The 121,896-nt window shown below is 45.5% G+C and overlaps 1 protein-coding gene, 5 long non-coding RNA genes and 15 other non-coding genes across 21 annotated transcripts; all 21 read left to right on the forward strand.

Annotated features, from left to right (window-relative positions):
* Positions 1 to 3,797: 3,797 nt before the first annotated feature.
* LOC136763607 (uncharacterized) lies at positions 3,798 to 5,487 on the forward strand. The gene is made up of 3 exons (XR_010820996.1): positions 3,798 to 4,614; positions 5,098 to 5,149; positions 5,390 to 5,487. It is a non-coding gene; the product is annotated as an uncharacterized LOC136763607 (long non-coding RNA).
* Positions 4,255 to 4,338, forward strand: LOC136763786 (small nucleolar RNA SNORD103/SNORD85). Its single transcript, XR_010821098.1, has one exon. It is a non-coding gene; the product is annotated as a small nucleolar RNA SNORD103/SNORD85 (small nucleolar RNA).
* Positions 4,879 to 5,007, forward strand: LOC136763796 (small nucleolar RNA SNORA44). Its single transcript, XR_010821106.1, has one exon. It is a non-coding gene; the product is annotated as a small nucleolar RNA SNORA44 (small nucleolar RNA).
* Positions 5,236 to 5,309, forward strand: LOC136763808 (small nucleolar RNA SNORD99). The gene has a single exon (XR_010821116.1). It is a non-coding gene; the product is annotated as a small nucleolar RNA SNORD99 (small nucleolar RNA).
* A 29,072-nt stretch (positions 5,488 to 34,559) lies between the features above and the next one.
* Positions 34,560 to 36,243, forward strand: LOC136763609 (uncharacterized). The gene is made up of 3 exons (XR_010820997.1): positions 34,560 to 35,370; positions 35,854 to 35,905; positions 36,146 to 36,243. It is a non-coding gene; the product is annotated as an uncharacterized LOC136763609 (long non-coding RNA).
* On the forward strand, positions 35,011 to 35,094 carry LOC136763787 (small nucleolar RNA SNORD103/SNORD85). Its single transcript, XR_010821099.1, has one exon. It is a non-coding gene; the product is annotated as a small nucleolar RNA SNORD103/SNORD85 (small nucleolar RNA).
* On the forward strand, positions 35,635 to 35,763 carry LOC136763797 (small nucleolar RNA SNORA44). Its single transcript, XR_010821107.1, has one exon. It is a non-coding gene; the product is annotated as a small nucleolar RNA SNORA44 (small nucleolar RNA).
* On the forward strand, positions 35,992 to 36,065 carry LOC136763809 (small nucleolar RNA SNORD99). Its single transcript, XR_010821117.1, has one exon. It is a non-coding gene; the product is annotated as a small nucleolar RNA SNORD99 (small nucleolar RNA).
* Positions 36,244 to 60,695: 24,452 nt separating the features above from the next.
* Positions 60,696 to 62,370, forward strand: LOC136763610 (uncharacterized). Its single transcript, XR_010820998.1, has 3 exons — positions 60,696 to 61,497; positions 61,981 to 62,032; positions 62,273 to 62,370. It is a non-coding gene; the product is annotated as an uncharacterized LOC136763610 (long non-coding RNA).
* On the forward strand, positions 61,138 to 61,221 carry LOC136763788 (small nucleolar RNA SNORD103/SNORD85). The gene has a single exon (XR_010821100.1). It is a non-coding gene; the product is annotated as a small nucleolar RNA SNORD103/SNORD85 (small nucleolar RNA).
* On the forward strand, positions 61,762 to 61,890 carry LOC136763798 (small nucleolar RNA SNORA44). The gene has a single exon (XR_010821108.1). It is a non-coding gene; the product is annotated as a small nucleolar RNA SNORA44 (small nucleolar RNA).
* Positions 62,119 to 62,192, forward strand: LOC136763810 (small nucleolar RNA SNORD99). The gene has a single exon (XR_010821118.1). It is a non-coding gene; the product is annotated as a small nucleolar RNA SNORD99 (small nucleolar RNA).
* A 6,049-nt stretch (positions 62,371 to 68,419) lies between the features above and the next one.
* Positions 68,420 to 85,517, forward strand: LOC136762758 (trichohyalin-like). The gene is made up of 25 exons (XM_066716317.1): positions 68,420 to 68,580; positions 69,248 to 69,354; positions 69,713 to 69,853; positions 70,173 to 70,253; positions 71,992 to 72,132; positions 72,452 to 72,532; positions 72,900 to 73,040; positions 73,360 to 73,440; positions 75,179 to 75,319; positions 75,639 to 75,719; positions 76,087 to 76,227; positions 76,547 to 76,627; positions 78,360 to 78,500; positions 78,820 to 78,900; positions 79,268 to 79,408; positions 79,728 to 79,808; positions 81,529 to 81,699; positions 82,019 to 82,099; positions 82,467 to 82,637; positions 82,953 to 83,033; positions 83,401 to 83,571; positions 83,887 to 83,967; positions 84,335 to 84,475; positions 84,795 to 84,875; positions 85,395 to 85,517. The coding sequence occupies exons 1-25, from the start codon at positions 68,448 to 68,450 to the stop codon at positions 85,515 to 85,517; spliced, it is 2,895 nt and encodes a 964-aa protein (XP_066572414.1). The 5' UTR covers positions 68,420 to 68,447.
* Positions 85,518 to 91,554: 6,037 nt separating this feature from the next.
* LOC136763611 (uncharacterized) lies at positions 91,555 to 93,079 on the forward strand. Its single transcript, XR_010820999.1, has 3 exons — positions 91,555 to 92,206; positions 92,690 to 92,741; positions 92,982 to 93,079. It is a non-coding gene; the product is annotated as an uncharacterized LOC136763611 (long non-coding RNA).
* On the forward strand, positions 91,847 to 91,930 carry LOC136763789 (small nucleolar RNA SNORD103/SNORD85). Its single transcript, XR_010821101.1, has one exon. It is a non-coding gene; the product is annotated as a small nucleolar RNA SNORD103/SNORD85 (small nucleolar RNA).
* LOC136763799 (small nucleolar RNA SNORA44) lies at positions 92,471 to 92,599 on the forward strand. Its single transcript, XR_010821109.1, has one exon. It is a non-coding gene; the product is annotated as a small nucleolar RNA SNORA44 (small nucleolar RNA).
* Positions 92,828 to 92,901, forward strand: LOC136763811 (small nucleolar RNA SNORD99). The gene has a single exon (XR_010821119.1). It is a non-coding gene; the product is annotated as a small nucleolar RNA SNORD99 (small nucleolar RNA).
* Positions 93,080 to 119,630: 26,551 nt separating the features above from the next.
* LOC136763612 (uncharacterized) lies at positions 119,631 to 121,139 on the forward strand. Its single transcript, XR_010821000.1, has 3 exons — positions 119,631 to 120,266; positions 120,750 to 120,801; positions 121,042 to 121,139. It is a non-coding gene; the product is annotated as an uncharacterized LOC136763612 (long non-coding RNA).
* On the forward strand, positions 119,907 to 119,990 carry LOC136763790 (small nucleolar RNA SNORD103/SNORD85). Its single transcript, XR_010821102.1, has one exon. It is a non-coding gene; the product is annotated as a small nucleolar RNA SNORD103/SNORD85 (small nucleolar RNA).
* LOC136763800 (small nucleolar RNA SNORA44) lies at positions 120,531 to 120,659 on the forward strand. Its single transcript, XR_010821110.1, has one exon. It is a non-coding gene; the product is annotated as a small nucleolar RNA SNORA44 (small nucleolar RNA).
* On the forward strand, positions 120,888 to 120,961 carry LOC136763812 (small nucleolar RNA SNORD99). The gene has a single exon (XR_010821120.1). It is a non-coding gene; the product is annotated as a small nucleolar RNA SNORD99 (small nucleolar RNA).
* Positions 121,140 to 121,896: the final 757 nt, after the last annotated feature.

Below are 121,896 nucleotides of genomic sequence, written 5' to 3' on the forward strand. Positions count from 1 at the left end.
GGCCCGGCACGGATGATCAAAGCAAAGCCATTGAAGACCGTTTTCCATTTCGATATCTGGTTAATTTTTATCCCTCCCTATAGAAGCAAACTCGGGTCCTGTTCCTTGTTGACCGTAATGTTAGCACTGTGTAACTATTTACAGTAACTATAGGATGGGGATTTTCCTCACAGGTTTTGGGAGAATAATATCAAGAAAACATCTTGTAGTATTGTTTTTCCAGGAGCAGTGAATTAGTTGGAGAGACAGTATCAGCTGCAACTTCATCCTACATTGAGCTGGAAACCTCTCACTAGACTGTAAGAAAACTAACAACTATTAGGAAAAGGAATTTCAAAGATAATTGCTTGGATATTCCTGAGAAAGAATGTGTTTTGTTGAATTATTGGTTTGCTGTGCAACACTAATGGAAGCGTTCCAACTGAAGGTGGAAAAAAGCATTGATCTGTTTTTCAATGTCAGGAAAGTACGATATCTTGGAAAAGATCATTTAGAGAAGAGATGGAAATAGGATACATGACAAGATGTAGGCATTTATTTTTCACAAGACATACAAGAGAAGAGATCCCTCCCTTGCCACCAGTGCGTGCCGAGGTCTGGGCGGGGGTCCTCAATGATGGCAAGAAAACCGAAGGACAGGCCAAGAGTCTGAGGAAACCATAGCTGTCCACCTTCGACATCGAGTCCGCAAGCTGGCAAGACGCCGGTCACCATGCAGTAGAGTTTATAGGATATCGTGCATCTCCTTCGACCGACGGATGTTGAGCGGCTGACGTCCCCCACGACTCTGGTCAAAGCCATCCTTCTTCAGTGTGGGGCCGTTATGCGTTGAGCAAAATCAATGGCTTCATCTCGTCCAGAACATCCATACGTCCGCCGCAGCGGCATAGGCCACCAGACTGGGACCCGGCGGCCTGATCAGTGGACTCGGAACTGGCGCTGCTTAAATATCCCCATCTGTGAAGCAGTCCAGTACGCAGTGGAAGAAACAAACCATATAAAACATGACAACGTGTACAAATAAAACGACCGCTACTTTCTACATGGTTGTGACAGCAAGAAATGAATTAAAAACGAGATCTGGAGTCCTGTGAAGCACAGCGGGGGGGGCAGGTCCTTGTGTTTCTCAACGTCTGTCCTGAGAGAGAGGGGGGGGGGTTAATTAATGATGAGGCTGCATTAATGAGACTGACCAAACACTTGTCTTGATATGGAAGAACAAATTAATACTTAAATATATACTAAGATATATTTCTAAGATTAATATTGGTTGTGTGTTACTATGTGTAGATGCCCATGATTGACATATTCTTGGAAATTAAAATAAATCAGTCAGTCTCGGATAATAAGCACTGATCGAGTCCGGCGGTGTGGGCCGACTGGTACCAACCCGCGCCCGGCACCTCAGTCCTGCGCGATGGACGGGAACTTGAGCTCCGAGATCTCCGAGTCGGGGGAGCTGCTGCCACTGCGGTCGCTGTAAGTGTCCCTGCGGGAGACAAGTACAGCCCACTCAAGCTTCCGGAAGGAGGTGGAGACGACAGCGACAAAGACAGAGGAATAAAAGGAAGTGGTCTCGGTCTTCTGAACGCCCAGAGCAGCTGTGGAACAGATGTTCTACACCAGGGGTTCCCAGCCCTGGTCCCGGAGGAGCCCCTGCCCAACCGAGCTCTCAATTGCTTAATGTCCTAAATCAGAGACATTTTAAACAGCAGGGGTTTTAAGCATATGATATGATATACTTAGATTTTCAAAAAGCTTTTGATAAGGTTCCACACCAAAGACTGATCCTCAAATTGGAAGCTGTAGGCATTCAGGGTAAGGTAAGTAGATGGATTATGAACTGGTTGATGTATAGGAAACAGAGGGTGTCGATTAGAGGAGTCGCTTCTGACTGGAGTGAGGTTGTTAGTGGAGATCCACAGGGATCAGTATTAGGGCCTGTGCTTTTTCTAATCTATATTAATGATCTGGACTCTGGGATAGTTAGCAAACTTGTCAAATTTGCAGATGATACTAAAATAGGCGGCTCAGCAGATACAATCTCGGCAGCACAGGCTATTCAGAGGGACTTAGATAATATTCAGTTGTGGGCCGACACCTGGCAGATGAAATTCAATGTGGACAAGTGCAAGATAATACACGCAGGTAACAAAAATGTCCCTATAATTACACTATGAGAGGAATAGAACTAGTCTATGTGGACTCCTCACTTTCTCCATCCAAACAATGTGGGGAAGCAATAAAAAAGGCAAACAGGATGTTAGGGTATATTGTCAAAAGTGTAGAATTGAGAACAAGGGCAGTGATGTTCAGACTGTACAATGCACTAGTTAGAGCTCATCTGGATACTATGGACAGTTCTGGGCTCCACACCACTATTAACCAACAACTCTTAATAAATTACAATAATACTCTTCTCCTTTTAACTCTAATCTTGCCATTTTTAACTAACATTTTGATTTCTAGATCAAATTTTTCCTTTACAAGAAAGTCCCTTCAGTATAAAGGTCCTCTCTTTGAACCTGGTTTTTCTTTTAGTCTGAATGGTGCTGAACATCTTCAGAATCTGGATTTAAATAAGTAAATGTCCTGTTGGTGTCGGTAAGATGGCTGTAAAATAAGCAAAACATATTGGTGACTGACTATACAAATAGGCATGTTAAAATTAGTAGTTGTATTAAACACCACTCCAAAACAATATGCATTTATATTTTAAATCTAATAAGTGTTTCACTATCAGATTGCACAGTGAGGTTTGCAGAAGCTGTCCGGTAACTAGAGGGTTAGAAATGTGATGAGCAACGGCAGGACGTGTCCCCCCTCGGTGTCGGCGAGTTGTAGGTCTAAAAACCACTCGTTGAACTCCTAAAAATATACACTCAACTAAAGGATTATTAGGAACACCATACTAATACTGTGTTTGACCCCCTTTCGCCTTCAGAACTGCCTTAATTCTACGTGGCATTGATTCAACAAGGTGCTGAAAGCATTCTTTAGAAATGTTGGCCCATATTGATAGGATAGCATCTTGCAGTTGATGGAGATTTGTGGGATGCACATCCAGGGCACGAAGCTCCCGTTCCACCACATCCCAAAGATGCTCTATTGGGTTGAGATCTGGTGACTGTGGGGGCCAGTTTAGTACAGTGAACTCATTGTCATGTTCAAGAAACCAATTTGAAATGATTCGACCTTTGTGACATGGTGCATTATCCTGCTGGAAGTAGCCATCAGAGGATGGGTACATGGTGGTCATAAAGGGATGGACATGGTCAGAAACAATGCTCAGGTAGGCCGTGGCATTTAAACGATGCCCAATTGGCACTAAGGGGCCTAAAGTGTGCCAAGAAAACATCCCCCACACCAGTACACCACCACCACCAGCCTGCACAGTGGTAACAAGGCATGATGGATCCATGTTCTCATTCTGTTTACGCCAAATTCTGACTCTACCATCTGAATGTCTCAACAGAAATCGAGACTCATCAGACCAGGCAACATTTTTCCAGTCTTCAACTGTCCAATTTTGGTGAGCTTGTGCAAATTGTAGCCTCTTTTTCCTGTAACGAGTGGTTATTTCAGTCAAAGTTGCTCTTCTATCATTCTCTTCATTGAAGCAACTGCCATGTGATTGGTTGGTTAGATAATTGCATTAATGAGAAATTGAACAGGTGTTGCTAATAATCCTTTAGGTGAGTGTAGTATACACTTTATTATTGAATGTACTGTATTTAAACAAAATAAACTGAAGTTAAAGTTTTAAAAACTGAATTTTAACACGTTTACAGTCCGCACTGGCGGGGTTGATGGCATTTGTGTTATTTCATTCCAGGCTTTATTTTTATTTGCATTTCCCCCCAAATTTACCTGTTATTAGTTGCCCAACTATCGCAAGTTTTTAATCTTCAGTGAGATTTGTATTTTTTACTTGACAAGCAGCCTTTTTTTTTCTCAAAAATCAGACTAGACTTTGCCGTTTAGCAACAGCAGGTAAGCCAGGCTGACGTAGGACCTGTGAGGTTTTGTTTTGTGCAGTGGTCTTGCGTAAGTCCAGAATCGCAGGCATTGGACTAAGACTTAATGCAAGATCTTCTTAGTGCAACCGGCCCCAGATTCCTGATGCAGTTTCTCTGAGGTTCAGACTAGATCAGCTGAATGCGAGGGTCTCGTGTTCGCCCCGGAGGACCTCGCGTGTCTCGCTGATGGGTTTGATCTTTGGTTCTGATTATCCACTGCAGTCAGGGGGGGTGGCCTGGCGGTGATGACACACTTGCCCTCACTGAGAGCTCGGCTCGATAATGAGAACTCTACTGTACTCAATTGTGCTGAGCCAGGCCGGCCCCCAGACTAACGAGTTGATTAGGTCTGTAGCTTTTGGCCACACGGTGATCACTACTGATGCAAAAACTCGCTCTGGGTTTTCCCAGGCTTGTGGTTTCAGAAACCGCGGTTTAATTTCTGCTCTGTACCAGCAGACTGCAAATGGAAAGCAAGGGGTACCTGCAGTAGTCTTTAATGTGAACCCTTCTCTTGCAGAACCGGCTTGGGCCGGCCTTGCTGCTTGTGGTCCATTATAACAGCGGGAAGTCGTTCTCGGAGATGCTCAGACTGGTAAGTCACAGGTCCACTATAACTAGTGATAGTTTTTGAATAAGATGTTTGTCCGAGCACCAGGTTCAGAAGCCCCGTCTATCGTGGGTGCGATCTGGGAGTATCTCCACTACCGGGCCCATCCCAGGCACCCTGGGATGGGCCTGGTAGTGAGGAGACTCTTGTGCTGATGGAGAACCCAGCCTTGTAATCTTGGGCAGTTCAAATGCACTGCGTTCTGGAGAAACTGCTGAGAATCGTCTTGAACTACAGGCTTCAGTGCCGCCGCACGCTTTCCAAGGATCGGGGCTGACCGTAGCCTCTGATTCTCCAAGAGCGTGCCAGAGCAACGGGGGGTCTTTGACAGTCCAGTCCGGTCCTTGTCTGGTGCCGTCACTCTACTCTCCCACACTTAACCCCCTCTGTGCTGGAGCCCGGTCCCATGTGACCAGTAATCTGCTTCTCCAGGAGACTCTGGCTAACTAACTCTCCCTCTCTGTGCAGGTGTTGGACTGGCGCACCCTGTCTGTTGCTGAACTGGACCCCTCACTCTGAGGTAAGCTCGACCTGCTTAGACCATTTTCTTGTAATGCCAGGCTGTTCTGTGAGTTCTGGCCCAGTCGAAGCCCTGCCCAGGGCTCTGCTGACCGGTGATGACACCCTACACAGTTGTGGACTGCTGGATGATGCTTGCGGATATGGGACTGAGGGCAGCAGAGTCCTGGTACTGGGTCAGAGTGAGAATGGGCTCGAGTGTTGTCTCATCCCTGACACTGCTTGTATCTGTGCTACACAGGGTGTGGACACGGCGCCTCGGTGACTGAGCTGCCTGGTCTGAACGAAGCGTCTGATCTGTGCGGTTGTGTGCTTTAATAAAACTACATTATTCTGAAACCATGGTCTTGTCTTGTTAATGAAATGTTAAGCAACAGGTTTTCTGCAAACTGTGACAGAAACTGGGAGGCCTGCTGGTAATCCATGGGACCTGCTGGAAATTAGATTTTAAAAGCTGCCAATGCATTCTCAAATTTACATTGTATGCCTAGAGACCAGTGTTAAGACGTAAAATCCATTGCACATTCTTGGGCTCTTCAAACCTACCAGCAACTGCTTCCAAAACCTCCTGCACCAAATTCTCCATGGTTGGCAGCTGGCTAGAACCCCTGGAAACAAAAACTAAATGAACCAGTTTAAGTGCCCTTGGCAGAGTAGCCACTATGACAAAGGTTAAAATATATATATATATTTCTATGCTGTCACTAAAGCTGTTCAGGATCAACTGCTACACAATACTATGGTTGGAAATGGAGTGAATTACTTCAATTGAATTGTGATCTAAAAGCTCAGAAAACATTGACTGACTAAGCAACACTTCACCTGCTGTTACACAACCTCCAGTCTTCACACAATCGCAAGCCTAATCATTTGTTACTGATTTGATGGTATAGGGATGTGCATTTGTGCTCCGAGATACCAGTGGGAATATTCATGTGCAGTTTTTTTCAGATGAATCGTGTCACTTTATTTCACAGATGTTTAGGAATTACAGCTACAGTGAACAAATCTACCACAAAAGGTCAAATACGCAGACTTTGTCCTCCCTGCCAAGGAACTATTTAGAAATGAGAGATTGGTGATCATGTTTAACTTGTCTTCAAACATTTGTTCACTATGCTTTAGTGTGCAGTGTAAATTGCTCTCCTAATGAAGCAGGTTTGTGATGATCTAGAAACAATAAAATCAACACATTGTGAGGCAATTAAGGGTTCTACATGAAATCAAAAATGTTTTTCTGCAAATAATTGAACCGTGAAAAGAGGAATCCCAGCTTAATGAACATGCGAAAGGTGACGTTTGAGAAAATGTAATGTTTTCGTTCTCTCTAGTGGATGACGAGACTAAACTGGAGACTGGTTTTTGTGTTGGGTGCTGACCTTGAGACATTGCACACCAATATAACTTAAAACTTGAAGTACAATATTTGTATTTGCAAAGCAAACTTGTCAAGAGCCATTAAATTGACTTAAATAAGCTCCTACATAACTCAAGAAATTGTATCCACAAAGGGGTGTTTTTGGTTTTATTAGAGATTCCCTGCATAGATTAATATGGGGTGCCAAATGTATAACAGCACACCCTTTTTTCAAGTGTCATTTCACAAATTTAAGTTAAACCTTGTTTTTTTTTCCACATTTAGTAAATACTTAAGCCATATATAAATATAAATGTAAAATATAAATTTAAAACTTAAATGTAAATGTTAAATATAAATGTTAAATGTGCAGTTTGCAAAATAAATATAAAGCTAACATGCAAATAATGTCTCGTGCCTCTGGTCAGTCGGCCTCTCAGCAGTGGACGGGGTGTAATGCCTTAATGGTGGCAGTGTAGTGACAGTGTAGTGTATTGTAGTGTTTTGTACTGTAGTGCAGTGACAGTGTAGTGTATTGTACTGTAGTGCAGTGACAGTGTAGTGACAGTGTAGTGTATTGTACTGTAGTGCAGTGACAGTGTAGTGTATTGTAGTGTATTGTACTGTAGTGCAGTGACAGTGTAGTGTATTGTAGTGTAGTGACAGTGTATTGTAGTGCAGTGACAGTGTAGTGTATTGTAGTGTATTGTACTGCAGTGTATTGACAGTGTAGTGTAGTGTATTGTAGTGCAGTGACAGTGTAGTGACAGTGTAGTGTACTGTAGTGTAGTGACAGTGTAGTGTAGTGTATTGCAGTGTAGTGACAGTGTAGTGTATTGCAGTGCAGTGACAGTGTAGTGTAGTATATTGTAGTGCAGTGACAGTGTAGTGTAGTGTATTGTAGTGCAGTGACAGTGTAGTGTATTGTAGTGTATTGTACTGTAGTGTAGTGACAGTGTAGTGTATTGTAGTGCAGTGACAGTGTAGTGTATTGTACTGTAGTGTAGTGACAGTGCAGTGTATTGTACTGTAGTGCAGTGACAGTGTAGTGTAGTGTATTGCAGTGTAGTGACAGTGTAGTGTATTGTAGTGCAGTGACAGTGTAGTGTAGTGTATTGCAGTGTAGTGACAGTGTAGTGTATTGTAGTGCAGTGACAGTGTAGTGTAGTGTATTGCAGTGTAGTGACAGTGTAGTGTATTGCAGTGCAGTGACAGTGTAGTGTAGTATATTGTAGTGCAGTGACAGTGTAGTGTAGTGTATTGTAGTGCAGTGACAGTGTAGTGTATTGTAGTGTATTGTACTGTAGTGTAGTGACAGTGTAGTGTATTGTAGTGCAGTGACAGTGTAGTGTATTGTACTGTAGTGCAGTGACAGTGTAGTGTATTGTACTGTAGTGCAGTGACAGTGTAGTGTATTGTACTGTAGTGCAGTGACAGTGTAGTGTATTGTAGTGTATTGTACTGTAGTGCAGTGACAGTGTAGTGTATTGTAGTGTAGTGACAGTGTATTGTAGTGCAGTGACAGTGTAGTGTATTGTAGTGTATTGTACTGCAGTGTATTGACAGTGTAGTGTAGTGTATTGTAGTGCAGTGACAGTGTAGTGTCGTGTACTGTAGTGTAGTGACAGTGTAGTGTACTGTAGTGTAGTGACAGTGTAGTGTAGTGTATTGCAGTGTAGTGACAGTGTAGTGTATTGCAGTGCAGTGACAGTGTAGTGTAGTATATTGTAGTGCAGTGACAGTGTAGTGTAGTGTATTGTAGTGCAGTGACAGTGTAGTGTATTGTAGTGTATTGTACTGTAGTGTAGTGACAGTGTAGTGTATTGTAGTGCAGTGACAGTGTAGTGTATTGTACTGTAGTGTAGTGACAGTGCAGTGTATTGTACTGTAGTGCAGTGACAGTGTAGTGTAGTGTATTGCAGTGTAGTGACAGTGTAGTGTATTGTAGTGCAGTGACAGTGTAGTGTAGTGTATTGCAGTGTAGTGTATTGTAGTGCAGTGACAGTGTAGTGTATTGTAGTGTATTGTACTGTAGTGTAGTGACAGTGTAGTGTAGTGTATCGTAGTGCAGTGACAGTGTAGTGTATTGTAGTGTATTGTACTGTAGTGCAGTGACAGTGTAGTGTAGTGTATTGCAGTGTAGTGACAGTGTAGTGTATTGTAGTGCAGTGACAGTGTAGTGTATTGCAGTGCAGTGACAGTGTAGTGTAGTGACAGTGTAGTGTAGTGTAGTGTATTGTAGTGCAGTGACAGTGTAGTGTATTGCAGTGCAGTGACAGTGTAGTGTAGTGACAGTGTAGTGTAGTGTAGTGTATTGTAGTGCAGTGACAGTGTAGTGACAGTGTAGTGACAGCGGGTCCAGTGTATAATGTGTCTGTTATTAAGAGAGAGATCCTGTCCGCACACAGCACTGAAAGGAAACAAAGTTAGACATTTATTTATTTGTGGAATCAGGTCTTAAAGGCTGAAGAGAAAAAACAGCTATTCAGTTCATCAGCGCTTAGGAAGCGCAGCTCACAAGCCCAGTGTTTCTGTTATGAGATTAACTTCGGGGAAATTAAAAACATGTTGAAAATTCATCAATGCACATCTTACGAGGCATTCTCAATTAAACTATCTGAATCTCACGATCCCTCCTATATTGAGTGTTTTATACACGAGTATCCCACAATGCATCTGGTTACAGGCATGACCGGCCATTATCACAGTGCGCTGGTTCAGTGAGTGACCACTGGTGACCAGGACTGAGTGATATTTATTATAAATACAATATGAGTGACCACTGACGACCAGCACTGGGTGATATTTATTATAAATACAATATGACCACTGATGACTAGCACTGGGTGATATTTATTATAAATACAATATGCTGGTGTGATGGTGGCCAGTGTCTCAAAGGGGAAACGACTCTCTGCCAGTTTATACTCAAACCCTGGCTGCTGCTCCGCTGGCCGCTCACTGTATATAAAGTCCTGCACTGACCCTCCCGCCGCTTTCTTAGTCCGGTGATTGTTTTTAATTCAGTTTTTACTGGGAGCCAGTGTATGAGCCCATACCAGTGTCCACTCAGTGGTCAGTGACCTGCAGCTCCACTGACCGCATCACGGAAACGCAGCTGCCATTACAGGTCACTGAAGCCCCGCCCACTGCTAGAGGCGGGGCGGTCCGGGGGGCGGGGCGTTATTTGCATGTGAGCTTTATATTTATTTTGCAAACTGCGCATTTATCATTTAGATTTAACATTTATATTAATATTTAACATTTAGATTTATATACGGCTTAATTATTTACTAAATGTGGAAAAAAAACACCAGGTTTAACTTAAATGTGTGAAAAAAGTGCACTGTTTTACATTTGGCGCCGACAGATTGAACTAATATTTCCCAAAGGAGAATTGCTGGCAAAAAAGGTCCATGTGAGGTAAGTCTTTTCCAGAGGTTAGTGTCAATTGCTGGTTTGTTGGTCAAGCCCTGCCTTTGCCAAATGTTCAACACATGTACATATTTGTCTGTTTAAGAAAAAAGGGCCAATCATGTGTAAGAATAGAGCAGACACTAATTCAATCATATATCAATTAACTAATTCAACAACTTCACAAATGGCATTTTCTGCACAAGAGAACGATCTGCCCGCTGAAATCTGAAATTGGGGTTTTCTTAACATTTTGAGCCACACTGACGCCTGGAGGCTGCAATACAGGTGAACATTTGAATTATTGGACACGTGTATACAACAGGGTTAAATGCTACTACCGATCAAAACCAGCGACCACTGTAGAGCCAATTATGCATTTTATAAAAAATTGAGCTTCAGAGTGTTTTGCATTATATTTCTGGTAATTTCACGACCCTTTAGTGTCACTTCTCTTTCGTAGAAAAGGAGTTTGCCACTATAAGGGTGGGTTACATGTATAGGTTAGCCTATGTTCTTGTGTTGATCTGATCACATTTCAGCATTTTAAATACATAAAGGTGTGATTGGGATTAGTATGAAATGTAGAAAAACAACAGACTCGTTATATTGCATGTGTGTTCCTTAATTATAATGAATGCTAGGCAACATCTGATAATAATATTAATACATTATACACAAATCAGCGAAGTGAATTAAACCATTAGATTTCATCCATCATTGCGTGTTTTCGAATGATTTCTATACTGGTGTCATTGTATAATTTGCTAACAATAACAACTAGACGTCTCTCGAAGATCACAATAGTCTTTTTTGTTTTGTGTTATCTGCGCAGAATATACACAGTTATATATTTTAAGTTTAATATAACATTATATATATTATTATATATTATTATTATTATTATTATTAATAATAATAATAATAATAATAATAATAATAATAATAATAATAATAATAATATTTCTTGGCAGACGCCCTTATCCAGGGCGACTTAAACATAAGTGCAAAACAAAGTACAAAAATACAGTTCAATAAAGGCATCAATCATTACAAATTCAATTTAACTAAAACACAGCATTTTACAACTTCCAATTTACACAGGTAAGTACAGTAAGTGAGGTCCTACATCCTGGACGGTAAAGCTAAGTCCTGTCAAGATGTAGAGTCACAGTCAAGGGCTACGGGAAAGGGAGCAAGGAGGAAAACAAATCGAAAACAAGAAGCATAATAAAGTAGTAGTAGACCTAGTAGTAGTAGTAGTAGTAGTATAAAAACGTTGTTAAAATGACCCATGTTCTAACTTTAACATTCAACTTTGACATTTAGTGCATTCACGCACAAGGCTATTCAGCATGTCTTATAGAAAGGCGTCCAATGACGCTGTACAGTATATAAACATAGAAGCAAACGGATATTTTTATTTTATGATGGCCGTGCTCTTTATGATTCGTAATAGATGTAAATTACGACCTTTGAGTGATACATAATTTCCGTGTGGGTTTAAATTGTAATTTATTCTATTATATGTTTAAAACGCTATTATCAGTGTGCTGTAAGGCATCGAGGTCTTTGTTACGTCATGTATTCGAAACAGGGCATTGCGTCTTTTCGCCATTATGACGTCATGGTGGTTCTCGAACACCTTAGACTATAAGTTTGTGAGCACAGCTAATACTCATACTAAATGTGCTACTGTCCAGTGAAGATGGATTTGAAGTCGATGTTGCCATACACTGTCCCTGGAGCTGTGCTGGCGGCTGTCGCGTGGCAGTGCTACAAGACACCCCAAAACAAAAACAAAGTGGAAGATTCTGCAGGTGGGTCATAAACCTTAGAATTGTTTCATCATCTCTTTGTCTAATGCTATTGCTTGTGTTGTAAAGAAGACTCTGAACCTTCCTGTACCATTGCCAACAAGTCTAGCTAATTACACCTTGCAAAACAAAATTAAACATACAAAGGTCCATTACTTGTCCACCATCTTTAGTCTCCACCTTACAAGAGTTTCCTGTCAATTGCTCTTGCTCCTCCAAGTCTTAAAATTTGAAACATCCTTCTGCAGCACCTTGCACACAATCAGTGAACAGTCTTCATGTGTAACTGCAAATTAGTGCTGTCAAAAAGCTTTTGTTTTTAAGATGAAAACAGGGTTTTTACTTTTGTACAACCCAAATGTTAGCACAATGCATATCAAATGTTCAACAGTCTCATTATGGTGTCTTGGTGGTGTGTGTGTAGAATTTATTAATCTGAACTCTCCAGCACAGGTGGCAGAGGGGACCACGGAGGTCTGATGCCAGAGCTCAGCAGCTCAGTAAGGGCCAGGTCAGCTCAGGCTGCATGTGGTGAATGTAGCTGGGACAGTGCACACTCCCCTGCTTCACTAGCCTATGTGGAAATGTGCCCCCCCCACGCCTGTGTCATGCTTCAGGGCAGAGCGGGGCCCTGAAGCTTTGTGTTGACTGTACACTGTGTTGTTTGCAGGCTCCGATGTGCAGACCATGCCAGCAGAGGAGATCGCCGGCTGCGCCAGCCAAGCCACACGGGCGCAGACACCAGATCCCAACATCCAGGAGGCCATGGTTCCCAAGGTGAGAACGTCTGAAGGGAGGCCAGAGAATCTGAGGACGGCTAGAAGGGAAACTGACGCTTAGGAGATTGAGGGGGAATCAGGCTGCTTCACTGGGGAGCTCACTGCCTAACCTTCCCATGTTGAAACCCAGGCTATTGTCAGTACCCCAGGCTACTAGAGGCTGGTGAAGAGGTAGTGGTGCCACCTGATCCACAGGCTGGGGATGAGGTGTGTAGCCAAGATACACAATAATAGCTTGACTGGAGAGAGAAGCAGAAGACTCAGTGCATTCAGGACTGTGACACCCTTTTGTGTGCGTCTGTCTGGTGTATGTCAGCTGTAATTGTGTGTCTCCGTGTGTGTCTGTCCATCCACAGGAGGAGCTCTGCACACTGCAAAAGAGCCATGATGAAGCCCTGGAGACAGTGCGCGCCATGGAGGGCCAGCTGGAGACCCTCCAACGTGACATGAATGAATTGCGGCTCACCCTACAAAACGCAGAAGAGGACAGGAGCATGGTAAGGAGGGCAGGGCTGTATCCTTGCAATCATCATTTCACTGTATTTTAGGCCGTACAGAAGATGTTGGTATATGCCACAATGTGTTTGAAGACTAGTATAGTCCTATACTATAGTTTTATGGATATTGTCCAACCCTAATGGTGAGAGAATCTCTCCTCACAGGCCCTCACACTCTCTATCTAACTCTGATTAAGCTCTTCTCGGTTGGAGCAAAAATCAAGTTGAGAGTTTTATCCCTGATATGTAATATAAAGGTCAAATCAGCTGTTTTGGAATCCAGCAGTGTGTGGAACGGGTCTGTTCCCTTGTGTTGCAGGAGCTGCAGAGACACAGGCAGGAGAAGATGGAGCTGGAGGCTCAAGTCTGCGCTCATCAGGACAAAGAGACGCTCAGGAGGGTGAGTACCGAAGGTTTCTGGTGATTTTGGTGTGTCCAGCGCAGCCCCGGATTCCCACAGTTAAAGTTATCGTGTAAGAAAACAAACCAGGAAAAACATCACAAATGTTACAAGTTACCTCAAGGGCCTGGATGATTCTCAGTATAAATATAATAGTGTGACGGGGTGGGGTTGGGCAGAGGTCCCCGGCAGACAAGCGGGACCCCCCGTTTCATCCCACACAAAGCAACCTTCCATATAACTCCTGGGACTACGCCACCTTTAGGTTTATTATGGTGAGGGGAAACCCCTTACTATCCCAAGTAACATGCAGTCGCCCACAGAGCCACCATGGACAGAATCAAATACACAATGTTTATTCATGATACACATTGAGACCAGATCCACATTTGCCTCATTCAAAAGGGAAAACAAATACTTGATACTCAACGAAAACACACAAACAATACAATCATACATCCATCTTAATAACCACTTATCCATGTGGGTCGAGGGGGACGCCAGAGCTGAACCCAGCAAACATAGTTCGCAAGGTGGGAATACACCCAGGATGGGACACCAGTCCATTGCTGGGCACACACACACACAGGACAAATTAGTGTGGCCAATCAACCTAACCAGCACATCTTTGGATGGGGGGAGAACATACAAACTCCACACAGACAGACACCCTGAGCCGATACTTGAACCCAGGACCCCTGGAGCTGTGAGGCAGGAGCACTAACCACCACACCACCATGCCACCCTACAACCATACATAGAAAACGAAATCCTTAGATTATTAAAAACACTCCTTCCCTTTCTTACGATAATGAGACTCAAGACAGACATACAAACTAAAGAGATCCCGTTTCCCTTCAGCTCCCTCCCTTTTCTCTTCATTCAGAGACCTTTAAGCCGTCCTTCCTTCGCCCCCTCCATGGCTTCCTTTAGAATCCAGTGTCCACATAATAAGCAGTCCGTCTCATTCCGCCAGTGCAGCAAAGTCCAGGCACGGCACCCACAGAGCCACCAGTAAATACAGCGCTTATTTCCCACCCGCATCTTCTAACAGCCCGATAACTACGACATGCTCCAATACAACTCTCCACATTGCCAAGGCCGTGCCATTTGACTACAGCACGCAGGGGAGGCCCGAGCTGTACCATGGCACTGTACTCTGCTTCCAGTCGCTCTCCTCGGAGCCCCCCGCCGACTATCCTGAATACATATAGCAATGTCCACTCAACTCTGGACAGTGCATCAAACTCCGTCTCGGGTCTCGGGTCTCGGGTCCCCATGATACACGGAAGGGGGGCGGCAACCACCGATTTCAACCTTTCCATACGGCAGGCTGCCGCACACACCTGTCACTTCCACATCTCCCGATCTCTGAACTCTCTCTCAGCCCCTGCTTTTGAATCCGGGTCTCTCACGCAGAGGGGACGCCTCCCAATTCAAAATCCAGTGTGTGTGCAGTTAGATGATTTCTTTAAATCAATAATTAGTTAAATACACACGTGTTAACGCAATCATGGAGGAAAACAATAAAATAACTAAGGCACTTTTGCGCAATCAAAATAATCAACACAACAACCAAAAAAAACAAAGCCCTGTTACCTCCTGTGACACTAGCTTGGCTGGAGAGGAAAGCAGAAGACTCAGTGCGTTCAGGACTGTGACACCCTTTTGTGTGCGTCTGTCTGGTGTATGTCAGCTGTAATTGTGTGTCTCTGTGTGTGTCTGTCCATCCACAGGAGGAGCTCTGCACACTGCATGAGAGACTTAGTGAAGCCCTGGCGAAAGCGTATGTCATGGAGAGTCGGTGGGAAACCCTTCAATTTGACATGACTGAATTGCGGCTCACCCTGGAGAACGCAGAAGAGGACAGGAGCATAGTAAGGAGGGCAGGGCTGTATCCTTGCCATCATCATTTCACTGTATTTTAGGCCGTACAGAAGATGTTGGTATATGCCACAATGTGTTTGAAGACTAGTATAGTCCTATACTACAGTTTTATGGACATTGTCCAACCCTAATGGTGAGAGAATCTCTCCTCACAGGCCCTCACACTCTCTATCTAACTCTGATTAAGCTCTTCTCGGTTGGAGCAAAAATCAAGTTGAGAGTTTTAACCCTGATATGTAATATAAAGGTCAAATCAGCTGTTTTGGAATCCAGCAGTGTGTGGAACGGGCCTGTTCCCTTGTGTTGCAGGAGCAGCAGAGACACAGGCAGGAGAAGATGGAGCTGGAGACTCGAGTCTGCGCTCTTCAGGACAAAGAGACGCTCAGGAAGGTGAGTATCAAAGGTGTCTGATGATTTTGGTGACACTGGACGGCCTGCCCGTCACTGACATCCCTTCTGTGTTCATAACTGGAGGGAGGTCTGTGTGTAATCCACACAGCCACCCATGTGTCCAGCGCAGCCCCGGGTTCCCACAGTTAAAGTTATTGTGTAAGAAAATAATAAACCAGGAAAAACATCACAAATGTTACAAGTTACCCCAAGGGCCTGGATCATTCTCAGTATAAATATAATAGCTTGGCTGCAGAGGAAAGCAGAAGACTCAGTGCATTCAGGACTGTGACACCCTTTTGTGTGCGTCTGTCTGGTGTATGTCAGCTGTAATTGTGTGTCTCCGTGTGTGTCTGTCCATCCACAGGAGGAGCTCTGCACACTGCAAAAGAGCTGTGATGAAGCCCTGGAGACAGTGCGCGCCATGGAGGGTCAGCGGGAGACCCTGCTACGTCACATGGACGAATTGCGGCTCACCCTGCAAAACGCAGAAGAGGACAGGAGCATAGTAAGGAGGGCAGGGCTGTATCCTTGCCATCATCATTTCACTGTGTTTTATGCCGTACAGAAGATGTTGGTATATGCCACAATGTGTTTGAAGACTAGTATAGTCCTATACTATAGTTTTATGGACATTGTCCAACCCTAATGGCGAGAGAATCTCTCCTCACAGGCCCTCACACTCTCTATCTAACTCTGATTAAGCTCTTCTCGGTTGGAGCAAAAATCAAGTTGAGAGTTTTAACCCTGATATGTAATATAAAGGTCAAATCAGCTGTTTTGGAATCCAGCAGTGTGTGGAACAGGCCTGTTCTCTTGTGTTGCAGGAGCTGCAGAGACACAGGCAGGAGAAGATGGAGCTGGAGGCTCAAGTCTGCGGTCTTCAGGACAAAGAGACGCTCAGGAAGGTGAGTATCGAAGGTTTCTGGTGATTTTGGTGTGTCCAGCGCAGCCCCGGATTCCCACAGTTAAAGTTATCGTGTAAGAAAACAAACCAGGAAAAACATCACAAATGTTACAAGTTACCTCAAGGGCCTGGATGATTCTCAATATAAATATAATAGTGTGACGGGGTGGGGTTGGGCAGAGGTCCCCGGCAGACAAGCGGGACCCTCCGTTTAATCCCACACGAAGCAACCTTCCATATAACTCCTGGGACTACGCCACCTTTAGGTATATTATGTTGAGGGGAAACCCCTTACTATCCCAAGTAACATGCAGTTGCCCACAGAGCCACCATGGACATAATCAAATACACAATGTTTATTCATGATACACATTGAGACCAGATCCACATTTGCCTCATTCAAAAGGGAAAACAAATACTTGATACTCAACGAAAACACACAAACAATACAACCACTTATCCATGTGGGTCGAGGGGGACGCCAGAGCTGATCCCAGCAAACATAGTGCACAAGGTGGGAATACACCCAGGATGGGACACCAGTCCATCACTGGGCACACACACTCACAGGACAAATTAGTGTGGCCAATCAACCTAACCAGCACATCTTTGGATGGGGGGAGGAAACCCACACGGGCACGGGGAGAACATACAAACTCCACACAGACAGTCACCCTGAGCCGATACTCGAACCCAGGAACCTTGGAGCTATGAGGCAGGAGCACTAACCACCGCACCACCATGCCACCCTACAACCATACGTAGAAAACGAAATCCTTAGATTATTAAAAACACTCCTTCCCTTTCTTACGATAATGAGACTCAAGACAGACATACAAACTAAAGAGATCCCGTTTCCCTTCAGCTCCCTCCCTTTTCTCTTCATTCAGAGTCCTTTAAGCCGTCCTTCCTTCGCCCCCTCCATGGCTTCCTTTAGAATCCAGTGTCCACATAATAAGCAGTCCGTCTCATTCCGCCAGTGCAGCAAAGTCCAGGCACGGCACCCACAGAGCCACCAGTAAATACAGCGCTTATTTCCCACCCGCATCTTCTAACAGCCCGATAACTACGACATGCTCCAATACAACTCTCCACATTGCCAAGGCCGCGCCATTCGACTACAGCACGAAGGGGAGGCCCGAGCTGTACCACGGCACTGTACTCTGCTTCCAGTCGCTCTCCTCGGAGCCCCCCGCCGACTGTCCTGAATACATATAGCAATGTCCACTCAACTCTGGACAGTGCATCAAACTCCGTCTCGGGTCTCGGGTCTCGGGTCACCATGATACACGGAAGGGGGGCGGCAACCACCGATTTCAACCTTTCCATACGGCAGGCTGCCGCACACACCTGTCACTTCCACATCTCCCGATCTCTGAACTCTCTCTCAGCCCCTCCTTTTGAATCCGGGGCTCTCACGCAGAGGGGACGCCTCCCAATTCAAAAACCAGTGTGTGTGCAGTTAGATGATTTCTTTAAATCAATAATTAGTTAAATACACACGTGTTAACGCAATCATGGAGGAAAACAACAAAATAACTAAGGCACTTTTGCGCAATCAAAATAATCAACACAACAACCAAAAAAAACAAAGCCCTGTTACCTCCTGTGACACTAGCTTGGCTGGAGAGGAAAGCAGAAGACTCAGTGCGTTCAGGACTGTGACACCCTTTTGTGTGCGTCTGTCTGGTGTATGTCAGCTATAATTGTGTGTCTCTGTGTGTGTCTGTCCATCCACAGGAGGAGCTCTGCACACTGCATGAGAGCCTTAGTGAAGCCCAGGCGAAAACGTATGTCATGGAGAGTCGGTGGGAAACCCTGCAATTTGACATGACTGAATTGCGGCTCACCCTGGAAAACTCAGAAGAGGACAGGAGCATAGTAAGGAGGGCAGGGCTGTATCCTTGCCATCATCATTTCACTGTATTTTAGGCCGTACAGAAGATGTTGGTATATGCCACAATGTGTTTGAAGACTAGTATAGTCCTATACTACAGTTTTATGGACATTGTCCAACCCTAATGGTGAGAGAATCTCTCCTCACAGGCCCTCACACTCTCTATCTAACTCTGATTAAGCTCTTCTCGGTTGGAGCAAAAATCAAGTTGAGAGTTTTAACCCTGATATGTAATATAAAGGTCAAATCAGCTGTTTTGGAATCCAGCAGTGTGTGGAACGGGCCTGTTCCCTTGTGTTGCAGGAGCAGCAGAGACACAGGCAGGAGAAGATGGAGCTGGAGGCTCGAGTCTGCGCTCTTCAGGACAAAGAGACGCTCAGGAAGGTGAGTATCGAAGGTGTCTGATGATTTTGGTGACACTGGACGGCCTGCCCGTCACTGACATCCCTTCTGTGTACATAACTGGAGGGAGGTCTGTGTGTAATCCACACAGCCACCCATGTGTCCAGCGTAGCCCCGGATTCCCACAGTTTAAGTTATTGTGTAAGAAAATACTAAACCAGGAAAAACATCACAAATGTTACAAGTTACCCCAAGGGCCTGGATCATTCTCAGTATAAATATAATAGCTTGGCTGGAGAGGAAAGCAGAAGACTCAGTGCATTCAGGACTGTGACACCCTTTTGTGTGCGTCTGTCTGGTGTATGTCAGCTGTAATTGTGTGTCTCCGTGTGTGTCTGTCCATCCACAGGAGGAGCTCTGCACACTGCAAAAGAGCTGTGATGAAGCCCTGGAGACAGTGCGCGCCATGGAGGGTCAGCGGGAGACCCTGCTACGTGAAATGGACGAATTGCGGCTCACCCTGCAAAACGCAGAAGAGGACAGGAGCATAGTAAGGAGGGCAGGGCTGTATCCTTGCCATCATCATTTCACTGTATTTTAGGCCGTACAGAAGATGTTGGTATATGCCACAATGTGTTTGAAGACTAGTATAGTCCTATACTATAGTTTTATGGACATTGTCCAACCCTAATGGTGAGAGAATCTCTCCTCACAGGCCCTCACACTCTCTATCTAACTCTGATTAAGCTCTTCTCGGTTGTAGCAAAAATCAAATTGATAGTTTTAACCCTGATATGTAATATAAAGGTCAAATCAGCCGTTTTGGAATCCAGCAGTGTGTGGAACGGGCCTGTTCTCTTGTGTTGCAGGATCTGCAGAGACACAGGCAGGAGAAGATGGAGCTGGAGGCTCAAGTCTGCGCTCATCAGGACAAAGAGACGCTCAGGAGGGTGAGTACCGAAGGTTTCTGGTGATTTTGGTGTGTCCAGCGCAGCCCCGGATTCCCACAGTTAAAGTTATCGTGTAAGAAAACAAACCAGGAAAAACATCACAAATGTTACAAGTTACCTCAAGGGCCTGGATGATTCTCAGTATAAATATAATAGTGTGACGGGGTGGGGTTGGGCAGAGGTCCCCGGCAGACAAGCGGGACCCCCCGTTTAATCCCACACGAAGCAACCTTCCATATAACTCCTGGGACTACGCCACCTTTAGGTATATTATGTTGAGGGGAAACCCCTTACTATCCCAAGTAACATGCAGTTGCCCACAGAGCCACCATGGACAGAATCACATACACAATGTTTATTCATGATACACATTGAGACCAGATCCACATTTGCCTCATTCAAAAGGGAAAACAAATACTTGATACTCAACGAAAACACACAAACAATACAACCACTTATCCATGTGGGTCGAGGGGGACGCCAGAGCTGATCCCAGCAAACATAGTGCACAAGGTGGGAATACACCCAGGATGGGACACCAGTCCATCACTGGGCACACACACTCACAGGACAAATTAGTGTGGCCAATCAACCTAACCAGCACATCTTTGGATGGGGGGAGGAAACCCACACGGGTACGGGGAGAACATACAAACTCCACACAGACAGACACCCTGAGCCGATACTTGAACCCAGGAACCTTGGAGCTATGAGGCAGGAGAACTAACCACCGCACCACCATGCCACCCTACAACCATACATAGAAAACGAAATCCTTAGATTATTAAAAACACTCCTTCCCTTTCTTACGATAATGAGACTCAAGACAGACATACAAACTAAAGAGATCCCGTTTCCCTTCAGCTCCCTCCCTTTTCTCTTCATTCAGAGTCCTTTAAGCCGTCCTTCCTTCGCCCCCTCCATGGCTTCCTTTAGAATCCAGTGTCCACATAATAAGCAGTCCGTCTCATTCCGCCAGTGCAGCAAAGTCCAGGCACGGCACCCACAGAGCCACCAGTAAATACAGCGCTTATTTCCCACCCGCATCTTCTAACAGCCTGATAACTACGACATGCTCCAATACAACTCTCCACATTGCCAAGGCCGCGCCATTCGACTACAGCACGAAGGGGAGGCCCGAGCTGTACCATGGCACTGTACTCTGCTTCCAGTCGCTCTCCTCGGAGCCCCCCGCCGACTGTCCTGAATACATATAGCAATGTCCACTCAACTCTGGACAGTGCATCAAACTCCGTCTCGGGTCTCGGGTCCCCATGATACACGGAAGGGGGGCGGCAACCACCGATTTCAACCTTTCCATACGGCAGGCTGCCACACACACCTGTCACTTCCACATCTCCCGATCTCTGAACTCTCTCTCAGCCCCTCCTTTTGAATCCGGGGCTCTCACGCAGAGGGGACGCCTCCCAATTCAAAAACCAGTGTGTGTGCAGTTAGATGATTTCTTTAAATCAATAATTAGTTAAATACACACGTGTTAACGCAATCATGGAGGAAAACAACAAAATAACTAAGGCACTTTTGCGCAATCAAAATAATCAACACAACAACCAAAAAAAACAAAGCCCTGTTACCTCCTGTGACATTAGCTTGGCTGGAGAGGAAAGCAGAAGACTCAGTGCGTTCAGGACTGTGACATCCTTTTGTGTGCGTCTGTCTGGTGTATGTCAGCTGTAATTGTGTGTCTCTGTGTGTGTCTGTCCATCCACAGGAGGAGCTCTGCACACTGCATGAGAGCCTTAGTGAAGCCCAGGCGAAAGCGTATGTCATGGAGAGTCGGTGGGAAACCCTGCAATTTGACATGACTGAATTGCGGCTCACCCTGGAAAACTCAGAAGAGGACAGGAGCATAGTAAGGAGGGCAGGGCTGTATCCTTGCCATCATCATTTCACTGTATTTTAGGCCGTACAGAAGATGTTGGTATATGCCACAATGTGTTTGAAGACTAGTATAGTCCTATACTACAGTTTTATGGACATTGTCCAACCCTAATGGTGAGAGAATCTCTCCTCACAGGCCCTCACACTCTCTATCTAACTCTGATTAAGCTCTTCTCGGTTGGAGCAAAAATCAAGTTGAGAGTTTTAACCCTGATATGTAATATAAAGGTCAAATCAGCTGTTTTGGAATCCAGCAGTGTGTGGAACGGGCCTGTTCCCTTGTGTTGCAGGAGCAGCAGAGACACAGGCAGGAGAAGATGGAGCTGGAGACTCGAGTCTGCGCTCTTCAGGACAAAGAGACGCTCAGGAAGGTGAGTATCGAAGGTGTCTGATGATTTTGGTGACACTGGACGGCCTGCCCGTCACTGACATCCCTTCTGTGTTCATAACTGGAGGGAGGTCTGTGTGTAATCCACACAGCCACCCATGTGTCCAGCGCAGCCCCGGATTCCCACAGTTAAAGTTATTGTGTAAGAAAATACTAAACCAGGAAAAACATCACAAATGTTACAAGTTACCCCAAGGGCCTGGATCATTCTCAGTATAAATATAATAGCTTGGCTGGAGAGGAAAGCAGAAGACTCAGTGCATTCAGGACTGTGACACCCTTTTGTGTGCGTCTGTCTGGTGTATGTCAGCTGTAATTGTGTGTCTCCGTGTGTGTCTGTCCATCCACAGGAGGAGCTCTGCACACTGCAAAAGAGCTGTGATGAAGCCCTGGAGACAGTGCGCGCCATGGAGGGTCAGCAGGAGACCCTGCTACGTGAAATGGACGAATTGCGGCTCACCCTGCAAAACGCAGAAGAGGACAGGAGCATAGTAAGGAGGGCAGGGCTGTATCCTTGCCATCATCATTTCACTGTATTTTAGGCCGTACAGAAGATGTTGGTATATGCCACAATGTGTTTGAAGACTAGTATAGTCCTATACTATAGTTTTATGGACATTGTCCAACCCTAATGGTGAGAGAATCTCTCCTCACAGGCCCTCACACTCTCTATCTAACTCTGATTAAGCTCTTCTCGGTTGTAGCAAAAATCAAATTGATAGTTTTAACCCTGATATGTAATATAAAGGTCAAATCAGCCGTTTTGGAATCCAGCAGTGTGTGGAACGGGCCTGTTCTCTTGTGTTGCAGGATCTGCAGAGACACAGGCAGGAGAAGATGGAGCTGGAGGCTCAAGTCTGCGCTCATCAGGACAAAGAGACGCTCAGGAGGGTGAGTACCGAAGGTTTCTGGTGATTTTGGTGTGTCCAGCGCAGCCCCGGATTCCCACAGTTAAAGTTATCGTGTAAGAAAACAAACTAGGAAAAACATCACAAATGTTACAAGTTACCTCAAGGGCCTGGATGATTCTCAGTATAAATATAATAGTGTGACGGGGTGGGGTTGGGCAGAGGTCCCCGGCAGACAAGCGGGACCCCCCGTTTAATCCCACACGAAGCAACCTTCCATATAACTCCTGGGACTACGCCACCTTTAGGTATATTATGTTGAGGGGAAACCCCTTACTATCCCAAGTAACATGCAGTTGCCCACAGAGCCACCATGGACAGAATCACATACACAATGTTTATTCATGATACACATTGAGACCAGATCCACATTTGCCTCATTCAAAAGGGAAAACAAATACTTGATACTCAACGAAAACACACAAACAATACAACCACTTATCCATGTGGGTCGAGGGGGACGCCAGAGCTGATCCCAGCAAACATAGTGCTCAAGGTGGGAATACACCCAGGATGGGACACCAGTCCATCACTGGGCACACACACTCACAGGACAAATTAGTGTGGCCAATCAACCTAACCAGCACATCTTTGGATGGGGGGAGGAAACCCACACGGGTACGGGGAGAACATACAAACTCCACACAGACAGACACCCTGAGCCAATACTTGAACCCAGGAACCTTGGAGCTATGAGGCAAGGAGCACTAACCACCGCACCACCATGCCACCCTACAGCCATACATAGAAAACGAAATCCTTAGATTATTAAAAACACTCCTTCCCTTTCTTACGATAATGAGACTCAAGACAGACATACAAACTAAAGAGATCCCGTTTCCCTTCAGCTCCCTCCCTTTTCTCTTCATTCAGAGTCCTTTAAGCCGTCCTTCCTTCGCCCCCTCCATGGCTTCCTTTAGAATCCAGTGTCCACATAATAAGCAGTCCGTCTCATTCCGCCAGTGCAGCAAAGTCCAGGCACGGCACCCACAGAGCCACCAGTAAATACAGCGCTTATTTCCCACCCGCATCTTCTAACAGCCCGATAACTACGACATGCTCCAATACAACTCTCCACATTGCCAAGGCCGCGCCATTCGACTACAGCACGAAGGGGAGGCCCGAGCTGTACCATGGCACTGTACTCTGCTTCCAGTCGCTCTCCTCGGAGCCCCCCGCCGACTGTCCTGAATACATATAGCAATGTCCACTCAACTCTGGACAGTGCATCAAACTCCGTCTCGGGTCTCGGGTCCCCATGATACACGGAAGGGGGGCGGCAACCACCGATTTCAACCTTTCCATACGGCAGGCTGCCGCACACACCTGTCACTTCCACATCTCCCGATCTCTGAACTCTCTCTCAGCCCCTCCTTTTGAATCCGGGGCTCTCACGCAGAGGGGACGCCTCCCAATTCAAAAACCAGTGTGTGTGCAGTTAGATGATTTATTTAAATCATTAATTAGTTAAATACACACGTGTTAACGCAATCATGGAGGAAAACAATAAAATAACTAAGGCACTTTTGCGCAATCAAAATAATCAACACAACAACCAAAAAAAACAAAGCCCTGTTACCTCCTGTGACACTAGCTTGGCTGGAGAGGAAAGCAGAAGACTCAGTGCATTCAGGACTGTGACACCCTTTTGTGTGCGTCTGTCTGGTGTATGTCAGCTGTATGTGTGTGTCTGTCCATCCACAGGAGGAGCTCTGCACACTGCATGAGAGCCTTAGTGAAGCCCTGGCGAAAGAGTATGTCATGGAGGGTCGGTGGGAAACCCTGCAATTTGACATGGACGAATTGCGGCTCACCCTGAAAGAAGAGGAAGAGGAGAAGTGTCAGGCCCTCAGGGATACTGCTTTGATGAGCATGGTAAGGAGGGCAGGGCTGTATCCTTGCCATCATCATTTCACTGTATTTTAGGCCGTACAGAAGATGTTGGTATATGCCACAATGTGTTTGAAGACTAGTATAGTCCTATACTATAGTTTTATGGACATTGTCCAACCCTAATGGCGAGAGAATCTCTCCTCACAGGCCCTCACACTCTCTATCTAACTCTGATTAAGCTCTTCTCGGTTGGAGCAAAAATCAAGTTGAGAGCTTTAACCCTGATATGTAATATAAAGGTCAAATCAGCTGTTTTGGAATCCAGCAGTGTGTGGAACGGGCCTGTTCTCTTGTGTTGCAGGAGCTGCAGAGACACAGGCAGGGGAAGATGGAGCTGGAGGCTCAAGTCTGCGCTCTTCAGGACAAAGAGACGCTCAGGAAGGTCAGTACCGAAGGTGTCTGGTGATTTTGGTGACACTGGACGGCCTGCCCGTCACTGACATCCCTTCTGTGTTTTTAACTGGAGGGAGGTCTGTGTGTAATCCACACAGCCACCCATGTGTCCAGCGCAGCCCCGGATTCCCACAGTTAAAGTTATTGTGTAAGAGAATAATAAACCAGGAATAACATCACAAATATTACAAGTTACCCCTAGGGCCTGGATGATTCTCCGTATAAATATAATAGCTTGGCTGGAGAGGAAAGCAGAAGACTCAGTGCATTCAGGACTGTGACACCCTTTTGTGTGCGTCTGTCTGGTGTATGTCAGCTTTAATTGTGTGTCTCCGTGTGTGTCTGTCCATCCACAGGAGGAGCTCTGCACACTGCAAAAGAGCTGTGATGAAGCCCTGGAGACAGTGCGCGCCATGGAGGGTCAGCGGGAGACCCTGCTACGTGACATGGACGAATTGCGGCTCACCCTGGAAGAAGAGGAAGAGGAGAAGTGTCAGGCTCTCAGGGATACTGCTTTGATGAGCATGGTAAGGAGGGCAGGGCTGTATCCTTGCCATCATCATTTCACTGTATTTTAGGCCGTACAGAAGATGTTGGTATATGCCACAATGTGTTTGAAGACTAGTATAGTCCTATACTATAGTTTTATGGACATTGTCCAACCCTAATGGCGAGAGAATCTCTCCTCACAGGCCCTCACACTCTCTAACTCTGATTAAGCTCTTCTCGGTTGGAGCAAAAATCAAGTTGAGAGCTTTAACCCTGATATGTAATATAAAGGTCAAATCAGCTGTTTTGGAATCCAGCAGTGTGTGGAACGGGCCTGTTCTCTTGTGTTGCAGGAGCTGAACAGACACAGGCAGGGGAAGATGGAGCTGGAGGCTCAAGTCTGCGCTCTTCAGGACAAAGAGACGCTCAGGAAGGTGAGTACCGAAGGTGTCTGGTGATTTTGGTGACACTGGACGGCCTGCCCGTCACTGACATCCCTTCTGTGTTCATAACTGGAGGGAGGTCTGTGTGTAATCCACACAGCCACCCATGTGTCCAGCGCAGCCCCGGATTCCCACAGTTAAAGTTATTGTGTAAGAGAATAATAAACCAGGAAAAACATCACAAATGTTACAAGTTACCCCAAGGGCCTGGATGATTCTCCGTATAAATATAATAGCTTGGCTGGAGAGGAAAGCAGAAGACTCAGTGCATTCAGGACTGTGACACCCTTTTGTGTGCGTCTGTCTGGTGTATGTCAGCTTTAATTGTGTGTCTCCGTGTGTGTCTGTCCATCCACAGGAGGAGCTCTGCACACTGCAAAAGAGCTGTGATGAAGCCCTGGAGACAGTGCGCGCCATGGAGGGTCAGCGGGAGACCCTGCTACGTGACATGGACGAATTGCGGCTCACCCTGGAAGAAGAGGAAGAGGAGAAGTGTCAGGCTCTCAGGGATACTGCTTTGATGAGCATGGTAAGGAGGGCAGGGCTGTATCCTTGCCATCATCATTTCACTGTATTTTAGGCCGTACAGAAGATGTTGGTATATGCCACAATGTGTTTGAAGACTAGTATTGTCCTATACTATAGTTTTATGGACATTGTCCAACCCTAATGGCGAGAGAATCTCTCCTCACAGGCCCTCACACTCTCTATCTAACTCTGATTAAGCTCTTCTCGGTTGGAGCAAAAATCAAGTTGAGAGTTTTAACCCTGATATGTAATATAAAGGTCAAATCAGCTGTTTTGGAATCCAGCAGTGTGTGGAACGGGCCTGTTCTCTTGTGTTGCAGGAGCTGAAGAGACACAGGCAGGGGAAGATGGAGCTGGAGGCTCAAGTCTGCGCTCTTCAGGAAAAAGAGACGCTCAGGAAGGTGAGTACCGAAGGTGTCTGGTGATTTTGGTGACACTGGACGGCCTGCCCGTCACTGACATCCCTTCTGTGTTTATAACTGGAGGGAGGTCTGTGTGTTATCCACACAGCCACCCATGTGTCCAGCGCAGCCCCGGATTCCCACAGTTAAAGTTATTGTGTAAGAGAATAATAAACCAGGAAAAACATCACAAATGTTACAAGCTACCCCAAGGGCCTGGATGATTCTCCGTATAAATATAATAGCTTGGCTGGAGAGGAAAGCAGAAGACTCAGTGCATTCAGGACTGTGACACCCTTTTGTGTGCGTCTGTCTGGTGTATGTCAGCTTTAATTGTGTGTCTCCGTGTGTGTCTGTCCATCCACAGGAGGAGCTCTGCACACTGCAAAAGAGCTGTGATGAAGCCCTGGAGACAGTGCGCGCCATGGAGGGTCAACGGGAGACCCTGCTACGTGACATGGACGAATTGCGGCTCACCCTGCAAAACGCAGAAGAGGACAGGAGCATAGTAAGGAGGGCAGGGCTGTGTCCTTGCCAACATCTTTTCACTGTATTTTAGGTCGTTCAGAAGATGTTGGTATATGCCACAATGTGTTTGATGACTAGTATAGTCCTATACTATAGTTTTATGGACATTGTCCAACCCTAATGGTGAGAGAATCTCTCCTCACAGGCCTTCACACTCTCTATCTAACTCTGATTAAGCTCTTCTCGGTTGGAGCAAAAATCAAGTTGAGAGTTTTAACCCTGATATGTAATATAAAGGTCAAATCAGCTGTTTTGGAATCCAGCAGTGTGTGGAACGGGTCTGTTCTCTTGTGTTGCAGGAGCTGCAGAGACACAGGCAGGAGAAGATGGAGCTGGAGGCTCAAGTCTGCGCTCTTCAGGACAAAGAGACGCTCAGGAAGGTGAGTATCGAAGGTGTCTGGTGATTTTGGTGACACTGGACAGCCTGCCCGTCACTGACATCCCTTCTGTGTTCATAACTTGAGGGAGGTCTGTGTGTAATCCACACAGCCACCCATGTGTCCAGCGCAGCCCCGGATTCCCACAGTTAAAGTTATTGTGTAAGAAAATAATAAACCAGGAAATACATCACAAATGTTATAAGTTACCCCAAGGGCCTGGATGATTCTCAGTATAAATATAATAGCTTGGCTGGAGAGGAAAGCAGAAGACTCAGTGTGTTCATGGAGGGTCAGTTGGAGACCATGCAATATGAGATGGACGAATTGCGGGTCATGCTGCAGGAGCAGCAGGCTGATGCCTACTGGGAAGCTGCTGACATGAGCAGGGTTAGGAGAGAAACCCTGATTTTCCTGACAGTCCTACCCCACTGTAATGGACCAGCCCGTTTCTGAGCCTTTTTTAATCGAGTTGACTGAGCGTTCACACTTCAACAACTGTCCTATTTTTCTATTCTGTAGGAGCAGAGCAGCGATGAGGAGAGTGCGACGGGAGAGTGGTGGGAGAGAAGGAAGGCAAGCTTTTGCCAACAGAAACATGGCGAGGCCTTCCAAGTGCTCAATATGCAGGGGTCAAATGCCTGATCGCTTACATTAATTTTTTGGGGAGACATTAACACTTTACAATAGATCACCCAAATTAATTTTATAATGAGGGACATGATGATGCTCTATTGTTGTGGATGGCGCAGGACGTTCCTTTTGCTGTTTGCACCAGGACTGTTAGGCGTCAGACGGGTCACGGTACAGACGATGCACTTCCAGTTCGGTCGGAATCAGTTTTTTTCCCTGATTGGCATTATAGGAAAGACATGGCTGGTGGCTTCTGTGATGTGCCAAACGTATAGCACTTACACAGACCCCAGGGAAGACAGACATATTGAGCATGACGCGTCTGCCTGGTATCGTACAGCTACATACACTGATTCTCCGTATATACACCGATAAGCCATAACATTATGAGCACTGACAGGTGAATGAATAACACTGATAATCTCATTATCATGGCACCTGTCAGTGGGTGGGATATATTGGGCAGCAAGTGAACATTTTGTCCTCATAGTTGATGTGTTAGAAGCAGGAAAAATGGGCAAGCGTAAGGATCTGAGAGACTTTGACAAGGGCCAAATTGATGACTGGGTCAGAGCATCTCCAAAACTGCAGCTCTTGTGGGGTGTTCCCGGTCTGCAGTGGTCAGTACCTATCAAAAGTGCTCCAAGGAAGGAAAAGCGGGCCAGCCTTCGCTCCATTGATGCACGTTTGGAGCGAAGGCTGGCCCGTGTGGTCCGATCCAACAGACGTCTGTTGGATCGGACCACACGGGCCAGCCTTCGCTCCACACGTGCATCAATGAGCCTTGGCCGCCCATGACCCTGTCGCCGGTTCAACGCTTTTCCTTCCTTGGAGCACTTTTGATAGGTACTGACCACTGCAGACCGGGAACACCCCACAAGAGCTGCAGGTTTGGAGATGCTCTGACCCAGTCGTCTAGCCATCACAATTTGACTCTTGTCAAAGTCGCTCAGATCCTTACGCTGGCCCATTTTTCCTGCTTCTAACACATCAACTATGAGGACAAAATGTTCACTTGCTGCCCAATATATCCAACCCACTGACAGGTGCCATGATAACGAGATTACCAGTGTTATTCACTTCACCTGTCAGTGCTCATAATGTTATGGCTTATCAGTGTATATACAGAGAATCAGTGTATATAGCTGTACGATACCAGGCAGACGCGTCATGCTCAATATGTCTGTCTTCCCTGGGGTCTGTGTAGGTGCTATAGGTTTGGCACATCACAGAAGCCACCAGCCATGTCTTTCGTATAATGCCAATCAGGGAAAAAAACTGATTCCGAATGTCCTGCGCCATCCACAATAGAGCATCGTCATGTCTCTCATCTGAAAATGAAAGGAAATAAAGTGTACTCTAACTTGCAGCTCTTGGTTTCTTGTTCATTATTTCTCGCTCACATCAGCTGAGCCTCCCTGCCTCATAATTGTGTTCATGTATATTTACACATTCATATTGTAAAAGGTCACCAACACAATGTGGACCGAAGAACAAATCCCTGCTGGTTCGGACTCCAAAGCCACTACACAGTCAGATCTAATCAAGCCATCTTTTACAGCTAACCTTACAGCCAGCATTGCAACAAGACATTGGTCATCTATTCCTTTGGCGAGGCCTGGATTGGATTCACCCAGTGTTCGGTCAAGTTGCCTCCTTTTCCCGGACCTGATGCTAGACAACGTGCAAGAGCTCACTTCAAGGGGGGGAAAATTACAATAATATCAATAGGAAGGGAAACCAGACACTCAAACGTCTGCTCTTGGACTCATAATTCCAACTGACCTAAATCAGTAAAACACCTGCAAAAGTCTCATCCTACTCACTGCCTGGGACTTGGACTAGAAAACACAGTGCAGGGCCGATCAGCTCGCTTTCACACGATGAAGCACAACACCTGTTGTTGTTGTTGTTGTTAGTTTCTCTAAATATAATCCCCAATATGTTGGGGAAATCGCTGCAGATTTCTTCTAGGCTGTACCCCTCCCTGCCGCCCCTGAACCATCAGTTTCAGCACTTCCTGAAAAGTCATCATCGCAGACGGCCCAAACCCTCGCCTACAAAACACCAGACCATGCTGGTTCCCACGGCCCGGCACGGATGATCAAAGCAAAGCCATTGAAGACCGTTTTCCATTTCGATATCTGGTTAATTTTTATCCCTCCCTATAGAAGCAAACTCGGGTCCTGTTCCTTGTTGACCGTAATGTTAGCACTGTGTAACTATTTACAGTAACTATAGGATGGGGATTTTCCTCACAGGTTTTGGGAGAATAATATCAAGAAAACATCTTGTAGTATTGTTTTTCCAGGAGCAGTGAATTAGTTGGAGAGACAGTATCAGCTGCAACTTCATCCTACATTGAGCTGGAAACCTCTCACTAGACTGTAAGAAAACTAACAACTATTAGGAAAAGGAATTTCAAAGATAATTGCTTGGATATTCCTGAGAAAGAATGTGTTTTGTTGAATTATTGGTTTGCTGTGCAACACTAATGGAAGCGTTCCAACTGAAGGTGGAAAAAAGCATTGATCTGTTTTTCAATGTCAGGAAAGTACGATATCTTGGAAAAGATCATTCAGAGAAGAGATGGAAATAGGATACATGACAAGATGTAGGCATTTATTTTTCACAAGACATACAAGAGAAGAGATCCCTCCCTTGCCACCAGTGCGTGCCGAGGTCTGGGCGGGGGTCCTCAATGATGGCAAGAAAACCGAAGGACAGGCCAAGAGTCTGAGGAAACCATAGCTGTCCACCTTCGACATCGAGTCCGCAAGCTGGCAAGACGCCGGTCACCATGCAGTAGAGTTTATAGGATATCGTGCATCTCCTTCGACCGACGGATGTTGAGCGGCTGACGTCCCCCACGACTCTGGTCAAAGCCATCCTTCTTCAGTGTGGGGCCGTTATGCGTTGAGCAAAATCAATGGCTTCATCTCGTCCAGAACATCCATACGTCCGCCGCAGCGGCATAGGCCACCAGACTGGGACCCGGCGGCCTGATCAGTGGACTCGGAACTGGCGCTGCTTAAATATCCCCATCTGTGAAGCAGTCCAGTACGCAGTGGAAGAAACAAACCATATAAAACATGACAACGTGTACAAATAAAACGACCGCTACTTTCTACATGGTTGTGACAGCAAGAAATGAATTAAAAACGAGATCTGGAGTCCTGTGAAGCACAGCGGGGGGGGCAGGTCCTTGTGTTTCTCAACGTCTGTCCTGAGAGAGAGGGGGGGGGGTTAATTAATGATGAGGCTGCATTAATGAGACTGACCAAACACTTGTCTTGATATGGAAGAACAAATTAATACTTAAATATATACTAAGATATATTTCTAAGATTAATATTGGTTGTGTGTTACTATGTGTAGATGCCCATGATTGACATATTCTTGGAAATTAAAATAAATCAGTCAGTCTCGGATAATAAGCACTGATCGAGTCCGGCGGTGTGGGCCGACTGGTACCAACCCGCGCCCGGCACCTCAGTCCTGCGCGATGGACGGGAACTTGAGCTCCGAGATCTCCGAGTCGGGGGAGCTGCTGCCACTGCGGTCGCTGTAAGTGTCCCTGCGGGAGACAAGTACAGCCCACTCAAGCTTCCGGAAGGAGGTGGAGACGACAGCGACAAAGACAGAGGAATAAAAGGAAGCGGTCTCGGTCTTCTGAACGCCCAGAGCAGCTGTGGAACAGATGTTCTACACCAGGGGTTCCCAGCCCTGGTCCCGGAGGAGCCCCTGCCCAACCGAGCTCTCAATTGCTTAATGTCCTAAATCAGAGACATTTTAAACAGCAGGGGTTTTAAGCATATGATATGATATACTTAGATTTTCAAAAAGCTTTTGATAAGGTTCCACACCAAAGACTGATCCTCAAATTGGAAGCTGTAGGCATTCAGGGTAAGGTAAGTAGATGGATTATGAACTGGTTGATGTATAGGAAACAGAGGGTGTCGATTAGAGGAGTCGCTTCTGACTGGAGTGAGGTTGTTAGTGGAGATCCACAGGGATCAGTATTAGGGCCTGTGCTTTTTCTAATCTATATTAATGATCTGGACTCTGGGATAGTTAGCAAACTTGTCAAATTTGCAGATGATACTAAAATAGGCGGCTCAGCAGATACAATCTCGGCAGCACAGGCTATTCAGAGGGACTTAGATAATATTCAGTTGTGGGCCGACACCTGGCAGATGAAATTCAATGTGGACAAGTGCAAGATAATACACGCAGGTAACAAAAATGTCCCTATAATTACACTATGAGAGGAATAGAACTAGTCTATGTGGACTCCTCACTTTCTCCATCCAAACAATGTGGGGAAGCAATAAAAAAGGCAAACAGGATGTTAGGGTATATTGTCAAAAGTGTAGAATTGAGAACAAGGGCAGTGATGTTCAGACTGTACAATGCACTAGTTAGAGCTCATCTGGATACTATGGACAGTTCTGGGCTCCACACCACTATTAACCAACAACTCTTAATAAATTACAATAATACTCTTCTCCTTTTAACTCTAATCTTGCCATTTTTAACTAACATTTTGATTTCTAGATCAAATTTTTCCTTTACAAGAAAGTCCCTTCAGTATAAAGGTCCTCTCTTTGAACCTGGTTTTTCTTTTAGTCTGAATGGTGCTGAACATCTTCAGAATCTGGATTTAAATAAGTAAATGTCCTGTTGGTGTCGGTAAGATGGCTGTAAAATAAGCAAAACATATTGGTGACTGACTATACAAATAGGCATGTTAAAATTAGTAGTTGTATTAAACACCACTCCAAAACAATATGCATTTATATTTTAAATCTAATAAGTGTTTCACTATCAGATTGCACAGTGAGGTTTGCAGAAGCTGTCCGGTAACTAGAGGGTTAGAAATGTGATGAGCAACGGCAGGACGTGTCCCCCCTCGGTGTCGGCGAGTTGTAGGTCTAAAAACCACTCGTTGAACTCCTAAAAATATACACTCAACTAAAGGATTATTAGGAACACCATACTAATACTGTGTTTGACCCCCTTTCGCCTTCAGAACTGCCTTAATTCTACGTGGCATTGATTCAACAAGGTGCTGAAAGCATTCTTTAGAAATGTTGGCCCATATTGATAGGATAGCATCTTGCAGTTGATGGAGATTTGTGGGATGCACATCCAGGGCACGAAGCTCCCGTTCCACCACATCCCAAAGATGCTCTATTGGGTTGAGATCTGGTGACTGTGGGGGCCAGTTTAGTACAGTGAACTCATTGTCATGTTCAAGAAACCAATTTGAAATGATTCGACCTTTGTGACATGGTGCATTATCCTGCTGGAAGTAGCCATCAGAGGATGGGTACATGGTGGTCATAAAGGGATGGACATGGTCAGAAACAATGCTCAGGTAGGCCGTGGCATTTAAACGATGCCCAATTGGCACTAAGGGGCCTAAAGTGTGCCAAGAAAACATCCCCCACACCAGTACACCACCACCACCAGCCTGCACAGTGGTAACAAGGCATGATGGATCCATGTTCTCATTCTGTTTACGCCAAATTCTGACTCTACCATCTGAATGTCTCAACAGAAATCGAGACTCATCAGACCAGGCAACATTTTTCCAGTCTTCAACTGTCCAATTTTGGTGAGCTTGTGCAAATTGTAGCCTCTTTTTCCTGTAACGAGTGGTTATTTCAGTCAAAGTTGCTCTTCTATCATTCTCTTCATTGAAGCAACTGCCATGTGATTGGTTGGTTAGATAATTGCATTAATGAGAAATTGAACAGGTGTTGCTAATAATCCTTTAGGTGAGTGTAGTATACACTTTATTATTGAATGTACTGTATTTAAACAAAATAAACTGAAGTTAAAGTTTTAAAAACTGAATTTTAACACGTTTACAGTCCGCACTGGCGGGGTTGATGGCATTTGTGTTATTTCATTCCAGGCTTTATTTTTATTTGCATTTCCCCCCAAATTTACCTGTTATTAGTTGCCCAACTATCGCAAGTTTTTAATCTTCAGTGAGATTTGTATTTTTTACTTGACAAGCAGCCTTTTTTTTTCTCAAAAATCAGACTAGACTTTGCCGTTTAGCAACAGCAGGTAAGCCAGGCTGACGTAGGACCTGTGAGGTTTTGTTTTGTGCAGTGGTCTTGCGTAAGTCCAGAATCGCAGGCATTGGACTAAGACTTAATGCAAGATCTTCTTAGTGCAACCGGCCCCAGATTCCTGATGCAGTTTCTCTGAGGTTCAGACTAGATCAGCTGAATGCGAGGGTCTCGTGTTCGCCCCGGAGGACCTCGCGTGTCTCGCTGATGGGTTTGATCTTTGGTTCTGATTATCCACTGCAGTCAGGGGGGGTGGCCTGGCGGTGATGACACACTTGCCCTCACTGAGAGCTCGGCTCGATAATGAGAACTCTACTGTACTCAATTGTGCTGAGCCAGGCCGGCCCCCAGACTAACGAGTTGATTAGGTCTGTAGCTTTTGGCCACACGGTGATCACTACTGATGCAAAAACTCGCTCTGGGTTTTCCCAGGCTTGTGGTTTCAGAAACCGCGGTTTAATTTCTGCTCTGTACCAGCAGACTGCAAATGGAAAGCAAGGGGTACCTGCAGTAGTCTTTAATGTGAACCCTTCTCTTGCAGAACCGGCTTGGGCCGGCCTTGCTGCTTGTGGTCCATTGTAACAGCGGGAAGTCGTTCTCGGAGATGCTCAGACTGGTAAGTCACAGGTCCACTATAACTAGTGATAGTTTTTGAATAAGATGTTTGTCCGAGCACCAGGTTCAGAAGCCCCGTCTATCGTGGGTGCGATCTGGGAGTATCTCCACTACCAGGCCCATCCCAGGCACCCTGGGATGGGCCTGGTAGTGAGGAGACTCTTGTGCTGATGGAGAACCCAGCCTTGTAATCTTGGGCAGTTCAAATGCACTGCGTTCTGGAGAAACTGCTGAGAATCGTCTTGAACTACAGGCTTCAGTGCCGCCGCACGCTTTCCAAGGATCGGGGCTGACCGTAGCCTCTGATTCTCCAAGAGCGTGCCAGAGCAACGGGGGGTCTTTGACAGTCCAGTCCGGTCCTTGTCTGGTGCCGTCACTCTACTCTCCCACACTTAACCCCCTCTGTGCTGGAGCCCGGTCCCATGTGACCAGTAATCTGCTTCTCCAGGAGACTCTGGCTAACTAACTCTCCCTCTCTGTGCAGGTGTTGGACTGGCGCACCCTGTCTGTTGCTGAACTGGACCCCTCACTCTGAGGTAAGCTCGACCTGCTTAGACCATTTTCTTGTAATGCCAGGCTGTTCTGTGAGTTCTGGCCCAGTCGAAGCCCTGCCCAGGGCTCTGCTGACCGGTGATGACACCCTACACAGTTGTGGACTGCTGGATGATGCTTGCGGATATGGGACTGAGGGCAGCAGAGTCCTGGTACTGGGTCAGAGTGAGAATGGGCTCGAGTGTTGTCTCATCCCTGACACTGCTTGTATCTGTGCTACACAGGGTGTGGACACGGCGCCTCGGTGACTGAGCTGCCTGGTCCGAAGGAAGCGTCTGATCTGTGCGGTTGTGTGCTTTAATAAAACTACATTATTCTGAAACCATGGTCTTGTCTTGTTAATGAAATGTTAAGCAACAGGTTTTCTGCAAACTGTGACAGAAACTGGGAGGCCTGCTGGTAATGCATGGGACCTGCTGGAAATTAGATTTTAAAAGCTGCCAATGCATTCTCAAATTTACATTGTATGCCTAGAGACCAGTGTTAAGACGTAAAATCCATTGCACATTCTTGGGCTCTTCAAACCTACCAGCAACTGCTTCCAAAACCTCCTGCACCAAATTCTCCATGGTTGGCAGCTGGCTAGAACCCCTGGAAACAAAAACTAAATGAACCAGTTTAAGTGCCCTTCGCAGAGTAGCCACTATGACAAAGGTTAAAATATATATATATATTTCTATGCTGTCACTAAAGCTGTTCAGGATCAACTGCTACACAATACTATGGTTGGAAATGGAGTGAATTACTTCAATTGAATTGTGATCTAAAAGCTCAGAAAACATTGACTGACTAAGCAACACTTCACCTGCTGTTACACAACCTCCAGTCTTCACACAATCGCAAGCCTAATCATTTGTTACTGATTTGATGGTATAGGGATGTGCATTTGTGCTCCGAGATACCAGTGGGAATATTCATGTGCAGTTTTTTTCAGATGAATCGTGTCACTTTATTTCACAGATGTTTAGGAATTACAGCTACAGTGAACAAATCTACCACAAAAGGTCAAATACGCAGACTTTGTCCTCCCTGCCAAGGAACTATTTAGAAATGAGAGATTGGTGATCATGTTTAACTTGTCTTCAAACATTTGTTCACTATGCTTTAGTGTGCAGTGTAAATTGCTCTCCTAATGAAGCAGGTTTGTGATGATCTAGAAACAATAAAATCAACACATTGTGAGGCAATTAAGGGTTCTACATGAAATCAAAAATGTTTTTCTGCAAATAATTGAACCGTGAAAAGAGGAATCCCAGCTTAATGAACATGCGAAAGGTGACGTTTGAGAAAATGTAATGTTTTCGTTCTCTCTAGTGGATGACGAGACTAAACTGGAGACTGGTTTTTGTGTTGGGTGCTGACCTTGAGACATTGCACACCAATATAACTTAAAACTTGAAGTACAATATTTGTATTTGCAAAGCAAACTTGTCAAGAGCCATTAAATTGACTTAAATAAGCTCCTACATAACTCAAGAAATTGTATCCACAAAGGGGTGTTTTTGGTTTTATTAGAGATTCCCTGCATAGATTAATATGGGGTGCCAAATGTATAACAGCACACCCTTTTTTCAAGTGTCTTTTCACAAATTTAAGTTAAACCTTGTTTTTTTTTCCACATTTAGTAAATACTTAAGCCATATATAAATATAAATGTAAAATATAAATTTAAAACTTAAATATAAATGTTAAATATAAATGTTAAATGTGCAGTTTGCAAAATAAATATAAAGCTAACATGCAAATAATGTCTCGTGCCTCTGGTCAGTCGGCCTCTCAGCAGTGGACGGGGTGTAATGCCTTAATGGTGGCAGTGTAGTGACAGTGTAGTGTATTGTAGTGTTTTGTACTGTAGTGCAGTGACAGTGTAGTGTATTGTACTGTAGTGCAGTGACAGTGTAGTGTATTGTACTGTAGTGCAGTGACAGTGTAGTGACAGTGTAGTGTATTGTACTGTAGTGCAGTGACAGTGTAGTGTATTGTAGTGTATTGTACTGTAGTGCAGTGACAGTGTAGTGTATTGTAGTGTAGTGACAGTGTATTGTAGTGCAGTGACAGTGTAGTGTATTGTAGTGTATTGTACTGCAGTGTATTGACAGTGTAGTGTAGTGTATTGTAGTGCAGTGACAGTGTAGTGTCGTGTACTGTAGTGTAGTGACAGTGTAGTGTAGTGTATTGCAGTGTAGTGACAGTGTAGTGTATTGCAGTGCAGTGACAGTGTAGTGTAGTATATTGTAGTGCAGTGACAGTGTAGTGTAGTGTATTGTAGTGCAGTGACAGTGTAGTGTATTGTAGTGTATTGTACTGTAGTGTAGTGACAGTGTAGTGTATTGTAGTGCAGTGACAGTGTAGTGTATTGTACTGTAGTGTAGTGACAGTGCAGTGTATTGTACTGTAGTGCAGTGACAGTGTAGTGTAGTGTATTGCAGTGTAGTGACAGTGTAGTGTATTGTAGTGCAGTGACAGTGTAGTGTAGTGTATTGCAGTGTAGTGACAGTGTAGTGTATTGTAGTGCAGTGACAGTGTAGTGTAGTGTATTGCAGTGTAGTGACAGTGTAGTGTATTGCAGTGCAGTGACAGTGTAGTGTAGTATATTGTAGTGCAGTGACAGTGTAGTGTAGTGTATTGTAGTGCAGTGACAGTGTAGTGTATTGTAGTGTATTGTACTGTAGTGTAGTGACAGTGTAGTGTATTGTAGTGCAGTGACAGTGTAGTGTATTGTACTGTAGTGCAGTGACAGTGTAGTGTATTGTACTGTAGTGCAGTGACAGTGTAGTGACAGTGTAGTGTATTGTACTGTAGTGCAGTGACAGTGTAGTGTATTGTAGTGTATTGTACTGTAGTGCAGTGACAGTGTAGTGTATTGTAGTGTAGTGACAGTGTATTGTAGTGCAGTGACAGTGTAGTGTATTGTAGTGTATTGTACTGCAGTGTATTGACAGTGTAGTGTAGTGTATTGTAGTGCAGTGACAGTGTAGTGTCGTGTACTGTAGTGTAGTGACAGTGTAGTGTACTGTAGTGTAGTGACAGTGTAGTGTAGTGTATTGCAGTGTAGTGACAGTGTAGTGTATTGTAGTGCAGTGACAGTGTAGTGTATTGCAGTGCAGTGACAGTGTAGTGTAGTGACAGTGTAGTGTAGTGTAGTGTATTGTAGTGCAGTGACAGTGTAGTGACAGTGTAGTGACAGCGGGTCCAGTGTATAATGTGTCTGTTATTAAGAGAGAGATCCTGTCCGCACACAGCACTGAAAGGAAACAAAGTTAGACATTTATTTATTTGTGGAATCAGGTCTTAAAGGCTGAAGAGAAAAAACAGCTATTCAGTTCATCAGCGCTTAGGAAGCGCAGCTCACAAGCCCAGTGTTTCTGTTATGAGATTAACTTCGGGGAAATTAAAAACATGTTGAAACTTCATCAATGCACATCTTACGAGGCATTCTCAATTAAACTATCTGAATCTCACGATCCCTCCTATATTGAGTGTTTTATACACGAGTATCCCACAATGCATCTGGTTACAGGCATGACCGGCCATTATCACAGTGCGCTGGTTCAGTGAGTGACCACTGGTGACCAGGACTGAGTGATATTTATTATAAATACAATATGAGTGACCACTGACGACCAGCACTGGGTGATATTTATTATAAATACAATATGACCACTGATGACTAGCACTGGGTGATATTTATTATAAATACAATATGCTGGTGTGATGGTGGCCAGTGTCTCAAAGGGGAAACGACTCTCTGCCAGTTTATACTCAAACCCTGGCTGCTGCTCCGCTGGCCGCTCACTGTATATAAAGTCCTGCACTGACCCTCCCGCCGCTTTCTTAGTCCGATGATTGTTGTTAATTCAGTTTTTACTGGGAGCCAGTGTATGAGCCCATACCAGTGTCCACTCAGTGGTCAGTGACCTGCAGCTCCACTGACCGCATCACGGAAACGCAGCTGCCATTACAGGTCACTGAAGCCCCGCCCACTGCTAGAGGCGGGGCGGTCCGGGGGGCGGGGCGTTATTTGCATGTGAGCTTTATATTTATTTTGCAAACTGCGCATTTATCATTTAGATTTAACATTTATATTAATATTTAACATTTAGATTTATATACGGTTTAATTATTTACTAAATGTGGAAAAAAAACACCAGGTTTAACTTAAATGTGTGAAAAAAGTGCACTGTTTTACATTTGGCGCCGACAGATTGAACTAATATTTCCCAAAGGAGAATTGCTGGCAAAAAAGGTCCATGTGAGGTAAGTCTTTTCCAGAGGTTAGTGTCAATTGCTGGTTTGTTGGTCAAGCCCTGCCTTTGCCAAATGTTCAACACATGTACATATTTGTCTGTTTAAGAAAAAAGGGCCAATCATGTGTAAGAATAGAGCAGACACTAATTCAATCATATATCAATTAACTAATTCAACAACTTCACAAATGGCATTTTCTGCACAAGAGAACGATCTGCCCGCTGAAATCTGAAATTGGGGTTTTCTTAACATTTTGAGCCACACTGACGCCTGGAGGCTGCAATACAGGTGAACATTTGAATTATTGGACACGTGTATACAACAGGGTTAAATGCTACTACCGATCAAAACCAGCGACCACTGTAGAGCCAATTATGCATTTTATAAAAAATTGAGCTTCAGAGTGTTTTGCATTATATTTCTGGTAATTTCACGACCCTTTAGTGTCACTTCTCTTTCGTAGAAAAGGAGTTTGCCACTATAAGGGTGGGTTACATGTATAGGTTAGCCTATGTTCTTGTGTTGATCTGATCACATTTCAGCATTTTAAATACATAAAGGTGTGATTGGGATTAGTATGAAATGTAGAAAAACAACAGACTCGTTATATTGCATGTGTGTTCCTTAATTATAATGAATGCTAGGCAACATCTGATAATAATATTAATACATTATACACAAATCAGCGAAGTGAATTAAACCATTAGATTTCATCCATCATTGCGTGTTTTCGAATGATTTCTATACTGGTGTCATTGTATAATTTGCTAACAATAACAACTAGACGTCTCTCGAAGATCACAATAGTCTTTTTTGTTTTGTGTTATCTGCGCAGAATATACACAGTTATATATTTTAAGTTTAATATAACATTATATATATTATTATATATTATTATTATTATTATTATTATTAATAATAATAATAATAATAATAATAATAATAATAATAATAATATTTCTTGGCAGACGCCCTTATCCAGGGCGACTTAAACATAAGTGCAAAACAAAGTACAAAAATACAGTTCAATAAAGGCATCAATCATTACAAATTCAATTTAACTAAAACACAGCATTTTACAACTTCCAATTTACACAGGTAAGTACAGTAAGTGAGGTCCTACATCCTGGACGGTAAAGCTAAGTCCTGTCAAGATGTAGAGTCACAGTCAAGGGCTACGGGAAAGGGAGCAAGGAGGAAAACAAATCGAAAACAAGAAGCATAATAAAGTAGTAGTAGACCTAGTAGTAGTAGTAGTAGTAGTATAAAAACGTTGTTAAAATGACCCATGTTCTAACTTTAACATTCAACTTTGACATTTAGTGCATTCACGCACAAGGCTATTCAGCATGTCTTATAGAAAGGCGTCCAATGACGCTGTACAGTATATAAACATAGAAGCAAACGGATATTTTTATTTTATGATGGCCGTGCTCTTTATGATTCGTAATAGATGTAAATTACGACCTTTGAGTGATACATAATTTCCGTGTGGGTTTAAATTGTAATTTATTCTATTATATGTTTAAAACGCTATTATCAGTGTGCTGTAAGGCATCGAGGTCTTTGTTACGTCATGTATTCGAAACAGGGCATTGCGTCTTTTCGCCATTATGACGTCATGGTGGTTCTCGAACACCTTAGACTATAAGTTTGTGAGCACAGCTAATACTCATACTAAATGTGCTACTGTCCAGTGAAGATGGATTTGAAGTCGATGTTGCCATACACTGTCCCTGGAGCTGTGCTGGCGGCTGTCGCGTGGCAGTGCTACAAGACACCCCAAAACAAAAACAAAGTGGAAGATTCTGCAGGTGGGTCATAAACCTTAGAATTGTTTCATCATCTCTTTGTCTAATGCTATTGCTTGTGTTGTAAAGAAGACTCTGAACCTTCCTGTACCATTGCCAACAAGTCTAGCTAATTACACCTTGCAAAACAAAATTAAACATACAAAGGTCCATTACTTGTCCACCATCTTTAGTCTCCACCTTACAAGAGTTTCCTGTCAATTGCTCTTGCTCCTCCAAGTCTTAAAATTTGAAACATCCTTCTGCAGCACCTTGCACACAATCAGTGAACAGTCTTCATGTGTAACTGCAAATTAGTGCTGTCAAAAAGCTTTTGTTTTTAAGATGAAAACAGGGTTTTTACTTTTGTACAACCCAAATGTTAGCACAATGCATATCAAATGTTCAACAGTCTCATTATGGTGTCTTGGTGGTGTGTGTGTAGAATTTATTAATCTGAACTCTCCAGCACAGGTGGCAGAGGGGACCACGGAGGTCTGATGCCAGAGCTCAGCAGCTCAGTAAGGGCCAGGTCAGCTCAGGCTGCATGTGGTGAATGTAGCTGGGACAGTGCACACTCCCCTGCTTCACTAGCCTATGTGGAAATGTGCCCCCCCCACGCCTGTGTCATGCTTCAGGGCAGAGCGGGGCCCTGAAGCTTTGTGTTGACTGTACACTGTGTTGTTTGCAGGCTCCGATGTGCAGACCATGCCAGCAGAGGAGATCGCCGGCTGCGCCAGCCAAGCCACACGGGCGCAGACACCAGATCCCAACATCCAGGAGGCCATGGTTCCCAAGGTGAGAACGTCTGAAGGGAGGCCAGAGAATCTGTGGACGGCTAGAAGGGAAACTGACGCTTAGGAGATTGAGGGGGAATCAGGCTGCTTCACTGGGGAGCTCACTGCCTAACCTTCCCATGTTGAAACCCAGGCTATTGTCAGTACCCCAGGCTACTAGAGGCTGGTGAAGAGGTAGTGGTGCCACCTGATCCACAGGCTGGGGATGAGGTGTGTAGCCAAGATACACAATAATAGCTTGACTGGAGAGAGAAGCAGAAGACTCAGTGCATTCAGGACTGTGACACCCTTTTGTGTGCGTCTGTCTGGTGTATGTCAGCTGTAATTGTGTGTCTCCGTGTGTGTCTGTCCATCCACAGGAGGAGCTCTGCACACTGCAAAAGAGCCATGATGAAGCCCTGGAGACAGTGCGCGCCATGGAGGGCCAGCTGGAGACCCTCCAACGTGACATGAATGAATTGCGGCTCACCCTACAAAACGCAGAAGAGAACAGGAGCATGGTAAGGAGGGCAGGGCTGTATCCTTGCAATCATCATTTCACTGTATTTTAGGCCGTACAGAAGATGTTGGTATATGCCACAATGTGTTTGAAGACTAGTATAGTCCTATACTATAGTTTTATGGATATTGTCCAACCCTAATGGTGAGAGAATCTCTCCTCACAGGCCCTCACACTCTCTATCTAACTCTGATTAAGCTCTTCTCGGTTGGAGCAAAAATCAAGTTGAGAGTTTTATCCCTGATATGTAATATAAAGGTCAAATCAGCTGTTTTGGAATCCAGCAGTGTGTGGAACGGGTCTGTTCCCTTGTGTTGCAGGAGCTGCAGAGACACAGGCAGGAGAAGATGGAGCTGGAGGCTCAAGTCTGCGCTCATCAGGACAAAGAGACGCTCAGGAGGGTGAGTACCGAAGGTTTCTGGTGATTTTGGTGTGTCCAGCGCAGCCCCGGATTCCCACAGTTAAAGTTATCGTTTAAGAAAACAAACCAGGAAAAACATCACAAATGTTACAAGTTACCTCAAGGGCCTGGATGATTCTCAGTATAAATATAATAGTGTGACGGGGTGGGGTTGGGCAGAGGTCCCCGGCAGACAAGCGGGACCCCCCGTTTCATCCCACACAAAGCAACCTTCCATATAACTCCTGGGACTACGCCACCTTTAGGTTTATTATGGTGAGGGGAAACCCCTTACTATCCCACGTAACATGCAGTCGCCCACAGAGCCACCATGGACAGAATCAAATACACAATGTTTATTCATGATACACATTGAGACCAGATCCACATTTGCCTCATTCAAAAGGGAAAACAAATACTTGATACTCAACGAAAACACACAAACAATACAATCATACATCCATCTTCATAACCACTTATCCATGTGGGTCGAGGGGGACGCCAGAGCTGAACCCAGCAAACATAGTTCGCAAGGTGGGAATACACCCAGGATGGGACACCAGTCCATTGCTGGGCACACACACACACAGGACAAATTAGTGTGGCCAATCAACCTAACCAGCACATCTTTGGATGGGGGGAGAACATACAAACTCCACACAGACAGACACCCTGAGCCGATACTCGAACCCAGGACCCCTGGAGCTGTGAGGCAGGAGCACTAACCACCACACCACCATGCCACCCTACAACCATACATAGAAAACGAAATCCTTAGATTATTAAAAACACTCCTTCCCTTTCTTACGATAATGAGACTCAAGACAGACATACAAACTAAAGAGATCCCGTTTCCCTTCAGCTCCCTCCCTTTTCTCTTCATTCAGAGACCTTTAAGCCGTCCTTCCTTCGCCCCCTCCATGGCTTCCTTTAGAATCCAGTGTCCACATAATAAGCAGTCCGTCTCATTCCGCCAGTGCAGCAAAGTCCAGGCACGGCACCCACAGAGCCACCAGTAAATACAGCGCTTATTTCCCACCCGCATCTTCTAACAGCCCGATAACTACGACATGCTCCAATACAACTCTCCACATTGCCAAGGCCGCGCCATTTGACTACAGCACGCAGGGGAGGCCCGAGCTGTACCATGGCACTGTACTCTGCTTCCAGTCGCTCTCCTCGGAGCCCCCCGCCGACTATCCTGAATACATATAGCAATGTCCACTCAACTCTGGACAGTGCATCAAACTCCGTCTCGGGTCTCGGTTCTCGGGTCCCCATGATACACGGAAGGGGGGCGGCAACCACCGATTTCAACCTTTCCATACGGCAGGCTGCCGCACACACCTGTCACTTCCACATCTCCCGATCTCTGAACTCTCTCTCAGCCCCTGCTTTTGAATCCGGGTCTCTCACGCAGAGGGGACGCCTCCCAATTCAAAATCCAGTGTGTGTGCAGTTAGATGATTTCTTTAAATCAATAATTAGTTAAATACACACGTGTTAACGCAATCATGGAGGAAAACAATAAAATAACTAAGGCACTTTTGCGCAATCAAAATAATCAACACAACAACCAAAAAAAACAAAGCCCTTTTACCTCCTGTGACACTAGCTTGGCTGGAGAGGAAAGCAGAAGACTCAGTGCGTTCAGGACTGTGACACCCTTTTGTGTGCGTCTGTCTGGTGTATGTCAGCTGTAATTGTGTGTCTCTGTGTGTGTCTGTCCATCCACAGGAGGAGCTCTGCACACTGCATGAGAGACTTAGTGAAGCCCTGGCGAAAGCGTATGTCATGGAGAGTCGGTGGGAAACCCTTCAATTTGACATGACTGAATTGCGGCTCACCCTGGAGAACGCAGAAGAGGACAGGAGCATAGTAAGGAGGGCAGGGCTGTATCCTTGCCATCATCATTTCACTGTATTTTAGGCCGTACAGAAGATGTTGGTATATGCCACAATGTGTTTGAAGACTAGTATAGTCCTATACTACAGTTTTATGGACATTGTCCAACCCTAATGGTGAGAGAATCTCTCCTCACAGGCCCTCACACTCTCTATCTAACTCTGATTAAGCTCTTCTCGGTTGGAGCAAAAATCAAGTTGAGAGTTTTAACCCTGATATGTAATATAAAGGTCAAATCAGCTGTTTTGGAATCCAGCAGTGTGTGGAACGGGCCTGTTCCCTTGTGTTGCAGGAGCAGCAGAGACACAGGCAGGAGAAGATGGAGCTGGAGACTCGAGTCTGCGCTCTTCAGGACAAAGAGACGCTCAGGAAGGTGAGTATCGAAGGTGTCTGATGATTTTGGTGACACTGGACGGCCTGCCCGTCACTGACATCCCTTCTGTGTTCATAACTGGAGGGAGGTCTGTGTGTAATCCACACAGCCACCCATGTGTCCAGCGCAGCCCCGGGTTCCCACAGTTAAAGTTATTGTGTAAGAAAATAATAAACCAGGAAAAACATCACAAATGTTACAAGTTACCCCAAGGGCCTGGATCATTCTCAGTATAAATATAATAGCTTGGCTGCAGAGGAAAGCAGAAGACTCAGTGCATTCAGGACTGTGACACCCTTTTGTGTGCGTCTGTCTGGTGTATGTCAGCTGTAATTGTGTGTCTCCGTGTGTGTCTGTCCATCCACAGGAGGAGCTCTGCACACTGCAAAAGAGCTGTGATGAAGCCCTGGAGACAGTGCGCGCCATGGAGGGTCAGCGGGAGACCCTGCTACGTCACATGGACGAATTGCGGCTCACCCTGCAAAACGCAGAAGAGGACAGGAGCATAGTAAGGAGGGCAGGGCTGTATCCTTGCCATCATCATTTCACTGTGTTTTATGCCGTACAGAAGATGTTGGTATATGCCACAATGTGTTTGAAGACTAGTATAGTCCTATACTATAGTTTTATGGACATTGTCCAACCCTAATGGCGAGAGAATCTCTCCTCACAGGCCCTCACACTCTCTATCTAACTCTGATTAAGCTCTTCTCGGTTGGAGCAAAAATCAAGTTGAGAGTTTTAACCCTGATATGTAATATAAAGGTCAAATCAGCTGTTTTGGAATCCAGCAGTGTGTGGAACAGGCCTGTTCTCTTGTGTTGCAGGAGCTGCAGAGACACAGGCAGGAGAAGATGGAGCTGGAGGCTCAAGTCTGCGGTCTTCAGGACAAAGAGACGCTCAGGAAGGTGAGTATCGAAGGTTTCTGGTGATTTTGGTGTGTCCAGCGCAGCCCCGTATTCCCACAGTTAAAGTTATCGTGTAAGAAAACAAACCAGGAAAAACATCACAAATGTTACAAGTTACCTCAAGGGCCTGGATGATTCTCAATATAAATATAATAGTGTGACGGGGTGGGGTTGGGCAGATGTCCCCGGCAGACAAGCGGGACCCTCCGTTTAATCCCACACGAAGCAACCTTCCATATAACTCCTGGGACTACGCCACCTTAAGGTATATTATGTTGAGGGGAAACCCCTTACTATCCCAAGTAACATGCAGTTGCCCACAGAGCCACCATGGACATAATCAAATACACAATGTTTATTCATGATACACATTGAGACCAGATCCACATTTGCCTCATTCAAAAGGGAAAACAAATACTTGATACTCAACGAAAACACACAAACAATACAACCACTTATCCATGTGGGTCGAGGGGGACGCCAGAGCTGATCCCAGCAAACATAGTGCACAAGGTGGGAATACACCCAGGATGGGACACCAGTCCATCACTGGGCACACACACTCACAGGACAAATTAGTGTGGCCAATCAACCTAACCAGCACATCTTTGGATGGGGGGAGGAAACCCACACGGGCACGGGGAGAACATACAAACTCCACACAGACAGACACCCTGAGCCGATACTTGAACCCAGGAACCTTGGAGCTATGAGGCAGGAGAACTAACCACCGCACCACCATGCCACCCTACAACCATACATAGAAAACGAAATCCTTAGATTATTAAAAACACTCCTTCCCTTTCTTACGATAATGAGACTCAAGACAGACATACAAACTAAATAGATCCCGTTTCCCTTCAGCTCCCTCCCTTTTCTCTTCATTCAGAGTCCTTTAAGCCGTCCTTCCTTCGCCCCCTCCATGGCTTCCTTTAGAATCCAGTGTCCACATAATAAGCAGTCCGTCTCATTCCGCCAGTGCAGCAAAGTCCAGGCACGGCACCCACAGAGCCACCAGTAAATACAGCGCTTATTTCCCACCCGCATCTTCTAACAGCCCGATAACTACGACATGCTCCAATACAACTCTCCACATTGCCAAGGCCGCGCCATTCGACTACAGCACGAAGGGGAGGCCCGAGCTGTACCATGGCACTGTACTCTGCTTCCAGTCGCTCTCCTCGGAGCCCCCCGCCGACTGTCCTGAATACATATAGCAATGTCCACTCAACTCTGGACAGTGCATCAAACTCCGTCTCAGGTCTCGGGTCCCCATGATACACGGAAGGGGGGCGGCAACCACCGATTTCAACCTTTCCATACGGCAGGCTGCCGCACACACCTGTCACTTCCACATCTCCCGATCTCTGAACTCTCTCTCAGCCCCTCCTTTTGAATCCGGGGCTCTCACGCAGAGGGGACGCCTCCCAATTCAAAAACCAGTGTGTGTGCAGTTAGATGATTTCTTTAAATCAATAATTAGTTAAATACACACGTGTTAACGCAATCATGGAGGAAAACAACAAAATAACTAAGGCACTTTTGCGCAATCAAAATAATCAACACAACAACCAAAAAAAACAAAGCCCTGTTACCTCCTGTGACATTAGCTTGGCTGGAGAGGAAAGCAGAAGACTCAGTGCGTTCAGGACTGTGACACCCTTTTGTGTGCGTCTGTCTGGTGTATGTCAGCTGTAATTGTGTGTCTCTGTGTGTGTCTGTCCATCCACAGGAGGAGCTCTGCACACTGCATGAGAGCCTTAGTGAAGCCCAGGCGAAAGCGTATGTCATGGAGAGTCGGTGGGAAACCCTGCAATTTGACATGACTGAATTGCGGCTCACCCTGGAAAACTCAGAAGAGGACAGGAGCATAGTAAGGAGGGCAGGGCTGTATCCTTGCCATCATCATTTCACTGTATTTTAGGCCGTACAGAAGATGTTGGTATATGCCACAATGTGTTTGAAGACTAGTATAGTCCTATACTACAGTTTTATGGACATTGTCCAACCCTAATGGTGAGAGAATCTCTCCTCACAGGCCCTCACACTCTCTATCTAACTCTGATTAAGCTCTTCTCGGTTGGAGCAAAAATCAAGTTGAGAGTTTTAACCCTGATATGTAATATAAAGGTCAAATCAGCTGTTTTGGAATCCAGCAGTGTGTGGAACGGGCCTGTTCCCTTGTGTTGCAGGAGCAGCAGAGACACAGGCAGGAGAAGATGGAGCTGGAGGCTCGAGTCTGCGCTCTTCAGGACAAAGAGACGCTCAGGAAGGTGAGTATCGAAGGTGTCTGATGATTTTGGTGACACTGGACGGCCTGCCCGTCACTGACATCCCTTCTGTGTTCATAACTGGAGGGAGGTCTGTGTGTAATCCACACAGCCACCCATGTGTCCAGCGCAGCCCCGGATTCCCACAGTTTAAGTTATTGTGTAAGAAAATACTAAACCAGGAAAAACATCACAAATGTTACAAGTTACCCCAAGGGCCTGGATGATTCTCCGTATAAATATAATAGCTTGGCTGGAGAGGAAAGCAGAAGACTCAGTGCATTCAGGACTGTGACACCCTTTTGTGTGCGTCTGTCTGGTGTATGTCAGCTGTAATTGTGTGTCTCCGTGTGTGTCTGTCCATCCACAGGAGGAGCTCTGCACACTGCAAAAGAGCTGTGATGAAGCCCTGGAGACAGTGCGCGCCATGGAGGGTCAGCGGGAGACCCTGCTACGTGAAATGGACGAATTGCGGCTCACCCTACAAAACGCAGAAGAGGACAGGAGCATAGTAAGGAGGGCAGGGCTGTATCCTTGCCATCATCATTTCACTGTATTTTAGGCCGTACAGAAGATGTTGGTATATGCCACAATGTGTTTGAAGACTAGTATAGTCCTATACTATAGTTTTATGGACATTGTCCAACCCTAATGGTGAGAGAATCTCTCCTCACAGGCCCTCACACTCTCTATCTAACTCTGATTAAGCTCTTCTCGGTTGTAGCAAAAATCAAATTGATAGTTTTAACCCTGATATGTAATATAAAGGTCAAATCAGCCGTTTTGGAATCCAGCAGTGTGTGGAACGGGCCTGTTCTCTTGTGTTGCAGGATCTGCAGAGACACAGGCAGGAGAAGATGGAGCTGGAGGCTCAAGTCTGCGCTCATCAGGACAAAGAGACGCTCAGGAGGGTGAGTACCGAAGGTTTCTGGTGATTTTGGTGTGTCCAGCGCAGCCCCGGATTCCCACAGTTAAAGTTATCGTGTAAGAAAACAAACTAGGAAAAACATCACAAATGTTACAAGTTACCTCAAGGGCCTGGATGATTCTCAGTATAAATATAATAGTGTGACGGGGTGGGGTTGGGCAGAGGTCCCCGGCAGACAAGCGGGACCCCCCGTTTAATCCCACACGAAGCAACCTTCCATATAACTCCTGGGACTACGCCACCTTTAGGTATATTATGTTGAGGGGAAACCCCTTACTATCCCAAGTAACATGCAGTTGCCCACAGAGCCACCATGGACAGAATCACATACACAATGTTTATTCATGATACACATTGAGACCAGATCCACATTTGCCTCATTCAAAAGGGAAAACAAATACTTGATACTCAACGAAAACACACAAACAATACAACCACTTATCCATGTGGGTCGAGGGGGACACCAGAGCTGATCCCAGCAAACATAGTGCACAAGGTGGGAATACACCCAGGATGGGACACCAGTCCATCACTGGGCACACACACTCACAGGACAAATTAGTGTGGCCAATCAACCTAACCAGCACATCTTTGGATGGGGGGAGGAAACCCACACGGGTACGGGGAGAACATACAAACTCCACACAGACAGACACCCTGAGCCGATACTTGAACCCAGGAACCTTGGAGCTATGAGGCAGGAGCACTAACCACCGCACCACCATGCCACCCTACAGCCATACATAGAAAACGAAATCCTTAGATTATTAAAAACACTCCTTCCCTTTCTTACGATAATGAGACTCAAGACAGACATACAAACTAAAGAGATCCCGTTTCCCTTCAGCTCCCTCCCTTTTCTCTTCATTCAGAGTCCTTTAAGCCGTCCTTCCTTCGCCCCCTCCATGGCTTCCTTTAGAATCCAGTGTCCACATAATAATCAGTCCGTCTCATTCCGCCAGTGCAGCAAAGTCCAGGCACGGCACCCACAGAGCCACCAGTAAATACAGCGCTTATTTCCCACCCGCATCTTCTAACAGCCCGATAACTACGACATGCTCCAATACAACTCTCCACATTGCCAAGGCCGCGCCATTCGACTACAGCACGCAGGGGAGGCCCGAGCTGTACCATGGCACTGTACTCTGCTTCCAGTCGCTCTCCTCGGAGCCCCCCGCCGACTGTCCTGAATACATATAGCAATGTCCACTCAACTCTGGACAGTGCATCAAACTCCGTCTCGGGTCCCCATGATACACGGAAGGGGGGCGGCAACCACCGATTTCAACCTTTCCATACGGCAGGCTGCCGCACACACCTGTCACTTCCACATCTCCCGATCTCTGAACTCTCTCTCAGCCCCTCCTTTTGAATCCGGGGCTCTCACGCAGAGGGGACGCCTCCCAATTCAAAAACCAGTGTGTGTGCAGTTAGATGATTTCTTTAAATCAATAATTAGTTAAATACACACGTGTTAACGCAATCATGGAGGAAAACAATAAAATAACTAAGGCACTTTTGCGCAATCAAAATAATCAACACAACAACCAAAAAAAACAAAGCCCTGTTACCTCCTGTGACACTAGCTTGGCTGGAGAGGAAAGCAGAAGACTCAGTGCATTCAGGACTGTGACACCCTTTTGTGTGCGTCTGTCTGGTGTATGTCAGCTGTAATTGTGTGTCTCTGTGTGTGTCTGTCCATCCACAGGAGGAGCTCTGCACACTGCATGAGAGCCTTAGTGAAGCCCTGGCGAAAGAGTATGTCATGGAGGGTCGGTGGGAAACCCTGCAATTTGACATGGACGAATTGCGGCTCACCCTGAAAGAAGAGGAAGAGGAGAAGTGTCAGGCCCTCAGGGATACTGCTTTGATGAGCATGGTAAGGAGGGCAGGGCTGTATCCTTGCCATCATCATTTCACTGTATTTTAGGCCGTACAGAAGATGTTGGTATATGCCACAATGTGTTTGAAGACTAGTATAGTCCTATACTATAGTTTTATGGACATTGTCCAACCCTAATGGCGAGAGAATCTCTCCTCACAGGCCCTCACACTCTCTATCTAACTCTGATTAAGCTCTTCTCGGTTGGAGCAAAAATCAAGTTGAGAGCTTTAACCCTGATATTTAATATAAAGGTCAAATCAGCTGTTTTGGAATCCAGCAGTGTGTGGAACGGGCCTGTTCTCTTGTGTTGCAGGAGCTGCAGAGACACAGGCAGGGGAAGATGGAGCTGGAGGCTCAAGTCTGCGCTCTTCAGGACAAAGAGACGCTCAGGAAGGTCAGTACCGAAGGTGTCTGGTGATTTTGGTGACACTGGACGGCCTGCCCGTCACTGACATCCCTTCTGTGTTTATAACTGGAGGGAGGTCTGTGTGTAATCCACACAGCCACCCATGTGTCCAGCGCAGCCCCGGATTCCCACAGTTAAAGTTATTGTGTAAGAGAATAATAAACCAGGAATAACATCACAAATATTACAAGTTACCCCAAGGGCCTGGATGATTCTCCGTATAAATATAATAGCTTGGCTGGAGAGGAAAGCAGAAGACTCAGTGCATTCAGGACTGTGACACCCTTTTGTGTGCGTCTGTCTGGTGTATGTCAGCTTTAATTGTGTGTCTCCGTGTGTGTCTGTCCATCCACAGGAGGAGCTCTGCACACTGCAAAAGAGCTGTGATGAAGCCCTGGAGACAGTGCGCGTCATGGAGGGTCAGCGGGAGACCCTGCTACGTGACATGGACGAATTGCGGCTCACCCTGGAAGAAGAGGAAGAGGAGAAGTGTCAGGCTCTCAGGGATACTGCTTTGATGAGCATGGTAAGGAGGGCAGGGCTGTATCCTTGCCATCATCATTTCACTGTATTTTAGGCCGTACAGAAGATGTTGGTATATGCCACAATGTGTTTGAAGACTAGTATAGTCCTATACTATAGTTTTATGGACATTGTCCAACCCTAATGGCGAGAGAATCTCTCCTCACAGGCCCTCACACTCTCTATCTAACTCTGATTAAGCTCTTCTCGGTTGGAGCAAAAATCAAGTTGAGAGTTTTAACCCTGATATGTAATATAAAGGTCAAATCAGCTGTTTTGGAATCCAGCAGTGTGTGGAACGGGCCTGTTCTCTTGTGTTGCAGGAGCTGAAGAGACACAGGCAGGGGAAGATGGAGCTGGAGGCTCAAGTCTGCGCTCTTCAGGAAAAAGAGACGCTCAGGAAGGTGAGTACCGAAGGTGTCTGGTGATTTTGGTGACACTGGACGGCCTGCCCGTCACTGACATCCCTTCTGTGTTTATAACTGGAGGGAGGTCTGTGTGTTATCCACACAGCCACCCATGTGTCCAGCGCAGCCCCGGATTCCCACAGTTTAAGTTATTGTGTAAGAGAATAATAAACCAGGAAAAACATCACAAATGTTACAAGTTACCCCAAGGGCCTGGATGATTCTCCGTATAAATATAATAGCTTGGCTGGAGAGGAAAGCAGAAGACTCAGTGCATTCAGGACTGTGACACCCTTTTGTGTGCGTCTGTCTGGTGTATGTCAGCTTTAATTGTGTGTCTCCGTGTGTGTCTGTCCATCCACAGGAGGAGCTCTGCACACTGCAAAAGAGCTGTGATGAAGCCCTGGAGACAGTGCGCGCCATGGAGGGTCAACGGGAGACCCTGCTACGTGACATGGACGAATTGCGGCTCACCCTGCAAAACGCAGAAGAGGACAGGAGCATAGTAAGGAGGGCAGGGCTGTGTCCTTGCCAACATCTTTTCACTGTATTTTAGGTCGTTCAGAAGATGTTGGTATATGCCACAATGTGTTTGATGACTAGTATAGTCCTATACTATAGTTTTATGGACATTGTCCAACCCTAATGGTGAGAGAATCTCTCCTCACAGGCCTTCACACTCTCTATCTAACTCTGATTAAGCTCTTCTCGGTTGGAGCAAAAATCAAGTTGAGAGTTTTAACCCTGATATGTAATATAAAGGTCAAATCAGCTGTTTTGGAATCCAGCAGTGTGTGGAACGGGTCTGTTCTCTTGTGTTGCAGGAGCTGCAGAGACACAGGCAGGAGAAGATGGAGCTGGAGGCTCAAGTCTGCGCTCTTCAGGACAAAGAGACGCTCAGGAAGGTGAGTATCGAAGGTGTCTGGTGATTTTGGTGACACTGGACAGCCTGCCCATCACTGACATCCCTTCTGTGTTCATAACTGGAGGGAGGTCTGTGTGTAATCCACACAGCCACCCATGTGTCCAGCGCAGCCCCGGATTCCCACAGTTAAAGTTATTGTGTAAGAAAATAATAAACCAGGAAATACATCACAAATGTTATAAGTTACCCCAAGGGCCTGGATGATTCTCAGTATAAATATAATAGCTTGGCTGGAGAGGAAAGCAGAAGACTCAGTGTGTTCATGGAGGGTCAGTTGGAGACCATGCAATATGAGATGGACGAATTGCGGGTCATGCTGCAGGAGCAGCAGGCTGATGCCTACTGGGAAGCTGCTGACATGAGCAGGGTTAGGAGAGAAACCCTGATTTTCCTGACAGTCCTACCCCACTGTAATGGACCAGCCCGTTTCTGAGCCTTTTTTAATCGAGTTGACTGAGCGTTCACACTTCAACAACTGTCCTATTTTTCTATTCTGTAGGAGCAGAGCAGCGATGAGGAGAGTGCGACGGGAGAGTGGTGGGAGAGAAGGAAGGCAAGCTTTTGCCAACAGAAACATGGCGAGGCCTTCCAAGTGCTCAATATGCAGGGGTCAAATGCCTGATCGCTTACATTAATTTTTTGGGGAGACATTAACACTTTACAATAGATCACCCAAATTAATTTTATAATGAGGGACATGATGATGCTCTATTGTTGTGGATGGCGCAGGACGTTCCTTTTGCTGTTTGCACCAGGACTGTTAGGCGTCAGACGGGTCACGGTACAGACGATGCACTTCCAGTTCGGTCGGAATCAGTTTTTTTCCCTGATTGGCATTATAGGAAAGACATGGCTGGTGGCTTCTGTGATGTGCCAAACGTATAGCACTTACACAGACCCCAGGGAAGACAGACATATTGAGCATGACGCATCTGCCTGGTATCGTACAGCTACATACACTGATTCTCCGTATATACACCGATAAGCCATAACATTATGAGCACTGACAGGTGAATGAATAACACTGATAATCTCATTATCATGGCACCTGTCAGTGGGTGGGATATATTGGGCAGCAAGTGAACATTTTGTCCTCATAGTTGATGTGTTAGAAGCAGGAAAAATGGGCAAGCGTAAGGATCTGAGAGACTTTGACAAGGGCCAAATTGATGACTGGGTCAGAGCATCTCCAAAACTGCAGCTCTTGTGGGGTGTTCCCGGTCTGCAGTGGTCAGTACCTATCAAAAGTGCTCCAAGGAAGGAAAAGCGGGCCAGCCTTCGCTCCATTGATGCACGTTTGGAGCGAAGGCTGGCCCGTGTGGTCCGATCCAACAGACGTCTGTTGGATCGGACCACACGGGCCAGCCTTCGCTCCACACGTGCATCAATGAGCCTTGGCCGCCCATGACCCTGTCGCCGGTTCAACGCTTTTCCTTCCTTGGAGCACTTTTGATAGGTACTGACCACTGCAGACCGGGAACACCCCACAAGAGCTGCAGGTTTGGAGATGCTCTGACCCAGTCGTCTAGCCATCACAATTTGACTCTTGTCAAAGTCGCTCAGATCCTTACGCTGGCCCATTTTTCCTGCTTCTAACACATCAACTATGAGGACAAAATGTTCACTTGCTGCCCAATATATCCAACCCACTGACAGGTGCCATGATAACGAGATTACCAGTGTTATTCACTTCACCTGTCAGTGCTCATAATGTTATGGCTTATCAGTGTATATACAGAGAATCAGTGTATATAGCTGTACGATACCAGGCAGACGCGTCATGCTCAATATGTCTGTCTTCCCTGGGGTCTGTGTAGGTGCTATAGGTTTGGCACATCACAGAAGCCACCAGCCATGTCTTTCGTATAATGCCAATCAGGGAAAAAAACTGATTCCGAATGTCCTGCGCCATCCACAATAGAGCATCGTCATGTCTCTCATCTGAAAATGAAAGGAAATAAAGTGTACTCTAACTTGCAGCTCTTGGTTTCTTGTTCATTATTTCTCGCTCACATCAGCTGAGCCTCCCTGCCTCATAATTGTGTTCATGTATATTTACACATTCATATTGTAAAAGGTCACCAACACAATGTGGACCGAAGAACAAATCCCTGCTGGTTCGGACTCCAAAGCCACTACACAGTCAGATCTAATCAAGCCATCTTTTACAGCTAACCTTACAGCCAGCATTGCAACAAGACATTGGTCATCTATTCCTTTGGCGAGGCCTGGATTGGATTCACCCAGTGTTCGGTCAAGTTGCCTCCTTTTCCCGGACCTGATGCTAGACAACGTGCAAGAGCTCACTTCAAGGGGGGGAAAATTACAATAATATCAATAGGAAGGGAAACCAGACACTCAAACGTCTGCTCTTGGACTCATAATTCCAACTGACCTAAATCAGTAAAACACCTGCAAAAGTCTCATCCTACTCACTGCCTGGGACTTGGACTAGAAAACACAGTGCAGGGCCGATCAGCTCGCTTTCACACGATGAAGCACAACACCTGTTGTTGTTGTTGTTGTTAGTTTCTCTAAATATAATCCCCAATATGTTGGGGAAATCGCTGCAGATTTCTTCTAGGCTGTACCCCTCCCTGCCGCCCCTGAACCATCAGTTTCAGCACTTCCTGAAAAGTCATCATCGCAGACGGCCCAAACCCTCGCCTACAAAACACCAGACCATGCTGGTTCCCACGGCCCGGCACGGATGATCAAAGCAAAGCCATTGAAGACCGTTTTCCATTTCGATATCTGGTTAATTTTTATCCCTCCCTATAGAAGCAAACTCGGGTCCTGTTCCTTGTTGACCGTAATGTTAGCACTGTGTAACTATTTACAGTAACTATAGGATGGGGATTTTCCTCACAGGTTTTGGGAGAATAATATCAAGAAAACATCTTGTAGTATTGTTTTTCCAGGAGCAGTGAATTAGTTGGAGAGACAGTATCAGCTGCAACTTCATCCTACATTGAGCTGGAAACCTCTCACTAGACTGTAAGAAAACTAACAACTATTAGGAAAAGGAATTTCAAAGATAATTGCTTGGATATTCCTGAGAAAGAATGTGTTTTGTTGAATTATTGGTTTGCTGTGCAACACTAATGGAAGCGTTCCAACTGAAGGTGGAAAAAAGCATTGATCTGTTTTTCAATGTCAGGAAAGTACGATATCTTGGAAAAGATCATTCAGAGAAGAGATGGAAATAGGATACATGACAAGATGTAGGCATTTATTTTTCACAAGACATACAAGAGAAGAGATCCCTCCCTTGCCACCAGTGCGTGCCGAGGTCTGGGCGGGGGTCCTCAATGATGGCAAGAAAACCGAAGGACAGGCCAAGAGTCTGAGGAAACCATAGCTGTCCACCTTCGACATCGAGTCCGCAAGCTGGCAAGACGCCGGTCACCATGCAGTAGAGTTTATAGGATATCGTGCATCTCCTTCGACCGACGGATGTTGAGCGGCTGACGTCCCCCACGACTCTGGTCAAAGCCATCCTTCTTCAGTGTGGGGCCGTTATGCGTTGAGCAAAATCAATGGCTTCATCTCGTCCAGAACATCCATACGTCCACCGCAGCGGCATAGGCCACCAGACTGGGACCCGGCGGCCTGATCAGTGGACTCGGAACTGGCGCTGCTTAAATATCCCCATCTGTGAAGCAGTCCAGTACGCAGTGGAAGAAACAAACCATATAAAACATGACAACGTGTACAAATAAAACGACCGCTACTTTCTACATGGTTGTGACAGCAAGAAATGAATTAAAAACGAGATCTGGAGTCCTGTGAAGCACAGCGGGGGGGGCAGGTCCTTGTGTTTCTCAACGTCTGTCCTGAGAGAGAGGGGGGGGGGTTAATTAATGATGAGGCTGCATTAATGAGACTGACCAAACACTTGTCTTGATATGGAAGAACAAATTAATACTTAAATATATACTAAGATATATTTCTAAGATTAATATTGGTTGTGTGTTACTATGTGTAGATGCCCATGATTGACATATTCTTGGAAATTAAAATAAATCAGTCAGTCTCGGATAATAAGCACTGATCGAGTCCGGCGGTGTGGGCCGACTGGTACCAACCCGCGCCCGGCACCTCAGTCCTGCGCGATGGACGGGAACTTGAGCTCCGAGATCTCCGAGTCGGGGGAGCTGCTGCCACTGCGGTCGCTGTAAGTGTCCCTGCGGGAGACAAGTACAGCCCACTCAAGCTTCCGGAAGGAGGTGGAGACGACAGCGACAAAGACAGAGGAATAAAAGGAAGCGGTCTCGGTCTTCTGAACGCCCAGAGCAGCTGTGGAACAGATGTTCTACACCAGGGGTTCCCAGCCCTGGTCCCGGAGGAGCCCCTGCCCAACCGAGCTCTCAATTGCTTAATGTCCTAAATCAGAGACATTTTAAACAGCAGGGGTTTTAAGCATATGATATGATATACTTAGATTTTCAAAAAGCTTTTGATAAGGTTCCACACCAAAGACTGATCCTCAAATTGGAAGCTGTAGGCATTCAGGGTAAGGTAAGTAGATGGATTATGAACTGGTTGATGTATAGGAAACAGAGGGTGTCGATTAGAGGAGTCGCTTCTGACTGGAGTGAGGTTGTTAGTGGAGATCCACAGGGATCAGTATTAGGGCCTGTGCTTTTTCTAATCTATATTAATGATCTGGACTCTGGGATAGTTAGCAAACTTGTCAAATTTGCAGATGATACTAAAATAGGCGGCTCAGCAGATACAATCTCGACAGCACAGGCTATTCAGAGGGACTTAGATAATATTCAGTTGTGGGCCGACACCTGGCAGATGAAATTCAATGTGGACAAGTGCAAGATAATACACGCAGGTAAAAAAAATGTCCCTATAATTACACTATGAGAGGAATAGAACTAGTCTATGTGGACTCCTCACTTTCTCCATCCAAACAATGTGGGGAAGCAATAAAAAAGGCAAACAGGATGTTAGGGTATATTGTCAAAAGTGTAGAATTGAGAACAAGGGCAGTGATGTTCAGACTGTACAATGCACTAGTTAGAGCTCATCTGGATACTATGGACAGTTCTGGGCTCCACACCACTATTAACCAACAACTCTTAATAAATTACAATAATACTCTTCTCCTTTTAACTCTAATCTTGCCATTTTTAACTAACATTTTGATTTCTAGATCAAATTTTTCCTTTACAAGAAAGTCCCTTCAGTATAAAGGTCCTCTCTTTGAACCTGGTTTTTCTTTTAGTCTGAATGGTGCTGAACATCTTCAGAATCTGGAATTAAATAAGTAAATGTCCTGTTGGTGTCGGTAAGATGGCTGTAAAATAAGCAAAACATATTGGTGACTGACTATACAAATAGGCATGTTAAAATTAGTAGTTGTATTAAACACCACTCCAAAACAATATGCATTTATATTTTAAATCTAATAAGTGTTTCACTATCAGATTGCACAGTGAGGTTTGCAGAAGCTGTCCGGTAACTAGAGGGTTAGAAATGTGATGAGCAACGGCAGGACGTGTCCCCCCTCGGTGTCGGCGAGTTGTAGGTCTAAAAACCACTCGTTGAACTCCTAAAAATATACACTCAACTAAAGGATTATTAGGAACACCATACTAATACTGTGTTTGACCCCCTTTCGCCTTCAGAACTGCCTTAATTCTACGTGGCATTGATTCAACAAGGTGCTGAAAGCATTCTTTAGAAATGTTGGCCCATATTGATAGGATAGCATCTTGCAGTTGATGGAGATTTGTGGGATGCACATCCAGGGCACGAAGCTCCCGTTCCACCACATCCCAAAGATGCTCTATTGGGTTGAGATCTGGTGACTGTGGGGGCCAGTTTAGTACAGTGAACTCATTGTCATGTTCAAGAAACCAATTTGAAATGATTCGACCTTTGTGACATGGTGCATTATCCTGCTGGAAGTAGCCATCAGAGGATGGGTACATGGTGGTCATAAAGGGATGGACATGGTCAGAAACAATGCTCAGGTAGGCCGTGGCATTTAAACGATGCCCAATTGGCACTAAGGGGCCTAAAGTGTGCCAAGAAAACATCCCCCACACCAGTACACCACCACCACCAGCCTGCACAGTGGTAACAAGGCATGATGGATCCATGTTCTCATTCTGTTTACGCCAAATTCTGACTCTACCATCTGAATGTCTCAACAGAAATCGAGACTCATCAGACCAGGCAACATTTTTCCAGTCTTCAACTGTCCAATTTTGGTGAGCTTGTGCAAATTGTAGCCTCTTTTTCCTGTAACGAGTGGTTATTTCAGTCAAAGTTGCTCTTCTATCATTCTCTTCATTGAAGCAACTGCCATGTGATTGGTTGGTTAGATAATTGCATTAATGAGAAATTGAACAGGTGTTGCTAATAATCCTTTAGGTGAGTGTAGTATACACTTTATTATTGAATGTACTGTATTTAAACAAAATAAACTGAAGTTAAAATTTTAAAAACTGAATTTTAACATGTTTACAGTCCGCACTGGCGGGGTTGATGGCATTTGTGTTATTTCATTCCAGGCTTTATTTTTATTTGCATTTCCCCCCAAATTTACCTGTTATTAGTTGCCCAACTATCGCAAGTTTTTAATCTTCAGTGAGATTTGTATTTTTTACTTGACAAGCAGCCTTTTTTTTTTCTCCAAAATCATAATAGACTTTGCCGTTTAGCAACAGCAGGTAAGCCAGGCTGACGTAGGACCTGTGAGGTTTTGTTTTGTGCAGTGGTCTTGCGTAAGTCCAGAATCGCAGGCATTGGACTAAGACTTAATGCAAGATCTTCTTAGTGCAACCGGCCCCAGATTCCTGATGCAGTTTCTCTGAGGTTCAGACTAGATCAGCTGAATGCGAGGGTCTCGTGTTCGCCCCGGAGGACCTCGCGTGTCTCGCTGATGGGTTTGATCTTTGGTTCTGATTATCCACTGCAGTCAGGGGGGGTGGCCTGGCGGTGATGACACACTTGCCCTCACTGAGAGCTCGGCTCGATAATGAGAACTCTACTGTACTCAATTGTGCTGAGCCAGGCCGGCCCCCAGACTAACGAGTTGATTAGGTCTGTAGCTTTTGGCCACACGGTGATCACTACTGATGCAAAAACTCGCTCTGGGTTTTCCCAGGCTTGTGGTTTCAGAAACCGCGGTTTAATTTCTGCTCTGTACCAGCAGACTGCAAATGGAAAGCAAGGGGTACCTGCAGTAGTCTTTAATGTGAACCCTTCTCTTGCAGAACCGGCTTGGGCCGGCCTTGCTGCTTGTGGTCCATTATAACAGCGGGAAGTCGTTCTCGGAGATGCTCAGACTGGTAAGTCACAGGTCCACTATAACTAGTGATAGTTTTTGAATAAGATGTTTGTCCGAGCACCAGGTTCAGAAGCCCCGTCTATCGTGGGTGCGATCTGGGAGTATCTCCACTACCAGGCCCATCCCAGGCACCCTGGGATGGGCCTGGTAGTGAGGAGACTCTTGTGCTGATGGAGAACCCAGCCTTGTAATCTTGGGCAGTTCAAATGCACTGCGTTCTGGAGAAACTGCTGAGAATCGTCTTGAACTACAGGCTTCAGTGCCGCCGCACGCTTTCCAAGGATCGGGGCTGACCGTAGCCTCTGATTCTCCAAGAGCGTGCCAGAGCAACGGGGGGTCTTTGACAGTCCAGTCCGGTCCTTGTCTGGTGCCGTCACTCTACTCTCCCACACTTAACCCCCTCTGTGCTGGAGCCCGGTCCCATGTGACCAGTAATCTGCTTCTCCAGGAGACTCTGGCTAACTAACTCTCCCTCTCTGTGCAGGTGTTGGACTGGCGCACCCTGTCTGTTGCTGAACTGGACCCCTCACTCTGAGGTAAGCTCGACCTGCTTAGACCATTTTCTTGTAATGCCAGGCTGTTCTGTGAGTTCTGGCCCAGTCGAAGCCCTGCCCAGGGCTCTGCTGACCGGTGATGACACCCTACACAGTTGTGGACTGCTGGATGATGCTTGCGGATATGGGACTGAGGGCAGCAGAGTCCTGGTACTGGGTCAGAGTGAGAATGGGCTCGAGTGTTGTCTCATCCCTGACACTGCTTGTATCTGTGCTACACAGGGTGTGGACACGGCGCCTCGGTGACTGAGCTGCCTGGTCCGAAGGAAGCGTCTGATCTGTGCGGTTGTGTGCTTTAATAAAACTACATTATTCTGAAACCATGGTCTTGTCTTGTTAATGAAATGTTAAGCAACAGGTTTTCTGCAAACTGTGACAGAAACTGGGAGGCCTGCTGGTAATGCATGGGACCTGCTGGAAATTAGATTTTAAAAGCTGCCAATGCATTCTCAAATTTACATTGTATGCCTAGAGACCAGTGTTAAGACGTAAAATCCATTGCACATTCTTGGGCTCTTCAAACCTACCAGCAACTGCTTCCAAAACCTCCTGCACCAAATTCTCCATGGTTGGCAGCTGGCTAGAACCCCTGGAAACAAAAACTAAATGAACCAGTTTAAGTGCCCTTGGCAGAGTAGCCACTATGACAAAGGTTAAAATATATATATATATTTCTATGCTGTCACTAAAGCTGTTCAGGATCAACTGCTACACAATACTATGGTTGGAAATGGAGTGAATTACTTCAATTGAATTGTGATCTAAAAGCTCAGAAAACATTGACTGACTAAGCAACACTTCACCTGCTGTTACACAACCTCCAGTCTTCACACAATCGCAAGCCTAATCATTTGTTACTGATTTGATGGTATAGGGATGTGCATTTGTGCTCCGAGATACCAGTGGGAATATTCATGTGCAGTTTTTTTCAGATGAATCGTGTCACTTTATTTCACAGATGTTTAGGAATTACAGCTACAGTGAACAAATCTACCACAAAAGGTCAAATACGCAGACTTTGTCCTCCCTGCCAAGGAACTATTTAGAAATGAGAGATTGGTGATCATGTTTAACTTGTCTTCAAACATTTGTTCACTATGCTTTAGTGTGCAGTGTAAATTGCTCTCCTAATGAAGCAGGTTTGTGATGATCTAGAAACAATAAAATCAACACATTGTGAGGCAATTAAGGGTTCTACATGAAATCAAAAATGTTTTTCTGCAAATAATTGAACCGTGAAAAGAGGAATCCCAGCTTAATGAACATGCGAAAGGTGACGTTTGAGAAAATGTAATGTTTTCGTTCTCTCTAGTGGATGACGAGACTAAACTGGAGACTGGTTTTTGTGTTGGGTGCTGACCTTGAGACATTGCACACCAATATAACTTAAAACTTGAAGTACAATATTTGTATTTGCAAAGCAAACTTGTCAAGAGCCATTAAATTGACTTAAATAAGCTCCTACATAACTCAAGAAATTGTATCCACAAAGGGGTGTTTTTGGTTTTATTAGAGATTCCCTGCATAGATTAATATGGGGTGCCAAATGTATAACAGCACACCCTTTTTTCAAGTGTCTTTTCACAAATTTAAGTTAAACCTTGTTTTTTTTTCCACATTTAGTAAATACTTAAGCCATATATAAATATAAATGTAAAATATAAATTTAAAACTTAAATGTAAATGTTAAATATAAATGTTAAATGTGCAGTTTGCAAAATAAATATAAAGCTAACATGCAAATAATGTCTCGTGCCTCTGGTCAGTCAGCCTCTCAGCAGTGGACGGGGTGTAATGCCTTAATGGTGGCAGTGTAGTGACAGTGTAGTGTATTGTAGTGTTTTGTACTGTAGTGCAGTGACAGTGTAGTGTATTGTACTGTAGTGCAGTGACAGTGTAGTGACAGTGTAGTGTATTGTACTGTAGTGCAGTGACAGTGTAGTGTATTGTAGTGTATTGTACTGTAGTGCAGTGACAGTGTAGTGTATTGTAGTGTAGTGACAGTGTATTGTAGTGCAGTGACAGTGTAGTGTATTGTAGTGTATTGTACTGCAGTGTATTGACAGTGTAGTGTAGTGTATTGTAGTGCAGTGACAGTGTAGTGTCGTGTACTGTAGTGTAGTGACAGTGTAGTGTACTGTAGTGTAGTGACAGTGTAGTGTAGTGTATTGCAGTGTAGTGACAGTGTAGTGTATTGCAGTGCAGTGACAGTGTAGTGTAGTATATTGTAGTGCAGTGACAGTGTAGTGTAGTGTATTGTAGTGCAGTGACAGTGTAGTGTATTGTAGTGTATTGTACTGTAGTGTAGTGACAGTGTAGTGTATTGTAGTGCAGTGACAGTGTAGTGTATTGTACTGTAGTGTAGTGACAGTACAGTGTATTGTACTGTAGTGCAGTGACAGTGTAGTGTAGTGTATTGCAGTGTAGTGACAGTGTAGTGTATTGTAGTGCAGTGACAGTGTAGTGTAGTGTATTGCAGTGTAGTGACAGTGTAGTGTATTGTAGTGCAGTGACAGTGTAGTGTAGTGTATTGCAGTGTAGTGACAGTGTAGTGTATTGCAGTGCAGTGACAGTGTAGTGTAGTATATTGTAGTGCAGTGACAGTGTAGTGTAGTGTATTGTAGTGCAGTGACAGTGTAGTGTATTGTAGTGTATTGTACTGTAGTGTAGTGACAGTGTAGTGTATTGTAGTGCAGTGACAGTGTAGTGTATTGTACTGTAGTGCAGTGACAGTGTAGTGTATTGTACTGTAGTGCAGTGACAGTGTAGTGACAGTGTAGTGTATTGTACTGTAGTGCAGTGACAGTGTAGTGTATTGTAGTGTATTGTACTGTAGTGCAGTGACAGTGTAGTGTATTGTAGTGCAGTGACAGTGTAGTGTATTGTAGTGTATTGTACTGCAGTGTATTGACAGTGTAGTGTAGTGTATTGTAGTGCAGTGACAGTGTAGTGTTGTGTACTGTAGTGTAGTGACAGTGTAGTGTACTGTAGTGTAGTGACAGTGTAGTGTAGTGTATTGCAGTGTAGTGACAGTGTAGTGTATTGCAGTGCAGTGACAGTGTAGTGTAGTATATTGTAGTGCAGTGACAGTGTAGTGTAGTGTATTGTAGTGCAGTGACAGTGTAGTGTATTGTAGTGTATTGTACTGTAGTGTAGTGACAGTGTAGTGTATTGTAGTGCAGTGACAGTGTAGTGTATTGTATTGTAGTGTAGTGACAGTGCAGTGTATTGTACTGTAGTGCAGTGACAGTGTAGTGTAGTGTATTGCAGTGTAGTGACAGTGTAGTGTATTGTAGTGCAGTGACAGTGTAGTGTAGTGTATTGCAGTGTAGTGTATTGTAGTGCAGTGACAGTGTAGTGTATTGTAGTGTATTGTACTGTAGTGTAGTGACAGTGTAGTGTAGTGTAGTGTATCGTAGTGCAGTGACAGTGTAGTGTATTGTAGTGTATTGTACTGTAGTGTAGTGACAGTGTAGTGTATTGTACTGTAGTGCAGTGACAGTGTAGTGTAGTGTATTGCAGTGTAGTGACAGTGTAGTGTATTGTAGTGCAGTGACAGTGTAGTGTATTGCAGTGCAGTGACAGTGTAGTGTAGTGACAGTGTAGTGTAGTGTAGTGTAGTGTATTGTAGTGCAGTGACAGTGTAGTGACAGTGTAGTGACAGCGGGTCCAGTGTATAATGTGTCTGTTATTAAGAGAGAGATCCTGTCCGCACACAGCACTGAAAGGAAACAAAGTTAGACATTTATTTATTTGTGGAATCAGGTCTTAAAGGCTGAAGAGAAAAAACAGCTATTCAGTTCATCAGCGCTTAGGAAGCGCAGCTCACAAGCCCAGTGTTTCTGTTATGAGATTAACTTCGGGGAAATTAAAAACATGTTGAAAATTCATCAATGCACATCTTACGAGGCATTCTCAATTAAACTATCTGAATCTCACGATCCCTCCTATATTGAGTGTTTTATACACGAGTATCCCACAATGCATCTGGTTACAGGCATGACCGGCCATTATCACAGTGCGCTGGTTCAGTGAGTGACCACTGGTGACCAGGACTGAGTGATATTTATTATAAATACAATATGAGTGACCACTGACGACCAGCACTGGGTGATATTTATTATAAATACAATATGACCACTGATGACTAGCACTGGGTGATATTTATTATAAATACAATATGCTGGTGTGATGGTGGCCAGTGTCTCAAAGGGGAAACGACTCTCTGCCAGTTTATACTCAAACCCTGGCTGCTGCTCCGCTGGCCGCTCACTGTATATAAAGTCCTGCACTGACCCTCCCGCCGCTTTCTTAGTCCGATGATTGTTGTTAATTCAGTTTTTACTGGGAGCCAGTGTATGAGCCCATACCAGTGTCCACTCAGTGGTCAGTGACCTGCAGCTCCACTGACCGCATCACGGAAACGCAGCTGCCATTACAGGTCACTGAAGCCCCGCCCACTGCTAGAGGCGGGGCGGTCCGGGGGGCGGGGCGTTATTTGCATGTGAGCTTTATATTTATTTTGCAAACTGCGCATTTATCATTTAGATTTAACATTTATATTAATATTTAACATTTAGATTTATATACGGCTTAATTATTTACTAAATGTGGAAAAAAAACACCAGGTTTAACTTAAATGTGTGAAAAAAGTGCACTGTTTTACATTTGGCGCCGACAGATTGAACTAATATTTCCCAAAGGAGAATTGCTGGCAAAAAAGGTCCATGTGAGGTAAGTCTTTTCCAGAGGTTAGTGTCAATTGCTGGTTTGTTGGTCAAGCCCTGCCTTTGCCAAATGTTCAACACATGTACATATTTGTCTGTTTAAGAAAAAAGGGCCAATCATGTGTAAGAATAGAGCAGACACTAATTCAATCATATATCAATTAACTAATTCAACAACTTCACAAATGGCATTTTCTGCACAAGAGAACGATCTGCCCGCTGAAATCTGAAATTGGGGTTTTCTTAACATTTTGAGCCACACTGACGCCTGGAGGCTGCAATACAGGTGAACATTTGAATTATTGGACACGTGTATACAACAGGGTTAAATGCTACTACCGATCAAAACCAGCGACCACTGTAGAGCCAATTATGCATTTTATAAAAAAATTGAGCTTCAGAGTGTTTTGCATTATATTTCTGGTAATTTCACGACCCTTTAGTGTCACTTCTCTTTCGTAGAAAAGGAGTTTGCCACTATAAGGGTGGGTTACATGTATAGGTTAGCCTATGTTCTTGTGTTGATTTGATCACATTTCAGCATTTTAAATACATAAAGGTGTGATTGGGATTAGTATGAAATGTAGAAAAACAACAGACTCGTTATATTGCATGTGTGTTCCTTAATTATAATGAATGCTAGGCAACATCTGATAATAATATTAATACATTATACACAAATCAGCGAAGTGAATTAAACCATTAGATTTCATCCATCATTGCGTGTTTTCGAATGATTTCTATACTGGTGTCATTGTATAATTTGCTAACAATAACAACTAGACGTCTCTCGAAGATCACAATAGTCTTTTTTGTTTTGTGTTATCTGCGCAGAATATACACAGTTATATATTTTAAGTTTAATATAACATTATATATATATTATATATTATTATTATTATTATTAATAATAATAATAATAATAATAATAATAATAATAATAATATTTCTTGGCAGACGCCCTTATCCAGGGCGACTTAAACATAAGTGCAAAACAAAGTACAAAAATACAGTTCAATAAAGGCATCAATCATTACAAATTCAATTTAACTAAAACACAGCATTTTACAACTTCCAATTTACACAAGTAAGTACAGTAAGTGAGGTCCTACATCCTGGACGGTAAAGCTAAGTCCTGTCAAGATGTAGAGTCACAGTCAAGGGCTACGGGAAAGGGAGCAAGGAGGAAAACAAATCGAAAACAAGAAGCATAATAAAGTAGTAGTAGACCTAGTAGTAGTAGTAGTAGTAGTATAAAAACGTTGTTAAAATGACCCATGTTCTAACTTTAACATTCAACTTTGACATTTAGTGCATTCACGCACAAGGCTATTCAGCATGTCTTATAGAAAGGCGTCCAATGACGCTGTACAGTATATAAACATAGAAGCAAACGGATATTTTTATTTTATGATGGCCGTGCTCTTTATGATTCGTAATAGATGTAAATTACGACCTTTGAGTGATACATAATTTCCGTGTGGGTTTAAATTGTAATTTATTCTATTATATGTTTAAAACGCTATTATCAGTGTGCTGTAAGGCATCGAGGTCTTTGTTACGTCATGTATTCGAAACAGGGCATTGCGTCTTTTCGCCATTATGACGTCATGGTGGTTCTCGAACACCTTAGACTATAAGTTTGTGAGCACAGCTAATACTCATACTAAATGTGCTACTGTCCAGTGAAGATGGATTTGAAGTCGATGTTGCCATACACTGTCCCTGGAGCTGTGCTGGCGGCTGTCGCGTGGCAGTGCTACAAGACACCCCAAAACAAAAACAAAGTGGACGATTCTGCAGGTGGGTCATAAACCTTAGAATTGTTTCATCATCTCTTTGTCTAATGCTATTGCTTGTGTTGTAAAGAAGACTCTGAACCTTCCTGTACCATTGCCAACAAGTCTAGCTAATTACACCTTGCAAAACAAAATTAAACATACAAAGGTCCATTACTTGTCCACCATCTTTAGTCTCCACCTTACAAGAGTTTCCTGTCAATTGCTCTTGCTCCTCCAAGTCTTAAAATTTGAAACATCCTTCTGCAGCACCTTGCACACAATCAGTGAACAGTCTTCATGTGTAACTGCAAATTAGTGCTGTCAAAAAGCTTTTGTTTTTAAGATGAAAACAGGGTTTTTACTTTTGTACAACCCAAATGTTAGCACAATGCATATCAAATGTTCAACAGTCTCATTATGGTGTCTTTGTGGTGTGTGTGTAGAATTTATTAATCTGAACTCTCCAGCACAGGTGGCAGAGGGGACCACGGAGGTCTGATGCCAGAGCTCAGCAGCTCAGTAAGGGCCAGGTCAGCTCAGGCTGCATGTGGTGAATGTAGCTGGGACAGTGCACACTCCCCTGCTTCACTAGCCTATGTGGAAATGTGCCCCCCCCACGCCTGTGTCATGCTTCAGGGCAGAGCGGGGCCCTGAAGCTTTGTGTTGACTGTACACTGTGTTGTTTGCAGGCTCCGATGTGCAGACCATGCCAGCAGAGGAGATCGCCGGCTGCGCCAGCCAAGCCACACGGGCGCAGACACCAGATCCCAACATCCAGGAGGCCATGGTTCCCAAGGTGAGAACGTCTGAAGGGAGGCCAGAGAATCTGAGGACGGCTAGAAGGGAAACTGACGCTTAGGAGATTGAGGAGGAATCAGGCTGCTTCACTGGGGAGCTCACTGCCTAACCTTCCCATGTTGAAACCCAGGCTATTGTCAGTACCCCAGGCTACTAGAGGCTGGTGAAGAGGTAGTGGTGCCACCTGATCCACAGGCTGGGGATGAGGTGTGTAGCCAAGATACACAATAATAGCTTGACTGGAGAGAGAAGCAGAAGACTCAGTGCATTCAGGACTGTGACACCCTTTTGTGTGCGTCTGTCTGGTGTATGTCAGCTGTAATTGTGTGTCTCCGTGTGTGTCTGTCCATCCACAGGAGGAGCTCTGCACACTGCAAAAGAGCCATGATGAAGCCCTGGAGACAGTGCGCGCCATGGAGGGCCAGCTGGAGACCCTCCAACGTGACATGAATGAATTGCGGCTCACCCTACAAAACGCAGAAGAGGACAGGAGCATGGTAAGGAGGGCAGGGCTGTATCCTTGCAATCATCATTTCACTGTATTTTAGGCCGTACAGAAGATGTTGGTATATGCCACAATGTGTTTGAAGACTAGTATAGTCCTATACTATAGTTTTATGGATATTGTCCAACCCTAATGGTGAGAGAATCTCTCCTCACAGGCCCTCACACTCTCTATCTAACTCTGATTAAGCTCTTCTCGGTTGGAGCAAAAATCAAGTTGAGAGTTTTATCCCTGATATGTAATATAAAGGTCAAATCAGCTGTTTTGGAATCCAGCAGTGTGTGGAACGGGCCTGTTCTCTTGTGTTGCAGGAGCTGCAGAGACACAGGCAGGAGAAGATGGAGCTGGAGGCTCAAGTCTGTGCTCATCAGGACAAAGAGACGCTCAGGAGGGTGAGTACTGAAGGTTTCTGGTGATTTTGGTGTGTCCAGCGCAGCCCCGGATTCCCACAGTTAAAGTTATCGTGTAAGAAAACAAACCAGGAAAAACATCACAAATGTTACAAGTTACCTCAAGGGCCTGGATGATTCTCAGTATAAATATAATAGTGTGACGGGGTGGGGTTGGGCAGAGGTCCCCGGCAGACAAGCGGGACCCCCCGTTTCATCCCACACAAAGCAACCTTCCATATAACTCCTGGGACTACGCCACCTTTAGGTTTATTATGGTGAGGGGAAACCCCTTACTATCCCAAGTAACATGCAGTCGCCCACAGAGCCACCATGGACAGAATCAAATACACAATGTTTATTCATGATACACATTGAGACCAGATCCACATTTGCCTCATTCAAAAGGGAAAACAAATACTTGATACTCAACGAAAACACACAAACAATACAATCATACATCCATCTTCATAACCACTTATCCATGTGGGTCGAGGGGGACGCCAGAGCTGAACCCAGCAAACAGAGTTCGCAAGGTGGGAATACACCCAGGATGGGACACCAGTCCATTGCTGGGCACACACACACACACAGGACAAATTAGTGTGGCCAATCAACCTAACCAGCACAACTTTGGATGGGGGGAGAACATACAAACTCCACACAGACAGACACCCTGAGCCGATACTCGAACCCAGGAACCTTGGAGCTATGAGGCAGGAGCACTAACCACCGCACCACCATGCCACCCTACAACCATACATAGAAAACGAAATCCTTAGATTATTAAAAACACTCCTTCCCTTTCTTACGATAATGAGACTCAAGACAGACATACAAACTAAAGAGATCCCGTTTCCCTTCAGCTCCCTCCCTTTTCTCTTCATTCAGAGTCCTTTAAGCTGTCCTTCCTTCGCCCCCTCCATGGCTTCCTTTAGAATCCAGTGTCCACATAATAAGCAGTCCGTCTCATTCCGCCAGTGCAGCAAAGTCCAGGCACGGCACCCACAGAGCCACCAGTAAATACAGCGCTTATTTCCCACCCGCATCTTCTAACAGCCCGATAACTACGACATGCTCCAATACAACTCTCCACATTGCCAAGGCCGCGCCATTTGACTACAGCACGCAGGGGAGGCCCGAGCTGTACCATGGCACTGTACTCTGCTTCCAGTCGCTCTCCTCGGAGCCCCCCGCCGACTGTCCTGAATACATATAGCAATGTCCACTCAACTCTGGACAGTGCATCAAACTCCGTCTCGGGTCTCGGGTCTCGGGTCCCCATGATACACGGAAGGGGGGCGGCAACCACCGATTTCAACCTTTCCATACGGCAGGCTGCCGCACACACCTGTCACTTCCACATCTCCCGATCTCTGAACTCTCTCTCAGCCCCTGCTTTTGAATCCGGGTCTCTCACGCAGAGGGGACGCCTCCCAATTCAAAATCCAGTGTGTGTGCAGTTAGATGATTTCTTTAAATCAATAATTAGTTAAATACACACGTGTTAACGCAATCATGGAGGAAAACAATAAAATAACTAAGGCACTTTTGCGCAATCAAAATAATCAACACAACAACCAAAAAAAACAAAGCCCTGTTACCTCCTGTGACACTAGCTTGGCTGGAGAGGAAAGCAGAAGACTCAGTGCGTTCAGGACTGTGACACCCTTTTGTGTGCGTCTGTCTGGTGTATGTCAGCTGTAATTGTGTGTCTCTGTGTGTGTCTGTCCATCCACAGGAGGAGCTCTGCACACTGCATGAGAGACTTAGTGAAGCCCTGGCGAAAGCGTATGTCATGGAGAGTCGGTGGGAAACCCTTCAATTTGACATGACTGAATTGCGGCTCACCCTGGAGAACGCAGAAGAGGACAGGAGCATAGTAAGGAGGGCAGGGCTGTATCCTTGCCATCATCATTTCACTGTATTTTAGGCCGTACAGAAGATGTTGGTATATGCCACAATGTGTTTGAAGACTAGTATAGTCCTATACTACAGTTTTATGGACATTGTCCAACCCTAATGGCGAGAGAATCTCTCCTCACAGGCCTTCACACTCTCTATCTAACTCTGATTAAGCTCTTCTCGGTTGGAGCAAAAATCAAGTTGAGAGTTTTAACCCTGATATGTAATATAAAGGTCAAATCAGCTGTTTTGGAATCCAGCAGTGTGTGGAACGGGCCTGTTCCCTTGTGTTGCAGGAGCAGCAGAGACACAGGCAGGAGAAGATGGAGCTGGAGACTCGAGTCTGCGCTCTTCAGGACAAAGAGACGCTCAGGAAGGTGAGTATCGAAGGTGTCTGATGATTTTGGTGACACTGGACGGCCTGCCCGTCACTGACATCCCTTCTGTGTTCATAGCTGGAGGGAGGTCTGTGTGTAATCCACACAGCCACCCATGTGTCCAGCGCAGCCCCGGGTTCCCACAGTTAAAGTTATTGTGTAAGAAAATAATAAACCAGGAAAAACATCACAAATGTTACAAGTTACCCCAAGGGCCTGGATCATTCTCAGTATAAATATAATAGCTTGGCTGGAGAGGAAAGCAGAAGACTCAGTGCATTCAGGACTGTGACACCCTTTTGTGTGCGTCTGTCTGGTGTATGTCAGCTGTAATTGTGTGTCTCTGTGTGTGTCTGTCCATCCACAGGAGGAGCTCTGCACACTGCAAAAGAGCCATGATGAAGCCCTGGAGACAGTGCGCGCCATGGAGGGCCAGCTGGAGACCCTCCAACGTGACATGAATGAATTGCGGCTCACCCTACAAAACGCAGAAGAGGACAGGAGCATGGTAAGGAGGGCAGGGCTGTATCCTTGCAATCATCATTTCACTGTATTTTAGGCCGTACAGAAGATGTTGGTATATGCCACAATGTGTTTGAAGACTAGTATAGTCCTATACTATAGTTTTATGGATATTGTCCAACCCTAATGGTGAGAGAATCTCTCCTCACAGGCCCTCACACTCTCTATCTAACTCTGATTAAGCTCTTCTCGGTTGGAGCAAAAATCAAGTTGAGAGTTTTATCCCTGATATGTAATATAAAGGTCAAATCAGCTGTTTTGGAATCCAGCAGTGTGTGGAACGGGTCTGTTCCCTTGTGTTGCAGGAGCTGCAGAGACACAGGCAGGAGAAGATGGAGCTGGAGGCTCAAGTCTGCGCTCATCAGGACAAAGAGACGCTCAGGAGGGTGAGTACCGAAGGTTTCTGGTGATTTTGGTGTGTCCAGCGCAGCCCCGGATTCCCACAGTTAAAGTTATCGTGTAAGAAAACAAACCAGGAAAAACATCACAAATGTTACAAGTTACCTCAAGGGCCTGGATGATTCTCAGTATAAATATAATAGTGTGACGGGGTGGGGTTGGGCAGAGGTCCCCGGCAGACAAGCGGGACCCCCCGTTTCATCCCACACAAAGCAACCTTCCATATAACTCCTGGGACTACGCCACCTTTAGGTTTATTATGGTGAGGGGAAACCCCTTACTATCCCAAGTAACATGCAGTCGCCCACAGAGCCACCATGGACAGAATCAAATACACAATGTTTATTCATGATACACATTGAGACCAGATCCACATTTGCCTCATTCAAAAGGGAAAACAAATACTTGATACTCAACGAAAACACACAAGCAATACAATCATACATCCATCTTCATAACCACTTATCCATGTGGGTCGAGGGGGACGCCAGAGCTGAACCCAGCAAACAGAGTTCGCAAGGTGGGAATACACCCAGGATGGGACACCAGTCCATTGCTGGGCACACACACACACACAGGACAAATTAGTGTGGCCAATCAACCTAACCAGCACAACTTTGGATGGGGGGAGAACATACAAACTCCACACAGACAGACACCCTGAGCCGATACTCGAACCCAGGAACCTTGGAGCTATGAGGCAGGAGCACTAACCACCGCACCACCATGCCACCCTACAACCATACATAGAAAACGAAATCCTTAGATTATTAAAAACACTCCTTCCCTTTCTTACGATAATGAGACTCAAGACAGACATACAAACTAAAGAGATCCCGTTTCCCTTCAGCTCCCTCCCTTTTCTCTTCATTCAGAGTCCTTTAAGCTGTCCTTCCTTCGCCCCCTCCATGGCTTCCTTTAGAATCCAGTGTCCACATAATAAGCAGTCCGTCTCATTCCGCCAGTGCAGCAAAGTCCAGGCACGGCACCCACAGAGCCACCAGTAAATACAGCGCTTATTTCCCACCCGCATCTTCTAACAGCCCGATAACTACGACATGCTCCAATACAACTCTCCACATTGCCAAGGCCGCGCCATTCGACTACAGCACGAAGCGGAGGCCCGAGCTGTACCATGGCACTGTACTCTGCTTCCAGTCGCTCTCCTCGGAGCCCCCCGCCGACTGTCCTGAATACATATAGCAATGTCCACTCAACTCTGGACAGTGCATCAAACTCCGTCTCGGGTCTCGGGTCTCGGGTCACCATGATACACGGAAGGGGGGCGGCAACCACCGATTTCAACCTTTCCATACGGCAGGCTGCCGCACACACCTGTCACTTCCACATCTCCCGATCTCTGAACTCTCTCTCAGCCCCTCCTTTTGAATCCGGGGCTCTCACGCAGAGGGGACGCCTCCCAATTCAAAAACCAGTGTGCGTGCAGTTAGATGATTTCTTTAAATCAATAATTAGTTAAATACACACGTGTTAACGCAATCATGGAGGAAAACAACAAAATAACTAAGGCACTTTTGCGCAATCAAAATAATCAACACAACAACCAAAAAAAACAAAGCCCTGTTACCTCCTGTGACACTAGCTTGGCTGGAGAGGAAAGCAGAAGACTCAGTGCGTTCAGGACTGTGACACCCTTTTGTGTGCGTCTGTCTGGTGTATGTCAGCTATAATTGTGTGTCTCTGTGTGTGTCTGTCCATCCACAGGAGGAGCTCTGCACACTGCATGAGAGCCTTAGTGAAGCCCAGGCGAAAGCGTATGTCATGGAGAGTCGGTGGGAAACCCTGCAATTTGACATGACTGAATTGCGGCTCACCCTGGAAAACTCAGAAGAGGACAGGAGCATAGTAAGGAGGGCAGGGCTGTATCCTTGCCATCATCATTTCACTGTATTTTAGGCCGTACAGAAGATGTTGGTATATGCCACAATGTGTTTGAAGACTAGTATAGTCCTATACTACAGTTTTATGGACATTGTCCAACCCTAATGGTGAGAGAATCTCTCCTCACAGGCCCTCACACTCTCTATCTAACTCTGATTAAGCTCTTCTCGGTTGGAGCAAAAATCAAGTTGAGAGTTTTAACCCTGATATGTAATATAAAGGTCAAATCAGCTGTTTTGGAATCCAGCAGTGTGTGGAACGGGCCTGTTCCCTTGTGTTGCAGGAGCAGCAGAGACACAGGCAGGAGAAGATGGAGCTGGAGGCTCGAGTCTGCGCTCTTCAGGACAAAGAGACGCTCAGGAAGGTGAGTATCGAAGGTGTCTGATGATTTTGGTGACACTGGACGGCCTGCCCGTCACTGACATCCCTTCTGTGTTCATAACTGGAGGGAGGTCTGTGTGTAATCCACACAGCCACCCATGTGTCCAGCGCAGCCCCGGATTCCCACAGTTTAAGTTATTGTGTAAGAAAATACTAAACCAGGAAAAACATCACAAATGTTACATGTTACCCCAAGGGCCTGGATGATTCTCCGTATAAATATAATAGCTTGGCTGGAGAGGAAAGCAGAAGACTCAGTGCATTCAGGACTGTGACACCCTTTTGTGTGCGTCTGTCTGGTGTATGTCAGCTGTAATTGTGTGTCTCCGTGTGTGTCTGTCCATCCACAGGAGGAGCTCTGCACACTGCAAAAGAGCTGTGATGAAGCCCTGGAGACAGTGCGCGCCATGGAGGGTCAGCGGGAGACCCTGCTACGTGAAATGGACGAATTGCGGCTCACCCTGCAAAACGCAGAAGAGGACAGGAGCATAGTAAGGAGGGCAGGGCTGTATCCTTGCCATCATCATTTCACTGTATTTTAGGCCGTACAGAAGATGTTGGTATATGCCACAATGTGTTTGAAGACTAGTATAGTCCTATACTATAGTTTTATGGACATTGTCCAACCCTAATGGTGAGAGAATCTCTCCTCACAGGCCCTCACACTCTCTATCTAACTCTGATTAAGCTCTTCTCGGTTGTAGCAAAAATCAAATTGATAGTTTTAACCCTGATATGTAATATAAAGGTCAAATCAGCCGTTTTGGAATCCAGCAGTGTGTGGAACGGGCCTGTTCTCTTGTGTTGCAGGATCTGCAGAGACACAGGCAGGAGAAGATGGAGCTGGAGGCTCAAGTCTGCGCTCATCAGGACAAAGAGACGCTCAGGAGGGTGAGTACCGAAGGTTTCTGGTGATTTTGGTGTGTCCAGCGCAGCCCCGGATTCCCACAGTTAAAGTTATCGTGTAAGAAAACAAACCAGGAAAAACATCACAAATGTTACAAGTTACCTCAAGGGCCTGGATGATTCTCAGTATAAATATAATAGTGTGACGGGGTGGGGTTGGGCAGAGGTCCCTGGCAGACAAGCGGGACCCCCCGTTTAATCCCACACGAAGCAACCTTCCATATAACTCCTGGGACTACGCCACCTTTAGGTATATTATGTTGAGGGGAAACCCCTTACTATCCCAAGTAACATGCAGTTGCCCACAGAGCCACCATGGACAGAATCACATACACAATGTTTATTCATGATACACATTGAGACCAGATCCACATTTGCCTCATTCAAAAGGGAAAACAAATACTTGATACTCAACGAAAACACACAAACAATACAACCACTTATCCATGTGGGTCGAGGGGGACGCCAGAGCTGATCCCAGCAAACATAGTGCACAAGGTGGGAATACACCCAGGATGGGACACCAGTCCATCACTGGGCACACACACTCACAGGACAAATTAGTGTGGCCAATCAACCTAACCAGCACATCTTTGGATGGGGGGAGGAAACCCACACTGGTACGGGGAGAACATACAAACTCCACACAGACAGACACCCTGAGCCGATACTTGAACCCAGGAACCTTGGAGCTATGAGGCAGGAGAACTAACCACCGCACCACCATGCCACCCTACAACCATACATAGAAAACGAAATCCTTAGATTATTAAAAACACTCCTTCCCTTTCTTACGATAATGAGACTCAAGACAGACATACAAACTAAAGAGATCCCATTTCCCTTCAGCTCCCTCCCTTTTCTCTTCATTCAGAGTCCTTTAAGCCGTCCTTCCTTCGCCCCCTCCATGGCTTCCTTTAGAATCCAGTGTCCACATAATAAGCAGTCCGTCTCATTCCGCCAGTGCAGCAAAGTCCAGGCACGGCACCCACAGAGCCACCAGTAAATACAGCGCTTATTTCCCACCCGCATCTTCTAACAGCCCGATAACTACGACATGCTCCAATACAACTCTCCACATTGCCAAGGCCGCGCCATTCGACTACAGCACGAAGGGGAGGCCCGAGCTGTACCATGGCACTGTACTCTGCTTCCAGTCGCTCTCCTCGGAGCCCCCCGCCGACTGTCCTGAATACATATAGCAATGTCCACTCAACTCTGGACAGTGCATCAAACTCCGTCTCGGGTCTCGGGTCCCCATGATACACGGAAGGGGGGCGGCAACCACCGATTTCAACCTTTCCATACGGCAGGCTGCCGCACACACCTGTCACTTCCACATCTCCCGATCTCTGAACTCTCTCTCAGCCCCTCCTTTTGAATCCGGGGCTCTCACGCAGAGGGGACGCCTCCCAATTCAAAAACCAGTGTGTGTGCAGTTAGATGATTTCTTTAAATCAATAATTAGTTAAATACACACGTGTTAACGCAATCATGGAGGAAAACAACAAAATAACTAAGGCACTTTTGCGCAATCAAAATAATCAACACAACAACCAAAAAAAACAAAACCCTGTTACCTCCTGTGACACTAGCTTGGCTGGAGAGGAATGCAGAAGACTCAGTGCGTTCAGGACTGTGACACCCTTTTGTGTGCGTCTGTCTGGTGTATGTCAGCTATAATTGTGTGTCTCTGTGTGTGTCTGTCCATCCACAGGAGGAGCTCTGCACACTGCATGAGAGCCTTAGTGAAGCCCAGGCGAAAGCGTATGTCATGGAGAGTCGGTGGGAAACCCTGCAATTTGACATGACTGAATTGCGGCTCACCCTGGAAAACTCAGAAGAGGACAGGAGCATAGTAAGGAGGGCAGGGCTGTATCCTTGCCATCATCATTTCACTGTATTTTAGGCCGTACAGAAGATGTTGGTATATGCCACAATGTGTTTGAAGACTAGTATAGTCCTATACTACAGTTTTATGGACATTGTCCAACCCTAATGGTGAGAGAATCTCTCCTCACAGGCCCTCACACTCTCTATCTAACTCTGATTAAGCTCTTCTCGGTTGGAGCAAAAATCAAGTTGAGAGTTTTAACCCTGATATGTAATATAAAGGTCAAATCAGCTGTTTTGGAATCCAGCAGTGTGTGGAACGGGCCTGTTCCCTTGTGTTGCAGGAGCAGCAGAGACACAGGCAGGAGAAGATGGAGCTGGAGGCTCGAGTCTGCGCTCTTCAGGACAAAGAGACGCTCAGGAAGGTGAGTATCGAAGGTGTCTGATGATTTTGGTGACACTGGACGGCCTGCCCGTCACTGACATCCCTTCTGTGTTCATAACTGGAGGGAGGTCTGTGTGTAATCCACACAGCCACCCATGTGTCCAGCGCAGCCCCGGATTCCCACAGTTTAAGTTATTGTGTAAGAAAATACTAAACCAGGAAAAACATCACAAATGTTACAAGTTACCCCAAGGGCCTGGATGATTCTCCGTATAAATATAATAGCTTGGCTGGAGAGGAAAGCAGAAGACTCAGTGCATTCAGGACTGTGACACCCTTTTGTGTGCGTCTGTCTGGTGTATGTCAGCTGTAATTGTGTGTCTCCGTGTGTGTCTGTCCATCCACAGGAGGAGCTCTGCACACTGCAAAAGAGCTGTGATGAAGCCCTGGAGACAGTGCGCGCCATGGAGGGTCAGCGGGAGACCCTGCTACGTGAAATGGACGAATTGCGGCTCACCCTACAAAACGCAGAAGAGGACAGGAGCATAGTAAGGAGGGCAGGGCTGTATCCTTGCCATCATCATTTCACTGTATTTTAGGCCGTACAGAAGATGTTGGTATATGCCACAATGTGTTTGAAGACTAGTATAGTCCTATACTATAGTTTTATGGACATTGTCCAACCCTAATGGTGAGAGAATCTCTCCTCACAGGCCCTCACACTCTCTATCTAACTCTGATTAAGCTCTTCTCGGTTGTAGCAAAAATCAAATTGATAGTTTTAACCCTGATATGTAATATAAAGGTCAAATCAGCCGTTTTGGAATCCAGCAGTGTGTGGAACGGGCCTGTTCTCTTGTGTTGCAGGATCTGCAGAGACACAGGCAGGAGAAGATGGAGCTGGAGGCTCAAGTCTGCGCTCATCAGGACAAAGAGACGCTCAGGAGGGTGAGTACCGAAGGTTTCTGATGATTTTGGTGTGTCCAGCGCAGCCCCGGATTCCCACAGTTAAAGTTATCGTGTAAGAAAACAAACCAGGAAAAACATCACAAATGTTACAAGTTACCTCAAGGGCCTGGATGATTCTCAGTATAAATATAATAGTGTGACGGGGTGGGGTTGGGCAGAGGTCCCCGGCAGACAAGCGGGACCCCCCGTTTAATCCCACACGAAGCAACCTTCCATATAACTCCTGGGACTACGCCACCTTTAGGTATATTATGTTGAGGGGAAACCCCTTACTATCCCAAGTAACATGCAGTTGCCCACAGAGCCACCATGGACAGAATCACATACACAATGTTTATTCATGATACACATTGAGACCAGATCCACATTTGCCTCATTCAAAAGGGAAAACAAATACTTGATACTCAACGAAAACACACAAACAATACAACCACTTATCCATGTGGGTCGAGGGGGACGCCAGAGCTGATCCCAGCAAACATAGTGCACAAGGTGGGAATACACCCAGGATGGGACACCAGTCCATCACTGGGCACACACACTCACAGGACAAATTAGTGTGGCCAATCAACCTAACCAGCACATCTTTGGATGGGGGGAGGAAACCCACACGGGTACGGGGAGAACATACAAACTCCACACAGACAGACACCCTGAGCCGATACTTGAACCCAGGAACCTTGGAGCTATGAGGCAGGAGAACTAACCACCGCACCACCATGCCACCCTACAACCATACATAGAAAACGAAATCCTTAGATTATTAAAAACACTCCTTCCCTTTCTTACGATAATGAGACTCAAGACAGACATACAAACTAAAGAGATCCCGTTTCCCTTCAGCTCCCTCCCTTTTCTCTTCATTCAGAGTCCTTTAAGCCGTCCTTCCTTCGCCCCCTCCATGGCTTCCTTTAGAATCCAGTGTCCACATAATAAGCAGTCCGTCTCATTCCGCCAGTGCAGCAAAGTCCAGGCACGGCACCCACAGAGCCACCAGTAAATACAGCGCTTATTTCCCACCCGCATCTTCTAACAGCCCGATAACTACGACATGCTCCAATACAACTCTCCACATTGCCAAGGCCGCGCCATTCGACTACAGCACGAAGGGGAGGCCCGAGCTGTACCATGGCACTGTACTCTGCTTCCAGTCGCTCTCCTCGGAGCCCCCCGCCGACTGTCCTGAATACATATAGCAATGTCCACTCAACTCTGGACAGTGCATCAAACTCCGTCTCGGGTCTCGGGTCCCCATGATACACGGAAGGGGGGCGGCAACCACCGATTTCAACCTTTCCATACGGCAGGCTGCCGCACACACCTGTCACTTCCACATCTCCCGATCTCTGAACTCTCTCTCAGCCCCTCCTTTTGAATCCGGGGCTCTCACGCAGAGGGGACGCCTCCCAATTCAAAAACCAGTGTGTGTGCAGTTAGATGATTTCTTTAAATCAATAATTAGTTAAATACACACGTGTTAACGCAATCATGGAGGAAAACAATAAAATAACTAAGGCACTTTTGCGCAATCAAAATAATCAACACAACAACCAAAAAAAACAAAGCCCTGTTACCTCCTGTGACACTAGCTTGGCTGGAGAGGAAAGCAGAAGACTCAGTGCATTCAGGACTGTGACACCCTTTTGTGTGCGTCTGTCTGGTGTATGTCAGCTGTATGTGTGTGTCTGTCCATCCACAGGAGGAGCTCTGCACACTGCATGAGAGCCTTAGTGAAGCCCTGGCGAAAGAGTATGTCATGGAGGGTCGGTGGGAAACCCTGCAATTTGACATGGACGAATTGCGGCTCACCCTGAAAGAAGAGGAAGAGGAGAAGTGTCAGGCCCTCAGGGATACTGCTTTGATGAGCATGGTAAGGAGGGCAGGGCTGTATCCTTGCCATCATCATTTCACTGTATTTTAGGCCGTACAGAAGATGTTGGTATATGCCACAATGTGTTTGAAGACTAGTATAGTCCTATACTATAGTTTTATGGACATTGTCCAACCCTAATGGCGAGAGAATCTCTCCTCACAGGCCCTCACACTCTCTATCTAACTCTGATTAAGCTCTTCTCGGTTGGAGCAAAAATCAAGTTGAGAGCTTTAACCCTGATATGTAATATAAAGGTCAAATCAGCTGTTTTGGAATCCAGCAGTGTGTGGAACGGGCCTGTTCTCTTGTGTTGCAGGAGCTGAACAGACACAGGCAGGGGAAGATGGAGCTGGAGGCTCAAGTCTGCGCTCTTCAGGACAAAGAGACGCTCAGGAAGGTCAGTACCGAAGGTGTCTGGTGATTTTGGTGACACTGGACGGCCTGCCCGTCACTGACATCCCTTCTGTGTTTATAACTGGAGGGAGGTCTGTGTGTAATCCACACAGCCACCCATGTGTCCAGCGCAGCCCCGGATTCCCACAGTTAAAGTTATTGTGTAAGAGAATAATAAACCAGGAATAACATCACAAATATTACAAGTTACCCCAAGGGCCTGGATGATTCTCCGTATAAATATAATAGCTTGGCTGGAGAGGAAAGCAGAAGACTCAGTGCATTCAGGACTGTGACACCCTTTTGTGTGCGTCTGTCTGGTGTATATCAGCTTTAATTGTGTGTCTCCGTGTGTGTCTGTCCATCCACAGGAGGAGCTCTGCACACTGCAAAAGAGCTGTGATGAAGCCCTGGAGACAGTGCGCGCCATGGAGATTCAGCGGGAGACCCTGCTACGTGACATGGACGAATTGCGGCTCACCCTGAAAGAAGAGGAAGAGGAGAAGTGTCAGGCTCTCAGGGATACTGCTTTGATGAGCATGGTAAGGAGGGCAGGGCTGTATCCTTGCCATCATCATTTCACTGTATTTTAGGCCGTACAGAAGATGTTGGTATATGCCACAATGTGTTTGAAGACTAGTATAGTCCTATACTATAGTTTTATGGACATTGTCCAACCCTAATGGCGAGAGAATCTCTCCTCACAGGCCCTCACACTCTCTAACTCTGATTAAGCTCTTCTCGGTTGGAGCAAAAATCAAGTTGAGAGCTTTAACCCTGATATGTAATATAAAGGTCAAATCAGCTGTTTTGGAATCCAGCAGTGTGTGGAACGGGCCTGTTCTCTTGTGTTGCAGGAGCTGAACAGACACAGGCAGGGGAAGATGGAGCTGGAGGCTCAAGTCTGCGCTCTTCAGGACAAAGAGACGCTCAGGAAGGTGAGTACCGAAGGTGTCTGGTGATTTTGGTGACACTGGACGGCCTGCCCGTCACTGACATCCCTTCTGTGTTTATAACTGGAGGGAGGTCTGTGTGTAATCCACACAGCCACCCATGTGTCCAGCACAGCCCCGGATTCCCACAGTTAAAGTTATTGTGTAAGAGAATAATAAACCAGGAAAAACATCACAAATGTTACAAGTTCCCCCAAGGGCCTGGATGATTCTCCGTATAAATATAATAGCTTGGCTGGAGAGGAAAGCAGAAGACTCAGTGCATTCAGGACTGTGACACCCTTTTGTGTGCGTCTGTCTGGTGTATGTCAGCTTTAATTGTGTGTCTCCGTGTGTGTCTGTCCATCCACAGGAGGAGCTCTGCACACTGCAAAAGAGCTGTGATGAAGCCCTGGAGACAGTGCGCGCCATGGAGGGTCAGCGGGAGACCCTGCTACGTGACATGGACGAATTGCGGCTCACCCTGGAAGAAGAGGAAGAGGAGAAGTGTCAGGCTCTCAGGGATACTGCTTTGATGAGCATGGTAAGGAGGGCAGGGCTGTATCCTTGCCATCATCATTTCACTGTATTTTAGGCCGTACAGAAGATGTTGGTATATGCCACAATGTGTTTGAAGACTAGTATAGTCCTATACTATAGTTTTATGGACATTGTCCAACCCTAATGGCGAGAGAATCTCTCCTCACAGGCCCTCACACTCTCTAACTCTGATTAAGCTCTTCTCGGTTGGAGCAAAAATCAAGTTGAGAGCTTTAACCCTGATATGTAATATAAAGGTCAAATCAGCTGTTTTGGAATCCAGCAGTGTGTGGAACGGGCCTGTTCTCTTGTGTTGCAGGAGCTGAACAGACACAGGCAGGGGAAGATGGAGCTGGAGGCTCAAGTCTGCGCTCTTCAGGACAAAGAGACGCTCAGGAAGGTGAGTACCGAAGGTGTCTGGTGATTTTGGTGACACTGGACGGCCTGCCCGTCACTGACATCCCTTCTGTGTTTATAACTGGAGGGAGGTCTGTGTGTAATCCACACAGCCACCCATGTGTCCAGCACAGCCCCGGATTCCCACAGTTAAAGTTATTGTGTAAGAGAATAATAAACCAGGAAAAACATCACAAATGTTACAAGTTCCCCCAAGGGCCTGGATGATTCTCCGTATAAATATAATAGCTTGGCTGGAGAGGAAAGCAGAAGACTCAGTGCATTCAGGACTGTGACACCCTTTTGTGTGCGTCTGTCTGGTGTATGTCAGCTTTAATTGTGTGTCTCCGTGTGTGTCTGTCCATCCACAGGAGGAGCTCTGCACACTGCAAAAGAGCTGTGATGAAGCCCTGGAGACAGTGCGCGCCATGGAGGGTCAACGGGAGACCCTGCTACGTGACATGGACGAATTGCGGCTCACCCTGCAAAACGCAGAAGAGGACAGGAGCATAGTAAGGAGGGCAGGGCTGTGTCCTTGCCAACATCTTTTCACTGTATTTTAGGTCGTTCAGAAGATGTTGGTATATGCCACAATGTGTTTGATGACTAGTATAGTCCTATACTATAGTTTTATGGACATTGTCCAACCCTAATGGTGAGAGAATCTCTCCTCACAGGCCTTCACACTCTCTATCTAACTCTGATTAAGCTCTTCTCGGTTGGAGCAAAAATCAAGTTGAGAGTTTTAACCCTGATATGTAATATAAAGGTCAAATCAGCTGTTTTGGAATCCAGCAGTGTGTGGAACGGGTCTGTTCTCTTGTGTTGCAGGAGCTGCAGAGACACAGGCAGGAGAAGATGGAGCTGGAGGCTCAAGTCTGCGCTCTTCAGGACAAAGAGACGCTCAGGAAGGTGAGTATCGAAGGTGTCTGGTGATTTTGGTGACACTGGACAGCCTGCCCGTCACTGACATCCCTTTTGTGTTCATAACTGGAGGGAGGTCTGTGTGTAATCCACACAGCCACCCATGTGTCCAGCGCAGCCCCGGATTCCCACAGTTAAAGTTATTGTGTAAGAAAATAATAAACCAGGAAATACATCACAAATGTTATAAGTTACCCCAAGGGCCTGGATGATTCTCAGTATAAATATAATAGCTTGGCTGGAGAGGAAAGCAGAAGACTCAGTGTGTTCATGGAGGGTCAGTTGGAGACCATGCAATATGAGATGGACGAATTGGGGGTCATGCTGGAGGAGCAGCAGGCTGATGCCTACTGGGAAGCTGCTGACATGAGCAGGGTTAGGAGAGAAACCCTGATTTTCCTGACAGTCCTACCCCACTGTAATGGACCAGCCCGTTTCTGAGCCTTTTTTACTCGAGTTGACTGAGCGTTCACACTTCAACAACTGTCCTATTTTTCTATTCTGTAGGAGCAGAGCAGCGATGAGGAGAGTGCGACGGGAGAGTGGTGGGAGAGAAGGAAGGCAAGCTTTTGCCAACAGAAACATGGCGAGGCCTTCCAAGTGCTCAATATGCAGGGGTCAAATGCCTGATCGCTTACATTAATTTTTTGGGGAGACATTAACACTTTACAATAGATCACCCAAATTAATTTTATAATGAGGGACATGATGATGCTCTATTGTTGTGGATGGCGCAGGACGTTCCTTTTGCTGTTTGCACCAGGACTGTTAGGCGTCAGACGGGTCACGGTACAGACGATGCACTTCCAGTTCGGTCGGAATCAGTTTTTTTCCCTGATTGGCATTATAGGAAAGACATGGCTGGTGGCTTCTGTGATGTGCCAAACGTATAGCACTTACACAGACCCCAGGGAAGACAGACATATTGAGCATGACGCGTCTGCCTGGTATCGTACAGCTACATACACTGATTCTCCGTATATACACCGATAAGCCATAACATTATGAGCACTGACAGGTGAATGAATAACACTGATAATCTCATTATCATGGCACCTGTCAGTGGGTGGGATATATTGGGCAGCAAGTGAACATTTTTTCCTCATAGTTGATGTGTTAGAAGCAGGAAAAATGGGCAAGCGTAAGGATCTGAGAGACTTTGACAAGGGCCAAATTGATGACTGGGTCAGAGCATCTCCAAAACTGCAGCTCTTGTGGGGTGTTCCCGGTCTGCAGTGGTCAGTACCTATCAAAAGTGCTCCAAGGAAGGAAAAGCGGGCCAGCCTTCGCTCCATTGATGCACGTTTGGAGCGAAGGCTGGCCCGTGTGGTCCGATCCAACAGACGTCTGTTGGATCGGACCACACGGGCCAGCCTTCGCTCCACACGTGCATCAATGAGCCTTGGCCGCCCATGACCCTGTCGCCGGTTCAACGCTTTTCCTTCCTTGGAGCACTTTTGATAGGTACTGACCACTGCAGACCGGGAACACCCCACAAGAGCTGCAGGTTTGGAGATGCTCTGACCCAGTCGTCTAGCCATCACAATTTGGCTCTTGTCAAAGTCGCTCAGATCCTTACGCTGGCCCATTTTTCCTGCTTCTAACACATCAACTATGAGGACAAAATGTTCACTTGCTGCCCAATATATCCAACCCACTGACAGGTGCCATGATAATGAGATTATCAGTGTTATTCATTCACCTGTCAGTGCTCATAATGTTATGGCTTATCGGTGTATATACAGAGAATCAGTGTATATAGCTGTACGATACCAGGCAGACGCGTCATGCTCAATATGTCTGTCTTCCCTGGGGTCTGTGTAGGTGCTATAGGTTTGGCACATCACAGAAGCCACCAGCCATGTCTTTCGTATAATGCCAATCAGGGAAAAAAACTGATTCCGAATGTCCTGCGCCATCCACAATAGAGCATCGTCATGTCTCTCATCTGAAAATGAAAGGAAATAAAGTGTACTCTAACTTGCAGCTCTTGGTTTCTTGTTCATTATTTCTCGCTCACATCAGCTGAGCCTCCCTGCCTCATAATTGTGTTCATGTATATTTACACATTCATATTGTAAAAGGTCACCAACACAATGTGGACCGAAGAACAAATCCCTGCTGGTTCGGACTCCAAAGCCACTACACAGTCAGATCTAATCAAGCCATCTTTTACAGCTAACCTTACAGCCAGCATTGTAACAAGACATTGGTCATCTATTCCTTTGGCGAGGCCTGGATTGGATTCACCCAGTGTTCGGTCAAGTTGCCTCCTTTTCCCGGACCTGATGCTAGACAACGTGCAAGAGCTCACTTCAAGGGGGGGAAAATTACAATAATATCAATAGGAAGGGAAACCAGACACTCAAACGTCTGCTCTTGGACTCATAATTCCAACTGACCTAAATCAGTAAAACACCTGCAAAAGTCTCATCCTACTCACTGCCTGGGACTTGGACTAGAAAACACAGTGCAGGGCCGATCAGCTCGCTTTCACACGATGAAGCACAACACCTGTTGTTGTTGTTGTTGTTAGTTTCTCTAAATATAATCCCCAATATGTTGGGGAAATCGCTGCAGATTTCTTCTAGGCTGTACCCCTCCCTGCCTCCCCTGAACCATCAGTTTCAGCACTTCCTGAAAAGTCATCATCGCAGACGGCCCAAACCCTCGCCTACAAAACACCAGACCATGCTGGTTCCCACGGCCCGGCACGGATGATCAAAGCAAAGCCATTGAAGACCGTTTTCCATTTCGATATCTGGTTAATTTTTATCCCTCCCTATAGAAGCAAACTCGGGTCCTGTTCCTTGTTGACCGTAATGTTAGCACTGTGTAACTATTTACAGTAACTATAGGATGGGGATTTTCCTCACAGGTTTTGGGAGAATAATATCAAGAAAACATCTTGTAGTATTGTTTTTCCAGGAGCAGTGAATTAGTTGGAGAGACAGTATCAGCTGCAACTTCATCCTACATTGAGCTGGAAACCTCTCACTAGACTGTAAGAAAACTAACAACTATTAGGAAAAGGAATTTCAAAGATAATTGCTTGGATATTCCTGAGAAAGAATGTGTTTTGTTGAATTATTGGTTTGCTGTGCAACACTAATGGAAGCGTTCCAACTGAAGGTGGAAAAAAGCATTGATCTGTTTTTCAATGTCAGGAAAGTACGATATCTTGGAAAAGATCATTCAGAGAAGAGATGGAAATAGGATACATGACAAGATGTAGGCATTTATTTTTCACAAGACATACAAGAGAAGAGATCCCTCCCTTGCCACCAGTGCGTGCCGAGGTCTGGGCGGGGGTCCTCAATGATGGCAAGAAAACCGAAGGACAGGCCAAGAGTCTGAGGAAACCATAGCTGTCCACCTTCGACATCGAGTCCGCAAGCTGGCAAGACGCCGGTCACCATGCAGTAGAGTTTATAGGATATCGTGCATCTCCTTCGACCGACGGATGTTGAGCGGCTGACGTCCCCCACGACTCTGGTCAAAGCCATCCTTCTTCAGTGTGGGGCCGTTATGCGTTGAGCAAAATCAATGGCTTCATCTCGTCCAGAACATCCATACGTCCGCCGCAGCGGCATAGGCCACCAGACTGGGACCCGGCGGCCTGATCAGTGGACTCGGAACTGGCGCTGCTTAAATATCCCCATCTGTGAAGCAGTCCAGTACGCAGTGGAAGAAACAAACCATATAAAACATGACAACGTGTACAAATAAAACGACCGCTACTTTCTACATGGTTGTGACAGCAAGAAATGAATTAAAAACGAGATCTGGAGTCCTGTGAAGCACAGCGGGGGGGGCAGGTCCTTGTGTTTCTCAACGTCTGTCCTGAGAGAGAGGGGGGGGGGTTAATTAATGATGAGGCTGCATTAATGAGACTGACCAAACACTTGTCTTGATATGGAAGAACAAATTAATACTTAAATATATACTAAGATATATTTCTAAGATTAATATTGGTTGTGTGTTACTATGTGTAGATGCCCATGATTGACATATTCTTGGAAATTAAAATAAATCAGTCAGTCTCGGATAATAAGCACTGATCGAGTCCGGCGGTGTGGGCCGACTGGTACCAACCCGCGCCCGGCACCTCAGTCCTGCGCGATGGACGGGAACTTGAGCTCCGAGATCTCCGAGTCGGGGGAGCTGCTGCCACTGCGGTCGCTGTAAGTGTCCCTGCGGGAGACAAGTACAGCCCACTCAAGCTTCCGGAAGGAGGTGGAGACGACAGCGACAAAGACAGAGGAATAAAAGGAAGCGGTCTCGGTCTTCTGAACGCCCAGAGCAGCTGTGGAACAGATGTTCTACACCAGGGGTTCCCAGCCCTGGTCCCGGAGGAGCCCCTGCCCAACCGAGCTCTTAATTGCTTAATGTCCTAAATCAGAGACATTTTAAACAGCAGGGGTTTTAAGCATATGATATGATATACTTAGATTTTCAAAAAGCTTTTGATAAGGTTCCACACCAAAGACTGATCCTCAAATTGGAAGCTGTAGGCATTCAGGGTAAGGTAAGTAGATGGATTATGAACTGGTTGATGTATAGGAAACAGAGGGTGTCGATTAGAGGAGTCGCTTCTGACTGGAGTGAGGTTGTTAGTGGAGATCCACAGGGATCAGTATTAGGGCCTGTGCTTTTTCTAATCTATATTAATGATCTGGACTCTGGGATAGTTAGCAAACTTGTCAAATTTGCAGATGATACTAAAATAGGCGGCTCAGCAGATACAATCTCGGCAGCACAGGCTATTCAGAGGGACTTAGATAATATTCAGTTGTGGGCCGACACCTGGCAGATGAAATTCAATGTGGACAAGTGCAAGATAATACACGCAGGTAACAAAAATGTCCCTATAATTACACTATGAGAGGAATAGAACTAGTCTATGTGGACTCCTCACTTTCTCCATCCAAACAATGTGGGGAAGCAATAAAAAAGGCAAACAGGATGTTAGGGTATATTGTCAAAAGTGTAGAATTGAGAACAAGGGCAGTGATGTTCAGACTGTACAATGCACTAGTTAGAGCTCATCTGGATACTATGGACAGTTCTGGGCTCCACACCACTATTAACCAACAACTCTTAATAAATTACAATAATACTCTTCTCCTTTTAACTCTAATCTTGCCATTTTTAACTAACATTTTGATTTCTAGATCAAATTTTTCCTTTACAAGAAAGTCCCTTCAGTATAAAGGTCCTCTCTTTGAACCTGGTTTTTCTTTTAGTCTGAATGGTGCTGAACATCTTCAGAATCTGGAATTAAATAAGTAAATGTCCTGTTGGTGTCGGTAAGATGGCTGTAAAATAAGCAAAACATATTGGTGACTGACTATACAAATAGGCATGTTAAAATTAGTAGTTGTATTAAACACCACTCCAAAACAATATGCATTTATATTTTAAATCTAATAAGTGTTTCACTATCAGATTGCACAGTGAGGTTTGCAGAAGCTGTCCGGTAACTTGAGGGTTAGAAATGTGATGAGCAACGGCAGGACGTGTCCCCCCTCGGTGTCGGCGAGTTGTAGGTCTAAAAACCACTCGTTGAACTCCTAAAAATATACACTCAACTAAAGGATTATTAGGAACACCATACTAATACTGTGTTTGACCCCCTTTCGCCTTCAGAACTGCCTTAATTCTACGTGGCATTGATTCAACAAGGTGCTGAAAGCATTCTTTAGAAATGTTGGCCCATATTGATAGGATAGCATCTTGCAGTTGATGGAGATTTGTGGGATGCACATCCAGGGCACGAAGCTCCCGTTCCACCACATCCCAAAGATGCTCTATTGGGTTGAGATCTGGTGACTGTGGGGGCCAGTTTAGTACAGTGAACTCATTGTCATGTTCAAGAAACCAATTTGAAATGATTCGACCTTTGTGACATGGTGCATTATCCTGCTGGAAGTAGCCATCAGAGGATGGGTACATGGTGGTCATAAAGGGATGGACATGGTCAGAAACAATGCTCAGGTAGGCCGTGGCATTTAAACGATGCCCAATTGGCACTAAGGGGCCTAAAGTGTGCCAAGAAAACATCCCCCACACCAGTACACCACCACCACCAGCCTGCACAGTGGTAACAAGGCATGATGGATCCATGTTCTCATTCTGTTTACGCCAAATTCTGACTCTACCATCTGAATGTCTCAACAGAAATCGAGACTCATCAGACCAGGCAACATTTTTCCAGTCTTCAACTGTCCAATTTTGGTGAGCTTGTGCAAATTGTAGCCTCTTTTTCCTGTAACGAGTGGTTATTTCAGTCAAAGTTGCTCTTCTATCATTCTCTTCATTGAAGCAACTGCCATGTGATTGGTTGGTTAGATAATTGCATTAATGAGAAATTGAACAGGTGTTGCTAATAATCCTTTAGGTGAGTGTAGTATACACTTTATTATTGAATGTACTGTATTTAAACAAAATAAACTGAAGTTAAAGTTTTAAAAACTGAATTTTAACACGTTTACAGTCCGCACTGGCGGGGTTGATGGCATTTGTGTTATTTCATTCCAGGCTTTATTTTTATTTGCATTTCCCCCCAAATTTACCTGTTATTAGTTGCCCAACTATCGCAAGTTTTTAATCTTCAGTGAGATTTGTATTTTTTACTTGACAAGCAGCCTTTTTTTTTCTCAAAAATCAGACTAGACTTTGCCGTTTAGCAACAGCAGGTAAGCCAGGCTGACGTAGGACCTGTGAGGTTTTGTTTTGTGCAGTGGTCTTGCGTAAGTCCAGAATCGCAGGCATTGGACTAAGACTTAATGCAAGATCTTCTTAGTGCAACCGGCCCCAGATTCCTGATGCAGTTTCTCTGAGGTTCAGACTAGATCAGCTGAATGCGAGGGTCTCGTGTTCGCCCCGGAGGACCTCGCGTGTCTCGCTGATGGGTTTGATCTTTGGTTCTGATTATCCACTGCAGTCAGGGGGGGTGGCCTGGCGGTGATGACACACTTGCCCTCACTGAGAGCTCGGCTCGATAATGAGAACTCTACTGTACTCAATTGTGCTGAGCCAGGCCGGCCCCCAGACTAACGAGTTGATTAGGTCTGTAGCTTTTGGCCACACGGTGATCACTACTGATGCAAAAACTCGCTCTGGGTTTTCCCAGGCTTGTGGTTTCAGAAACCGCGGTTTAATTTCTGCTCTGTACCAGCAGACTGCAAATGGAAAGCAAGGGGTACCTGCAGTAGTCTTTAATGTGAACCCTTCTCTTGCAGAACCGGCTTGGGCCGGCCTTGCTGCTTGTGGTCCATTATAACAGCGGGAAGTCGTTCTCGGAGATGCTCAGACTGGTAAGTCACAGGTCCACTATAACTAGTGATAGTTTTTGAATAAGATGTTTGTCCGAGCACCAGGTTCAGAAGCCCCGTCTATCGTGGGTGCGATCTGGGAGTATCTCCACTACCGGGCCCATCCCAGGCACCCTGGGATGGGCCTGGTAGTGAGGAGACTCTTGTGCTGATGGAGAACCCAGCCTTGTAATCTTGGGCAGTTCAAATGCACTGCGTTCTGGAGAAACTGCTGAGAATCGTCTTGAACTACAGGCTTCAGTGCCGCCGCACGCTTTCCAAGGATCGGGGCTGACCGTAGCCTCTGATTCTCCAAGAGCGTGCCAGAGCAACGGGGGGTCTTTGACAGTCCAGTCCGGTCCTTGTCTGGTGCCGTCACTCTACTCTCCCACACTTAACCCCCTCTGTGCTGGAGCCCGGTCCCATGTGACCAGTAATCTGCTTCTCCAGGAGACTCTGGCTAACTAACTCTCCCTCTCTGTGCAGGTGTTGGACTGGCGCACCCTGTCTGTTGCTGAACTGGACCCCTCACTCTGAGGTAAGCTCGACCTGCTTAGACCATTTTCTTGTAATGCCAGGCTGTTCTGTGAGTTCTGGCCCAGTCGAAGCCCTGCCCAGGGCTCTGCTGACCGGTGATGACACCCTACACAGTTGTGGACTGCTGGATGATGCTTGCGGATATGGGACTGAGGGCAGCAGAGTCCTGGTACTGGGTCAGAGTGAGAATGGGCTCGAGTGTTGTCTCATCCCTGACACTGCTTGTATCTGTGCTACACAGGGTGTGGACACGGCGCCTCGGTGACTGAGCTGCCTGGTCCGAAGGAAGCGTCTGATCTGTACGGTTGTGTGCTTTAATAAAACTACATTATTCTGAAACCATGGTCTTGTCTTGTTAATGAAATGTTAAGCAACAGGTTTTCTGCAAACTGTGACAGAAACTGGGAGGCCTGCTGGTAATCCATGGGACCTGCTGGAAATTAGATTTTAAAAGCTGCCAATGCATTCTCAAATTTACATTGTATGCCTAGAGACCAGTGTTAAGACGTAAAATCCATTGCACATTCTTGGGCTCTTCAAACCTACCAGCAACTGCTTCCAAAACCTCCTGCACCAAATTCTCCATGGTTGGCAGCTGGCTAGAACCCCTGGAAACAAAAACTAAATGAACCAGTTTAAGTGCCCTTGGCAGAGTAGCCACTATGACAAAGGTTAAAATATATATATATATTTCTATGCTGTCACTAAAGCTGTTCAGGATCAACTGCTACACAATACTATGGTTGGAAATGGAGTGAATTACTTCAATTGAATTGTGATCTAAAAGCTCAGAAAACATTGACTGACTAAGCAACACTTCACCTGCTGTTACACAACCTCCAGTCTTCACACAATCGCAAGCCTAATCATTTGTTACTGATTTGATGGTATAGGGATGTGCATTTGTGCTCCGAGATACCAGTGGGAATATTCATGTGCAGTTTTTTTCAGATGAATCGTGTCACTTTATTTCACAGATGTTTAGGAATTACAGCTACAGTGAACAAATCTACCACAAAAGGTCAAATACGCAGACTTTGTCCTCCCTGCCAAGGAACTATTTAGAAATGAGAGATTGGTGATCATGTTTAACTTGTCTTCAAACATTTGTTCACTATGCTTTAGTGTGCAGTGTAAATTGCTCTCCTAATGAAGCAGGTTTGTGATGATCTAGAAACAATAAAATCAACACATTGTGAGGCAATTAAGGGTTCTACATGAAATCAAAAATGTTTTTCTGCAAATAATTGAACCGTGAAAAGAGGAATCCCAGCTTAATGAACATGCGAAAGGTGACGTTTGAGAAAATGTAATGTTTTCGTTCTCTCTAGTGGATGACGAGACTAAACTGGAGACTGGTTTTTGTGTTGGGTGCTGACCTTGAGACATTGCACACCAATATAACTTAAAACTTGAAGTACAATATTTGTATTTGCAAAGCAAACTTGTCAAGAGCCATTAAATTGACTTAAATAAGCTCCTACATAACTCAAGAAATTGTATCCACAAAGGGGTGTTTTTGGTTTTATTAGAGATTCCCTGCATAGATTAATATGGGGTGCCAAATGTATAACAGCACACCCTTTTTTCAAGTGTCTTTTCACAAATTTAAGTTAAACCTTGTTTTTTTTTCCACATTTAGTAAATACTTAAGCCATATATAAATATAAATGTAAAATATAAATTTAAAACTTAAATATAAATGTTAAATATAAATGTTAAATGTGCAGTTTGCAAAATAAATATAAAGCTAACATGCAAATAATGTCTCGTGCCTCTGGTCAGTCGGCCTCTCAGCAGTGGATGGGGTGTAATGCCTTAATGGTGGCAGTGTAGTGACAGTGTAGTGTATTGTAGTGTTTTGTACTGTAGTGCAGTGACAGTGTAGTGTATTGTACTGTAGTGCAGTGACAGTGTAGTGTATTGTACTGTAGTGCAGTGACAGTGTAGTGACAGTGTAGTGTATTGTACTGTAGTGCAGTGACAGTGTAGTGTATTGTAGTGTATTGTACTGTAGTGCAGTGACAGTGTAGTGTATTGTAGTGTAGTGACAGTGTATTGTAGTGCAGTGACAGTGTAGTGTATTGTAGTGTATTGTACTGCAGTGTATTGACAGTGTAGTGTAGTGTATTGTAGTGCAGTGACAGTGTAGTGTCGCGTACTGTAGTGTAGTGACAGTGTAGTGTAGTGTATTGCAGTGTAGTGACAGTGTAGTGTATTGCAGTGCAGTGACAGTGTAGTGTAGTATATTGTAGTGCAGTGACAGTGTAGTGTAGTGTATTGTAGTGCAGTGACAGTGTAGTGTATTCTAGTGTATTGTACTGTAGTGTAGTGACAGTGTAGTGTATTGTAGTGCAGTGACAGTGTAGTGTATTGTACTGTAGTGTAGTGACAGTGCAGTGTATTGTACTGTAGTGCAGTGACAGTGTAGTGTAGTGTATTGCAGTGTAGTGACAGTGTAGTGTATTGTAGTGCAGTGACAGTGTAGTGTAGTGTATTGCAGTGTAGTGACAGTGTAGTGTATTGTAGTGCAGTGACAGTGTAGTGTAGTGTATTGCAGTGTAGTGACAGTGTAGTGTATTGCAGTGCAGTGACAGTGTAGTGTAGTATATTGTAGTGCAGTGACAGTGTAGTGTAGTGTATTGTAGTGCAGTGACAGTGTAGTGTATTGTAGTGTATTGTACTGTAGTGTAGTGACAGTGTAGTGTATTGTAGTGCAGTGACAGTGTAGTGTATTGTACTGTAGTGCAGTGACAGTGTAGTGTATTGTAGTGCAGTGACAGTGTAGTGTATTGTACTGTAGTGCAGTGACAGTGTAGTGTATTGTACTGTAGTGCAGTGACAGTGTAGTGACAGTGTAGTGTATTGTACTGTAGTGCAGTGACAGTGTAGTGTATTGTAGTGTATTGTACTGTAGTGCAGTGACAGTGTAGTGTATTGTAGTGTAGTGACAGTGTATTGTAGTGCAGTGACAGTGTAGTGTATTGTAGTGTATTGTACTGCAGTGTATTGACAGTGTAGTGTAGTGTAGTGTATTGTAGTGCAGTGACAGTGTAGTGTCGTGTACTGTAGTGTAGTGACAGTGTAGTGTACTGTAGTGTAGTGACAGTGTAGTGTAGTGTATTGCAGTGTAGTGACAGTGTAGTGTATTGCAGTGCAGTGACAGTGTAGTGTAGTATATTGTAGTGCAGTGACAGTGTAGTGTAGTGTATTGTAGTGCAGTGACAGTGTAGTGTATTGTAGTGTATTGTACTGTAGTGTAGTGACAGTGCAGTGTATTGTACTGTAGTGCAGTGACAGTGTAGTGTAGTGTATTGCAGTGTAGTGACAGTGTAGTGTATTGTAGTGCAGTGACAGTGTAGTGTAGTGTATTGCAGTGTAGTGTATTGTAGTGCAGTGACAGTGTAGTGTATTGTAGTGTATTGTACTGTAGTGTAGTGACAGTGTAGTGTAGTGTATCGTAGTGCAGTGACAGTGTAGTGTATTGTAGTGTATTGTACTGTAGTGTAGTGACAGTGTAGTGTATTGTACTGTAGTGCAGTGACAGTGTAGTGTAGTGTATTGCAGTGTAGTGACAGTGTAGTGTATTGTAGTGCAGTGACAGTGTAGTGTATTGCAGTGCAGTGACAGTGTAGTGTAGTGACAGTGTAGTGTAGTGTAGTGTAGTGTATTGTAGTGCAGTGACAGTGTAGTGACAGTGTAGTGACAGCGGGTCCAGTGTATAATGTGTCTGTTATTAAGAGAGAGATCCTGTCCGCACACAGCACTGAAAGGAAACAAAGTTAGACATTTATTTATTTGTGGAATCAGGTCTTAAAGGCTGAAGAGAAAAAACAGCTATTCAGTTCATCAGCGCTTAGGAAGCGCAGCTCACAAGCCCAGTGTTTCTGTTATGAGATTAACTTCGGGGAAATTAAAAACATGTTGAAACTTCATCAATGCACATCTTACGAGGCATTCTCAATTAAACTATCTGAATCTCACGATCCCTCCTATATTGAGTGTTTTATACACGAGTATCCCACAATGCATCTGGTTACAGGCATGACCGGCCATTATCACAGTGCGCTGGTTCAGTGAGTGACCACTGGTGACCAGGACTGAGTGATATTTATTATAAATACAATATGAGTGACCACTGACGACCAGCACTGGGTGATATTTATTATAAATACAATATGACCACTGATGACTAGCACTGGGTGATATTTATTATAAATACAATATGCTGGTGTGATGGTGGCCAGTGTCTCAAAGGGGAAACGACTCTCTGCCAGTTTATACTCAAACGAGTCCAAGATCTTTTAAAGATCTTTTAAAGATTTTATGAATGATTGTTTTTAAAAGAAGATTTTAAATAATGAATCTTAATTGTTTTTAAAGATTTAGTTGTTTTTAAATCACATTGTTTAGGGCTTTTTAGGTATAGTTTTGTTATATTTTGTTGTCAAATACATTGACCGTTTTTGGGTTAATTTAAAATGCATTAGACTTTTTTTGTTTGTTTTTTATTTTTTCCTTTTAATTGTTTCTTTATTTTGTCTAATGCATTTTCTGTTATTTTCAATGTATTTGACTCTTTTGTTGGTGTGCAGTTTTTGCTTTTATCACGTTTTGTTTATTTGATTTGAGCACGTTTATTTTAAAGTTAATTGTTTTAGTTTTGTTAAAAAATCACAAAGATTTTAATTTTTTTTAAGTGATTTTAATGATTGATATTTTAATTGATTTTAATCAAAAGTATTAAAATTGGAAATGTTTTATTTTAAGAAATGTAAAATACTCAACCCAATAAACAGTTTATACTCAAACCCTGGCTGCTGCTCCGCTGGCCGCTCACTGTATATAAAGTCCTGCACTGACCCTCCCGCCGCTTTCTTAGTCCGGTGATTGTTGTTAATTCAGTTTTTACTGGGAGCCAGTGTATGAGCCCATACCAGTGTCCACTCAGTGGTCAGTGACCTGCAGCTCCACTGACCGCATCACGGAAACGCAGCTGCCATTACAGGTCACTGAAGCCCCGCCCACTGCTAGAGGCAGGGCGGTCCGGGGGGCGGGGCGTTATTTGCATGTGAGCTTTATATTTATTTTGCAAACTGCGCATTTATCATTTAGATTTAACATTTATATTAATATTTAACATTTAGATTTATATACGGCTTAATTATTTACTAAATGTAGAAAAAAAACACCAGGTTTAACTTAAATGTGTGAAAAAAGTGCACTGTTTTACATTTGGCGCCGACAGATTGAACTAATATTTCCCAAAGGAGAATTGCTGGCAAAAAAGGTCCATGTGAGGTAAGTCTTTTCCAGAGGTTAGTGTCAATTGCTGGTTTGTTGGTCAAGCCCTGCCTTTGCCAAATGTTCAACACATGTACATATTTGTCTGTTTAAGAAAAAAGGGCCAATCATGTGTAAGAATAGAGCAGACACTAATTCAATCATATATCAATTAACTAATTCAACAACTTCACAAATGGCATTTTCTGCACAAGAGAACGATCTGCCCGATGAAATCTGAAATTGGGGTTTTCTTAACATTTTGAGCCACACTGACGCCTGGAGGCTGCAATACAGGTGAACATTTGAATTATTGGACACGTGTATACAACAGGGTTAAATGCTACTACCGATCAAAACCAGCGACCACTGTAGAGCCAATTATGCATTTTATAAAAAAATTGAGCTTCAGAGTGTTTTGCATTATATTTCTGGTAATTTCACGACCCTTTAGTGTCACTTCTCTTTCGTAGAAAAGGAGTTTGCCACTATAAGGGTGGGTTACATGTATAGGTTAGCCTATGTTCTTGTGTTGATTTGATCACATTTCAGCATTTTAAATACATAAAGGTGTGATTGGGATTAGTATGAAATGTAGAAAAACAACAGACTCGTTATATTGCATGTGTGTTCCTTAATTATAATGAATGCTAGGCAACATCTGATAATAATATTAATACATTATACACAAATCAGCGAAGTGAATTAAACCATTAGATTTCATCCATCATTGCGTGTTTTCGAATGATTTCTATACTGGTGTCATTGTATAATTTGCTAACAATAACAACTAGACGTCTCTCGAAGATCACAATAGTCTTTTTTGTTTTGTGTTATCTGCGCAGAATATACACAGTTATATATTTTAAGTTTAATATAACATTATATATATTATTATATATTATTATTATTATTATTAATAATAATAATAATAATAATAATAATAATAATAATAATAATAATAATATTTCTTGGCAGACGCCCTTATCCAGGGCGACTTAAACATAAGTGCAAAACAAAGTACAAAAATACAGTTCAATAAAGGCATCAATCATTACAAATTCAATTTAACTAAAACACAGCATTTTACAACTTCCAATTTACACAGGTAAGTACAGTAAGTGAGGTCCTACATCCTGGACGGTAAAGCTAAGTCCTGTCAAGATGTAGAGTCACAGTCAAGGGCTACGGGAAAGGGAGCAAGGAGGAAAACAAATCGAAAACAAGAAGCATAATAAAGTAGTAGTAGACCTAGTAGTAGTAGTAGTAGTAGTAGTATAAAAACGTTGTTAAAATGACCCATGTTCTAACTTTAACATTCAACTTTTAGTGCATTCACGCACAAGGCTATTCAGCATGTCTTATAGAAAGGCGTCCAATGACGCTGTACAGTATATAAACATAGAAGCAAACGGATATTTTTATTTTATGATGGCCGTGCTCTTTATGATTCGTAATAGATGTAAATTACGACCTTTGAGTGATACATAATTTCCGTGTGGGTTTAAATTGTAATTTATTCTATTATATGTTTAAAACGCTATTATCAGTGTGCTGTAAGGCATCGAGGTCTTTGTTACGTCATGTATTCGAAACAGGGCATTGCGTCTTTTCGCCATTATGACGTCATGGTGGTTCTCGAACACCTTAGACTATAAGTTTGTGAGCACAGCTAATACTCATACTAAATGTGCTACTGTCCAGTGAAGATGGATTTGAAGTCGATGTTGCCATACACTGTCCCTGGAGCTGTGCTGGCGGCTGTCGCGTGGCAGTGCTACAAGACACCCCAAAACAAAAACAAAGTGGACGATTCTGCAGGTGGGTCATAAACCTTAGAATTGTTTCATCATCTCTTTGTCTAATGCTATTGCTTGTGTTGTAAAGAAGACTCTGAACCTTCCTGTACCATTGCCAACAAGTCTAGCTAATTACACCTTGCAAAACAAAATTAAACATACAAAGGTCCATTACTTGTCCACCATCTTTAGTCTCCACCTTACAAGAGTTTCCTGTCAATTGCTCTTGCTCCTCCAAGTCTTAAAATTTGAAACATCCTTCTGCAGCACCTTGCACACAATCAGTGAACAGTCTTCATGTGTAACTGCAAATTAGTGCTGTCAAAAAGCTTTTGTTTTTAAGATGAAAACAGGGTTTTTACTTTTGTACAACCCAAATGTTAGCACAATGCATATCAAATGTTCAACAGTCTCATTATGGTGTCTTGGTGGTGTGTGTGTAGAATTTATTAATCTGAACTCTCCAGCACAGGTGGCAGAGGGGACCACGGAGGTCTGATGCCAGAGCTCAGCAGCTCAGTAAGGGCCAGGTCAGCTCAGGCTGCATGTGGTGAATGTAGCTGGGACAGTGCACACTCCCCTGCTTCACTAGCCTATGTGGAAATGTGCCCCCCCCACGCCTGTGTCATGCTTCAGGGCAGAGCGGGGCCCTGAAGCTTTGTGTTGACTGTACACTGTGTTGTTTGCAGGCTCCGATGTGCAGACCATGCCAGCAGAGGAGATCGCCGGCTGCGCCAGCCAAGCCACACGGGCGCAGACACCAGATCCCAACATCCAGGAGGCCATGGTTCCCAAGGTGAGAACGTCTGAAGGGAGGCCAGAGAATCTGAGGACGGCTAGAAGGGAAACTGACGCTTAGGAGATTGAGGGGGAATCAGGCTGCTTCACTGGGGAGCTCACTGCCTAACCTTCCCATGTTGAAACCCAGGCTATTGTCAGTACCCCAGGCTACTAGAGGCTGGTGAAGAGGTAGTGGTGCCACCTGATCCACAGGCTGGGGATGAGGTGTGTAGCCAAGATACACAATAATAGCTTGACTGGAGAGAGAAGCAGAAGACTCAGTGCATTCAGGACTGTGACACCCTTTTGTGTGCGTCTGTCTGGTGTATGTCAGCTGTAATTGTGTGTCTCCGTGTGTGTCTGTCCATCCACAGGAGGAGCTCTGCACACTGCAAAAGAGCCATGATGAAGCCCTGGAGACAGTGCGCACCATGGAGGGCCAGCTGGAGACCCTCCAACGTGACATGAATGAATTGCGGCTCACCCTACAAAACGCAGAAGAGGACAGGAGCATGGTAAGGAGGGCAGGGCTGTATCCTTGCAATCATCATTTCACTGTATTTTAGGCCGTACAGAAGATGTTGGTATATGCCACAATGTGTTTGAAGACTAGTATAGTCCTATACTATAGTTTTATGGATATTGTCCAACCCTAATGGTGAGAGAATCTCTCCTCACAGGCCCTCACACTCTCTATCTAACTCTGATTAAGCTCTTCTCGGTTGGAGCAAAAATCAAGTTGAGAGTTTTATCCCTGATATGTAATATAAAGGTCAAATCAGCTGTTTTGGAATCCAGCAGTGTGTGGAACGGGTCTGTTCCCTTGTGTTGCAGGAGCTGCAGAGACACAGGCAGGAGAAGATGGAGCTGGAGGCTCAAGTCTGCGCTCATCAGGACAAAGAGACGCTCAGGAGGGTGAGTACCAAAGGTTTCTGGTGATTTTGGTGTGTCCAGCGCAGCCCCGGATTCCCACAGTTAAAGTTATCGTGTAAGAAAACAAACCAGGAAAAACATCACAAATGTTACAAGTTACCTCAAGGGCCTGGATGATTCTCAGTATAAATATAATAGTGTGACGGGGTGGGGTTGGGCAGAGATCCCCGGCAGACAAGCGGGACCCCCCGTTTCATCCCACACAAAGCAACCTTCCATATAACTCCTGGGACTACGCCACCTTTAGGTTTATTATGGTGAGGGGAAACCCCTTACTATCCCAAGTAACATGCAGTCGCCCACAGAGCCACCATGGACAGAATCAAATACACAATGTTTATTCATGATACACATTGAGACCAGATCCACATTTGCCTCATTCAAAAGGGAAAACAAATACTTGATACTCAACGAAAACACACAAACAATACAATCATACATCCATCTTCATAACCACTTATCCATGTGGGTCGAGGGGGACGCCAGAGCTGAACCCAGCAAACATAGTTCGCAAGGTGGGAATACACCCAGGATGGGACACCAGTCCATTGCTGGGCACACACACACACAGGACAAATTAGTGTGGCCAATCAACCTAACCAGCACATCTTTGGATGGGGGGAGAACATACAAACTCCACACAGACAGACACCCTGAGCCGATACTCGAACCCAGGACCCCTGGAGCTGTGAGGCAGGAGCACTAACCACCACACCACCATGCCACCCTACAACCATACATAGAAAACGAAATCCTTAGATTATTAAAAACACTCCTTCCCTTTCTTACGATAATGAGACTCAAGACAGACATACAAACTAAAGAGATCCCGTTTCCCTTCAGCTCCCTCCCTTTTCTCTTCATTCAGAGACCTTTAAGCCGTCCTTCCTTCGCCCCCTCCATGGCTTCCTTTAGAATCCAGTGTCCACATAATAAGCAGTCCGTCTCATTCCGCCAGTGCAGCAAAGTCCAGGCACGGCACCCACAGAGCCACCAGTAAATACAGCGCTTATTTCCCACCCGCATCTTCTAACAGCCCGATAACTACGACATGCTCCAATACAACTCTCCACATTGCCAAGGCCGCGCCATTTGACTACAGCACGCAGGGGAGGCCCGAGCTGTACCATGGCACTGTACTCTGCTTCCAGTCGCTCTCCTCGGAGCCCCCCGCCGACTATCCTGAATACATATAGCAATGTCCACTCAACTCTGGACAGTGCATCAAACTCCGTCTCGGGTCTCGGGTCTCGGGTCCCCATGATACACGGAAGGGGGGCGGCAACCACCGATTTCAACCTTTCCATACGGCAGGCTGCCGCACACACCTGTCACTTCCACATCTCCCGATCTCTGAACTCTCTCTCAGCCCCTGCTTTTGAATCCGGGTCTCTCACGCAGAGGGGACGCCTCCCAATTCAAAATCCAGTGTGTGTGCAGTTAGATGATTTCTTTAAATCAATAATTAGTTAAATACACACGTGTTAACGCAATCATGGAGGAAAACAATAAAATAACTAAGGCACTTTTGCACAATCAAAATAATCAACACAACAACCAAAAAAAACAAAGCTCTGTTACCTCCTGTGACACTAGCTTGGCTGGAGAGGAAAGCAGAAGACTCAGTGCGTTCAGGACTGTGACACCCTTTTGTGTGCGTCTGTCTGGTGTATGTCAGCTGTAATTGTGTGTCTCTGTGTGTGTCTGTCCATCCACAGGAGGAGCTCTGCACACTGCATGAGAGACTTAGTGAAGCCCTGGCGAAAGCGTATGTCATGGAGAGTCGGTGGGAAACCCTTCAATTTGACATGACTGAATTGCGGCTCACCCTGGAGAACGCAGAAGAGGACAGGAGCATAGTAAGGAGGGCAGGGCTGTATCCTTGCCATCATCATTTCACTGTATTTTAGGCCGTACAGAAGATGTTGGTATATGCCACAATGTGTTTGAAGACTAGTATAGTCTTATACTACAGTTTTATGGACATTGTCCAACCCTAATGGTGAGAGAATCTCTCCTCACAGGCCCTCACACTCTCTATCTAACTCTGATTAAGCTCTTCTCGGTTGGAGCAAAAATCAAGTTGAGAGTTTTAACCCTGATATGTAATATAAAGGTCAAATCAGCTGTTTTGGAATCCAGCAGTGTGTGGAACGGGCCTGTTCCCTTGTGTTGCAGGAGCAGCAGAGACACAGGCAGGAGAAGATGGAGCTGGAGACTCGAGTCTGCGCTCTTCAGGACAAAGAGACGCTCAGGAAGGTGAGTATCGAAGGTGTCTGATGATTTTGGTGACACTGGACGGCCTGCCCGTCACTGACATCCCTTCTGTGTTCATAACTGGAGGGAGGTCTGTGTGTAATCCACACAGCCACCCATGTGTCCAGCGCAGCCCCGGGTTCCCACAGTTAAAGTTATTGTGTAAGAAAATAATAAACCAGGAAAAACATCACAAATGTTACAAGTTACCCCAAGGGCCTGGATCATTCTCAGTATAAATATAATAGCTTGGCTGGAGAGGAAAGCAGAAGACTCAGTGCATTCAGGACTGTGACACCCTTTTGTGTGCGTCTGTCTGGTGTATGTCAGCTGTAATTGTGTGTCTCCGTGTGTGTCTGTCCATCCACAGGAGGAGCTCTGCACACTGCAAAAGAGCTGTGATGAAGCCCTGGAGACAGTGCGCGCCATGGAGGGTCAGCGGGAGACCCTGCTACGTCACATGGACGAATTGCGGCTCACCCTGCAAAACGCAGAAGAGGACAGGAGCATAGTAAGGAGGGCAGGGCTGTATCCTTGCCATCATCATTTCACTGTATTTTAGGCCGTACAGAAGATGTTGGTATATGCCACAATGTGTTTGAAGACTAGTATAGTCCTATACTATAGTTTTATGGACATTGTCCAACCCTAATGGCGAGAGAATCTCTCCTCACAGGCCCTCACACTCTCTATCTAACTCTGATTAAGCTCTTCTCGGTTGGAGCAAAAATCAAGTTGAGAGTTTTAACCCTGATATGTAATATAAAGGTCAAATCAGCTGTTTTGGAATCCAGCAGTGTGTGGAACAGGCCTGTTCTCTTGTGTTGCAGGAGCTGCAGAGACACAGGCAGGAGAAGATGGAGCTGGAGGCTCAAGTCTGCGGTCTTCAGGACAAAGAGACGCTCAGGAAGGTGAGTATCGAAGGTTTCTGGTGATTTTGGTGTGTCCAGCGCAGCCCCGGATTCCCACAGTTAAAGTTATCGTGTAAGAAAACAAACCAGGAAAAACATCACAAATGTTACAAGTTACCTCAAGGGCCTGGATGATTCTCAATATAAATATAATAGTGTGACGGGGTGGGGTTGGGCAGAGGTCCCCGGCAGACAAGCGGGACCCTCCGTTTAATCCCACACGAAGCAACCTTCCATATAACTCCTGGGACTACGCCACCTTTAGGTATATTATGTTGAGGGGAAACCCCTTACTATCCCAAGTAACATGCAGTTGCCCACAGAGCCACCATGGACATAATCAAATACACAATGTTTATTCATGATACACATTGAGACCAGATCCACATTTGCCTCATTCAAAAGGGAAAACAAATACTTGATACTCAACGAAAACACACAAACAATACAACCACTTATCCATGTGGGTCGAGGGGGACGCCAGAGCTGATCCCAGCAAACATAGTGCACAAGGTGGGAATACACCCAGGATGGGACACCAGTCCATCACTGGGCACACACACTCACAGGACAAATTAGTGTGGCCAATCAACCTAACCAGCACATCTTTGGATGGGGGGAGGAAACCCACACGGGTACGGGGAGAACATACAAACTCCACACAGACAGACACCCTGAGCCGATACTTGAACCCAGGAACCTTGGAGCTATGAGGCAGGAGCACTAACCACCGCACCACCATGCCACCCTACAGCCATACATAGAAAACGAAATCCTTAGATTATTAAAAACACTCCTTCCCTTTCTTACGATAATGAGACTCAAGACAGACATACAAACTAAAGAGATCCCGTTTCCCTTCCGCTCCCTCCCTTTTCTCTTCATTCAGAGTCCTTTAAGCCGTCCTTCCTTCGCCCCCTCCATGGCTTCCTTTAGAATCCAGTGTCCACATAATAAGCAGTCCGTCTCATTCCGCCAGTGCAGCAAAGTCCAGGCACGGCACCCACAGAGCCACCAGTAAATACAGCGCTTATTTCCCACCCGCATCTTCTAACAGCCCGATAACTACGACATGCTCCAATACAACTCTCCACATTGCCAAGGCCGCGCCATTCGACTACAGCACGAAGGGGAGGCCCGAGCTGTACCATGGCACTGTACTCTGCTTCCAGTCGCTCTCCTCGGAGCCCCCCGCCGACTGTCCTGAATACATATAGCAATGTCTACTCAACTCTGGACAGTGCATCAAACTCCGTCTCGGGTCTCGGGTCCCCATGATACACGGAAGGGGGGCGGCAACCACCGATTTCAACCTTTCCATACGGCAGGCTGCCGCACACACCTGTCACTTCCACATCTCCCGATCTCTGAACTCTCTCTCAGCCCCTCCTTTTGAATCCGGGGCTCTCACGCAGAGGGGACGCCTCCCAATTCAAAAACCAGTGTGTGTGCAGTTAGATGATTTCTTTAAATCAATAATTAGTTAAATACACACGTGTTAACGCAATCATGGAGGAAAACAATAAAATAACTAAGGCACTTTTGCGCAATCAAAATAATCAACACAACAACCAAAAAAAACAAAGCCCTGTTACCTCCTGTGACACTAGCTTGGCTGGAGAGGAAAGCAGAAGACTCAGTGCATTCAGGACTGTGACACCCTTTTGTGTGCGTCTGTCTGGTGTATGTCAGCTGTATGTGTGTGTCTGTCCATCCACAGGAGGAGCTCTGCACACTGCATGAGAGCCTTAGTGAAGCCCTGGCGAAAGAGTATGTCATGGAGGGTCGGTGGGAAACCCTGCAATTTGACATGACTGAATTGCGGCTCACCCTGGAAAACTCAGAAGAGGACAGGAGCATAGTAAGGAGGGCAGGGCTGTATCCTTGCCATCATCATTTCACTGTATTTTAGGCCGTACAGAAGATGTTGGTATATGCCACAATGTGTTTGAAGACTAGTATAGTCCTATACTACAGTTTTATGGACATTGTCCAACCCTAATGGCGAGAGAATCTCTCCTCACAGGCCCTCACACTCTCTATCTAACTCTGATTAAGCTCTTCTCGGTTGGAGCAAAAATCAAGTTGAGAGTTTTAACCCTGATATGTAATATAAAGGTCAAATCAGCTGTTTTGGAATCCAGCAGTGTGTGGAACGGGCCTGTTCCCTTGTGTTGCAGGAGCAGCAGAGACACAGGCAGGAGAAGATGGAGCTGGAGACTCGAGTCTGCGCTCTTCAGGACAAAGAGACGCTCAGGAAGGTGAGTATCGAAGGTGTCTGATGATTTTGGTGACACTGGACGGCCTGCCCGTCACTGACATCCCTTCTGTGTTCATAACTGGAGGGAGGTCTGTGTGTAATCCACACAGCCACCCATGTGTCCAGCGCAGCCCCGGATTCCCACAGTTAAAGTTATTGTGTAAGAAAATACTAAACCAGGAAAAACATCACAAATGTTACAAGTTACCCCAAGGGCCTGGATCATTCTCAGTATAAATATAATAGCTTGGCTGGAGAGGAAAGCAGAAGACTCAGTGCATTCAGGACTGTGACACCCTTTTGTGTGCGTCTGTCTGGTGTATGTCAGCTGTAATTGTGTGTCTCCGTGTGTGTCTGTCCATCCACAGGAGGAGCTCTGCACACTGCAAAAGAGCTGTGATGAAGCCCTGGAGACAGTGCGCGCCATGGAGGGTCAGCGGGAGACCCTGCTACGTGAAATGGACGAATTGCGGCTCACCCTGCAAAACGCAGAAGAGGACAGGAGCATAGTAAGGAGGGCAGGGCTGTATCCTTGCCATCATCATTTCACTGTATTTTAGGCCGTACAGAAGATGTTGGTATATGCCACAATGTGTTTGAAGACTAGTATAGTCCTATACTATAGTTTTATGGACATTGTCCAACCCTAATGGCGAGAGAATCTCTCCTCACAGGCCCTCACACTCTCTATCTAACTCTGATTAAGCTCTTCTCGGTTGGAGCAAAAATCAAATTGATAGTTTTAACCCTGATATGTAATATAAAGGTCAAATCAGCCGTTTTGGAATCCAGCAGTGTGTGGAACGGGCCTGTTCTCTTGTGTTGCAGGATCTGCAGAGACACAGGCAGGAGAAGATGGAGCTGGAGGCTCAAGTCTGCGCTCATCAGGACAAAGAGACGCTCAGGAGGGTGAGTACCGAAGGTTTCTGGTGATTTTGGTGTGTCCAGCGCAGCCCCGGATTCCCACAGTTAAAGTTATCGTGTAAGAAAACAAACTAGGAAAAACATCACAAATGTTACAAGTTACCTCAAGGGCCTGGATGATTCTCAGTATAAATATAATAGTGTGACGGGGTGGGGTTGAGCAGAGGTCCCCGGCAGACAAGCGGGACCCCCCGTTTAATCCCACACGAAGCAACCTTCCATATAACTCCTGGGACTACGCCACCTTTAGGTATATTATGTTGAGGGGAAACCCCTTACTATCCCAAGTAACATGCAGTTGCCCACAGAGCCACCATGGACAGAATCACATACACAATGTTTATTCATGATACACATTGAGACCAGATCCACATTTGCCTCATTCAAAAGGGAAAACAAATACTTGATACTCAACGAAAACACACAAACAATACAACCACTTATCCATGTGGGTCGAGGGGGACGCCAGAGCTGATCCCAGCAAACATAGTGCACAAGGTGGGAATACACCCAGGATGGGACACCAGTCCATCACTGGGCACACACACTCACAGGACAAATTAGTGTGGCCAATCAACCTAACCAGCACATCTTTGGATGGGGGGAGGAAACCCACACGGGTACGGGGAGAACATACAAACTCCACACAGACAGACACCCTGAGCCGATACTTGAACCCAGGAACCTTGGAGCTATGAGGCAGGAGCACTAACCACCGCACCACCATGCCACCCTACAACCATACATAGAAAACGAAATCCTTAGATTATTAAAAACACTCCTTCCCTTTCTTACGATAATGAGACTCAAGACAGACATACAAACTAAAGAGATCCCGTTTCCCTTCAGCTCCCTCCCTTTTCTCTTCATTCAGAGTCCTTTAAGCCGTCCTTCCTTCGCCCCCTCCATGGCTTCCTTTAGAATCCAGTGTCCACATAATAAGCAGTCCGTCTCATTCCGCCAGTGCAGCAAAGTCCAGGCACGGCACCCACAGAGCCACCAGTAAATACAGCGCTTATTTCCCACCCGCATCTTCTAACAGCCCGATAACTACGACATGCTCCAATACAACTGTCCACATTGCCAAGGCCGCGCCATTCGACTACAGCACGAAGGGGAGGCCCAAGCTGTACCACGGCACTGTACTCTGCTTCCAGTCGCTCTCCTCGGAGCCCCCCGCCGACTGTCCTGAATACATATAGCAATGTCCACTCAACTCTGGACAGTGCATCAAACTCCGTCTCGGGTCCCCATGATACACGGAAGGGGGGCGGCAACCACCGATTTCAACCTTTCCATACGGCAGGCTGCCGCACACACCTGTCACTTCCACATCTCCCGATCTCTGAACTCTCTCTCAGCCCCTCCTTTTGAATCCGGGGCTCTCACGCAGAGGGGACGCCTCCCAATTCAAAAACCAGTGTGTGTGCAGTTAGATGATTTCTTTAAATCAATAATTAGTTAAATACACACGTGTTAACGCAATCATGGAGGAAAACAATAAAATAACTAAGGCACTTTTGCGCAATCAAAATAATCAACACAACAACCAAAAAAAACAAAGCCCTGTTACCTCCTGTGACACTAGCTTGGCTGGAGAGGAAAGCAGAAGACTCAGTGCATTCAGGACTGTGACACCCTTTTGTGTGCGTCTGTCTGGTGTATGTCAGCTGTATGTGTGTGTCTGTCCATCCACAGGAGGAGCTCTGCACACTGCATGAGAGCCTTAGTGAAGCCCTGGCGAAAGAGTATGTCATGGAGGGTCGGTGGGAAACCCTGCAATTTGACATGGACGAATTGCGGCTCACCCTGAAAGAAGAGGAAGAGGAGAAGTGTCAGGCCCTCAGGGATACTGCTTTGATGAGCATGGTAAGGAGGGCAGGGCTGTATCCTTGCCATCATCATTTCACTGTATTTTAGGCCGTACAGAAGATGTTGGTATATGCCACAATGTGTTTGAAGACTAGTATAGTCCTATACTATAGTTTTATGGACATTGTCCAACCCTAATGGCGAGAGAATCTCTCCTCACAGGCCCTCACACTCTCTATCTAACTCTGATTAAGCTCTTCTCGGTTGGAGCAAAAATCAAGTTGAGAGCTTTAACCCTGATATGTAATATAAAGGTCAAATCAGCTGTTTTGGAATCCAGCAGTGTGTGGAACGGGCCTGTTCTCTTGTGTTGCAGGAGCTGCAGAGACACAGGCAGGGGAAGATGGAGCTGGAGGCTCAAGTCTGCGCTCTTCAGGACAAAGAGACGCTCAGGAAGGTCAGTACCGAAGGTGTCTGGTGATTTTGGTGACACTGGACGGCCTGCCCGTCACTGACATCCCTTCTGTGTTTATAACTGGAGGGAGGTCTTTGTGTAATCCACACAGCCACCCATGTGTCCAGCGCAGCCCCGGATTCCCACAGTTAAAGTTATTGTGTAAGAGAATAATAAACCAGGAATAACATCACAAATATTACAAGTTACCCCAAGGGCCTGGATGATTCTCCGTATAAATATAATAGCTTGGCTGGAGAGGAAAGCAGAAGACTCAGTGCATTCAGGACTGTGACACCCTTTTGTGTGCGTCTGTCTGGTGTATGTCAGCTTTAATTGTGTGTCTCCGTGTGTGTCTGTCCATCCACAGGAGGAGCTCTGCACACTGCAAAAGAGCTGTGATGAAGCCCTGGAGACAGTGCGCGCCATGGAGGGTCAGCGGGAGACCCTGCTACGTGACATGGACGAATTGCGGCTCACCCTGGAAGAAGAGGAAGAGGAGAAGTGTCAGGCTCTCAGGGATACTGCTTTGATGAGCATGGTAAGGAGGGCAGGGCTGTATCCTTGCCATCATCATTTCACTGTATTTTAGGCCGTACAGAAGATGTTGGTATATGCCACAATGTGTTTGAAGACTAGTATAGTCCTATACTATAGTTTTATGGACATTGTCCAACCCTAATGGCGAGAGAATCTCTCCTCACAGGCCCTCACACTCTCTAACTCTGATTAAGCTCTTCTCGGTTGGAGCAAAAATCAAGTTGAGAGCTTTAACCCTGATATGTAATATAAAGGTCAAATCAGCTGTTTTGGAATCCAGCAGTGTGTGGAACGGGCCTGTTCTCTTGTGTTGCAGGAGCTGAACAGACACAGGCAGGGGAAGATGGAGCTGGAGGCTCAAGTCTGCGCTCTTCAGGACAAAGAGACGCTCAGGAAGGTGAGTACCGAAGGTGTCTGGTGATTTTGGTGACACTGGACGGCCTGCCCGTAACTGACATCCCTTCTGTGTTTATAACTGGAGGGAGGTCTGTGTGTAATCCACACAGCCACCCATGTGTCCAGCGCAGCCCCGGATTCCCACAGTTAAAGTTATTGTGTAAGAGAATAATAAACCAGGAAAAACATCACAAATGTTACAAGTTACCCCAAGGGCCTGGATGATTCTCCGTATAAATATAATAGCTTGGCTGGAGAGGAAAGCAGAAGACTCAGTGCATTCAGGACTGTGACACCCTTTTGTGTGCGTCTGTCTGGTGTATGTCAGCTTTAATTGTGTGTCTCCGTGTGTGTCTGTCCATCCACAGGAGGAGCTCTGCACACTGCAAAAGAGCTGTGATGAAGCCCTGGAGACAGTGCGCGCCATGGAGGGTCAGCGGGAGACCCTGCTACGTGACATGGACGAATTGCGGCTCACCCTGGAAGAAGAGGAAGAGGAGAAGTGTCAGGCTCTCAGGGATACTGCTTTGATGAGCATGGTAAGGAGGGCAGGGCTGTATCCTTGCCATCATCATTTCACTGTATTTTAGGCCGTACAGAAGATGTTGGTATATGCCACAATGTGTTTGAAGACTAGTATAGTCCTATACTATAGTTTTATGGACATTGTCCAACCCTAATGGCGAGAGAATCTCTCCTCACAGGCCCTCACACTCTCTATCTAACTCTGATTAAGCTCTTCTCGGTTGGAGCAAAAATCAAGTTGAGAGTTTTAACCCTGATATGTAATATAAAGGTCAAATCAGCTGTTTTGGAATCCAGCAGTGTGTGGAACGGGCCTGTTCTCTTGTGTTGCAGGAGCTGAAGAGACACAGGCAGGGGAAGATGGAGCTGGAGGCTCAAGTCTGCGCTCTTCAGGAAAAAGAGACGCTCAGGAAGGTGAGTACCGAAGGTGTCTGGTGATTTTGGTGACACTGGACGGCCTGCCCGTCACTGACATCCCTTCTGCATTTATAACTGGAGGGAGGTCTGTGTGTAATCCACACAGCCACCCATGTGTCCAGCGCAGCCCCGGATTCCCACAGTTAAAGTTATTGTGTAAGAGAATAATAAACCAGGAAAAACATCACAAATGTTACAAGTTACCCCAAGGGCCTGGATGATTCTCCGTATAAATATAATAGCTTGGCTGGAGAGGAAAGCAGAAGACTCAGTGCATTCAGGACTGTGACACCCTTTTGTGTGCGTCTGTCTGGTGTATGTCAGCTTTAATTGTGTGTCTCCGTGTGTGTCTGTCCATCCACAGGAGGAGCTCTGCACACTGCAAAAGAGCTGTGATGAAGCCCTGGAGACAGTGCGCGCCATGGAGGGTCAACGGGAGACCCTGCTACGTGACATGGACGAATTGCGGCTCACCCTGCAAAACGCAGAAGAGGACAGGAGCATAGTAAGGAGGGCAGGGCTGTGTCCTTGCCAACATCTTTTCACTGTATTTTAGGTCGTTCAGAAGATGTTGGTATATGCCACAATGTGTTTGATGACTAGTATAGTCCTATACTATAGTTTTATGGACATTGTCCAACCCTAATGGTGAGAGAATCTCTCCTCACAGGCCTTCACACTCTCTATCTAACTCTGATTAAGCTCTTCTCGGTTGGAGCAAAAATCAAGTTGAGAGTTTTAACCCTGATATGTAATATAAAGGTCAAATCAGCTGTTTTGGAATCCAGCAGTGTGTGGAACGGGTCTGTTCTCTTGTGTTGCAGGAGCTGCAGAGACACAGGCAGGAGAAGATGGAGCTGGAGGCTCAAGTCTGCGCTCTTCAGGACAAAGAGACGCTCAGGAAGGTGAGTATCGAAGGTGTCTGGTGATTTTGGTGACACTGGACAGCCTGCCCGTCACTGACATCCCTTCTGTGTTCATAACTGGAGGGAGGTCTGTGTGTAATCCACACAGCCACCCATGTGTCCAGCGCAGCCCCGGATTCCCACAGTTAAAGTTATTGTGTAAGAAAATAATAAACCAGGAAATACATCACAAATGTTATAAGTTACCCCAAGGGCCTGGATGATTCTCAGTATAAATATAATAGCTTGGCTGGAGAGGAAAGCAGAAGACTCAGTGTGTTCATGGAGGGTCAGTTGGAGACCATGCAATATGAGATGGACGAATTGCGGGTCATGCTGCAGGAGCAGCAGGCTGATGCCTACTGGGAAGCTGCTGACATGAGCAGGGTTAGGAGAGAAACCCTGATTTTCCTGACAGTCCTACCCCACTGTAATGGACCAGCCCGTTTCTGAGCCTTTTTTAATCGAGTTGACTGAGCGTTCACACTTCAACAACTGTCCTATTTTTCTATTCTGTAGGAGCAGAGCAGCGATGAGGAGAGTGCGACGGGAGAGTGGTGGGAGAGAAGGAAGGCAAGCTTTTGCCAACAGAAACATGGCGAGGCCTTCCAAGTGCTCAATATGCAGGGGTCAAATGCCTGATCGCTTACATTAATTTTTTGGGGAGACATTAACACTTTACAATAGATCACCCAAATTAATTTTATAATGAGGGACATGATGATGCTCTATTGTTGTGGATGGCGCAGGACGTTCCTTTTGCTGTTTGCACCAGGACTGTTAGGCGTCAGACGGGTCACGGTACAGACGATGCACTTCCAGTTCGGTCGGAATCAGTTTTTTTCCCTGATTGGCATTATAGGAAAGACATGGCTGGTGGCTTCTGTGATGTGCCAAACCTATAGCACTTACACAGACCCCAGGGAAGACAGACATATTGAGCATGACGCGTCTGCCTGGTATCGTACAGCTACATACACTGATTCTCCGTATATACACCGATAAGCCATAACATTATGAGCACTGACAGGTGAATGAATAACACTGATAATCTCATTATCATGGCACCTGTCAGTGGGTGGGATATATTGGGCAGCAAGTGAACATTTTGTCCTCATAGTTGATGTGTTAGAAGCAGGAAAAATGGGCAAGCGTAAGGATCTGAGAGACTTTGACAAGGGCCAAATTGATGACTGGGTCAGAGCATCTCCAAAACTGCAGCTCTTGTGGGGTGTTCCCGGTCTGCAGTGGTCAGTACCTATCAAAAGTGCTCCAAGGAAGGAAAAGCGGGCCAGCCTTCGCTCCATTGATGCACGTTTGGAGCGAAGGCTGGCCCGTGTGGTCCGATCCAACAGACGTCTGTTGGATCGGACCACACGGGCCAGCCTTCGCTCCACACGTGCATCAATGAGCCTTGGCCGCCCATGACCCTGTCGCCGGTTCAACGCTTTTCCTTCCTTGGAGCACTTTTGATAGGTACTGACCACTGCAGACCGGGAACACCCCACAAGAGCTGCAGGTTTGGAGATGCTCTGACCCAGTCGTCTAGCCATCACAATTTGGCTCTTGTCAAAGTCACTCAGATCCTTACGCTGGCCCATTTTTCCTGCTTCTAACACATCAACTATGAGGACAAAATGTTCACTTGCTGCCCAATATATCCCACCCACTGACAGGTGCCATGATAACGAGATTACCAGTGTTATTCACTTCACCTGTCAGTGCTCATAATGTTATGGCTTATCAGTGTATATACAGAGAATCAGTGTATATAGCTGTACGATACCAGGCAGACGCGTCATGCTCAATATGTCTGTCTTCCCTGGGGTCTGTGTAGGTGCTATAGGTTTGGCACATCACAGAAGCCACCAGCCATGTCTTTCGTATAATGCCAATCAGGGAAAAAAACTGATTCCGAATGTCCTGCGCCATCCACAATAGAGCATCGTCATGTCTCTCATCTGAAAATGAAAGGAAATAAAGTGTACTCTAACTTGCAGCTCTTGGTTTCTTGTTCATTATTTCTCGCTCACATCAGCTGAGCCTCCCTGCCTCATAATTGTGTTCATGTATATTTACACATTCATATTGTAAAAGGTCACCAACACAATGTGGACCGAAGAACAAATCCCTGCTGGTTCGGACTCCAAAGCCACTACACAGTCAGATCTAATCAAGCCATCTTTTACAGCTAACCTTACAGCCAGCATTGCAACAAGACATTGGTCATCTATTCCTTTGGCGAGGCCTGGATTGGATTCACCCAGTGTTCGGTCAAGTTGCCTCCTTTTCCCGGACCTGATGCTAGACAACGTGCAAGAGCTCACTTCAAGGGGGGGAAAATTACAATAATATCAATAGGAAGGGAAACCAGACACTCAAACGTCTGCTCTTGGACTCATAATTCCAACTGACCTAAATCAGTAAAACACCTGCAAAAGTCTCATCCTACTCACTGCCTGGGACTTGGACTAGAAAACACAGTGCAGGGCCGATCAGCTCGCTTTCACACGATGAAGCACAACACCTGTTGTTGTTGTTGTTGTTAGTTTCTCTAAATATAATCCCCAATATGTTGGGGAAATCGCTGCAGATTTCTTCTAGGCTGTACCCCACCCTGCCTCCCCTGAACCATCAGTTTCAGCACTTCCTGAAAAGTCATCATCGCAGACGGCCCAAACCCTCGCCTACAAAACACCAGACCATGCTGGTTCCCACGGCCCGGCACGGATGATTAAAGCAAAGCCATTGAAGACCGTTTTCCATTTCGATATCTGGTTAATTTTTATCCCTCCCTATAGAAGCAAACTCGGGTCCTGTTCCTTGTTGACCGTAATGTTAGCACTGTGTAACTATTTACAGTAACTATAGGATGGGGATTTTCCTCACAGGTTTTGGGAGAATAATATCAAGAAAACATCTTGTAGTATTGTTTTTCCAGGAGCAGTGAATTAGTTGGAGAGACAGTATCAGCTGCAACTTCATCCAACATTGAGCTGGAAACCTCTCACTAGACTGTAAGAAAACTAACAACTATTAGGAAAAGGAATTTCAAAGATAATTGCTTGGATATTCCTGAGAAAGAATGTGTTTTGTTGAATTATTGGTTTGCTGTGCAACACTAATGGAAGCGTTCCAACTGAAGGTGGAAAAAAGCATTGATCTGTTTTTCAATGTCAGGAAAGTACGATATCTTGGAAAAGATCATTCAGAGAAGAGATGGAAATAGGATACATGACAAGATGTAGGCATTTATTTTTCACAAGACATACAAGAGAAGAGATCCCTCCCTTGCCACCAGTGCGTGCCGAGGTCTGGGCGGGGGTCCTCAATGATGGCAAGAAAACCGAAGGACAGGCCAAGAGTCTGAGGAAACCATAGCTGTCCACCTTCGACATCGAGTCCGCAAGCTGGCAAGACGCCGGTCACCATGCAGTAGAGTTTATAGGATATCGTGCATCTCCTTCGACCGACGGATGTTGAGCGGCTGACGTCCCCCACGACTCTGGTCAAAGCCATCCTTCTTCAGTGTGGGGCCGTTATGCGTTGAGCAAAATCAATGGCTTCATCTCGTCCAGAACATCCATACGTCCGCCGCAGCGGCATAGGCCACCAGACTGGGACCCGGCGGCCTGATCAGTGGACTCGGAACTGGCGCTGCTTAAATATCCCCATCTGTGAAGCAGTCCAGTACGCAGTGGAAGAAACAAACCATATAAAACATGACAACGTGTACAAATAAAACGACCGCTACTTTCTACATGGTTGTGACAGCAAGAAATGAATTAAAAACGAGATCTGGAGTCCTGTGAAGCACAGCGGGGGGGGCAGGTCCTTGTGTTTCTCAACGTCTGTCCTGAGAGAGAGGGGGGGGGGTTAATTAATGATGAGGCTGCATTAATGAGACTGACCAAACACTTGTCTTGATATGGAAGAACAAATTAATACTTAAATATATACTAAGATATATTTCTAAGATTAATATTGGTTGTGTGTTACTATGTGTAGATGCCCATGATTGACATATTCTTGGAAATTAAAATAAATCAGTCAGTCTCGGATAATAAGCACTGATCGAGTCCGGCGGTGTGGGCCGACTGGTACCAACCCGCGCCCGGCACCTCAGTCCTGCGCGATGGACGGGAACTTGAGCTCCGAGATCTCCGAGTCGGGGGAGCTGCTGCCACTGCGGTCGCTGTAAGTGTCCCTGCGGGAGACAAGTACAGCCCACTCAAGCTTCCGGAAGGAGGTGGAGACGACAGCGACAAAGACAGAGGAATAAAAGGAAGCGGTCTCGGTCTTCTGAACGCCCAGAGCAGCTGTGGAACAGATGTTCTACACCAGGGGTTCCCAGCCCTGGTCCCGGAGGAGCCCCTGCCCAACCGAGCTCTCAATTGCTTAATGTCCTAAATCAGAGACATTTTAAACAGCAGGGGTTTTAAGCATATGATATGATATACTTAGATTTTCAAAAAGCTTTTGATAAGGTTCCACACCAAAGACTGATCCTCAAATTGGAAGCTGTAGGCATTCAGGGTAAGGTAAGTAGATGGATTATGAACTGGTTGATGTATAGGAAACAGAGGGTGTCGATTAGAGGAGTCGCTTCTGACTGGAGTGAGGTTGTTAGTGGAGATCCACAGGGATCAGTATTAGGGCCTGTGCTTTTTCTAATCTATATTAATGATCTGGACTCTGGGATAGTTAGCAAACTTGTCAAATTTGCAGATGATACTAAAATAGGCGGCTCAGCAGATACAATCTCGGCAGCACAGGCTATTCAGAGGGACTTAGATAATATTCAGTTGTGGGCCGACACCTGGCAGATGAAATTCAATGTGGACAAGTGCAAGATAATACACGCAGGTAACAAAAATGTCCCTATAATTACACTATGAGAGGAATAGAACTAGTCTATGTGGACTCCTCACTTTCTCCATCCAAACAATGTGGGGAAGCAATAAAAAAGGCAAACAGGATGTTAGGGTATATTTTCAAAAGTGTAGAATTGAGAACAAGGGCAGTGATGTTCAGACTGTACAATGCACTAGTTAGAGCTCATCTGGATACTATGGACAGTTCTGGGCTCCACACCACTATTAACCAACAACTCTTAATAAATTACAATAATACTCTTCTCCTTTTAACTCTAATCTTGCCATTTTTAACTAACATTTTGATTTCTAGATCAAATTTTTCCTTTACAAGAAAGTCCCTTCAGTATAAAGGTCCTCTCTTTGAACCTGGTTTTTCTTTTAGTCTGAATGGTGCTGAACATCTTCAGAATCTGGAATTAAATAAGTAAATGTCCTGTTGGTGTCGGTAAGATGGCTGTAAAATAAGCAAAACATATTGGTGACTGACTATACAAATAGGCATGTTAAAATTAGTAGTTGTATTAAACACCACTCCAAAACAATATGCATTTATATTTTAAATCTAATAAGTGTTTCACTATCAGATTGCACAGTGAGGTTTGCAGAAGCTGTCCGGTAACTAGAGGGTTAGAAATGTGATGAGCAACGGCAGGACGTGTCCCCCCTCGGTGTCGGCGAGTTGTAGGTCTAAAAACCACTCGTTGAACTCCTAAAAATATACACTCAACTAAAGGATTATTAGGAACACCATACTAATACTGTGTTTGACCCCCTTTCGCCTTCAGAACTGCCTTAATTCTACGTGGCATTGATTCAACAAGGTGCTGAAAGCATTCTTTAGAAATGTTGGCCCATATTGATAGGATAGCATCTTGCAGTTGATGGAGATTTGTGGGATGCACGTCCAGGGCACGAAGCTCCCGTTCCACCACATCCCAAAGATGCTCTATTGGGTTGAGATCTGGTGACTGTGGGGGCCAGTTTAGTACAGTGAACTCATTGTCATGTTCAAGAAACCAATTTGAAATGATTCGACCTTTGTGACATGGTGCATTATCCTGCTGGAAGTAGCCATCAGAGGATGGGTACATGGTGGTCATAAAGGGATGGACATGGTCAGAAACAATGCTCAGGTAGGCCGTGGCATTTAAACGATGCCCAATTGGCACTAAGGGGCCTAAAGTGTGCCAAGAAAACATCCCCCACACCAGTACACCACCACCACCAGCCTGCACAGTGGTAACAAGGCATGATGGATCCATGTTCTCATTCTGTTTACGCCAAATTCTGACTCTACCATCTGAATGTCTCAACAGAAATCGAGACTCATCAGACCAGGCAACATTTTTCCAGTCTTCAACTGTCCAATTTTGGTGAGCTTGTGCAAATTGTAGCCTCTTTTTCCTGTAACGAGTGGTTATTTCAGTCAAAGTTGCTCTTCTATCATTCTCTTCATTGAAGCAACTGCCATGTGATTGGTTGGTTAGATAATTGCATTAATGAGAAATTGAACAGGTGTTGCTAATAATCCTTTAGGTGAGTGTAGTATACACTTTATTATTGAATGTACTGTATTTAAACAAAATAAACTGAAGTTAAAGTTTTAAAAACTGAATTTTAACACGTTTACAGTCCGCACTGGCGGGGTTGATGGCATTTGTGTTATTTCATTCCAGGCTTTATTTTTATTTGCATTTCCCCCCAAATTTACCTGTTATTAGTTGCCCAACTATCGCAAGTTTTTAATCTTCAGTGAGATTTGTATTTTTTACTTGACAAGCAGCCTTTTTTTTCTCAAAAATCAGACTAGACTTTGCCGTTTAGCAACAGCAGGTAAGCCAGGCTGACGTAGGACCTGTGAGGTTTTGTTTTGTGCAGTGGTCTTGCGTAAGTCCAGAATCGCAGGCATTGGACTAAGACTTAATGCAAGATCTTCTTAGTGCAACCGGCCCCAGATTCCTGATGCAGTTTCTCTGAGGTTCAGACTAGATCAGCTGAATGCGAGGGTCTCGTGTTCGCCCCGGAGGACCTCGCGTGTCTCGCTGATGGGTTTGATCTTTGGTTCTGATTATCCACTGCAGTCAGGGGGGGTGGCCTGGCGGTGATGACACACTTGCCCTCACTGAGAGCTCGGCTCGATAATGAGAACTCTACTGTACTCAATTGTGCTGAGCCAGGCCGGCCCCCAGACTAACGAGTTGATTAGGTCTGTAGCTTTTGGCCACACGGTGATCACTACTGATGCAAAAACTCGCTCTGGGTTTTCCCAGGCTTGTGGTTTCAGAAACCGCGGTTTAATTTCTGCTCTGTACCAGCAGACTGCAAATGGAAAGCAAGGGGTACCTGCAGTAGTCTTTAATGTGAACCCTTCTCTTGCAGAACCGGCTTGGGCCGGCCTTGCTGCTTGTGGTCCATTATAACAGCGGGAAGTCGTTCTCGGAGATGCTCAGACTGGTAAGTCACAGGTCCACTATAACTAGTGATAGTTTTTGAATAAGATGTTTGTCCGAGCACCAGGTTCAGAAGCCCCGTCTATCGTGGGTGCGATCTGGGAGTATCTCCACTACCGGGCCCATCCCAGGCACCCTGGGATGGGCCTGGTAGTGAGGAGACTCTTGTGCTGATGGAGAACCCAGCCTTGTAATCTTGGGCAGTTCAAATGCACTGCGTTCTGGAGAAACTGCTGAGAATCGTCTTGAACTACAGGCTTCAGTGCCGCCGCACGCTTTCCAAGGATCGGGGCTGACCGTAGCCTCTGATTCTCCAAGAGCGTGCCAGAGCAACGGGGGGTCTTTGACAGTCCAGTCCGGTCCTTGTCTGGTGCCGTCACTCTACTCTCCCACACTTAACCCCCTCTGTGCTGGAGCCCGGTCCCATGTGACCAGTAATCTGCTTCTCCAGGAGACTCTGGCTAACTAACTCTCCCTCTCTGTGCAGGTGTTGGACTGGCGCACCCTGTCTGTTGCTGAACTGGACCCCTCACTCTGAGGTAAGCTCGACCTGCTTAGACCATTTTCTTGTAATGCCAGGCTGTTCTGTGAGTTCTGGCCCAGTCGAAGCCCTGCCCAGGGCTCTGCTGACCGGTGATGACACCCTACACAGTTGTGGACTGCTGGATGATGCTTGCGGATATGGGACTGAGGGCAGCAGAGTCCTGGTACTGGGTCAGAGTGAGAATGGGCTCGAGTGTTGTCTCATCCCTGACACTGCTTGTATCTGTGCTACACAGGGTGTGGACACGGCGCCTCGGTGACTGAGCTGCCTGGTCCGAAGGAAGCGTCTGATCTGTGCGGTTGTGTGCTTTAATAAAACTACATTATTCTGAAACCATGGTCTTGTCTTGTTAATGAAATGTTAAGCAACAGGTTTTCTGCAAACTGTGACAGAAACTGGGAGGCCTGCTGGTAATGCATGGGACCTGCTGGAAATTAGATTTTAAAAGCTGCCAATGCATTCTCAAATTTACATTGTATGCCTAGAGCCCAGTGTTAAGACGTAAAATCCATTGCACATTCTTGGGCTCTTCAAACCTACCAGCAACTGCTTCCAAAACCTCCTGCACCAAATTCTCCATGGTTGGCAGCTGGCTAGAACCCCTGGAAACAAAAACTAAATGAACCAGTTTAAGTGCCCTTGGCAGAGTAGCCACTATGACAAAGGTTAAAATATATATATATATTTCTATGCTGTCACTAAAGCTGTTCAGGATCAACTGCTACACAATACTATGGTTGGAAATGGAGTGAATTACTTCAATTGAATTGTGATCTAAAAGCTCAGAAAACATTGACTGACTAAGCAACACTTCACCTGCTGTTACACAACCTCCAGTCTTCACACAATCGCAAGCCTAATCATTTGTTACTGATTTGATGGTATAGGGATGTGCATTTGTGCTCCGAGATACCAGTGGGAATATTCATGTGCAGTTTTTTTCAGATGAATCGTGTCACTTTATTTCACAGATGTTTAGGAATTACAGCTACAGTGAACAAATCTACCACAAAAGGTCAAATACGCAGACTTTGTCCTCCCTGCCAAGGAACTATTTAGAAATGAGAGATTGGTGATCATGTTTAACTTG

Source organism: Amia ocellicauda, chromosome 11 (assembly GCF_036373705.1).
Source record: "Amia ocellicauda isolate fAmiCal2 chromosome 11, fAmiCal2.hap1, whole genome shotgun sequence".
Taxonomy (NCBI): domain Eukaryota; kingdom Metazoa; phylum Chordata; class Actinopteri; order Amiiformes; family Amiidae; genus Amia; species Amia ocellicauda.

Excerpts from the sequence above, each read along its gene's own strand:
- LOC136762758 (XM_066716317.1), top strand. The coding sequence starts at position 68,448 with ATGTGCTACTGTCCAGTGAAGATGGATTTGAAGTCGATGTTGCCATAC. Across the intron at positions 69,355-69,712 it reads AGGAGGCCATGGTTCCCAAG|GAGGAGCTCTGCACACTGCA; the intron begins GTGAGAACGTCT and ends GTCCATCCACAG. Across the intron at positions 73,041-73,359 it reads CAGAAGAGGACAGGAGCATG|GAGCTGCAGAGACACAGGCA; the intron begins GTAAGGAGGGCA and ends CTTGTGTTGCAG.